Source organism: Microcaecilia unicolor, chromosome 14 (assembly GCF_901765095.1).
Source record: "Microcaecilia unicolor chromosome 14, aMicUni1.1, whole genome shotgun sequence".
Lineage (NCBI taxonomy): Eukaryota > Metazoa > Chordata > Amphibia > Gymnophiona > Siphonopidae > Microcaecilia > Microcaecilia unicolor.
The window spans coordinates 46,994,265-47,138,443 of NC_044044.1; the positions used below are offsets into that span (position 1 = coordinate 46,994,265).

At 44.7% G+C, this 144,179-nt stretch overlaps 1 protein-coding gene across 1 annotated transcript; it reads left to right on the forward strand.

Moving 5' to 3' along the window:
- The first annotated feature begins 11,233 nt into the window (after window positions 1-11,233).
- Window positions 11,234-109,504, forward strand: NTRK1 (neurotrophic receptor tyrosine kinase 1). Its single transcript, XM_030188231.1, has 16 exons — window positions 11,234-11,504; window positions 49,204-49,278; window positions 52,117-52,188; window positions 53,770-53,838; window positions 55,671-55,825; window positions 56,623-56,765; window positions 63,322-63,457; window positions 64,705-65,034; window positions 69,100-69,158; window positions 69,749-69,851; window positions 86,037-86,183; window positions 87,399-87,529; window positions 89,695-89,867; window positions 96,903-97,143; window positions 103,062-103,220; window positions 108,147-109,504. The coding sequence occupies exons 1-16, from the start codon at window positions 11,296-11,298 to the stop codon at window positions 108,330-108,332; spliced, it is 2,388 nt and encodes a 795-aa protein (XP_030044091.1). The 5' UTR covers window positions 11,234-11,295; the 3' UTR covers window positions 108,333-109,504.
- Window positions 109,505-144,179: the final 34,675 nt, after the last annotated feature.

Genomic DNA, 144,179 nt, shown 5'->3' on the forward strand with positions numbered 1-144,179 from the left:
CTGAGAAAACATATTACTCGTTTCGTACTCCTTGCGCCATGTAACTATGAGTGCCAGAAAAGGGGGATGGAAGAGGTGGGAGGAAGGGAATTTAGTGGACAGGGAGCTAAGTGTTTGATACAACATTAGCAAAATTCGCCCCTTCCTTTCTGAATACGCAGCCAGAACCCTTATCCACACCCTTGTCGCCTCTCGCTCGGACTATTGCAATTTACTTCTCACTGGTCTTCCGCTCAGCCATCTCTCTCCTCTCCAATCTGTCCAAAATTCTGCGGCACGGCTTATTTTCTGCCAAAATTGTTATACCCACATAGCCCACTCCTCAAGTCACTTCACTGGCTCCCTGTCCGCTTCCGCATTCAGTTTAAACTTCTCGTACTGACCTTTAAATGCATCCATTCTGCAGCCCCCCCATTACCTCTCCACTCTCATCTCTCCCTACATTCCTCCCCGTGAACTCCGCTCACTGGACAAATCTCTCTTGTCATCCCCCTTCTCCTCCACTGCTAACTCCAGGCTTCGCTCCTTTTCTCTCGCTGCACCGTATGCCTGGAATAGACTTCCTGGATCTATATATCTAGCTCTATCTCTACCTGTTTTCAAATCTATGCTGAAAACCCACCTTTTCACTGCTGCTTTTAAATTGCCCTCCCCTTGTCCCTTCCTCCCTTCTCACCCATTACTTCCCTCACCCGTAACTGTCTTGTTTATCTGTATTACTTAGATTGTAAGCTCTTTTGAGCAAGAACTGTCTCTTTGTATTGGGTGTTCAGCGCTGTGTGCATCTGGTAGCACTATACAAATGCTAATAATAATGATACTGGCCAGGGAGAGGAACCAACACGTGGCTGGGATCAGATTTGTATCAGTAAGAAGAAAGGGGAAAGGGCCGGGGGGGGGGGGGGGGGGAGGCAGGGCCGGTCCTAGGGTCTCTGGTGCCCCCCTGCAGACTATCTGTTGGCCCCCCCCCTGCGGGGCCATTACCTGGCTTAAAGAACTTGATTGAGAAGATTGTTCTTCTCTTCTGCTCTGCCGAGCGAGTCCCGACTGGTGGCGTGGCCCGTGGATGGCAGGGGTGGATGAGCAGTGCACTAGCTAGTGCAGGAAAGGCCAGGGCAGGGGCGGAAGCTTAGGCAGTGAGTCAGGCAGTCAGCTTGGAGCCTCAGCGCCTGGGACAGAGGAGCGAGCCGGCTGGAGGACACGAGACACGAGACGCTTAGGCAGTTAGGCTACTCACTTGCCGCAAACGCAAGGCGTACTGGGGCGCACACAGGGTGCCGCAGGGGGAGGAGGCGGCGTCTCGTGACGTTGAGAGCGGAGGAGCTGCTGGCCAGGCTGGAAGGAGACAAGCAGCGCCGCGGAGGTGTAAAGCACGCATGCCGCCATGTGCAGCGTTACTGTGGGAACTGGAAGTGGGAAGGCTGAAAAATATAAAAAACAAAGGTCAGCTAAAATGATATACAGTCCATAGGATCTATTTAAGGTATCAAGACTCGATGCACCCACACTATTCGGCTGTGATGGCAAAATGACAACAGCTACAGCTGAGGACCTGACCTCTTGATACCATTTTTATAGATCCTAAGGTTATCAATAGAAATCAAACAAAATAAAACATGGAAAAGAAAATAAGATGATACCTTTTTTATTGGACATAACTTAATACATTTCTTGATTAGCTTTCAAAGGTTGCCCTTCTTCCTCAGATCGGAAATAAGCAAATGTGCTAGCTGACAGTGTATTTAAGTGAAAACATTCAAGCATTACTATGACAGTCTGACAGGGTGGGAGGATGGGGGTGGGGAGGATGGGGGTGGGTCGGAGGTATGCATGGGGACATCAAAGCATATCATTGATATTCTAACAGGATGGGTGTGGATAGGTGAGGGGTGGGGTGATCAACAGAGTCATACAGCTTTATGGTTTATAATGGGCTAGGAACCCCAGATCCTTGTTAAGTCCTTTCTGTTGGGTGTTAAAATATTCAATCATTCTGACTTCAAAGGTCTTACGTTCTTGTATGGTTTTAAAGTTACTTTTCAGGATTCTCACTGTGAAGTCACTGGTACAGTGTCCTGGTCCTGTAAAATGTTGACCAACAGGCATGGGAACCCTGCTGGCACCAGTATTGTTCATATGATGTCTATGTAAATTGAATCTTGTCTTAAGCATCTGGCCTGTTTCTCCAATATAGCATCCTTCGTTACATTTTTTACACTGAATGATATATACCACATTGGAAGATGAGCAAGTGAAAGATCCCTTTATGTTGAATATCTTTCCTTTGTGGATGACTTTGGGGTCCTGTGAAATATTTTGGCATAGTTTGCAACTGGATAAATTACAGGGAAGTGTGCCCTTCTGTTCCTTTTCAGTCGGTGATGGAAGTTTACTTCTGATTAGCTTGTGTTTTAAGTTGGGTGGCTGTCGGAAGGCCAGTACTGGTGGGGATGGGAATATCTCTTTCAGTAATTCATCCTCCTGGAGTAGAGGTTGTAGATCTCTTATGATTTTCCTCAGTTTTTCCAGCTCTGGATTGTATGTCACTACAAGGGGGATCCTTATAAATTGTGTGTCATTTTAGTTAACCTTTGTTTTTGATATTTTTTAATAAAAATCCCTTGGTTGGCACTTCCTTGGTTGTTCCCCTCTATTTGGTTTTGCAAAGGGGTTATGTTGGCTTTTTATTGCTTTGTTTTTCCGCATCAGCAGAAACCGCATACTGTCACACTGTCAACAGCAAGATTTTTTTTCCCACCCACTGTGGAATCTGTAGGATACAGTACAGCTTTCCATAGAAAAGATTTATTCAAATCTGGTAGCACCTCAATAATAGCAGCACAAAATCCCTTCATTGCCAGATACGTTGGAGGTCTTTTACTAACAATTAGCTCGTGTCATTTGCCACAGAATTAATTTTATTCCTATGAGCCCTGCAGCAGAAAACATGAGCTATTAGTAAAAGATCCGGAGAGGGAGGGAGAGGGGAAAGAGACCCTTTTTGCACACCAGGCTGAATGGGTGCAAAGATCCAGTGACTTTCCTTGTTCTTCCAAAATTAGTAGCAGGATTATACACAAGAACGTAAGAACGTAAGCATTGCCATACTGGGACAGATCAAAGGTCCATCAAACCCACTATCCTGCTTCCAACAGTGGCCAATCCAGGTCACAAGTACCTGGCAAAGTGCCAAAGCATTGAAACAGATTTTATGCAGCTTATCCTAGAACTAAGCAGTGGATTTTTCCCAAGTCCATCTTAATAATGGCTTATGGACTTTTCTTTTAGGAAATTAGCCAAATCTTTTTAAAACCCTGCTAAGCTAACTGCTTTTACAGGCAACGAATTCCAGAGTTTAATTATACATTGAGTGAAAAAATTTGTTTTAAATTTTCTTCTTAGTAGCCTCATTGCTTGCCCCCTAGTCCTAGCATTTTTGGAAAGAGTGAACAAGTGATTCACATCTACCCATTCCACTCCACTCATTATTTTACAGACTATCATATCTTCTCTCAACCATCTTTTCTCCAAGCTGAAGAGCCCTAGCCACTTTAACCTTTCCTAATAAGGAATGCCCTTTATCATTTCTCTGCACCTTCTCTAATTCCATGATACCTTTTTCAGAGATGCTATGACCAGAACTCCGCACAGTTATCGAGGTGCAGTCGCACAATGGAAAGCCATCGGAACATTCTCATTTTTGTTTTCCATTCTTCTCCTAATGATTCCTATCACTGTATTTGCTTTCTTAGCCACCACTACACACTGAGCAGAGGGTTTCAACATATTATCAACGATGACACCTAGATCCATTTCCTGGGCAGTGACTCCTCATGTGGAACCTTCCATCACGAAACTATAGTTTGGGTTCCTCTTTCCCACACGCTCACATTAAACACCATCTGCCGTTTGGATGCCTAGTCTCATAAAGTCCAATTTTTCACAATCCTAAGGAGCTTAGCCGAGATTGGGTGGCAGAGCCGGTGGCGGGAGGCAGGGATAGTGCTGGGCAGACTTATACGGTCTGTGCCAGAGCCGGTGGTGGGAGGCGGGGCTGGTGGTTGGGGGTGGGGATAGTGCTGGGCAGACTTATACGGTCTGTGCCAGAGCCGGTGGTGGGAGGTGGGGCTGGTGGTTGGGGGCGGGGATAGTGCTGGGCAGACTTATACGGTCTGTGCCAGAGCCGGTGGTGGGAGGCGGGGCTGGTGGTTGGGGGTGGGGATAGTGCTGGGCAGACTTATACGGTCTGTGCCAGAACCGGTGGTGGGAGGCGGGGCTGGTGGTTGGGGGGCAGGGATAGTGCTGGGCAGACTTACACGGTCTGTGCCCTGAAAAGGACAGGTACAAATCAAGGTAAGGTATACACAAAAAGTAGCACATATGAGTTTATCTTGTTGGGCAGACTGGATGGACCATGCAGGTCTTTTTCTGCCGTCATCATCTACTATGTATTTAACAACTTTGAATAACTTTGCGTCATCAGCAAATTTAATTCCTTCAATAGTTCTTCCCATCTCTCGATCATTTATAAATACGCTAAAAAGTAGCGGATCCAGCACAGACCTCCGAGTCTCTAGTGTATTAAGGGCACATTGATGGGGGTGTGGGGGGTGTGGGTGGGAGTACAGTAGGTGGGGAACTCCACTATTCTGAATCGAGAATATTGACCATTCAACCCTACTTTCTGTTTTCTATTTTTTTACCAGTTCTTAATCCACAAGAGAAGACTACCTCTTATTCCATGACATTCTTCAGCAGTCATTCATGAGGTACTTTGTCAAATGCCTTTTGAAAATCCAGATACACGATATTGACAGACTCATCTTTATCCAGATATTCATTCATCCCTTTAAGGAAATGTAGATTGGTGAGGTAAGATTTCCCTTAACTAAATCCATGTTGGTTTTGTCTCATTAATCCATGTTTATGTATATGCTCTGTAATTATGTTCCTTATAATAGTCTCTACCATTTTGCCCTGCACCGACATCAGGCTCGCCAGTCCATGATTTCCTGGATGACCTTTGGAACACTTTTAAAAAAATTGGAGTTACATTGGTCACCCTCCAATCTTCTGATACCATGCCTGATTTTAAAGATAAAGTACATATTACTAAAAATAACTCTGCAAGTTCATTTTTCAGTTCTATTAGTACTCTGGGATGTATGCCATCTGGTCCAGGTGATTTGCTACTCTTCCAATTTGCCATATGGCCCCATTACATCTTCCAGGTTTACAGAGATTTATTTCAGTATCTGTCTCAGCATTGAATACCATTTCTGGCACTGGTATCTCTCCCACATCTTCTTCGGTGAAGACCAAAGCAAAGAATTCATTTAATATCTCCGCAATGGTCTTATTTCCCCCCGAGTGTCCCTTTTACCCCTCAGTCATCTAGCGGTCCAACTGACTCTTGTTTCTAATATTCCAAAAAAGTTTTTACTTTGTATATTTTGTCTTTAACACAATCTCTTTTCAAAGTCTTTCGTTGGCATTCTTATCAGCGCTTTGCATTTGACTTGCCATTCCTTCTGCTGTTTCCTATTATTTTCTGTCAGATCCTTCTTTCATTTTTGGAAGGATTTTCTTTTAGCTCTAACAGCCTCCTTCACCTCACGTTTTAACCATGCCAGCTGCCATTTGGCCTTCCTCCCTCCTTTTTTTAGTACATGGAACATATCTGGTCTGGGTTTCCAGGACGACGTTTCTGAATAGCATCGATGCCTGATGTAGATTGCTGACTTTCTGCAGCTGCTCCTCTAAGTTTAATCCATCCTCATTTTATCATCATCTCCTTTTTGAGAGTTAAATGCTAACGCCCACCTCTTTAACATTGCTTTTGACTCGTAACCACTTGTAACAACTCGCCTCCACCTACCCTCCTCTCTTCCTTCCCGTTCACATTAATTGATTTGATTTGCTTACTTTATTTATTTTTTGTCTATTAGATTGTAAGCTCTTTGAGCAGGGACTGTCTTTCTTCTATGTTTGTGCAGTGCTGCGTAGGCCTTGTAGCGCTATAGAAATGCTAAATAGTAGTAGTAGTAGTCTTTGAGATTCCGGAATCTTGCTACTCTTTGAGATTCTGCACGGAATCTTGCTACTCTTTGTCCTTTTCCCTTATTTATCCTGTCTGTCCTGATTAGATAGTAAGCTCTTTGAGCAGGGACTGTCTTTCTTCTATGTTTGTGCAGCGCTGCGTACGCCTTGTAGCGCTATAGAAATGCTAAATAGTAGTAGTAGTAGTAACAAGTAGTCTTTGAGATTCCGGAATCTTGCTGCTCTTTGGGATTCTGCACAGAATGTTGCTACAGTGGGACTCCGGAATCTTGCTACTCTTTGAGATTCTGCACGCAATCTTGCTACTCTTTGTCCTTTTTTCCCTTATTTATCCTGTCTGTCCTGATTAGATTGTAAGCTCTTTGAGCAGGGACTGTCTTTCTTCTATGTTTGTGCAGCGCTGCGTACGCCTTGTAGCGCTATAGAAATGCTAAATAGTAGTAGTAGTAGTAACAAGTAGTCTTTGAGATTCCGGAATCTTGCTGCTCTTTGGGATTCTGCACAGAATGTTGCTACAGTGGGACTCCGGAATCTTGCTACTCTTTGAGATTCTGCACGGAATCTTGCTACTCTTTGTCCTTTTTTCCCTTATTTATCCTGTCTGTCCTGATTAGATTGTAAGCTCTTTGAGCAGGGACTGTCTTTCTTCTATGTTTGTGCAGCGCTGCGTACGCCTTGTAGCACTATAGAAATGCTAAATAGTAGTAGTAGTAGTAACAAGTAGTCTTTGAGATTCCGGAATCTTGCTGCTCTTTGGGATTCTGCACAGAATGTTGCTACAGTGGGACTCCGGAATCTTGCTACTCTTTGAGATTCTGCACGCAATCTTGCTACAGTGGGACTCCGGAATCTTGCTGCTCTTTGGGATTCTGCACAGAATGTTGCTACAGTGGGACTCCGGAATCTTGCTACTCTTTGAGATTCTGCAAGGAATCTTGCTACTCTATGTCCTTTTTTCCCTTATTTATCCTGTCTGTCCTGATTAGATTGTAAGCTCTTTGAGCAGGGACTGTCTTTCTTCTATGTTTGTGCAGCGCTGCGTACGCCTTGTAGCGCTATAGAAATGCTAAATAGTAGTAGTAGTAGTAACAAGTAGTCTTTGAGATTCCGGAATCTTGCTGCTCTTTGGGATTCTGCACAGAATGTTGCTACAGTGGGACTCCGGAATCTTGCTACTCTTTGAGATTCTGCACGGAATCTTGCTACAGTGGGACTCCGGAATCTTGCTGCTCTTTGGGATTCTGCACAGAATGTTGCTACAGTGGGACTCCGGAATCTTGCTACTCTTTGAGATTCTGCAAGGAATCTTGCTACTCTTTGTCCTTTTTTCCCTTATTTATCCTGTCTGTCCTGATTAGATTGTAAGCTCTTTGAGCAGGGACTGTCTTTCTTCTATGTTTGTGCAGCGCTGCGTACGCCTTGTAGCGCTATAGAAATGCTAAATAGTAGTAGTAGTAGTAACAAGTAGTCTTTGAGATTCCGGAATCTTGCTGCTCTTTGGGATTCTGCACAGAATGTTGCTACAGTGGGACTCCGGAATCTTGCTACTCTTTGAGATTCTGCACGGAATCTTGCTACTCTTTGTCCTTTTTTCCCTTATTTATCCTGTCTGTCCTGATTAGATTGTAAGCTCTTTGAGCAGGGACTGTCTTTCTTCTATGTTTGTGCAGCGCTGCGTACGCCTTGTAGCGCTATAGAAATGCTAAATAGTAGTAGTAGTAGTAACAAGTAGTCTTTGAGATTCCGGAATCTTGCTGCTCTTTGGGATTCTGCACAGAATGTTGCTACAGTGGGACTCCGGAATCTTGCTACTCTTTGAGATTCTGCACGGAATCTTGCTACAGTGGGACTCCGGAATCTTGCTACTCTTTGTTCTTTTCCCTTATTTGTCCTGTCTGTCCTGATTAGATTGTAAGCTCTTTGAGCAGGGACTGTCTTTCTTCTATGTTTGTGCAGCGCTGCGTACGCCTTGTAGCGCTATAGAAATGCTAAATAGTAGTAGTAGTAGTAGTAACGCATTGGATTTGCTGTGCATACTTACTCCAAAGCCAATATCAAATCCGATCATATTATGATCGCTGTTATCAAGCGGCCCCAGCACCACTGCCTCCTGCACCAGATCATGCGCTCCACTAAGGACTAGGTCTAGAATTATTCCCCTTGTTGTTTATTATTATTTATTGCATTTGTACCCCACATTATCCCACCTTTTTGCAGGCTCAATGTGGCTTACAGGGTGTTAATATGGTATAGTCATTACATAATCTTAGATACAGTCGGTAATAAACTGGAATAGAAGAGGAATTGGTTAGAAGGTATTAGGTAAGGTCGTGTTAGAGGTGTTTTAAAGCGTTTGGGTGGTACACGGAGTAGTTTGTTTCATCAAGGATTATTTTTGTAGGCCTTGTTGAAGAGAAATGTCTTCAAAGATTTGCGAAAGCTGGTTACGTTGTCCGTGGTTTTCAGGGTCATGGGTAGTGCGTTCCATAGCTGGGTGCTTTTGTACGCAAAGGTAGTCGCGTATGCCTGTTTGTATTTAATTCCTTTACAGCTGGGGAAGTTCAAATTGAGGAACTTGCGGGCTGATCTTCTGGCATTTCTGGGTGGTAAGTCTATTAGGTTCAGCAAGTAGAGTGGGTCCTCTGCGTGAATGATTTTGTTGGTTCCTAAACCAGCTGCTCCATAAAGCAATCCTTGATTTCATTTACCTAGCATGCCCTTACGTTACATTCATCCAGTCAATATTAGGGTAATTGAAATCACCCATTATTATTGTGTTGCCCGGTTTGTTAGCCTACCTAATTTTTGATAACATGTCTACATCTGTCTGTTCATCCTGGCCAGGTGGACGGTAATACACTCCTATCCCTAACCTTTTCTTCTTTACACATGGAATTTCTATCCATAAGGATTCCGAGATGTGTTTTGTGTCCTGAAGAATTTGTAGTCTAATCCATTCAAGGCCCTCCTTAATGTATAACGCTACCCCTCCACCAATTCGATCACAACTCACTTTTTCATCTGTGGAGCTTCACAAGGAGAAAGCAAAAAACCTGGGGGAAGAACACACAGACAGATGACTGTAATTAGGAGAAATCTGAGAGGTAGCAACCATTGTCCGGTGCTTTAATTTTGAGCAATGGTGTTGCTCGTACACAATGTTTTTTTTGTCTTTTGTACGTCAATGATAACTAATTGTTTTCCTGAATGCTTTTCCCCCCTCTAAGGTTGTTTCAGGCCTTCTGTTTAAATCAATTAAAATGGCTTCAATTAAATTCAGTGACGTGGGCATGCCCATGTTGATCCTTGCCAAGACAACATAACATACATATTGTAACATAGTAGATGACGGCAGAAAAAGACCTGCATGGTCCATCCAGTCTGCCCAAGATAAACTCATATGTGTATACCTTACCTTGAATTTGTACCTGTCCTTTTCAGGGCACAGACCATATAAGTCTGCCCAGCAGTATTTCCCACCACCCAACCACCAGTCCCGCCTCCCATCACCGGCTCTGGCACAGACCGTATAAGTCTGCCCTCCCCTATCCTAGCCTCCCAACCACCAACCCCTCTTCCCCCCACCTGCTGCGCCACCCAATTTCAGCTAAGCTTCTGAGGATCCATTCCTTCTGCACAGGATTCCTTTATGCATATCCCACGCATGTTTGAATTCCGTTACCGTTTTCATCTCCACCACCTCCCGCGGGAGGGCATTCCAAGCGTCCACCACCCTCTCCGTGAAAAAATACTTCCTGACATCTTTCCTGAGTCTGCCCCCCTTCAATCTCATTTCATGTCCGCTCCTTCTACCGCCTTCCCATTTCCGGAAAAGATTCGTTTGCGGATTAATACCTTTCAAATATTTGAACGTCTGTATCATATCACCCCTGTTCCTCCTTTCCTCCAGGGTATACATGTTCAGGTCAGCAAGAGATGTAGTTTCTGCTGGTGTCTTTTCTCTGAGCGTCTCTGAGAAATGCCTTGGGTCAGTTTCTGCTTTTAATTTTTTTTATAAATTTCAGCATTTATTGAGAATTCTACGGTTAGGCGTTTTCCTATATCCCATTATAACATATGCTATGAGTTTATCTTGTTGGGCAGACTAGATTACTACTACTACTTGACATTTCTAAAGCGCTACTAGAGTTACACAGCGCTGTACAATTTAACATAGAAGGACAGTCCCTGCTCAAAGAGCTTACAATCTAATGGACAAATGTACAGTCAGTCAAGTAGGGGCAGTCAAATTGGGGCAGTCTAGATTTCCTGAAAGGTATAAAGGTTAGGTGCCGAAAGCAACATTGAAGAGGTGGGCTTTGAGCAAGGATTTGAAGATGGGCAGGGAGGGGGCTTGGCGTAAGGGCTCAGGGAGTTTATTCCAAGCATAGGGTGAGGCGAGGCAGAATGAGCGGAGCCTGGAGTTGGCGGTGGTGGAGAAGGGTACTGAGAGGAGGGATTTGTCCTGTGAGCGGAGGTTACGGGCGGGAACGTAAGGGGAGATGAGGGTAGAGAGGTAATGAGGGGCTGCAGACTAGATAGACCGTGCAGGTCTTTATCTGCTGTCATCTACTATGTTGCAATTTTCGGACGGGTAGAGTGGTCCCATCTCCACAGAGTTTATAATCTGAGCAGAATGGGGGGGGGGGGGGGGTCACTGCCCTAATGGGAGATAATGTCATTGCCAAAGGTGACAAGCGGTAGTGGCAGAAGCAGAATTTGAACCTAGACTCTCTGAATCCTAACACGTGAGGCACCTGGGGTGGGGGGGGGGGGGACGGGACCCCAGTTCTCCCTAGCAAGTTTGCAACCCGTGGCATGTTGAGAAGATTCAGATGTGGAGTGCAAGAGGAGGGAAAATCTCTGGAAAATTGAGATGACCTAAGGAGACATGCTGGAGGATGCTCTGTAACAATTTAACCCTTGAGTGTTGGAAAGCACAGCACGGAGAAGTCAGGAGAGCTCCCGGGAGGTCACCTCTCAGTGCTGTGGCCATCACATGGATAGCTTTGTTTTCCTTTTGCTTTGCTAGCACCTCCCCTTTAAGGCTGAACCATTTGCCAGAGTAGTAGAGAGAAGATGCCTGCACACATGTGCCCAGCCCTGGGGGGGGGGGGGGGGGGGGGAGTGAGTGAGAGGGAAGAGAAGCGATAGTGCTGTGTGTGTGCAGGGATAGGAGAGTGGCAGATGCACCATAAGGGAGAGTGGATGTGAGGATCCCAGCAATCTCGGGCTATGGAAGGCTGGGAGGGGAGGAGAGGGGCCGCAGCCCTGGGCTCCCTGCCCTTTACCATCTGGCTTCTCGTCTGCTGGGCCATCTTGCCCAGCTCGGTGGCCCTGTGCCCCAGTGCCTGCCGCTGCTATGGCAGCTCGGTCCAGTGCACGGACCCCAACACCATCCTGAACTTCTCCATCTTCAGGGCGTTAGAAAACCTCACAGAAATGTAAGTGGTCTTAATTTTTGCTTTTTGAGGATTTGGTCTGCAGGCATGTAAAAAAAATAAGAGTGATCAAACTGTAAGGGAGATTTTTTTTTTCTTTTGGACTAATGACACATCTGTGATTAGCTTTCCAGAGCTAACCTCCCTTCCTCAGGTCTGAAAGGAAATTCCGGAGGCAGGGAAGCATGCAAGCATTTGACCACATGTGGGATATTGTACAAGCTGTATCAAAATCTGATGAATCGTGCTAGCAAAAAATAAAAAAATAAACTAAAATAAAAAAATTAGCCCCCCTCCCCCAAGACTGCAGGGTCCTCACAATATAATTCCAAGACAGTTTGCAAACAGCTGCCTTTTGCAACTCCGAAAGCAGTTGCAAGAAACTGAGCATTAAAAATCTGTGAAAATCAGAGAAACATTTGATTTTCTTAAAAAAAAAAAAAAATCCTTTTAAAAAGAATTCTTGTTACTTTTCTGACTTGCACTTATTTTCCTAAATGTTAATACTCCTCTTCTCTGGTTCAAATGATACCACAAAATTATGTTTTTATTCCAGTAGAAAAATAAAGATTTTAAAAAAACCCATTTCCACCCTGATTTGCTAGAATTTTAGAAGGAATGGAATTCTCGGATTTCCTTTCAAGGGGGAGACTTGTCTGTTGAAAGCCAGAAGCTTTCTCCGGGACATAAACGTTTTCTTTTCGTACAAGTGACCAGGGGGGTTAATTGCAACCTGTGATGTGTTTTTTTTGACAAGAGCTGAACAGCGGCTGGTCAGAATCACCCTCCGCAAGGCGAGTTTGTGCCCTGTGAAACTCGATCACTTTTCACTCGGTTTAACGTGACGAGTCACAGGACGATTTACTAAATGTAACTCTATCCAGAAAATAGAGTAGACGACCAATTTGTTGCTCCCCCCCCCCCCCCCCCCCCCCCACTCCTTGCTTTCATGAGCGTTGTGCCTTATAAAAAGAAAACACACAACTTTGATACCATTTCCCCCCCATAATATATATTTCTGACGTTGAAGGGATTTTTTTTTCTGCTTTCGGCCTTCCAGTGACGTTAATCTCTGAGCTTCGGTTTTGCCTAGATTTGGGTGCTGAACGGATCGCACGTGGCCCTCCCAGGTTCCCTGCATAGCTCTGACCCTGGTGGCCCAGAAAGTTGCAATTAAGTCTAGATATTCTCAGACTCGTAGGCTGCACGGGTGCTGGCTGTCTTATACTAGGGGACTAGCTCCTCGAGGTTTCGGCTGAGCCCGTATTCCAGTGCTGGCTGGCTTATATTAGGGGACTAGCTCCTCCGGGTTTCGGCTGAGCCCGTATTCCAGAATTTAGCCGTAAACCCAGAACCTGTACCCCCGAACTACGTATATACTAGCAAAACATATATTTTTTTTCAAAAGACGAAAAGGTGCCAGTGAGAAATAGCAGAACATTCGTAAAATTAAGAAGTAGTTTTATGTGATTTTAATGAGAGAAGCCTGGTGGGTAATCTATAACTTCTTGCTCCTGGCGTCTAATTCGTACATTTGAAAACTTTTCCCTGGTCCCTTTGCTCGCCGACCGCTTTTTACCATTGGGCTTTTGAAAGCATGAGAGGGGCTACGTTTTTTTTTTTTTCGGTTTTCTTGTCAGATGCTGCTTTCACTGGAAAGTGGATGGGCAGGCAAGCAAAGCCTCCTTGGGAGCTTCTGTTGCACCTGACTCCCTGTTTTGGAGGGATGGAGGTTATGAAGGACCACCACAAGCCCCTCCACCTTCTTCTCAGGACGCTGCAGTTATATTGCACAATGGTTTAGGGAAGAAGGGGAAGGATTTGGGCTTTAGCTCGTGCCCTTTTATTTATCCATTGGGATTTATTTTCACTAGTAGCACAAGGTGAGTTATGTTTATTTTAGAGCTGTGCACTAGTGCGCAGCACAACGTAAAATTTCTGTTCTCCAATGCTGCAAGTAAATCACATCCAAACAGACCAAGCAAAACTGCTGTAGCCCGAAAGAGCACTCAGGAGGATGCCTGAGCTCATGGATCTACCCATGCATCCATGCAGACCACGGACTGCTAATCTGTGCGTATCTATAAGTGCATAGAATAGCATACTGGCATATGCACAGATGTATGGGTGTGCAATCCGACCAGCGCCCATAGGAGCCGACTTTGTGGGTGCTGTAGGTGCTTGAGCACCCCCAATATTGAGAATTTCCTTGTATGTGTGCAGGGAAGGGTTATTTTCACTGGGCTTAGCACCCCCAATAATTTTGAAAAGTTGGCTCCTATGCCAGCGCCCATATGCATGTCAACTGACCTATTATTATTAACATTTGTATAACGCTACCAGCGCTGAACACCTGACACAGAGAGACAGTCCCTGCTCCATAGAGCTTACAATCTAAAAATACAGACAGACAAGACAGTTAAGGGTTGAGGAAAGTACCGGGTGAGAAGGAACAAGGATAGGGGACTTGAATAGTGGTTAGAAGCCAAAAGCAGTGGTGAAAAGGTGGGTTTTCAGCATAGATTTGAAAACAGGTAGAGATGGAGCTAGACGTACAGGCTCAGGAAGTCTATTCCAGGCATTAGGTGCTGCACTTTAGTCTTCCTTCAGCAGTCAGCACATCTCCCCTCAGCTTCGTCTTTTCTTTTCTTTTTTTTTTAACCCAAGTTTTTCATGGAAGCCAGAAAAAAAGTTATGGGTCGGTATGCTGGCAGTAAGGGGAGGAAACACATGAGGTGCTCACTAATGCTAAGCTTTGACTCCTCCTCAGATCTTAAAGCTTTGGAGTTGGCTCAGCCTTCCTGTCAGGGCCGAGTCAAGGGACTGTGACGCCCTGATCCAACTTTTGCATTGCCCCCTGGTATTTCTCCCTTCACCTGCGATCCCTTATTTCCCCCCCTTTCTCTCAAGTCCCCACTTCCTGCTGGACCAGGCGAGGCACAATGGCTCAGCGCTCTGGCAATAAAGAGTGCCAAAATCCAAGTCCAGCATCCATTCCTCCAGCAGTTTGAATGTAGACCAGATTGGGCTTTTCCACCCGTTATTACTGGCAGTTCTGCGTCTCTGCATCAACACAGAATAGTTAAGAGCTTCTTTATGAAAGGGTTTAAGGGGGGAAGTTATCAACTTGAGCTACTGTTAAATCATGTTATTTTACCAGAAGCCAGTTTATATGTTAACACAAGTTGGGTTATTTTAGCACAGGGTCCCATTTTATGCAATGAGACCCTGTGCTAAGATAACACAACAGTAGCCCATGTTGATAACTTCCCCCTTTAGTGTAGAGTTTCAGTCTCTGGGATTGTGATGTCATAATGCCTCATTCCACCAGTGCCCGAGAGTCAACCTCATCAGTGATGTCACAATGGCTTGATTGCCCTGTATTTGACTCACTTTTGGTACTGTGATGTCATAATGCCTCATTCCACCAATGCATAAGAGCCAACCTGATCAGTGATGTCACAATGACTTGGTTGTCTTATACTTGGCTCACTTTTATTACATATAGCAGTGATTTCAATTTCTGGAGACATTTCATTTTCTTTAATTAAGGGGTGAATTATCAATGTGGGCTACTGTTGACGTGTTATTTTACTGTTAACCCCGGTTCATAATAAATAGGTCTCGTTGCATGAGTTAGTGGTAAAATAACACATCTTAACTGTAGCCCACATTGATCTACCCGAGTCTATGCACACAGTTAGCTCATGTGCAAAACTCGTTTCTACATAGGGTGTGCAAAAGTTGAGTTGACCTGTGTGCAAAACCTAGTGCACGTTACTGCATTGGCCCCTAGATTTGTGGTTGAGATGGCGAAGGGTTGAGTGGCTTGTCTGGGATCATGGGGAGCGCAACATGGAGAATACAGGAGAATAGGATTTGAAGCTGTCTTCCCTGGTTTTCAGCCTGTTGCTCTAGCCCTTGGGCTCCTCCTCCCCCTTCCCCCTGAGATGAGCAGTTAGAAGCACAATTTCAAGATGCTCATCTCAGAAAATGCCCCCCCCCCAACATATGGTTCATTTTCTAAATTTCTCACCCTTATTCACATTTAGAAACTAATTAACCACATTAGATCTGCTTAGGGTAAGACCGGATCTTACTCCAATCCTATAGGCAACAGATAGTAAAAGTGATCTAAATACTTCACTTTTTTCATCTTTGCTGTCCCCTACTGCTTTGGGGGCAAATCTGCTGTGTGACAGACATATTTCTTTACCTGCAGAAGGTGTCTGATAATTTAAACCAACCCTGCAGTCTGAAGGCATGTATTTACTTTAGAAAAATGCATGTCCAGCATCCAACCAGCAAGGCAGCTTTGAGACCACATCTATAGGAAATCTACAGACTCCTGAACTGGAAACTCCTGCCTGGTGCCCAGGGATACCCCAGGGCATACTAAACCTAGATCACAAGCTTACTCTGCTTTCTGTCTCCCAACCAGGGCAGACTTATCCATAGGCGCGAAAGGCACAGTGCCTAGGGTCCACGGAAATATTTTATTTTATTTTTTAATTCAGGAAGAATAAAAATGAGATCGAAGTTCTTTATTTTCAAGCCTTTTCTTTCAGCCTTGAAAATATATACAATAAATAGAATACAAATAAAACATATGCACAATTCAAATGTAAAGCTCAGTCATATATGAAATACTACTGAGGAAAGGCTCACAAAGGCATAAGTGCTTAGAACCCACAAACGTCATAATGCAGCCTTGCTCCCAACTACAGTATCCTCCTTTTCTAAGTCTGTATCATTCCTCTCCCTCACTCGAAAGCAGCGAGAGAAGACTGCCCGTCTTCCTCCTCATCCAGATGCATTTTTCATGTGAAATCTGTATTTAAAACAAGCATGCAGTTGATGAAAAAAAAAAGCTAGCAAGCCCAGAAAGTACCTGCATAGAATATATAAATGTACTTTCTTTATCTGAATACCTAACCGCAAATAGGTGGGAAAATGTGGGATACAAATGCTACAAATAAATAAATATAAACCGCTTGTTTTGGAACGCGTGAACAGACGCTTCACATCCACCTGTTCCACTCCACTCGTTATTTTATATACCTCTATCATATCTCCCCTCAGCCGTCTCTTCTCCAAGCGGAAAAGCCCTAGCCTCCTTAGTCTTAGTCAGTGTGCTGCTGCGGCTCGGAAAGCGAATAGAATGTTGGGTATTATTAGGAAAGGTATGGAAAACAGGTGTCAGGATGTTATAATGCCGTTGTATCGCTCCATGGTGCGACCGCACCTTGAGTATTGTGTTCAATTCTGGTCGCCGCATCTCAAGAAAGATATAGTAGAATTGGAAAAGGTGCAGCGAAGGGCGACTAAAATGATAGCGGGGATGGGACGACTTCCCTATGAAGAAAGACTAAGGAGGCTAGGGCTATACAGCTTGGAGAAGAGACGGCTGAGGGGAGACATGATAGAGGTATATAAAATAATGAGTGGAGTGGAACAGATGGATGTGAAGCGTCTGTTCACGCGTTCCAAAAATACTAGGACTAGGGGGCATGCGATGAAACTACAGTGTAGTAAATTTAAAACAAATAGGAGAAACGTTTTCTTCACCCAACGCGTAATTAAACTCCAGAATTCGTTGCCGGAGAACGTGGTGAAGGCGGTTAGCTTGGCAGAGTTCAAAAAGGGGTTAGACGGTTTCCTAAAGGACAAGTCCATAAACCGCTACTAAATGGACTTGGGAAAAATCCACAATTCCAGGAATAACATGTATAGAATGTTTGTACGTTTGGGAAGCTCGCCAGGTGCCCTTGGCCTGGATTGGCCGCTGTTGTGGAAAGGATGCTGGGCTCGATGGACCCTTGGTCTTTTCCCAGTGTGGCATTACTTATGTACTTATGCTTTGGTTGTACCACAGAAAGGCAGTATATCAAGTCCATGACCCTTTACCCCCCTTTACCCCCTCCCCTTTCTCATGCATACTATGGCCACCACACCTCACTTTGGGGGCTTTTTACTAAGCCGCATAAGTACCTACACATGCCCAACGCGTGCGAATTATGAGTTACCGCCCAGCTACCGCATGGCCCTCTATTTTTGTCATGCATCCATTACTTGCGTCCGAAAAATATTTTTTATTTTCTGGCCCATGTCAGTTGCGCATGCCAAGTGGCATTTGACACCGGGTAGGTCATTACCACCCAGTTACCGCATGAGACTTTACTGCTAGGTCAATGGCTGGCACTAAGGTCTCAGACCCAAAATGGACACGTGGCAATTTTCATTTTACCGCACGTCCATTTTTGGCAAAAATTGAAGAAAGGTCTTTTTTTTTACAGGTAAGCTGAAAAATGATTCTGCGCAGTCCCAAAACCCGCACCTACACTAGCGCAGGCCATTTTTCAGTGCGCCTTAGTAAAAGGACCCCTTTAACAGTCAAGTCTTGCTCAATTCACAGAAAGGGTGGTGGACATACAGGGCCACCGATAAGGGGGGGCAGGGGGGACAAAATTCTCCGGGCCCGGGCCTCCAAGGGGGGGGCCTGGTGGGCCTGGTGCCAGGGTCAGGCCACCGGCGCTGCTGTTCCCGGTCTCACCTACCTGCCTCCTCGGCTCCGGGCCACCTGCATTCGAAGCGGCAGTCACAGATCGCCTCCCTTCGGGCCTTCCCTCACTGTGTCCCGCCCTCGCGGAAACAGGAAGTTACATCAGATGAAGGCGGGACACAGGGAGGGAAGGCCAGAAGAGAGGCGATCTGCGACTGCCGCCTTGAATGCAGGGGGCCTGGAGCCGTGGAGGCAGGCGGGTGAGACCGCGGACTGCAGCAGCGGGGGGGGGGGGGGAGGGACGGTGGGCGGCAGTGGCGGGGAGGGGGCGGAGGCGGGGCGGCCTTGCCCCGGGCCCGGCCTAGTCTCTCGGCGGCCCTGTGGACATGTGCAGCAACTTCTCAGTGGGGCACAGTGGAGACAAGGATGGTATTTGAGTTTAAGCACAGGGGATCTCTGAGGGACAGGAAGGGAATGTAGAGACTGGGCAGACTTGATGAATCCTTTAGCCTCTTTCTGCCATGTTCCATGGTTCTGTATATCCGCAAGAGTCTTGTTAAAAATTCCTGTTGCAGACATTACAACCAAAAGTACTGTGCTGAGTCTTTTGAATTCTTTTATGGAATAAACGTTTAGAAATGTTCATCGTCCCCGTGGTCTCTTCTGGAAGTGTCCTGTTCACTACACTACTCCGCCCTTGCAGCACTTACTTTCGTAGTGTTCAACGTTCCTCCACTTTTGTGGTTACAGTCTAAAATTATGGACATCTCCAAAAAGCATTCTACTGTGGAGAATATTTCAAGATCCCTTCTCCACTCACCCCTGGAAACACCCTCTTCCGCCTTTTCTCTGAAAAGATTGTCAAAAAATCATACATGTAAAGTGAGCTTATACACATGTAAATGAAATATTATTAGAAACTGAAAATATGCCATAGGATTTGATCTTTAATATATCTGCTCGGTAAGATTTTTTTGTCATGTTGCTTTTCCTCTGCAGAATTAGAATTCCCTTCCCTCCCCCCTGGGGCTTCAACTGAAGGGGTTAGTTTGTGTGTCATAAGGGTTCCCCCCCCCGCCTCCATTGTGAGCCTGAAGTCCTGACCTGTGTTCCCACGAGTTTTGTTCATTTAACCCTTAGCCAGCTTCTTATCCTGCCACAGAAGGAATGCTGGACATGAGAACATCTGGAACACCCCTAATGCACCACACGTAACCCAAGACACCCTTACAATGCGTCATACCCCAGCAATCAAACGCTGAAAACCTGAGTGGCTTATTGTTCTTATACAGCACTACACGGCTACATGAATATTACATTCTAGTCAGCTGAAATTGCCCCCCACCCCTCCGAAAAATAATAAAGTAGGGGTCAGTTACCTTCTGTTTCTGTAATGTGTAAGACGTTGACATCAGTACAATGTTTTCTGTTATGAGAGTGTGATTGTGAAATTAATTAATTTTTTGCAACGTGTTAAATGCAGGCGTGTTTGGTTCTGCTTTCTAATTGGGTTGTTTTGCTTAAGTTATCTATAGATCAGCCTTTCTGACTTTCCTGTTTTAGGGGCCCGTTTACCAAAAGGTGGTGAAAGATGGCCCATGGTGGCATTGGCATGTAGGACTGCCATTAGTAAAAAGACTTTTTCTTTAAAGGACCAGTAAATGTCCATGCGGTAATTACTTGGTGTATTTATTGACCCCTGATGCAGACGCTTTTTAGCGTCGAAACACGGCCTGTGTCGGGTCGTTATCTCTGATATAATAAAGACTGTTGGACTCACGTCTCCAGTGGTGAATCGTCTATTAGTCTCTACTTTTGCCTTCTGTGATTCGTCATCGTAGAGAATTTTTCCTGTTCTATATTTTGTAATTAAAAAATTGCCATATGGCTATTTACTGCAGGAGCCAGGCTGTAACCCAATGGTAACTGGATTCCGCCGGGCACCCCCCCCCCCCCCCAGCACTAGAAAGTTCAAGTGTATTTTCTAGTGCTGGAAATGGCGCATGGGAGACCTGGGTGAGCCCAGCAGTAGCGCCGAATCACCGCCTATCAAGCTGGTGCACCCCCTGCCGCCCCTTGCTAAAAGGCTCCTTAATATGCGTATAGATTATAATATCTTATGGAATTTATTATTATCTATGTGAATTTGATTCCTTCCTAGAGATGTAGAGGTAGGCAAGCTAGATATTTAATAAATGAAATCCAATTTAACATACCTTGGCCTACATGATATATGCAAAACTAACCCATTTGTAGACACTACTCCATGGGAGTAGACATCGGGAAGAGTCCTTGATCCATTTTGGGGGCCCTGTGTCCCACCAGCTAAACCAGATCAAACCATTTGTTCAGAAATATGTTTACTATAAACTACTAAAATCACTTCTATAGCGCTACCAGTCGTACGCAGCGCTTTACAATTGAACATGAAGAAGGAAGACAGTCCCTGCTCAAAAGAGCTTACAATCTAAATCAGGACAAACAGACAGGACCAAAAAGGAGAAGGGAAGGACAGACAGAAGGACACATAAGGATAAGATAAAAGTGACAAGTCAGGAGTGGAAAGCAGCATCAAACAGGTAGGCCTTTAGCCCGGATTGGAAGGCAGCCAGGGATGGAGCTAGACGTAATGGCTCAGGAAGCCTATTCCAGGCATAAGGTGCGGCGAGATAGAAGGAGCGGAGTCTAGAGTTAGCGATGGAGGAAAAGGGTGCAAAAAGGAGAGATTTGCCTAGTGAACGGAATTCTAGGGAAGGCGTGTAGGGAGAGATGAGGGTGGAGAGGTAGTGAGGGGCTGCAGAGTGAATGCACTTATAGGTCAACAAGAGGGGCTTGAATTGTATACGGAAACGGATAGGGAGCCAGTGAAGTGATTTCAGGAGAGGGCTGATATGGGCATAACCACTTTGGCGAAATATTAGTCGTGCGGCAGAGTTTTGAACAGATTGAAGAGGAGAGAGATGGCTGAGTGGAAGACCTGAGAGAAGCAAGTTGCAGTAGTCTAAGCGAGAGGTGATGAGAGTGTGGATGGAGGGTTCTGATAGCGTGTTCAGAAAGGAAAGGGCGAATTCTGGCAATGTTATAAAGGAAGAAACGACAGGTTTCTTGTTAAACTGCAACAGAAATCTGATATAGTCATGCAGGACATTTAGCATGGTAAATAATGGACATTTTATTGTCTTGCTTGGCTAATTTGATTCCTTTACAATTAAAAGAAAAAGGTGGTTTTGCTTGAGCAGCTTGAAGGCTAACGCTGAGTCAGGGCCTCTCTTGCTTGGGAAATAGAAGAAAATCCTGAAGGCTATACTTGTAGACTATTAGATTGTAAGCTCTTTGAGCAGGGACTGTCTTTCTTCTATGTTTGTGCAGCGCTGCGTACGCCTTGTAGCGCTATAGAAATGCTAAATAGTAGTAGTAATAGTCTTTGAGATTCCGGAATCTTGCTGCTCTTTGGGATTCTGCAGAGAATGTTGCTACAGTGGGACTCCGGAATCTTGCTACTCTTTGAGATTCTGCACGGAATCTTGCTACTCTTTGTCCTTTTCCCTTATTTGTCCTGTCTGTCCTGATTAGATTGTAAGCTCTTTGAGCAGGGACTGTCTTTCTTCTATGTTTGTGCAGCGCTGCGTACGCTTTGTAGCGCTATAGAAATGCTAAATAGTAGTAGTAGTAGTAGTCTTTGAGATTCCGGAATCTTGCTGCTCTTTGGGATTCTGCACAGAATGTTGCTACAGTGGGACTCCGGAATCTTGCTACTCTTTGAGATTCTGCACGGAATCTTGCTACTCTTTGTCCTTTTCCCTTATTTGTCCTGTCTGTCCTGATTAGATTGTAAGCTCTTTGAGCAGGGACTGTCTTTCTTCTATGTTTGTGCAGCGCTGCGTATGCTTTGTAGCGCTATAGAAATGCTAAATAGTAGTAGTAGTAGTAGACCAGTAATTCCAGGAGATTAATGACAGCTGTAAACCAGGAATTCTGATATAAAGGAAAAAAAAAACCCCATAAACAAGCCCCCCCCCTCCCCCAGCTTGCTTTTCAACCTTTAGATCTGACCCAGTGACCAAGCCCTTAGAGAAAACAAAAATCAGCCATAGGAATTTTTTTCACAATAATAATGGATTTCTGACATGTATGACGAGTATCTGACTGTGACCCTTGAAGTCTGACTCATGTATGATTTTATTTTCCATATAACCAAATTTCACAGAAGAAGACCAGGAATATGTGACCCAATGTGAGTCCTTTTTGATACCTCTCATTGTAGTTGCCTTACATCATTTTCACGTAGGCTTTGTCAGCTTAGTGCCTCACTGATAGCTGATACACAGATCTCTGCATCTAATCCCCCCCCCCCCCTCGGACCACACAGATTACCCTGGGGCTTTGCAGAAGAGTTAGTAACTTGACCTTTCAACACTTAGATCCCGATTACCACTGGACACAGCCAGAGAAATACATAAAGTTCATTATAAAATAACCTTCTTTAATATGTAGCTCATCTTTCCAATTAATGTTCAAGGCGGCATTGAAGAAGACGGCAGATAAAGTCCTGCAAGGTCCATCCAGTCTGCCCAACAAGATAAACTCATAGCACAAGGTATGATCATTTTATCATTTATTAATATTTGCTAGACCACTATTATTCATTGGTCCTTGCCATTTTCAGGGCACAGACCCTAGATGTCTGCTTGGCACTAGCCTTATTCTCCAACTACTGAAGCTGTCATCGAAGCCCACTCCTGCTCATTCAAATCTCTCCAGTCACAATCGGGGCACAGACCATAGAAGTCTGCCAGGCACTGGCCTATCTTTCCAGCCATGATTAGGGCATAGACCATAGAGCTCTATCCACCACTGGCTTTGCTTCTCAAGTACTGTTTTTCTTTTTCTATTTAATCAACTCTAAACTTCTTTGGTTCCACGCCTTCCATACAGGATTCCTTTGTGTTTATCACACACATTTTTGAATTCTGTTACTGTTATCATATCCACCACCTCCCGTGCGAGGGCATTCCAGACATCTACCATCCTCGCTGTAAAAAAAGTACTTCCCGATGTTATTCCTGAGTCAGTCCCCCCGCAATCTAAATTCAGGTCCTACTAACCTACAAATGCACTCGATCTGCAGCCCCGCCTTACCTCTCTACCCTCATCTCCCCTTAAGTCCCTACCCGTAACCTCCGCTCTCAAGACAAATCCCTCCTTTCAGTACCCTTCTCCACCACTGCCAACTCTAGGCTCCGCCCTTTCTGCCTCGCCTCACCCCATGCTTGGAACAAACTCCCTGAGCCCATACGCCGGGCCCCCTCCCTATCCATCTTCAAATCATTGCTCAAAGCCCACCTCTTCAATGTTGCTTTCGGCACCTAATCACAACACCTCTACTCAGGAAATCTAGACTACCCCAACTTGACATTTTGTCCTTTAGATTATAAGCTCTTCTGAGCAGGGACCGTCCTTAGTTATTAATTTGTACAGCGCTACGTAATCCTAGTAGCGCTCTAGAAATGTTAAGTAGTAGTAGTAGTAGGTCCTCTAGTTCTACCACTTTCCCTCCTCTGGAAATGGTTGGTTTGCACATTAATACCTTTCAAATATTTGAATATCTGTATTGTATCACCCCTGTATCTCCTTTCCTCCAGGGTGTACATCTTCAGGTCATCAAGTCTCTCCTCGTATGTTTTGTGGCACAAACCCCATACCATTTTTGTCACTTTTCTCTGAACCGCTTCAAGTCTTTTTATGTCCTTAGCATGATGTGGCCTCCAAAACTGAACACAATACTCTAAGTGGGGCCTCACTAATGACTTGTAAGGGGGCATCGGCAGGAATCAACCACTAAGCTGGAGAAACAAGATCTGTTATGAAGAGAACAATACAGGGGTGAGGAAGTAGCAAGATCAACAGGACTCTTCCAAGAACTGAGGGAGACAGAAGGATGATGTGAAAAAATGGGTCCTTTATTGACGTAGACTTGACATGGCACCGTGTTTCGGTAATAGTGCCTACCTCAGGAGTCTGTTTGTTGTTATGATTCAATGACACAATTTATAACCAGGCACAAGTCTTTAAAAAGACTGATAATGAGCTGGGAAAACATGGAACACAATAAAAATGTCTATGGGCTGTGACCTAAGAGCTTAAAATGTCATTGAATCATAGCAACAAACAGACTCCTGAGGTTGGCAGTCAGTGCCATAGCGAGGGCGGCTGACACCCGGGGCGGGTCGCCGCTATACACCCCCCCGGGTGCAGCACGGCGCACCCCCTCTCAGCACACGCCCCCCCCGGAGCGTATTCTTACTGCCATACGAAAGCAGGGGGTGGGCGGGAACGCCGATCCGCCCCGAGTGCACGTCGCTGGGAGCTGCGTTGGCTCCGCTGGTTCCCTGCTCTCTCTGCCCCAGAACAGGAAGTAGCCTGTTCCGGGGCAGAGGGAGCAGGGAACCAGCGGAGCCGACACCCCCCCCCCCCAGCAGCATGCACCCGGGGCAGACCGCCCCACCGCCCCCTTCCTACGCCACTGTTGGCAGTATTGCCGAAGCATGGATCCGTGTCGAGCCTACTTCAATAAAGAACCCATTTTTTTTACATCATCCTTCTGTCTCCCTCAGTTTTTGGAAGAGTCCTGTTGATCTTGCTACTTCCTCGCTCCTGTATTGCACAGGGGCATCAGCACCTCCTTTCTTCTGCTGGTTATCAGTGGCGTAGCAAGGGGGGGTGGGAGGGGTGGTCTGCCCCGGGTGTCAGCTCAGGGGGGGTGCTCCCTGCCAGCTCCCCCCCTCGGCGAATCGACCCCCCCCGACCAGCTCCCGCACCCTACCTTTAAAAAGAATATCGGGAGGCGAGGCGCAGCGCCTGCCCTGCGCGTAATAGAAATGTGGACCATTGGGTCTTCCCTCACTCTGTCTGTCCCGCCCTTGCGGAAATAGGAAGTTGCGACAGCAGAGGGTGGGACAGATAGAGCGAGGGAAGACCTGACGGTCCACATTTCTATTACGTGCAGGACAGGCGCTGTGCCTCGCCTCCCAATATTCTTTTTAAAGGTAGGGTGCGGGAGCTGGTCAGGGGGTGTGTCATCGTGCTGCACCCGGGGGGGGGGGGGTGCAATGGCAAACTGCCCAGCCCCGGGTGGCAGCCCCCCCTGCTACACCACTGCTGGTTATACCCCCCTTTCTATGCTGCTGAACATCCTTGTGGCTGTGACCCCACCACCTTGTTGCATCGTTTCATCACCTTGAGATCCTCAGACACCATCACCCCCAAGGTCCCTCTCCTGAACTGTGCTTATCAATCTTTTTCCTATCTGGTACATCGCCTTTGGATTTCTGCACCCCCAAGTGCATCACTCTGTACTTCTTGGCATTAAATATTAACTATATGCTACTCCAGCTCAGTATTTTTATTCCTAATTCAAAACAAATTAAGTGATATAAAAATGTGCTCAGTTCTAACAAGTTTTTACCATTACATCTCCAGGGGAACATTTGGTAGAATCAGAGGAACCATCATAGCACATCCAGGCATTTCTGTTTATCAAGCAATAGTCTGTCTTCTGCATCACAATTATAAAGAATACTGTATGTGCTAATCTACCCCCCTCCCCCCAATTACATTAGTGGAAGGCGATTGACTATATTCTTATGGCTTTAAGTACAATGCTATACCTAAATGTAATGACTAAGCTTGCATAGAAAACAAACTTGGCCAATTGCAAATACCATAGCTTCACATTTAGATGTTCCTTTAGATCAAGAAATGACACATATAATCTGCTTCTTATTACATTATTATTCATCTCAGAGTATAGCTTAGGTTGAATCTCTAATTATCTGAGCAGGAAGAAAGCAGCTGAAGATATGTACAAAGCTCAAATATCACACATAATACACAGCTTCCCGAGCACAACGTTTAGGTGTGGTAAACCAACCTGTGTATTATGTGTGATATTTGAGCTTTGTACATATCTTCAGCTGTTATCTTCCTGCTCAGATAAATTAGAGATTCAATATAAGCTATACTCTGACATTGTGATGCTGAAGACAGATGAGTACGTACTATTTTTTGATAAATAGAAACGCCTGGATGTGCTATGATCAGGGCTTTTTTTGAGGGGGTACTTGGGGGTACTGAGTACCGGCACCTTTTCCATTGTCTGCTACAATTGACCCATGGACCTCTAATGAAAGAGCTCAGGCTCTACACACCAATTCTGCCTTGTCACAGATTCTGTGACTGGTTGCAGGGGCCCTGTCTATTGTGGGGTGGGCCCCTCAGTGATCACCCCACCCCTGAAGGATGGCCTGTCATTTGAGTATCGTCACCTTTTCCGTTGTGTGCTAAAATTGACCCCATGGTCCCCAAGTTTTAATGAAAGAGCTCAGGCTCTACACACCAATTCTGCCTTGTCATAGATTCTGTGACTGGTTGCAGGGGGCCTGGTTATTGTGGGGTGGGTCTCTCAGTGATCACCCCACCCCTGGAGGGTGGCCTGGCATTTGAGTACCGGCACCTTTTCCATTGTCTGCTAAAATTGACCCATGGACCCCATGATTTAATGACAGAGCTCAGGCTCTACACACCAATTCTGCCTTGTCATAGATTCTGTGACTGGTTGCAGGGGGCCTGGTTATTGTGGGGTGGGTCTCTCAGTGATCACCCCACCCCTGGAGGGTGGCCTGGCATTTGAGTACCGGCACCTTTTCCATTGTCTGCTAAAATTGACCCATGGACCCCATGATTTAATGACAGAGCTCAGGCTCTACACACCAATTCTGCCTTGTCATAGATTCTGTGACTGGTTGCAGGGGGCCTGGTCATTGTGGGGTGGGTCCCTTAGTGATCACCCCATCCCTGAAGGGTGGCCTGGCATTTGAGTACCGGCACCTTTTCCATTGTCTGCTAAAATTGACCCATGGACCCCATGATTTAATGAAAGAGCTCAAGCTTTACACACCAATTCTGCCTTTTCATAGATTCTGTGACTGGTTGCAGGGGGCCTGGCTATTGTGGGGTGGGTCTCTCAGTGATCACCCCATCCCGGAAGGGTGGCTTGGCATTTGAGTACCAGCACCTTTTCCATTGTCTGCTAAAATTGACCCATGGACCTCTAATGAAAGAGCTCAGGCTCTACACACCAATTCTGCCTTGTCATAGATTCTGTGACTGGTTGCAGGGTGCCTGGCTGTTATGGGATGAGTCCTCAGTGATCACCCAACCCCTGAAGGATGGCCTAGCATTTGAGTACCGGTACCTTTTTTGCTAGAACAAATGCGCTGGCTAAGATGGTTCCTCTGATTCTACCAAATGCTCCTCTGGGGATGTAGTGGTAAGAATTTGTTAGAACTGAGCACAATTTTATACCGCTTAATTTGTTTTGAATTAGGAATAAAAATACTGAGCTATAGTAGTAGATATATAATTTAGGGGTGCAGTAATTTGGAAAATAACATACTCCCCAGGGTAGTAGGGCGATCTAATCCCACAGTCGGGCTCCAGTACTGAAAAACAAGAGTCAGAACAGGGGTTCTCAATCTAATCCTCGGGGCACACCTAGTCAGGTTTTCAGGATACCAATAATACCCCATGATAACGACATTAACCCTAACTATATCTCCCACCTCACTCCCCTCTCCATTGCCTATTTCTGCCTATTCATCTTGCCTTTTATTCTGACATATTTTACTTTTACCCTCTAATAATATTCTGTATTCCTTTTACTATGTAAGCCGCATTGAACCTGCTTTGAGTGGGAAAGTGCAGGGTACAAATGTAATAATAATAATCTACTATAATAAAACTCACCCTCAACGTTCTGAAGACACTGACGTCACTGCAGGCACTCACACACCGGTTCGTAAGTTCATGGTGGTGAAGCCACAACACTGACCATGTCTCCGTGCCCCGCCCTCGCGTCACACGTGATGACGTCGAGGGCGGAACAATTACAAAAAAACGAAAAAGAATGAACGGGGAGGAGTAGGGAAACACGCGGAGCTTGTTTCCCTACTCCTACCCTTCGAACGAATCGCTGCAGACTGCCAAAGAAAACCGCCCAAGGACGTGCCCAAACGAAGCCATCTCTCTGTGCCCATGTCTCCTAGCCCCGCCCTCACATCTAACGTTATGACGTCGAGGGCGGAGACACGGCCAGAGAGAGATGGCTTCAACCAACGAACCCTACAGTGACCACAAAGGCCCAGCTACCCTCCAACCACCCCTCCACAAATGGCCCCGCCACAATCGCCGTCGTCGTCGACGCCGCTCCCACCCTCCACTCACCCCTCTCCGTCTGCCACCGGACAAAGTGGTGAGTTACAGGGGAGTGGGAGAGGAGAGGGAGGACAGCCTGGAGGACAGGAAAGGAGCGCGTGGGACTCGGGAGAGAGAGAGAGACAGCAACAGAGGGAGGGGGGAGCCCTTGCTAGCGCCCGTTTCATTTCAGGCAGAAACGGGCCTTTTTTTTTTACTAGTAATAATAATAAAATATTAACTGCAATATTAAATGCAAAGAAAAAAAGACAAAGTATCCTTTAAAGAGCTTACAGTCTAAGTCGATACTTGAAGCACCTGTGTGGATTGCCCAAAGTCACAGGAGTGTCAATACGTCAGTGTGGAATTGGGATTTGAAGACTAACTTTTGGCCCACTGTTTATCTGCTGAATCACTTTTGTAAATCCCTCTCACTTACCTCTGGAGTCAGTTTAGATCCCATTAAAGATTATTCAGCGATTCCCAGATACCTTGGTATGGATTACAAGTTTCTCTATTTATTTTCTACGTTAAAACCCTCCCATGGATACAGTCATCGCATTCAGGATGCATTCATTCTATAGCAGGTGGGGAGTGGGGACTCGGGAAACCCAGAAATGGTCATGCTAGTTAGAACTGTTGTTAAGTACATAAGTAATGCCATACTGGGAAAAGACCAAGGGTCCATCGAGCCCAGCATCCTGTCCACGACAGCGGCCAATCCAGGCCAAGGGCACCTGGCAAGCTTCCCAAACGTACAAACATTCTATACATGTTATTCCTGGAATTTTGGAGTTTTCCAAGTCCGTTTAGTAGCGGTTGTTTGGTGTTTGTTTGTTTGTTTTTTAGGTATCTGTCCTATATTTTTCCATATGTTAAATTCAGAGAAGCACAGGTGCACATTGGGTGCAGATGCGATCCACATAATTAGCATCTCATAAGTGTTTGGAAGCTTCTACCGAACACTGGGCGAGTTGCACTGACCAAGGTGCTGAAATGTTTCGCGCTTTACCTAACCAAATACAGAGGACATGTCTAATCCTCTATCCACTTTTTTATGTAAGCGAGACCCAATTTTATTTCATATCGATGAACTGGGCAGCTCTCTGAGCGAGGTGTTCTTGACAGTGGCTCACATGGGTCAGGTAATGATATGCTGAAGGCACCAACCGAATGGAGAAAGCCTAGAGGCTGGAAACACTAGACTTGAGGGGAACTAACACAGATATGAATAGCCACTGCTACTATTTAACATTTCTATAGCGCTACAAGCCACGTTTCACGTACTTGAAAACATTTGACAGACAGCTCAGTTATATGTCTGGTTTGTGCAGCGCTGCGTACGCTTTGTAGCGCTATAAAATGCTAAATAGTAGTCATAGTAGTAATCCTGGAACGTTGTGTTGCAAAAAAAAAAGTAAAATCATTGCTCTTCTGGGAGGTTGAAAAAGTCACATTTTTTTGGGAGGTTGTAAAAGTCACATTTTAATTCATTTTTAAAACCAATCTAAAGCGTGGACTATTTTGTTGCAAAAAACATTTCAATGATCTAGTCTGTAAAAGTCAAATTTGAATTAATCTCTGAACCATTTTAAAGCCTGCGATAGTTTCTCGTAAAAATATTGCATTGACGTTTTGGTGTTTTCTTTGGCTTGAGGGACTCAAATGTATATGTTGTCCTTTCATGGAATTATTTTTCATTGTGGAATTCTCAGATTTTCAGATACAAGTGTGTGTACCTGAATCTATTTACAAGCTTATACTTTGTTCTTCCAGTTACAAAAAAAAAAAATCATTGCTGTTCTGGGAGGTTGAAAAAAGTCACACTTTTTGGGAGGTTGTAAAAGTCACACTTTAATTCATTTTTAAAACCAATCTAAAGCGTGGAATATTTTGTTGCAAAAAAACATTTCATTGATCTAGTCTGTAAAAGTCAAATTTGAATGACTCTCTGAACCATTTTAAAGCCTGCGATATTTTCTTGTAAAAATATGGCATTTTCTTTGGCTTGTGGGACTCAAATGTATATGTTGTCCTTTCATTGAATTCTTTTTCATTGTGCAATTCTCAGTAAAAAAAATAAATAAATAAAAAAGTTTAGCTTGAGTGATCTGCAGCGGGACCTGCTGAAGACAACTCGAGCTAAACTTTATTAAATCAGCCCCAAGGCTGCAAACGGCGAGGAGCTGCGCAAAGCAAGCGCGCGACTGTCGGCTCCGCCCACCTAACTCCTTGGTTGGTTCTCCCTGGACAGATTGGCTCTTGCGGCCCCACAATTGCAGTGACTCTCCCGTGACGTCACTGACCCGGCAAGGAGGTGCGCAAAGCAAGCGCGCGACTGTCGGCTCCGCCCACCTAACTCCTTGGTTGGTTCTCCCTGGACAGATTGGCTCTTGCGGCCCCACAATTGCAGTGACTCTCCCGTGACGTCACTGACCCGGCAAGGAAGTGCGCAAAGCAAGCGCGCGACTGTCGGCTCCGCCCACCTAACTCCTTGGTTGGTTCTCCCTGGACAGATTGGCTCTTGCGGCCCCACAATTGCAGTGACTCTCCCGTGACGTCACTGACCCGGCAAGGAAGTGCGCAAAGCAAGCGCGCGACTGTCGGCTCCGCCCATCTAACTCAGTTGGCTCCGCCGGTCTCCTGCCCCCTCTGACGTTACTTCCTGTTCCGGGGCAGGGGAGAGACTCAGACGCTGTGTTGTGTCTTGTGTGCTAGGAGGAAAGCTGGTGGGGAGGCAGGCAGGCAGGCAGGCAAGCAAGCAAACAGGCAGGCAAACAAGCAAACAAGTTACTGAAATAGACTATTCAAAGCACGACAAAATTCAGTTTTAAATACCTATGTTGCAGTAGTAACAAGGCAGTCCACCTTTGTTACACATTAAGAGTGAACATGGGTTACTGGGTACATCAAGGAATTGGGTGGCATTAAGCAGTAAAATGCAGCCACCTCTCATGCATGTGATGTAAAAAAAAAACCCTTGTGCTGCTGCACCTGTTGGTAGGTTCGTGGGCAGTGATGAAGATACTTTTTAGAAACTATATTAATTATCCTCTCTCCTTCTGACACACCCATTATCTCCTCTAATGACTCTGGCTGCCTTTCTCTGGTTTCCCCCAGAGAGGCTTGTATGGATTTCTGCTTGGCTCAGCTTCGTTCTCACACTCAAAGAGTTTCACTAATGGAGGCCCTCTGAGGGTGCAACATCTCTTAATGATTCATTTACAATTGGCCTCCCTCTCAGCCCAAGGATTGTCACCAATCGGGAGGCTCCCTGAGTTGGTGCATCTTGCACCTTTGCCAGCCGTATTCAGATCCAGCCAAAAACTCACCTTTGAAAGCTGTCTTTAAATCTTAAAACTCACCATCCACAATGTTGGTTTTTTTTAAAAAACATATTCTAACCTTGGTTCTCTAATAGTTACATTTTCTGTTTGTTCCCTGTGCGTGTCTTGACTGAACTGTAAGCTCCACAAAGTAGGGACCATCTCATGTATACGTGTCCACCTCTGTGTATATCCCGAAACACTGTAGACATGATAAGGATTGGGAGCATATATGCTTTGAGATATCAAGTCAGAATGGCAGCCTTTTATTTTTATTTATTTGCACATTTATACCCCACGTTTTCCAGGCCCAAAGTGGCTTACAATGTACTGTTAGGCTATCGCCAGATCAGAGGTGATACGGTTACAATTAAATTAGATAGAAGAAACAGGGAAAGAAGAAAATAGGGAAAGGATTAAAAAAAAGTCTAAAATGGTCTGAAGAAATGTTGTTAAATATAGGGAATTTAATATTTTATCTAATCTTATTCTTCACTATCTTCATTTTGTAATACCTCTCTCTTACCTTTGTCCCTGGGGCTTCTCTCATGGGCCATGTCTCTTAGGTCAATCTCTCAAATTTATTGCTAAAGCTTATAGGCCCCTTTTACCAAGCAGTGGTAAGCACCAGTGCATGCTTACCGCATGCTCAAAGTCACTATCATGGGATATGCTCAAGCATTGTGCAGCAGTTCTGGGATTGGCACACGCCAATCCCGCAATAAAAAATATATAAAATATTTAGTTTGGGGGGCAGAGAGCAGGCATGCCCTTTGCTAATTGGTTGGCACAGGCAAATCGACGCATGCTGCCAGTTAGCATGTGGTTAACGTGAGTTCTTACTGCCTACAAAATAGGTGGCAGTAAGGTTCACACGGTAATGGCCATTCTTTATTTGGGAAATTAGCACATGGCCATTGATAGAAAAAAAAAAAAGAAACTGTGGACATTTACAGCTGTGCTAAAAGTGACCTCAGTGTGTAGGAAACCCACATGCTACAAATAGCACAGGACACGTTTTAGCACATCTTTTTACAAGGGCCCCATAGAGATTGTGGCATCGCACCTATGAGGTACTGAACCTTCAGATATGGTATAGAAATCTTCCAGGTATTTGAATATTTCTGTCATATCCCAGGCACCAAAAATGCACATGACCTGAGCTGATCAGATCCTCTTTGGGGTGATATCGCCAAATATTTATTTATTTATGGTTCATTTATACCCTACAGTTTCCCACAATTGCAGGCACAATGTGGCTTACATGAATTACAAAAGTGGAGAAGTACAACACATGAATTTTACAGCAGAATAAGGAGAGAACACTAACAACAATTAGGGTGACTAATAAGCAGAATTACTAATGGAGTAAGTTTTTTCAAAAAGGAACGTTTTCAACATCTTCTTGAAAAGGTGATGATCAGATTGAGATTTTAGGTTCAGAGGTAAAGCATTCCAAGTCTTCGGGCTGGAGTAGGGAAAAGTAGAGGCAAAAAGAAGGTTGTATTTGAAGTTGGAGATAGGTGCGGGCAAATACATTAGTTTGCTACATACCGTGACTGTATTGAACCTCACTGCTAAGCCTTCATAGAGTGTGATCCCAGTCTCATATTTACTGCTAATGGTCATCATTGCATCATGCCAAAGAGAGCTGCTTTCTGGAGTTTGTAAGATGTAACATGAATAGACAACATTAAGGTGCACTTGGAAGTTTTTTTTTTAAGCCTATGACACCCAATAGGAGGGGAAATATTATTTTCTCAGTCTCTGCTTTTCGTGGCATTGAGGATCTTCTCTGACTCAATGTCAAGTTATTTTTGGTGCTGTTCTGGACTCAGGAAATTGACAGAATTTAAAAATGATGACTTAACTCATAAGTACAGAAGTGTTGCCATACTGGGACAGACTGAAAGTCCATCAAGCCCAGCATCCTGTTCCAATCCAGGTTATAAGTACCTGGCAAGATCCCAAAACAGTACAATACATTTTATGCTGCTTATCCTAGAAATAAGCAGTGGATTTTCCCCAAATCCATCTTACGGACTTTTCTTTTAGGAACCTATCCAAACTTTTTTAAAACCCCGCTAAGCTAACTGCTTTTACCACATTCTCTGACAATGTATTCTAGAGTTTAATTACATGTTGAGTGAAGAAATATTTTCTCCGATTTGTTTTAAATTTACTACTTTGTAGCTTCATTGCGTGCCCCCTATTCCTAGTATTTTTGGAAAGAGTAAACAAGCAATTCACATCTACCCGTTCCACTCCACTCAGTATTTTATAGACCTCTATGAAATCTCCCCTCACCTGTCTTTTCTCCAAGCTGAAGAGCCCTAGCTGCTTTAGCCTACTCGTCCCATCCTCTTTATTGTTTTCGTCACCCTTTTCTGTACCTTTTCTAATTCCACTATATCTTTTTTGAGATGCGGCGACCAGAATTGCACACAGTATTCGAAGTGCGGTCGCACCATCTAGCGATACAAAGGGATTATAACATCCTCATTTTTGTTTTCCATTCCTTTCCTAGTAATAACTAACATTCTATTTGCTTTCTTAGCCACCACCGCACACTCAGCAGAGGGTTTCAACGTATCATCAACGATGACACCTAGATCCCTTTCCTGGTCAGTGACTCCCAATGTGGAACCTTGCGTCACATAACTATAATTCAGGTTCCTCTTTCCCCACATACATCACTTTGCATTTGCTCGTGTTAAGCGTCATCTGCCATTTGGATGCCCAGTCTTGTAAGGTCCTCTTGTAATTTTTCACAGTCATCTTGTGATTTAACAACTTTGAATAACTTTAGGGCATCAGCAAATTTAATTACCTCACTAGTTACTCCCATCTCTAGATCATTTATAAATATGATAATAAATAGAAATAAAATAAAACAGAGAAAAGAAAATAAGGTGATACCTTTTTTACTGAATTAAGTTAATACATTTTTTGATTAGCTTTTGAAGGTAACCCTTCTTCAGATCAGAAATAAGCACATTTTGATAAATAACAGTATATATAAGTGAAACATCAAAGCATTTCAATGACAGTCTTCACAGGAGGAAGGTGGGGTGAGTAAGATGTGAAACATTGGAGCTGGGTGGATGAGAGGCAGAGATGCATGTAGATAAGAGGGTGACAAAGCAGTAGAATTTTATGGTTTATAATGGGCTAAGAAACCGGAAGAGACATTTTTGAATACACGTCAGATTAAATTCCTAAAATACTACTGATATATTGTACCCTGGTATGACAGTGTCCTACTGGTTATCCTGCTTCCACCAGGTTTCAGAGATACCTATTATATCTAATTTTTCATTGAGTACAATATATTCTAACTCTGTCTTATTTCGTAAGCTTCTGTCAAAAGGTGGGATATTCCTGTAGAGTTAAGGGAAAGGGTGGGAGATGACAAAGATGAGACAGGCTGGTGGGGGAGAGATATGGGGGCAAGTGGACAGTTTGGGTGCCAGAGAGGTACTTATTTTTCAATAAATACTATGGTAGCACGTGTGCCCATCTGTCATTTGAGACCTTTATTGCCAAAATGGATGAGAGAAAACCAGGAGTATAGGGTAAATCAGGGGCTCTCCATCTAACTTGGCTATTGGCTGAGAAAGGAAGGAGGAGAAGAGGACTGGGCACAGAAATTACAGCTCTAAAATTTTCAGAAATGAAGACTTTATACCATTTTTGAATGATGAAGGGTAGACAAACCTGCTTGCTGTGATGATGTGATCTTTTGGAAATGCTACAAAGTAGACCAAAGATGCAGCTTCCTTTTAAAGCTTCAGGTGCTAACTTCAGCCCTCTGCTCTAATATATGTCCACCACTCATGATGTATTGTAAGCCACATTGAGCCTGCAAAAAGGTGGGAAAATGTGGGATACAAATGCAATAAAGAAAGAAAGAAAGAAACTAGGGACCTGACCCTCAGCTTGCTGAATGTTCAGGTTTTGATTTAAGGATTTTTAAAGAGTAGCCTAGTGGTTAGTGCAGTGGACTTTGATCCTAGGGAACTGAGTTTGATTCCCACTGTAGTTTCTTGTGACTCTGGGCAAGTCACTTAACCCTCCATTGCCCCTGGTACAAAATAAGTATCTGAATATATGTAAACCGCTTTGAATGTAGTTGCAAAAACCTCAGAAAGGTGGTATATCAAGTCCCATTTCCCTTTCCCCTTTACAGACTCTGAAATCTTTTGCTGAGGTGAGGCCCCACACCAAAATCTCTTGCTTAGGTGATTCAGCTGAGGGGGTTTTAAAAGCTCTAGGACTTTATTAGTTTTGGTCTGTTCTTTCTTTGATATAAGATATTGTAGTCTTACAAAGGCTCTCCTGGATCAGCACTTCAAATCGTGATTTTATAAGCTTTTTAAAAAGACCTGGAGCGGAATACAAACCAGGCTTCAAATCCCTTATTCCCACTGACATTCTTTTCTAGCATGGACGTCACTAGGCAGGTATTTTTATAAGAAGGTGCCTATGTAGAAGGTCCAGAGATTTAATTTTATTCAAGTATTTCTACTCTGCTTAACCTAACACGTCAAAGTGGATCGCTAAATCCAACTACATGTATGCAATACACTTGCTACAGTCTGCCTTTACAAAATGCACCCAGAACCAGCCCCAATGTCATACACACAAATTTAAAAGGCAATTTTTAGAAATAATGTGCAGCAGTTCCATGCATCTTGCACGCACAAGGGAGTGCCTGTTTTGGTGGTCATGCATGCTAATGTACTGCACGCTATTCAGTAAGGAAGCACGAAAGGGGGCATACATATATGTGGGGCATGGGCAGGCAATGGACGTGTCCACTATCAATGCATGCATCTTATAGAATGCTATTGGATGTGCACATTGAGAGATGCATTTAGGTCTGTCTTCTTACTCCTTCCATTGACTTGGTGGAAATGAGCATGCCTTCCTTTTGGGCATGCCAATGTGGGCTTGTGATAATATTCTGGAAGTGAATTAGGGTACCCTGATTCTGTAATAGAATTGGGGCTCCCTGTGTTGTATCAGGGCAGGGCTAGAGTCATTGATCAGAGACACTGCTCTGCTGGCCATGGGTCCTCCTTATCACATCCCATCTGTGCGGAAACAGGAAGTTTCTCTTGATCGCTGCTGCCTGCCGTTCAATGACTCCAGGCAAGTAGAGGACTGGGGGTGGGGGGAAAGGTGTGACAGTGGCTGTGATGGCAGGATGGGCAGCAGCAGTGAACCCCTTAACATTATTTGCTGCATGCCCGGCTTTGTCTCTCGGTGGCCCTGTATCAGGGACCCAAAAGGAAGGTGCCGCTGTAAAGACCTGCCCCTTATACCTTCTGTGAAAGAGTACATTTGTGTGTGGCGTTCTAATCTGCATTTCTACCCAATCATTTCATAAAATATGTATGTCCATTACAACTCCACCCCCCCTTCTCTGCCCATACTATGTCCCCTAGCTATGCCTATCTATAACATACATATAAACACATGCTATCTTTTCAGCATCCATATCTATACCAATGTACACAGCCCTGCAGTTTTGTGAAAGCTCTTTTCCAGGCTTTGCATGCAGAAAAACTTTATAAATCCCCCCTTCAATTTCTCATTGCTCTGAGAACCCATTTTACAAGGGACTTACCTGCAAAATGTTGCTAGCCATTTTGAGCTACATTAGAAATGGCAGTCTTGAAATCAGAAGATTCGTTCTATGATTTGTATTGTGTCTACCAGATGTGCACAGTTGTGTAATTGGCATTAATATATTTAAAATCAAGTCTCACCAATATCTACAAACTCTAAAATATCAAATGAGACAAGGATTATATCTTCAGGACCTCAATGGAGAAGCTCAATGGAAGTTAGATTCTCTTTCCAATGAGACTCGTTTCCCCTTTATCATACTGGTCCAATTTTTAAATTAAAATTTTTAAAAGAAACCTATGAAAAAAATGTCAAAAGTTCAGTCTCTTTTGTTGAATCTATGAAGGTTCTTTTCAAAAGTTCAATCTCTTTTTTATAAATATTTTTATTGAGAATGAGTCAATGAGACTTATCTGATTGTGTCAACTGGGGGATTCCTTTTCTGACATGAAATCATGTTTCACCACAAGCTGCTTCACCACCACCATCTTAGCCAGACCAATCCTGCTGACCAGACCTGCTCCATTGTTTGAATTTTTTTTTTATAGTTTTGAAACCCAAATAAATAGTTGAATTAGGAAAACATTCTTATAGTTTAGGAAGACAAATATGTAAATACTTCCAGGAGGACCATCACCACCTCCCTCTATTGCCTCAGGTACAAACTTAGATTGTGTGAGCTCTCCTGGGACAGAGAAATATCCAGTGTACCTGAATGTAACTCACCTTGAGCTACTACTGAAAAAGGTGTGAGCAAAATCTAAATAAATAATAAATTAAAAATAATGGTGCAATCCATCATTTTGAGTTGGACTACTGTAAAATCATACTTGGGATGTTCAAAACAACTTTTAAAAAGGCTCCTCTGATTTTCCGCTTGACTTAGTTTCTTTTCTTTTGAATATGCCGAAGAGGAGGGGAAGAGCTGCCTCCCAGCAGCAAAGAACTCCTGCCTCATCGGGACCGATAATTCGGTATTTACAGAGGGGCGCAAGCTCGATAACACCGTCGGAAGGCGGCCTGCACGCTCAACCCAGGATTGGAGACAGTGGGCAGAGCAATGGGCTGGAAGTTTCTTTGAGCCCCGACGGAAGAGAACCGCTTCCTCAACCGGTGAGCAGCAGTTCTCCGATACCGGCGCCAGTAGACCCGAGTACCGAAGCGTCTGTGGGTCCTTCGGGGCGGGAGGCAAGTCTACCAGTATCAGAGGAAATGGGGAGTCTTGTAATCCCCATTTCAACTGCACACACCGCTACGAGACCTAACGAGGATTTGAGAGGAGCGGCTGGAACGGAGAAAACACAACAACTTGGTGAGCCAGAGGATATTTTGATTGCAAGTTTTCAAAGTAAGCATGTGGAAGTAACATTAGATAGTTTGTGGCCTGCTGATTGCAGATCTTGGTAAGGCATTATGCCCCCAAATAACTAAAATGAAAGCAGAAATGTTTGTGGTTCATGGGAAAGTAAGAGAAATGGAGACTGAGGTTAAAACGTTGTCATTACAAGCTAATAAATTGGAGAGAGAATTTCAACAGATACAGACAGTACAAATGACGATGGTTAAAGACTTAGTAAACCTGAGGAGGAACTCAGAATTGCTTGAAAATGCTTCTAGAGGCAATAATTTGCGTTTTATCAATTTTCCTTTTCCACCTGTGATTTCACGAAGGGAAATGTTAACGTCTTATTTCAAAGACGTTTTGGATATAACTGATGAACATATATTCCACCAGTGGTACCGGTCTTTTACATTCCCGTAAAGATACAAGGTAACCAACAAAAACGAGATTTTGAAAACAATCGAGTGTTGGATGTTTCGGCTTTGCTGGAAACTTCGGACACAGAGCAAGTAACAGCATCCACGCTATTAGTCAGGTTTGCGTTACCCTCGGATAAGGTCCGGATACTAAAAAACGTTTTTTTCAGAAACGAGAAAAATCTTTTAAAGGATTGTTTATTCGGGTATTTCCAGACCTGGCAAGAGAAACACAAAAACGAAGACAAAAAGTTTTGCAAGTGAAACAGGAAACGTTGCAGATAGGAGCAACTTTTTATTTAAAATATCCCTGCAAATGTTTGGTTACTTATCAATCAGTAAAATATGTGTATTTTGATCCTTCGCAACTGATCTCCTTTATAACATCAAAAAGGGCCTCTTAAGGGAAAATTTAATTGAGCTTGTAAACGAATACGTCTCTGATTTAAGTTTGTTTATTTATTTATTTGTAGCATTTGTATCCCACATTTTCCCACCTATTTGCAGGCTCAATGTGGCTGACATTATGCTGTGATGGCGATGGCCATTTCCGGGTACAGAATTTCAATTGATAATACATTTAGTTGTATACATACATGGTAAAGAGGAATACATTATGACATTGCATAGAGGTTTCTTCTACTACTACTACTACTACTATTTAGCATTTCTATAGCGCTACAAGGCGTACGCAGCGCTGCACAAACATAGTTTCTAAGTGAGAAAATGAGTTGTAGCATAAGTTAGGTCGTCAGCTATAGAGATGTCATCTTCAATTTAGGAAATAGATTGGTAGTGCGTATTGTGTAGCTTTCTTTAATAGCAGTGAGGTTAAACAGTCAAGTGACAAGAGTTCGGTTTTGTCTAGTTCGTGTAAAGTCTATTTATTTTGTATATAAGATGGAACATTATGGTAGGCCTTCTTGAACAGGTTCGTTTTCAGTAGTCTACGGAAGATTGTTAGGTCATGTATTGATTTTATGGCCTTCGGTAATGCGTTCCATAGTTGCGTGCATACGTAGGAGAAGCTGGATGCGTATGTGGATTTATATTTCAGTCCTTTGCAACTGGGGTAGTGGCGATTGAGGAATGTTCGAGTTGCTCTTTTTGCATTCCTAGTAGGCAAGTCTACGAGGTCTGACATATAGGTCGGAGCTTCCCCTTGAACGATTTTGTGGAACAGGGTACAAACTTTGAAAGCAATTAGTTCTTTTAAAGGGAGCCAGTGTAGCTTTTCTCTTAGGGGTTTGGTGCTTTCGTATTTCGCTTTCCCAAATATGAGTCTGGCTGCTGTGTTTTGAGCTGTCTGAAGCTTCTTAATGACTTGTTCTTTGCAACCGGCATAGATGGCATTGCAATAATCTAGATGACTTAGCACCATCGATTGTACCAGGCTACGGAATATTTCCCTTGGGAAGAAAGGTTTGATCTTTTTAAGTTTCCACATTGAGTAGAACATATTTCCTTTTTTTCTCTCCATAGTTAGAATATTGGACTCCTCTGTTGTGGACTTTAAGAACGCTAATAAAGAATTTATATAATTTCCTTTATCTATTATCTTTTTGATTCCTTTAGGTCTATACAATGTATTAGCAGTACTTTCCTATCAAGTGATTTAACTTGTTATGTCTATATTAATAAATGCAATTAAAAAATAGTTTATATTCCCTGTTTGAACAAACCATATTTCATTTCAATTGCTTCCCAATTACTGGTGTTGACACCCAATCTCCACTAAACTTCTGTGGATCAATTCCTTATGAACAAGATTCCTTTGTGTTTATTCCACACATTTATTTATTTATTTGTTGCATTTGTATCTCACATTTTCCACCTATTTGCAGGCTCAATGTGGCAAAGATGGTTTCCTAAAGGGCAAGTCCATAAACTGCTACTAAATGGACTTGGGAAAAATCCACAATTCCGGGAATAACATGTATAGAATGTTTGTACGTTTGGGAAGCTTGCCAGGTGCCCTTGGCCTGGATTGGCCGCTGTCGTGGACAGGATGCTGGGCTCTATGGACCCTTGGTTTTTCCCAGTGTGGCATTACTTATGTACTTATGCTTACAATGTTCTGTTATGGCATTCGCCATTCCAGGGTACGGGTACAACAGGTATTACATAGAGACATGGATGTCATAATTGAATTACATATTACATAGAAACATGGATGTCATAATTGAATTAAGCAGACAGATCTAGTGAGAAATCATTCGGAATAGAGGTAGAGTGGTGCTATGTTCCAGTTTTAGTTATTGATCATTGTTGTAAGCCTTGTTGAAGAGATATGTCTTTCGAGATTTACGAAAGTTGGTATGGTTCCATTTTACTTCTATGAACATTTCAAGTTAGCAATAAATAACACTTCCTAGTGGGTGGATAGGTTTTCTCAATCACTGAAAATCTCCAAGTATAAGCACACCCAGTGCTCCCTATATTCCAATGTAGTGCCAAACATACTGTCAACAGCCGAGTCTCTCTTCGTGTTCTAATACAAAAATTCACAAAGTGATTAGACCTTCTTCATGTCCTTGCCGATAAAGCACTAATACTCACACACTCACACAATAACTCATATGTTCTATCATACTCCTACCTCTAAACAACTGAGGATCTATTATAAAGATATAAACGTATATTTTTTTCATGTAATATGATACTAGAACATAAGCTTATCCACCCTCTAGGAAGTGTCTTTATTTTTTTATTTGTTACATTTGTATCCCACATTTTCCCACCTATTTGTAGGCTCAATGTGGCTTTCATAGTACCGGAGAGGCATTTGCAGACTCCGGTGTAAACAAATACAAAGTGATATTGTGGTAAGATAAAGTTCATGTGGCACAGCCACATTAGGGAATCGTACAACGGAAGAGTTGTGTTATGCCCATTACGTACTTTAGTTTTGTTGTGTTGGAGAGATCAGGCATTTATGTTGGACTGGTAGGGTATGCCTTTTTAAACAGGTTAGTTTTTTCTGGAAGTTTATGTGGTCATATGTAGTTTTCAAGGCTTTTGGTAATGCGTTCCACAGTTGTGTGCTTATGTAGGAGAAACTGGATGCATAAGGCGGTTAGCTTGGCAGAGTACAAAAAGAGGTTGGACGGTGTCCTAAAGGACAAGTCCATAGACCGCTACTAAATGGACTTGGGAAAAATCCACAATTTCAGGAATAACTTGTATAAAATATTTGTACGTTTGGGTAGCTTGCCAGGTGCCCTTGACCTGGATTGGCTGCTGTCGGGGACAGGATGCTGGGCTCAATGGACCTTTGGTCTTTTCCCAGTATGGCATTACTTATGTACTTATATATTTGAGTCCTTTGCAGCTTGGGTAGTGCAGATTTATGTATGTTCGTGTTGATTCGGATGTGTTTCTAGTTGGTAGGTCGATCAAGTCTGTCATGTATCCCGGGGCTTCACCATAGATAATTTTGTGAACCAGAGTGCAAATTTTGAAAGCAATGCGTCCTTTGATTGGGAGCCAGTGTAGTTTTTCACAGAGGGGTTTTGTGCATTCAAATTGCGTTTTTCCAAAGATAAGTCTAGCTGCCTTGTTTTGAGCGGTCTGAAGTTTCTTTAATGTTTGTTCTTTGCATCCCGCATAAATTCCGTTGCAGTAGTCTACATGGCTTAGTACCACTGATTGTATCAGGTTGCGAAATGTTCCCCTCGGGAAGAATGGTTTCACGATCTTGAGTTTCCACATTGAGTGGAACATTTTCTTTGTTGTGGATGTCACTTGGCTCTCTAGTGTTAGGTTGCGGTCCAATGTAACGCCGAGGATTTTTAGGCTGTCTGAGATAGGGAGGGTGTAATCTGGGGTGTTGATAATTGTGGGGTTGTCTGCGCTGTGTTGGGATGAGAGGATAAGACAGTGTGTTTTTTCTTTGTTGAGTTCTAGTTGAAATGCATTTGCCCAAGAGTCCATGATGTTCAAGCTGATCATGATTTCGTTAGTGATTTCTTGTCAGTTTAGATTTGTAAGGAATGTATATTGAGACATCGTCTGCATAGATGAATGGGTTAAGGCCTTGGTTGGATAAGGACTTGGCTAGTCTTTGACCTTATGGTGATATTCCTCTTGGGTGAGTTATTGCTCTGAGAATTTCTCCTATTTAAAAAAAAACCTGGTTTGGTTGTTGTTTCATTGTTTAATTACTTACCAGTGGTATTAGTTGGGATTATATATTAATGTATTTCCAAAGGACATTGTTCAAGTGTAATGTTGATCCACAGGATAACAGTAATGCTTTATATTCTTAGAAACAGTAATATTTGATGATGTGATGCAATGCAGACTGACAGGAAGTCTACTTTCACTCCAGGGTTGTCTGATATGTTCTGTGCTTGTAACTGATGTAGTTTTTGCTTGTAAGAAAGTTTATTGGAAATAGAATAGAAACAAGGAGAAATAAAATAAAATCCAGGAATGCAAAAAAAAATACTTTTTGGGTTGTAATTTCCCCTTTCACCCTCCCAGCACACAAATACACATAGGCTTTCAACTTGTTGAAAATACAAAGGATAGTATGACATTTTGATGTTGCTGACTGTGAAAAGGCCAGTGAGCTCATAGTGTAAGATGACACCTGCTTTCTGAAACCCCACAAGCACACAGACCCATCTCTGCAGGGGGCACAGGGGAGGGGGGAGGGGTTTCTCAGTAACCTGATCGCTGCTCTGAGGAGCCAAATGCCACCTCCAGGAAACACCCCTCCCAAATTATCTAGAGAGAGAGAAGGAAGTGCAGAAAACTTACTAAGCTTCAGGGGGGGGGGGGGGGGGGGGAGAAGCCCATCCTTTTCAAGCTGCTTTTAAATCTTAACTCTCTATTTGCCTGTTTAATACCCAAGTTGTTTTAATCATTCCCATAAAAGAAAGGAAACCCCCTAGTCTCTCATTAGTCTGTTTGTCTGTCTTGAATAGTTTGTAAGCTCTGTTGAGCAGGGACTGTCTCTTATGTGTTTGCGTACAGTGCAGTATCCCTGGGATTCTCTATCGCACCTTAATTTCTGTACAGGTCAAAGCATATTCTATACCAGTGTATGTAACTTAGGGGTCTTTTTACTAAGGTGCACTGAAAAATGGCTTGTGGTAGTGTAGGCACGGGTTTTGGGTGTGCGCTGATCCATTTTTCAGCCTGCCTGTGAAGAAGGCCTTTTTACATAAGTACATAAGTAATGCCACACTGGGAAAAGACCAAGGGTCCATCGAGCCCAGCATCCTCTCCACGACAGCGGCCAATCCAGGCCAAGGGCACCTGGCGAGCTTCCCAAAATGTACAAACATTCTATACATGTTATTCCTGGAATTGTGGATTTTTTTCCCAAGTCCATTTAGTACTTGTCCTTTAGGAAACCGTCTAACCCCTTTTTAAACTCTGCCAAGCTAACCGCCTTCACCACATTCTCCGGCAACGAATTCCAGAAAAGGTTTGTTTGCGGATTGATACCTTTCAAATATGTGAACGTCTGTATCATGTCACCCCTGTTTCTCCTTTCTTCCAAGATATACATGTTCAGGTTTTCAAGTCTTAGGCACAGATCTGCCATATTCTACAACAATGCGCAAATTCTAGGAATGCTCTTGATCCACCCATGCCCCTCCCATGGCCACACTCCCTTTTCAGATCCACATTAGAGCTACTTAATGCTGCGTTCCACATTAGGAGTTGCCACCCAAGAAAATAATCTAGATGTCATCGTGGACAATATATGGTCTGGCCCCAACCTACATGACCGAACTTATCGACATTACCAACTAGAAACATCATCGAATCATCAAGAACGTTTCTAAACCTGCATTACCCAAACTGTAAAGGACTAAAATACAAATCAACATATGCATCCAGCTTTTCCTACATTTGCACCCAGCTCTGGAACACTTTACCTAGAAACATTAGAACTGCAAACACCCATCTATAATTTCGAAAAGACCTCAAGACTCACCTCTTCCGGAAAGGCTACCCAGCAGACCTGAACTAATTCATGAACAATGCATCACATCTTTCGATCTAAGAAATGAACAATACCCCTTCCACATAATCCTATTACTTCAAACTGTACGAATTTTACCACTCCAGTTATAATTAAGTGTACTTCTACCCTTATCCTACTCTGTATTGCTCACTAGAAGCTGTAGTCCCATCCCCGGAGACTTATCAGCCTCACTGGGATTTCTTTTCTCTATATGCTACTATATATTCGTCCCAGAGTTGTATTCTCTTTTCCGGAACCTTCTCAGCTCCCTTGCACCTACTGTTACTCTAATTTCCTTCCACTCTGTATATATTCCCGGAGTTGGTACTCTCCTCTCCAGAACCTGTAAGCCACATTGAGCCTACTGCTTTGCGGGAAAATGTGGGATACAAATGTAATAAATAAATAAATATTGAAAGCAGCCATTTGATGTAACTTCTGAAATATTAGACCAAACATAAACTACTTTAGTCCCATTTTCCCATCTAGTTGGCAATTCAAACGCCTCTTCACTAATATTATGATCTGATTTTAATAGCATGGTTCCTATATTCTCAACCTTAGTTCTAAAGTAACTAGCCAATTCCTCCATCGAGGGTTGCAATTCTTCTGAAATTTGAGTTAAACTTTGGGAGTTGGTAAGTGATCTAAAGATTTTAAATGGAATTTTGTTATCAATGCTTCTTAAAAGTAGGCAATTGACGAAATCTAAAAGTTGCAGATTCTTCATAGTTTCTAATAGTACAAAGATGACTCCACCATTCACAAAAGTTCCAATGAAATACTATAAGATGCTTGGCTAGAGCCATCATGATATCAAAAGGTTTTTGATATTGATCCTCAAGTGTAAGTTTAGGGGTTGAAGAACGAAGTATTATCACATCATATGTCAAACCAACAGGCGAGGAGAAGGGAATTATTGAAAGGGAAGGGAAATGGGACTTGATATACCGCCTTTCTGAGGTTTTTGCAACTACATTCGAAGCGGTTTACATATATTCAGGTACTTATTTTGTACCTGGGCCAATGGAGGGTTAAGTGACTTGCCCAGAGTCATAAGGAGCTGCAATGGGAATCGAACCCAGTTCTCCAGGATCAAAGTCCACTGCACTAACCACTAGGCTACTCCTCCACTCATTCCACCAATAAGAGCCAACCTCATCAGTGATGTCACAATGGCTTGATTGCCCGATACTTGGCTCACTTCTGATATTGTGATGTCATAAGGGAAAGGGAAATGGGACTTGATATACCGCCTTTCTGAGGTTTTTGCAACTACATTCAAAGCGGTTTACATATATTCAGGTCCTTATTTTGTACCAGGGGCAATGGAGGGTTAAGTGACTTGCCCAGAGTCACAAGGAGCTGCAGTGGACATATTCTTTTCCATATTAATTTCCAGTAGGTGGACACATGGGAACATTCAAAGAGTAGATGCTTCAGGTGACCGACAGGAGCAGAACAAGACCAACATTTTGGAGGAGATGTTGATCTGGTTAATTTAGACACTTTGAAAGGAGTCCAATAAGCTCTATGAAGAACAAAAAATGATGATTGTGTTATACCAGCAGAGAAAGTGGGTCTATAGGATTTAGACCAAAAGGTTAGCCAATCAATTTCATCATGACAGAACAATTTATTTATTTATTTATTGCATTTGTATCCCACATTATCCCACCTCTTTGCAGTCTCAATGTGGCTTACAATTCGTCATGGATACTGGAAACAGCAGTGAATATACATTTGGTTTACAGAGGGTTTTGTGTTACGTGGTGGTCAAATACATGATGGTGATAAAGCAAAAGACATTATAAGACAGTTCTGGAAGTTTTAAAGATTATACAGTTACACGTGTTGATCTTTGTGATATATCTTGTCGAAGAGATAGGTTTTCAATAGTTTGCGGAAACTGGTCAATTCATAGACCGTTTACAGGTTACGTGGCAACGCATTCCAGAGTTGCGTGCTCGTATAGGAAAAGGTAGATGCGTGCATTAATTTGTATTTCAGACCATTACACTTGGGAGGATGAAGATTAAGGAATGTGCGAGAAGGTTTTTTTGCGTTCCTGGGTGGTAGATCTATTAGGTCTGACATGTAGGCTGGGGCGTTACCATGGATGATTTTATGGACTAGGGTGCAAAGTTTGAACGTGATGCGTTCTTTTAGTGGGAACCAGTGTAGATTTTCTCCTAGGGGTTTCGCGCTTTCGTATTTTGATGTGCCGAATATTAGTTACAACTCCCATCTATGTTGGAGCTCAAGACAGGGGTTTGTGAAAGAGTCATGTATACATTTGTATATTCTCGATGCTTTCCTATTACCCATTAGCTTAGTACGACAAAAGGTAGTAAGATTAGCAGCATCTGACTGACCACCCGTGGTTTGTAACAAATTTTGATAGACATTAGAGAGGGAAAGCCAAGAATCAGCATTGTGAAGTTAAATTACATTGTAGACAAGCAGATTCAGCAGAAGTCACATCATTACATACAGTAATTTGAGATAATGACCATATACCTTTTTCCTGCCAGAGTGGCCAGTTTAAAGTAGAATTATTAATTTCTATTAATAGCCTATTAATTTCTGATAGTAAATCTTTTTAGTCTCAACATCTGCTGCTTTAAAGGAACCTATCATCACTCTCCTTTATTTTCAATTTTTTGTTATTATTTTTCTCCATGCCCTGATCTACGTAGCTCCCTCAATGAATGGTAATACCAGGGCAATTTCTTGCCTCTGGGTTTAGCCTTTGGCTCTTCTAAGGGAAACTGATCAAGGGGTCCTTTTACTAAGGTGCGCTGAAAAATGGGCTGTGCTGGTGTAGGCATGTGTTTTGGGCGCACGCAGATCCATTTTTCAGCGCGCCTGTAAAAAAAGGCCTTTTAAAAAAAATTTTGCCGAAAATGGACGTGTGGCAAAATAAAAATTGGCGCGCATTCATTTTGGGTCTGAGACCTTACCGCCACCCATTGACTTAGTGGTCAGGTCTCATGCAGTAACTGTGCGGTAATCGCCTGTGCACGTAGAATCATGATTACCTGCTCAGTTTCCGCCGTGTGCAGGAAAATAAAAATTATTTTCTGGAGCACCTAGCGGACGCATGTAAAAAATGAAATTACTGCCCGGACCACGCAGTAGCCAGGCGATAACTCCAACTTGACGTGCGTAGGATGCACATACGTGCCTTTGTGGCTAAGTAAAAGGGCCCCCTAATGCTTTACTAGCAGAGGTCATCCAGTTACTTAATAGCATAGAAGTGCTAACGTCTGCTAAATTCAGATGTGCCATTAAGTATAATCAAAAGTTCTCATTAACAATCCTCCTCCAAGGACTAAAATTAAATTTTTCTTTAAAAGACTTTTATGGTTGTAGGGTAGATACAAAGTAAAATTGGCAATATAATGGTCTGGCCATGCCACTGCCTTCCAATCAATCTTTGAATTTATAAAATGACTATCGGCGGCATAATCGAAAGAGAAGGACGCCCATCTTCCGACACAAATCGGGAGATGGGCGTCCTTCTCTCAAGGTTGCCCAAATCGGCATAATCGAAAGCCGATTTTGGGCGTCCTCAACTGCTTTCCGTCACGGAGACGACCAAAGTTGATGGGGGCGTGTCGGCAGTGTACCGAAGGTGGGACGGGGGCGTGGTTAAGAGGTGGGCGTCCTCGGCCGATAATGGAAAAAAGAAGGGCGTCCCTCACGAACATTTGGCCGACTTTACTTGGTCCAATTTTTTTCACGACCAAGCCTCGAAAAAGTGCCCGAACTGACCAGATGACCACTGGAGGGAATCGGGGATCACCTCCCCTTACTCCCCCAGTGGTCACCAACCCCCTCCCACCCAAAAAAATTTTAAAAACTTTTTTTGCCATCCTCTATGCCAGCCTCAAATGTCATACCCAGTTCCATCACAGCAGTATGCAGGTCCCTACAGCAGTTTTAGTGGGTGCAGTGCACTTCAGGCAGGTGGACCCAGGCCCATCCCCCCCTACCTGTTACACTTGTGCTGGTAAATGTGAGCCCTCCAAAACCCACCCAAAACCCACTGTACCCACATCTAGGTGCCCCCTTTACCCTTAAGGGCTATGGTAGTGTTGTACAGTTGTGTGGGTAGTGGGTTATGGGGGGGGGGGGTTGAAGACAAAACTGCTTGGTTTGACAGGTAAAGGTCATTGATTGGACAGAATAAGACTTGACAGAACTCTGATCTTCACCCTGGAATCTGTTTTTTCCCCCCAACAGTGTTATTGAGAACCAGAAGGACCTGAGCAGCTTAACTCAAGCTGATATGAAGAACTTCAAAGACCTGAAAAACTTGTGAGTCTCTCTCTGTCTCTGCTGCTTATGTCACAGCTCCAGGAAGCTGGAAGTGCCTTTCCCATTGATGCCAAGTTATCCTGGTCCAGGCTGGAGACTTTTTGGCCAGTCCTAGTTTTGAACTTACATCCCATAATGCATTGGGATGGAATGTTCAGAATTCCAGGTTTGTCCTAAGTAGAGAGGTGTGGTAGCCGTGTTAGTCCACTCTTAAAGGTTATCAATAGAAATCAAACAAAATAAAACATGGAAAAGAAAATAAGATGAAACCTTTTTTATTGGACATAACTTAATACATTTCTTGATTAGCTTTCGAAGGTTGCCCTTCTTCCTCAGATCGGAAATAAGCAAATGTGGTAGCAGATAGTATATATAAGAGAAACATCAAAGCATTTCATTGATATTCTAACAGGATGGTGTGGGAAGGTGAGAGGAGGGTGATAAACAGAGAAATAAACAGAGAAACAAAACTTTATGGTTTATAATGAGCTAGAAAACCCAGATCCTTATTAAGTCCTGTCTGTTTGTCCTAAAATTTCCAGCCTGGAACTGCGTAACTTGGCATCTCTGCTTTCCCTATTTGCATCAAAACGTGTCTTCTGTGCTAGACCATGACAGTGTCTGTTAGTAATGTGGTGAAAGCGTGAAGCCACCAAGTTCAGAGCAGCCCTTGGGAACCTCAACTAGTACATCCCATCCCTGCTAAAACAAATCTGCAAACTTCCAAAAAGAAGAAGGACACATACATAGTAAACATAGTAAACATAGTAGATGACGGCAGAAAAAGACCTGCACGGTCCATCCAGTCTGCCCAAGAAGATAAATTCATATGTGCTACTTTTTTATTTGTACTGCCCTCTTCAGTGCACAGACCCTATAAGTCTGCCCAGCACTATCCCCGCCTCCCAACCACCAACCCCGCCTCCCACCACCAGCTCTGGCACAGACCGTACAAGTCTGTCCAGCACTATCCCCGCCTCCCAACCACCAACCCCGCCTCCCACCACCAGCTCTGGCACAGACCGTATAAGTCTGCCCAGCACTAGTCCCACCTCCCAACCACCAGCCCTAGCACAGACCGTATAAGTCTGCCCAGCACTAGCCCTGCCTCCAAACCACCAGCTCTGCCACCCATTCTAGGCTAAGCTCCTGAGGATCCCTTCCTTCTGCACAGGATTCCTTTATGTTTATCCTACGCATGTTTGAATTCCGTTACCGTTTTCATCTCCACCACCTCCCGCGGGAGGGCACTCCAAGCATCCACCACCCTCTCCGTGAAAAAATACTTCCTGACATTCTTCTTGAGTCTGCCCCCCTTCAATCTCATTTCATGCCCTCTCATTCTACCGCCTTCCCATCTCCGGAAAAGGTTTGTTTGCGGATTAATACCTTTCAAATATTTGAACTCGTGCCTGGTTTACGTTATCAATGTAGCATACATTGTTTTGGTGAACCAGGTCCTTTACACTATTATCTATGCAGTGTGCACTCTTTTGGCAATCTGGTCCCTTCCCAATGATATAAATACAGCATGCACTTCTTTGGTGAACTGGGTCCCTTACACTGTTATCTGTGCACTCCTGTGATAAATTCTGTGGCTTTTCAGTTTTATTGCTACAGTGTGCATTGTAACACTTTCAGGCTTATTTTCGAAAGAGAAGGACGCCCATCTTTCAACACAAATCAGAAGATGGGCGTCCTTCTCCCAGGGTCGCCTAAATCGGCATTATCGAAAGCCGATTTTGGGCGTCTCCAACTGCTTTCCGTCGTGGGGATGACCAAAGTTCCCAGGGGCGTGTTGGAGGCATAGCGAAGGCGGAACTTGGGTGTGCCTAACACATGGGCGTCCTCGACCCATAATCGAAAAAACCCCTTACTCTCCCCAGTGGTCAGTAACCCCCTCCCACCTTAAAAAAATTTTTTTTAAATATTTTTTGCCAGCCTCAAATGTCATACCCAGCTCCCTGACAGCAGTATGCAAGTCCCTGGAGCAGTTTTAGTGGGTGCAGTGCACTTCAGGCAGGCGCCCCCCTACCTGTTACACTTCTGGTGGTAAATGTAGGTGCCCCCCTTCACCCATAAGGGCTATGGTAGTGGGTTTTGGGGGAGGTTTGGGGGGGCTCAGCACCAAAGGTAAGGGAGCTATGTACCTGGGAGCTTTTTCTGAAGTCCACTGCAGTGCTCCTTAGGGTGCCCGGTTGGTGTCCTGGCATGTGAGGGGGACCAATGCACTACGAATGCTGGCTCCTCCCATGACCAAAGGGCTTGCATTTGGTCGTTTCTGAGATGGGTGTCCTTAGTTTCCATTATCGCCGAAAATCAGAAACGACCAAGACTAAGAATGACCATCTCTAGGGACGACCTAAATGTCAAGATTTGGGCGTCCCCGACTGTATTATTGAAACGAAAGATAGAAGCCCATCTTGTTTTGATAATACGGGTTTCCCCACTGCTTTGCCAGGACGTCCTGCAAGGACGTCCTCTGGAAAACTTGGGCGCCCCTTTTGATTATGCCCCTCTTTGTCTGCCAGCTCGAGACCCACAATAATGCTAATACAATTGCAGATTTTTTGTACACCTTAAAGCTTAAGTTATCAATAGCTGATTCAAATGATCAATCTATCGACTCATAGTAACATGGTATCATAGGTAAGTTCCAGTGTAGTCTGGTTTAGGGACCTGAGGTGACAACCATTTGGTAAGTCCCATTTCAGGCTTCACCAAAGTTCAGCGGAAGGGTTTTTGGGAAGTCTCTAGAGGTACCATGGTGTAGTTTGTGGCCAGTGTGGCATTTCTCTGAGCTGAAAGATATAACATGCCAGGTCTCCTCTGTTGCAGAACCATTTCTTTCACTGGGTTGCAGAACATCTCTGAAGATGCCTTCCAGATGAACCCCAGGATGACACACATGTGAGTAAACATTTGCTTGGAAGTGGGGTACAGTTTGCTTGCACTATGTAGTGCAAGTGGACTGCTCCACATTAAGGACAGGTCTGTGCATTGCTCTCAGAATGCTCATTTTAATATTAATGAACTCGTTGCAATGCATTTGCATAGGGTTGTCGGTAGCTGCTAAGGGGAATGGAAAAAAAGGACACAGAACCCGTTTGTGCATTACACGTTAAATAATGTTTGCTTCAGACGGGCTACAACTGGTCTAAAACAAATGTTCCAAGCATCGGATCCTAAGTGCTGCTGAAATTTACTAGGTAGCCACAAACACATGAGTTAATCCAGTTTGCCGCCCTTCCCAACCGGTTAACTCGCTTTGAATATTAGACAGGACATTGTTAATAGAGTGCCGTCTCTGATGGAGTGTTCACTATTTGTCAATAGAATATGTTATTAGGGAAAGGGAAATGGGACTTGATAATACCGCCTTTCTGAGGTTTTTGCAACTACATTCAAAGCGGTTTACATATATTCAGGTACTTATTTTGTACCAGGGGCAATGGAGGGTTAAGTGACTTGCCCAGAGTCACAAGGAGCTGCAGTGGGAATTGAACCCAGTTACCCAGGATCAAAGTCCACCACACTAACCACTAGGCTACTCCTCCACTAACAACGTTCCATGTGGAACCTCAAACAGTAGCAACATTCCATGTAGAATCTCAAATAGGCTGGGATTCCGGAATCTTGCTATTCTTTGGGATTCTACATGGAATGTTGCTACTCTTTGAGATTCTGCATGAATTTTGTTTATGGGACTTGATATAATGCCTTTCTGTGGTTTTTGCAACTACATTCAAAGCGGTTTACAGTTGTGTGCTGATGTAGGAGAAGCTGGATGCATACGTTTATTTATTTATTTATGACATTTATATCCCACAGTATTCCCGCCCAAGGGCAGGCTCAATGTGGCGTACAATAGTTAATAAGCAAACAACAGTACAATATACAAGGTCACCAGAGGAAGAAAGAAATAACAGTGAAGGAAAAGGATGAGGGGGAGTTGAAAATGATCACAAAGAGAGCCGTGAGCTAGGAGGGCGTGGCACCAGAAGGGCTCACAGCATATGCTCTGCCGAAAAGGAAGGTCTTGAGTTGCTTCTTAAAGGTTGGGTGATGTGGAATGAGTTTGACCTCTCGAGGCAGACTGTTCCATAATTGAGTGCTGAGAAATGGGAAAGAGGAACCATAGGTGGTCTTATATTTGAGGCTACGAGGTGTCAGGTAGTGAAGATTGAGGTATGAGCGGGCCGACCGTTGGGAATTCCTGGGCGGCAGGTTAATGAGAGTGTCCATATAGGAAGGGGCTTCTCCATAGATGATTTGTATTTGAGTCCTTTGCAGCTTGGGTAGAGGAGATTTAGGTATGTTCATGCTGATCTGAGTGTGTTTCTTATTGGTAGGTCTATGTTTGTTCCTGAATGGCAGCAACCTTGCCTACCACAAGAAATCACCATAAACCAGTGTTGAATTATTAAAGTTGGTTGGATTATGGATGTGAAACCAAAAAATAATGGGTGATCTTTTCCTTTTTTCCCACAGAAACTTGTCCTCCAACTCCCTGTCCTCGGTCTCCTGGAGAACATTTTACCCTCTGGCTCTCCAAGAGCTGTAAGTGGATGTTTCCTCCCTCCCTGTCCCACATCCATCTGATCACTCCACCCCTTCCTGAATTTCACGATCGTTTTTGCCATTATTCTCCTCCTCCAAGTGTTTCTCTTGCTTATCATGAATTAGACGCCTACAGAAGGTTTGGTTATCGCGATAACTCATGCTTGTAATGGACAGGTAGACCTGTTCCTGGTTTCACCTCCATTGCTTCTTATGGTTGCTGCTTTTTGGTTATGGGAAATTGGAGCTAGTCTGTAGATGCAGTAGGGCAAATATAGCCTCCAAAATGTTGATTTAATTCAGTTACTCACAAAGATGCAACACTACAAAATACAACACTCATAATTCTATGTAGTTGTCCCAGGATTGATATCTTGGGATCAGCCAGGAAACCAAGTGAACATGACGTGCAGGGAGACTAAACAGTTCATGATCTTGATGAAACACATGCAGGGGAGAGTTGAACATTCACTCCACTGGCACTGAATGGACTCAGCAGTACCAGCTTCCCTGACACACTGCCCCAGGCACATACAAGGGCCCTTTTACTAAGGCTCGTAGGTGCCTAAGCGTGTCCAGTGAGTGTCTATTTGGAACTACCACCTGGCTACTGCCTGCCCTGGGCAGTAATTCCATTCTTTACACACGTCCGTTATGCACGTCGGAAAATATATATATTTTTCTGACGTGTGATGTTAACTGGGCGGTAATCGGTAATGCACACGTGCTGACGATTACCACCCGGTTAACGTGTGAGACCTTACTGCTAAGTGAGTGGATGGCGGGAAGATCTGAGGCCCAAAATGGCCGCGAGCCAATTTTTATTTTGCCGCACGTTCATTTTTGGCCCCCCAAAAAAAGGCACGCTGAAAAATGGACCTGCACTTGTCCAAAACACTTGCCTACACTAGCGCAGGCCATTTTTCAGCGCAACTTAGGAAAAGGACCCCACACTGCCCTACAACAGAATAGGTGGAACATAAGCAGCAGTGCAGGTTTCACTCACACATGCACAGAGTCCTATCGTAGAACAGGCATAGCAGAGACAGCAGTAAGACAAGTCCCGCTGCCCCTCCACAAAACAGGCAGCAGCAGTTCAAGCTTCTCACATAGACCCACAGACATGCTGCCTCACCACTGAACAGGCATAGCACAGGCAGCAAACAGTCTGCTCCATCGCAGAACAGGCATAGCACAGGTAGCATTAGTAGAAGCTTCATACACATATCCACACACACACTGTTCCACCACTGAACAGGCATAGCACAGGCAGCAAACACTCTGCCCCATCGCAGAACAGGCATAGCACAGGTAGCATTAGTAGAAGCTTCATACACATATCCACACACACACTGTTCCACCACTGAACAGGCATAGCACAGGCAGCAAACACTCTGCCCCATCGCAGAACAGGCATAGCACAGGTAGCATTAGTAGAAGCTTCATACACATATCCACACACACACTGTTCCACCACTGAACAGGCATAGCACAGGCAGCAAACACTCTGCCCCATCGCAGAACAGGCATAGCACAGGTAGCATTAGTAGAAGCTTCATACACATATCCACACACACACTGTTCCACCACTGAACAGGCATAACACAGGAAGCATTGATACAAGCTGAACACACCTGTTGTTTTGTATCAGTCTTTTCCTGGGGCATCTTACAGGCTGTCAAACTATTTGAATTAGTCCTCCTTTGGTCGTCTTGCCAAGATTACCAAGAAAGGCAGGTGCCAGCTTCAGTCAGCCACATGCAACCGAAGTCTCATTTGCCTGGACGGAATGTTTTTCTGAGGTCTGTCCTTGTGTTTTTCTTATTCCCAAGAATTTTGCTGGATAACCCCTTCGAGTGCACGTGCAAGATTTACTGGGTGCAATACTTACAAAAGAGGGAATGGGCCGACTTGGGCAATCAGTCCCTGAGCTGCTGGGTGAACAGTACAGAAATCCTGCTGGAAGAAATGGACATCCTCAACTGTGGTAAGTATCATCATCTGAAGATCACACCTACTACACACACTCAAGCTATAGCCTTGATCTTTCTCCCAGTCCTCAGCCACCAATGGCTCAGGTGTTGAGTTATTCCTTCCTATGAGCATTTATCCACCTGTCATTTGGACGTCCAGTCTTCCAGTCTCACAAGGATCTCCTGCAGTTTCTTGCAATCTGCCTGCAATTTAACAACTTTGAATAATTTTGTTTCATCTGCAAATTTAGGGACCCTTTTACTAAAGCTTTGTGTGCAGTAAATGCTGTGCGTCCTATCTTATACCTATGGGCCATGTGGTACTCAGCACACACTAATGTCTGTTAGCATGTGCTAAGCTTTAGCAAAAGGGCCCCTTAATCACCTCACTTGTTCCCATTTCCAGATCAGTTATAAATATGTTAAAAAGCAGCAGATCCCAGTACACATCCTTGTGGCACTCCACTTTTCACCTTTCTCCATTGAGAAATTGAATCATTTAACCCTACTCCGTTTTCTATCTTTTAACCAGTTCCCAATCCACAGTAAAGCATGATCTCCTGTTCCATGACTTTTTAATTTATTCAGGAATCTCTCATGAGGGACTTTGTCAAATGCTTTCTGAAAATCCAGAGACACTAACATCAACCTTACCCATATGTTTAAATCAGATTGATAAAGCAAGACTTCCTTTTGCTAAATCCACGTTGGCTCTGTCCCATTAAGCAGTGTCTTTCTATATATGTTCAGTAAGATTGTTTTTCATCCTTTCCTTTGCCTTAGCCATTACTGTCTTTGTCCTTATCATCAGACCTGCCCAAGGTGAACATCAAGCATGACAACCTCACGTTATACGAGGGGGAGAATGTGACTCTACTCTGTGAAGCTGTAGGGCAGCCTGCACCTACTGCAGACTGGAACATTCTGGGCATGGACATCAACTCATTAATTAAGGTAAGATGCAGAACTAGTCCCCATAACGCAACCCATCAGATAAGGGATGGAACTTCTCCACTGTCTTGTCTAAAGATCGGAGAAGGGACATAATAGAATAGACAGGAAGTGTCATAATTAATTTGAACTTAAGGCAGGAAGTGATACCGCACCTCGAATATTGTGTTCAATTCTGGTCACCGTATCTCGAAAAATATATAGTGGAATTAGAAAAGGTGCAGAGAAGGGCAACGAAAATGATAAAGGGGATGGGACAACTTCCCTATGAGGAAAGGCTAAAGCGGCTAGGGCTCTTCAGCTTGGAGAAAAGGCGGCTGAGGGGAGATATGATAGAGGTCTATAAAATAATGAGTGGAGTTGAACGGTTAGATGTGAAGCGTCTGTTCATGCTTTCCAAAAATACTAGGACTAGGGGGCATGCGATGAAGATACAATGTAGTAAATTTAAAAGGAATTGGAGAAAATGTTTCATCACTCAACGTGCAATTAAACTCTGGAATTCATTGCCAGAGAATGTGGTAGAGGCGGTTAGCTTAGTGGAGTTTAAAAAAGGTTTGAATGGCTTCCTAAAGGAAAAGTCCATAGACCATTATTAAATGGACTTGGGAAAATCCACTATTTCTGGGATAAGCAGTATAAAATGTTTTGTACTTTTTTGGGATCTTGCCAGGTATTTGTGACCTGGATTGGCCACTGTTGGAAACAGGATGCTGGGCTTGATGGACCTTTGGTCTTTCCCAGTATGGCAATACTTATGTACTTATTTAGGTTCAAAAATGGCACCAAGTACAATTTGTTTCCTTCAGAGCCTTTGGATACGGCCATGTCCTGACCCTTGGAAAATGTGCAGGTTTCACAAAGAAGAACAAGGAAGAATAAGACTTAAACAGATTTATTTTAGCATTTTTGAGGGCAACTGAAGTGTGTAGAGGCAAGCAAGATGGGGGACGAGGAAATTTGGCAAATTATACAAAACAAATCTTAACATTATAGTTATACCTACTCCTGCTGATAAATTTTTAAGATCCTCTTTCTCAAATTTAGGATTATCCCCCCACCCACCAAATTCTGTATAATATTCTAATTGCTCTTACTATTCAAATGGTTTTAGGTATTTGGAAAAGTGCTACTAAACCAATCTAAATTCTGCATACTGGTGGTACTTTATCTGCCAGACTTTCAAATCTGAACGGAAATCAACTGAAAAATCAAACAGATATAAAGAAATGAAAGATATATGGAAACCAGTAGAGCTACGTTTGGCTCAATCTAATCCCCATTGATCTTAAATGTTATCTTACTTCATTGTATGTTGATTTTATAGCTATGTAATTCTTTTTCACTTTCAGGGGCATTTTCGAAAGAGAAGGGCACCCATCTTCTGACACAAATCGGGAGATGGGCGTCCTTCTCTCAGGGTCGCCCAAATCGGCATAATCGAAAGCTGATTTTGGGCGCCCTCAACTGCAGTCCGCCGCGGGGACGACCAAAGTTTACAGGGGCGTGTCGAAGGCGTAGTGAAGGCGGAACTGGGGCATGCTTAACACATGGGCGTCCTCAGCTAATAATGGAAAAAATTAGGGCGTCCCTGACGAGCATTTGGTCGACTTTACTTGGTCCATTCTTTTTCACGACCAAGCCTCAAAAAGGTGCCCAAACTGACCAGATGACCACCGGAGGGACTCGGGAATGACCTCCCCTTACTCTTCCAGTGGTCACCAACCCCCTCCCACCCTAAAAAAAATTTAAAAATATTTTTTGCCAGCCTCAAATGTCATACCCAGCTCCCTAACAGCGGTATGCAGGTCCCTGGAGCAGTTTTAGTGGGTGCAGTGCACTTCAGGCAGGCAGACCCAGGCTCATCCCCCCCTACCTGTTACACTTGTGCTGGTAAATGCGAGCCCTTCAAAACCCACTAGAAACCCATTATACCCACATGTAGGTGCCCCCCTTCACCCCTTAGGGCTATGGTAGTGTTGTACAGTTGTGGGGAGTGGGTTTGGGGGGGGGGGGTTAGGAGGCTCAGCACCGAAGGTAAGGGAGCTATGCAGCTGGGAGCAATTTGTGAAGTCCACTGCAGTGTCCCCTAGGGTGCCCAGTTGGTGTCCTGACATGTCAGGGGGACCAGTGCACTACAAATGCTGGCGCCTCCCACGACCAAAGGGCTTGGATTTGGTCGTTTTTGAGATGGGTTTCCTCGGTTTCCATTATGGCCGAAAACCAGAGATGACCATCTCTAAGGTCGACCGTCTCAACATTTAGGTCGACCATCTCTGAGGTCGACCTAAATGTTGAGAATTGGGCATCCCTGACCGTATTATCGAAATGAAAGATGGACGTCCATCTTGTTTTGATAATGCGGGTTTCCTCGCCCCTTCGCCGGACGTCTTTAGAGATGGGCGCCCTTAGTCGTCCCCGTTCGATTATGCCCCTTTTTATCTTTTCCAAATATCCATCCTACTATAGTTATGTTCAATCTGTACCTATCTCACTCCTTCAGGTCTACTGACTGTGCCAGTCCCCTTTCACTGGGACTAGAGTCTGTGCTTGAGTGGTACTTTCAGATTAGCTTGCAATAAGCTCGCATTGGGCTTGCCATTGCTCTGTAAAAAGGTCCCTTTGTTAGCTAAAAAGAATAATTTGACAAGTCAATCTGTTCTGCACCATCTTCATCACATGAATTATTTAGAATTGTTAGAAGCTTAAGGGCCTTTTTACTAAGCCACGTAGGCGCCTAGGTGCGCCAATTTGGAACTACTGCCCGGCTACCACGTGGCCCGGGCGATAATTCCATTTTTTATGCGAGTCCGATATGCGCGCCAGAAAATAATTTTTTATTTTCCAACTCGTGGTGCTAACCAGGCGGTGATCGGCAGTGTATTCGTGCTGACCATGACCGCCTGGTTAATGCATGAGACCTTATTGCTAAGTCAATGGGTGGCGGTAAGGTCGCAGACCCAAAATGGACACGTGGCAATTTTGATTTTGCCACACGTCCATTTTTTGCCCCCTCCCCCCCCAAAAAGGCCTTTTTTACAGGCATGCTAAAAAATGGATCGGCGAGCGCCCAAAACCCATGCCTACGCTACCGCAAGCCATTTTTCAATGTGCCTTTGTAAAAGGACCCCTCAGTATTTATTCTATTGACCTCTAGTACAGAGATTGACCCTTTTAGGGCACAAGACTGTATAGATTTGGTAGATAAATGGTTGTTTCATCATGACAATAAGCCAGATTCTTTATTCCTAATTCCATCTGTATCGGTTGAGTAGAATGCAAGTTATTTCCACTGATAAAATCCTTGGGTATTCTGGTTGACAGCTCTGTCTCTATGGAAGCCCAAATCGCTTCTTTAGTGACGAAATTGTTTCTGTTGGTGAGGAAACTTTGTTATATTCTAGGTGACGAAATTGTTTCTGTTGATGAGGAAACTTCGTTATATGTGAAATTACTTTGACATAGATCAATGTAGACTTTTGGTACAGGCTCTGCTGCTATCACAATTAGATTACTGTAACCTTGGGTTACACTAAGCGTCAACTGAAAAGGTTACAGACTGTGCAGAACACAGCAGTACATCTTGATTTTTGGCTTAACCAAATTTGGTAGAATTTCATCATTCTATGTTAAACTTCATTGCTTTCCTATTGAGGCTACAGTTTTCTTCAAATTGGCCTGCTTTTTTTTTTTTAAATATAAAGGGGCCCCTTTACTAAGCTGCGGTAAAAAGTGGCTTGTGGTAGTGTAGGTGCGCGTGTTGGACCAGAGTTTACCGCATCTTGTGAAGGACCTGCGCTCTGGTTTGTTCAGGAATGCCTCCCTCCCCCACAGACGATCTGCTCTTTTGTTTTTCCTTTTTACTAAGGTGCATAGGCACCTACGCGCATAGAACACGTGTGAAAGTAGAACTACCGCGTGCCCTTGGCGGTAATTCTAATTTTTACGTGCGTCCAATACGCGCATCGGAAAATATTTTTTGTTTTCTGGCACCGGGCAGTAATCAGCAGTGTACGTGCTGATGAGTACTGTACGGTTAATGCGTGAGACCTTACCGCTAAGTCAGTGGGCGGCAGTAAGGTCTCAGGTCCAAAACGGACGCGCGCCAATTTTTATTTTGCCGCACGTCCATTTTCGGCCGAAGAAAGGCCTTTTTTGCAGGCGCGCCGAAAAAAATGAACATGCGTGTGCACGCCCAATACGCGTGCCTGCAACAGCGCAGGCCATTTTTCGGCACGCCTTAGTCAAAGGGCCCCTTAAATTCTTGAAGACGGACATGTTAGATTTTATTACTGCTATGGTTACCAGCTCTCTGAGAGAAGGAATGATTCCTGATACGTTGAAAGGGGCTTCAGTCCATCCTCTTTTCAAGAATGACAAACTGGACCCTGATTTAGGGTTTCTTTTACAAAGATGCATTAGCGATTCCTGCGCGGCAAATGAGAGGAAGCCCATGGGAACTGAATGAGCCTTCTCTCATTTGCCGCACTGAGAATCAGTAGTTCGGCTTTGTAAAAGAGGCCCTTAGTGAGTAACTATCATCCTATTTCTTCTCATATATTTCTTGTAGAAATATTGGAGAAAGTAGCATTGAATCAATCGCAGGATTTCTTAGATTCTACTACTACTACTTATCATTTCTATAGCGCTACCGGACGTACGCAGCGCTTCACACTTGAACATGGAGAGACAGTCCCTAACAACTTATTGGACCCAATCCAATATGGCTTTCGACCAAAAACATTCTACTGAGACTTCTTTGATGGACGGTGTCAGTCTCCATAAGAGCTGGTTTTGATCATGGAGAGGACTATGTGATGGTCATGTTGGACATCCCTGCTGCTTTTAATACAATTCAACACGACATATTAAAAGATAGACTCAGGAATTTTGGAATTCAGAACTCAGCTTTGCACTGGTTTAAGTCTTTTTTTTGCCAAATTGTTGTTATTGAGTACAGTGTGGTAATGATTTTTTCTAATTGATTTCCTAATCATGTGGGTGTCCCTCAGGGATCTGCTTTATACTACTACTACTATTAAACATTTCTATACCGCTACTAGACTTACGCAGCGCTGTACAAATCAACATGAAAAGACAGTCCCTGCTCAACAGAGCTTACAATCTAAATTGGACAGACGAACAGACAGCTAGGGGTGGGGAAATTGCAGAGGTAGGGGTGATAAGTGAGGGTGTTGAGTAAGAGAGTCATGGTTAGGAGTCAAAAGCAGTAGCAAAGAGGTGGGCTTTAAGCCTAGACTTGAAGACAGCCAGAGACTGAGCCTGACGTACCGGCTCAGGGAGTCTTTTCCAGGCACAGGGAGCAGCGAGATAGAAGGAACGGAGCCGGGAGTTAGCAGTGGGGGAGAAGGGGGACGACAGGAGACATTTACCCAGCGAACGGAGTTCACGGGGAGGAGTGTAGGGAGAGATGAGAGCGGAAAGGTACTGAGGAGCTGCGGTGATTTAACCAGAGCTGACATTGTGATGTCATAATGCCTCAGTCCACCAATGCCTAAGAGCCAACCTCATCAGTGATGTCACAATGGCTTGACTGTCCTATACTTGGCTCATACTACTACTATTAAACATTTCTATAGCGCTACTAGGCTTACGCAGCGCTGTACAAATGAACATGAAAAAGACAGTCCCTGCTCAACAGAGCTTACAATCTAAATTGGACAGACGAACAGACAGCTAGGGGTGGGGAAATTGCAGTGGTAGGGGTGATAAGTGAGGGTGTTGAGTAAGAGAGTCATGGTTAGGAGTCGAAAGCAGTAGCAAAGAGGTGGGCTTTAAGCCTAGACTTGAAGACAGCCAGAGACTGAGCCTGACGTACCGGCTCAGGGAGTCTTTTCCAGGCATAGGGAGCAGCGAGATAGAAGGAACGGAGCCAGGAGTTAGCAGTGGGGGAGAAGGGGGATGACAGGAGACATTTACCCAGCGAACGGAGTTCACGGGGAGGAGTGTAGTACTCTTTAATATATATTTGATTCCACTCTATCATGTGCTGTCCTGTTTAGGAATACAATCTCAAATATATGCAGATGATATTCCGTTTTATTTTCCTTTGAAAGGTACAGTAAAAATGACTTTTTTGAGTGTGAGCCTTCTTGGTGGATGAGAGCAAACAGATTTCAGTTGACTCTTGATGATGTTGAAATTCCAATTGTTTCAAAATGTTGATATATTGATATTTATTCCATGTAGAATCTCCAATAGTAGCAACATTCCATGTAGAATCTCCGATAGTAGCAACATTCCATGTAGAATCTCCAATAGTAGCAACATTCCATGTAGAATCTCCAATAGTATCTATTTTATTTTTGTTACATTTGTACCCTGCGCTTTCCCACTCATGGCAGGCTCAATGCGTCTTACATGGGGCAATGGAGGGTTAAGTGACTTGCCCAGAGTCACAAGGAGGTGCCTGTGCCTGAAGCGGGAATCGAACTCAGTTCCTCAGGACCAGAGTCCACCACCCTAACCACTAGGCCACTCCTCCACTCCTAATGGAGAAACTACAATTTGTATTTTTTTTTCTCTCTTCCCATCACAGAGTCCGGAGGATCCGGAGGCAGAAGCCACCCTCCAACTCTTCAACGTCTCTTCCAGCTTTAACAAGAGGAATATCACATGCATAGCGGAAAGCGAAGCGGGGTTCACCGTGGACTCGGTGCAACTGAACGTGCTGTGTGAGTATACAGTACCCCACTTTTAGGACCTATTTATTTTATTTGTTACATTTGTATCCCACGTTTTCCCACCTATTTGTAGGCTCGATGTGGCTTACATAGTACCGGAGAGGCGTTTGCAGACTCCGGTGTAAACAAATGCAAAGTGATATTGTGGTAAGATAAAGTTCATGTGGCACACCACACTAGGGAATCGTACAACGGAAGAGTTGTGTTATGTCCATTACGTTCTTTAGTTTTGTTGTGTTGCAGAGATCAGGCATTTATGTTGGATCGGTGTTTTCCGGAAGTTTAGGTGGTCGTTCGTAGTTTTCAAGGCTCTTGGTAATGCGTTCCACAGTTGTGTGCTTATGTAGGAAAAACTGGACGCGTACGTCGATTTGTATTTGAGTCCTTTGCAGCTTGGGTAGTGCAGATGTAGGTATGTTCGTGTTGATTCGGATGTGTTTCCAGTTGGTAGGTCGATCAAGTCTGTCATGTGGCTGATATTCATTGTTATGTCCCAGCAATTCAATGCTGGACCATGTCCGGGCTCCAACATTGAATTTCTGGGTTTGCGGAGCTGGCTCTCATGTAACCGGTTAAGGGGTCCTTTTATGAAGCTGTGGCAAAAGGGGGCCTGGGCTGGCATCGGCGCATGTTTTTGACACATGCTGAGGTCCCGTTTTACCGCAGTGCGTAAAAAGCAGATTTCCATGTTCTTTAAAAAAATGGCTGTGCGGCACCCAGTAAGGGCTTCGGTGCTAACCCAGAAAGCCAGAAATAAATTCCTGTAAACAACATGGGAAGCGATACAAAATGAACATTTTCTGTCTGCCTTCCCCAATGTAGAACTGAAAGGTTGGATTGGAGCTTCATTAAATGATTTTCTCCTTGGTGACGTGTTGGCTCCTTCTCCTTTTCAGCAATTATTTGAGGGCAGGCACAGGTATCTTGTCAGCTGCAATGCTCTTTTCTTGCTGGAGGACAGTGTGTGTTGGAAAAAGCTCAAAGAGCAGAGGAACATGATATGAAATTGGGTTCAAGAGAATAGTTGAAGCATGGAACTACCTACCGCAAGCACTGGTAACTTGGAACAGCTAAGAGAGGAAAGGGCATGGGAGGGAAATGAAGCCTACATTGGCCAAAGTAGGTGTTCCTGATCTGCCAATACATATTACAAATTTGACTTGGAATAACGTTGAGTTGTCAGTCAAGTTGCTGTCTTGTTGTTCGTACGGTGGTTAACAACATTTCCTTCCTTCCAGTCGCAGCTGTGATCTGCTCCCTCCAGGATGCTGTCGACCAACACCACTGGTGCATCCCTTTCTCAGTAGATGGCAACCCGCGACCACAGATCCACTGGCAGTTCAACGGCACCAACCTCATTGAGAACAACTTCATCTTCACTCGTATCCTGGAGGAGAGGGAGAATACCACTCTGGTACATGGCTGTCTGAATCTGAACAAGCCCACCCATGTCAACAATGGCAACTACACACTGGTGGCGAAGAACTTTTTGGGTTCTGATGCCTGCACGGTGGTGGCCAAGTTCATGGTCAACCCTTTCAACTTCAATCCTGAAGAGCCCATCCCTGGTAAGGAAATGGCTGTTGTTGTCCACAGAACTGGGCTTATGAGGGTGGGATGGAGGGAAGGGTGTGATTGGATGACAGTGTGCTGTCAACCTGGCGTCCATAAAAGAATCGCCTGTCCTGAATCTCCATCTGTTGTTTGTGGGTGGCTTTAACATGCCGGTTTTGAATTCTGCATGTAACTACAATTCTAACTGCCATTGAAGTTTGATGTAATTTTCTCTTTCTATTTAAAAATTAAGAAGAAACAATTGTTTCCGAAAAAATCAGATATGTTGAAGACAGGGAAGGCCATCACAGTTGTTGTCCAGGTCTATAAATGGAGCTCAAAATTGTGTGCATAAATTTATGTATGTGCCCATGCACAATTTGAGTAACAAGCTAATTAACACTAATAATTGGGTGCTAACAATCCATTATTAGCGTTAATTAGCAACAATTTGGATTCGCAGGCGCATCTTGCTAAGCGCTATTCTATAAAGATGTGCATGTAAATTTTTAGCGTGCAACTGAAAAGGGGGTGTGGCCATGGGAGGAGCATGGGTGGACTGGGGCGTTCACTAAGGATACGTGCACTATTATAGAATTCGTGCGAGGATTTACAACAGGTTTCAGTCGGCGTATGTTTAGGCTTATTTAAAAACTAGTAAAGCATGCCCGTTTCTGGAGGAAATGAAACGGGCGCTAGCAAGGTTTTCCTCCCGAACCCCCCCTCCCTACCCACCCCTTCCGCGTTTTGAACCCACTCACCGCCATTGCTCCGCACCTCGTCAACGCACGCCACCTTCATCCACTGACGCCACTGCTCCGCCCTCGCTCTTTGATGCCATTGCTCCGCCCTCGACGCGAGGGTGGGGCCCAGACACAGTGATTTTGGTGGCTTCACCACCACGAACCCTTCGAACTCTAAGGAAGTGCCCGCAGGAACTGACAGTGACGTCAGTGTCCTCAGAACGTTGAGGGTGAGTTTTATTATATAGGATGTGATATACCGCTTACCTCTTCCATCCAGACCAACGCAGTTTACAATATAAAATCCATTATTACAGATAAAGAAAAGAATGCCATAAAAATAGCAGGACAGACCTACCCCCCCCCCCCAAGCAACATTCACCCCTCCATAGTATTATACTAACAAATCTAAAAGAAAAAGGTCATTGCAATCTCTCTCATACTGTAAGCTGTACATCGACGGCTTGTCTAAAGAAGTGGGTTTTTAATAAGACCTTAAAAAAGCTCATTTTCAAAGCACATAGATGTACAAAGTTACATAGGTTACTATCCTGCTTATTTTCGAAAGAGAAAAACGCCTATATTTCGACCCAAATCGGGAGATGGGCGTTTTTCTCGCAAAGGCTCCCAAATTGGTATAATCGAAAGCCGATTTTGGGCGTTTCCAACTGCACTCCATCGCGGAAATGAATAAAGTTGACGGGGGCGTCTTGGAGGCGTGGTGATCAGCCAAGGAGAGATGGGCGTCTTTTGCTGATAATCGAAAAAAAGGCGTTTTTGCCGTGATTTTGGTTAGCGTTTCTGGGTTTAAAAAAAAGATTTTTACAAGTTCCTGGAGGAAAAGTCCATAGTCTGTTATTGAGATAGACATGGGGGAAGCCACTGCTTGTCCCGGGATTGGTAGCTTGGAATGTTGCCACTATTTGGGTTTCTGCCAGGTACAATGTTGCTACTCTTTGAGATACTGCATGGAATCTTGCTATTCTTTGGGATTCCGGAATCTTGTTACTCTTTCAGGTTCTGGAATGTTGCTGCTATTTGGAATTCTGTCAGGTACTTGTGACCTGGATTGGCCACTGTTGGGAACAGGATACTGGGCTAGATGGACCATTGCTCTGACCCAGTATGACTATTCTTATGTTCTTATGAATTTAGCAAGTCCAGTGATATGCGCTGTTCTGTAAACACTGCCCAACTCAGAGCACCATTTATAGAATAGCGCTGAGTGCTCATTTTTTTTTCAGCACCCAAATTTTTGTGCCATTTACATAATCTAATCCTATGTAAATCACAACTCTATCCATACCCTGCCCAAACTCTGCCCCTGACCACACCTGCTATAAAAGTATGTACCAGCTTGCAGCTCTTTGATGTGCATAAATCAATGGTTTATAAAATTAATGTCAGAATATGCCATGGCCCCTAGGGGATTATTCAGATAAAAGTGTCAGGCAGGTCTGGTTTTCCATGTAGGCAAACTATAAAATAATCAACCTGCTGCTCCATCCACATATACACAAATGTCTCTGATGAACAGCATTGCATATGGGCAGGGCTGCGGTGAGACATAGAGGGGCCCAGGGCAGAAAGTGGGGCCCCAAAGCCCGCCTGCAGGCTATCAGGTTGAGGTAAGCTTGGGGCCTTGTGGCATGGTGGCCCAGGGCAATTGCCCTGTTTGCTACTCCCTAAAGCCAGTCCTGCATGCCAGCCTAAAAACCCAGACTATATTGTAGCCCTGTGAGCCTGGAAGCACTTATATGAGTGACTCAAAGTAAAGCACCAGGGCCTGACGTCATCTCCATAGATCTTCAGTTCTCTGACTCTGAGTTGTACTCCTTCTCTTTCTGCTTCCTCGTGTAGTATCCTTGTCCCCTGTGGGTAAGTATTATTACAGCCCATGTTGCTTATATATGTTTTACATTAGTAGTCTCGACCCCATTCTTGGGACACAAGCAGCTGGCTGGCTTTTAGGATATTCACAGTGAATGTGCAGGAGACAGATTTGCAGATAATGAAGCCAGTGTATGCAAATTGATTTTATTCATGTTCATTGTGGATAGCCTTAACGTTGACTTGCTGCCAGTGGAGAACCCATTCTACACGCATGATGGTGCCTCAGTGTCATGCCTGCATGGGGTGCTGATGGAGATCTGTCCTTTGGCTGTCTTTGCTGTGCTTTACATGTTATCAATGTGATACCTGCATGGGGATCTGATAACGACTTGCTCTTCAGCTGTTTGTGCTGTATTCCTGCTTTATGTATATCATCAGTGTGACACTTCCCAGTGCTCCTACTCCCTTCTCCTCCTGCCTATTAGTTTTTCCCCACCTCCTCACCCAGTGTTCTCCCCTTTCTCTCCTCCCACCCTCAGGTTATTCCTGTCTTCTCCCTTCCTCTTTGCTTTTACTCCATGATGACATACCTGCACACTGGAAGTGGGAAGAAACCCTTAAAGTAGAAGGGTCCTTCTCCCACCACTTGGCACTGATTGGCTCATAGTAACATAGTAGATGATGGCAGAAAAAGACCTGCACGGTCCATCCAGTCTGCCCAACAAGATAAACTCATATGTGTATACCTTACCTTGATTTGTACCTGCCTTATTCAGGGCACAGACCGTACACGTCTGCGCAGTAGTACTTCCCGCCTCCCAACCACCAGTCCCGCCTCCCATCACCGGCTCTGGCACAGACCGTATAAGTCTGCCCTCCATTATCCTCGCCTCCCAACCACCAACCCCTCTTCCCCCCACCTGCTCCGCCACCCAATTTCTGCTCACAGGAACCAATCATAAATTGGAGATAGGGCAGCAACAGCTTAGAAAGCTATCCCTCCATCTTCCATTGCTGGCCTAGCCAGACGAAACAAAAGAGGTGTGGGTGGATGTTGAGCTCACTGCTCTTTCTGCCTGGTGAGGCCCCACGCTGAAGCCATCTCTGCGTCCCTCTCCTGTCACAAAAAGCCAACTTAATTGTGGAGATCCTTTCACCGTGAGGCCACGGTGTAGTGGCATTAGCCCTCTGTACCTCCACTTTTGATTGTGGGATGATCCTGGTTTCGCTAACTTGGGGTTTCTAATGCAGGAGCTTGTTAGGGAATGGGGGTAGGTTAGGGGTAAGTGTCAAATGATTCCAGATGGCCAAAATCACAAGGTTGTCAATGTATGCGCCCCCCCCCTCAATGGGGTGGCTGAAGAGATGTCTCAGGATCATGTGTGTGTGTCTTTGCCATTTGATGGCCCCGGTCTAAGGAAGAAGGTGTCAGAGATAAGGAGGAAGGTAGGGGCAAACTAGAGATGTGAGATCAGATAAATCTTTTGAGGTCTTTCCCTGCAGATGGAGGTAACAGAACCTTTGGGAACATCGTAGAAACCGTGGAGGAGCATACCTTCGGGGTGAGTGTCATGTGGTGAGGTCCAGGGAGAATTCGGAGAAACACCAGGATTCTATTAGTGGCTAATGCTGGGGGGGGGGGGGGGGTCAGCCAAAGAGGGAGATCATTCTCACTATGCCTCATTCAAATTTGATCAAAATTGAGTGGGCTTACAGCATCGTTGCTCGGGAAGTGCCCTTTGACCCTGCTAACATGAAAAGCACCTTAGAGATCCAGCTCAGACTAAGGAGAGGATGTGCAGAGGGAAATGGCTTCAACTCATTCCACAGTTACTTGTATTGCACATCTGCTGGATTGTGTGTCTTCATCATTTTTCTGTCACTTGAAACATGCATATTATTGCCATACTGTAGAACCGTAGTAGTTGTATCTGTCCTGCCGAAAAATTAATTCTTCATAGGTTGTGATATGAGTTATGGTGCCAACATAAGAACCATCCTGAAAGCATGAGGTTCATGAGGTTTTGACGTCATGTAGGCTCTCAGATGTCTAAAGAAGGGGTCGTGGCATCAAAAGTTCAAGCAACTGCTGTTTGCATAGGTCGTCACCTAACACCAAAGGTATCTCATGTGGCTGTCTGTTTCCTTGCAGGTTTCTGTAGCAGTGGGTCTAGCAGTCTTTGCCTGTATATCCCTCTCTGCCATGCTCTTGATGTTGAACAAGTGTAGAAGACATTCAAAGTTCGGAATCAATCGTAAGTACTTATTCTTTCGTCTATAGATTCCTCTTCTCTTCCTTCCCTACCACTCTTTATGGTCGCTGTGTTAGTCTCTTGAATATATAGAAAGTCATCAAAGAAGCTGTAGGCGATATCTTTTAATTGGACTAGTTTTCAAGAGTTGTCCTGATGAAGAGAGACCTTCCAGAATCTGGTCAGATATAATAACTTAGTCCACTGAAAAAAGTCACAACTATTTTTCCACTGGGAAAGCTGACTATCCACCTTATAATTGAAAGAGAAAAACGCCTAGATTTTGACCCAAATCGGGAGATAGACGTTTATCTCACAAAAACGAATAAATCGGTATAATGGAAAGCTGATTTTGGACGTTTTCAACTGCACTCCATCGCGGAAGCGTACAAAGTTGACGGGGGAGTGTCGGAGGCGTGCCGAAGGTGGAACTGGGGCGTGGTTATCGGCCGAGGAGAGATGGGCGCCTTTCGCCAATAATGGACAAAAAGTATGCGTTTGTAGCTAGAATTTAGGGCACTTTTCCTGGACCCTGTTTTTTCACGAATAAGGCCCCAAAAAGTGCCCTAAATGACCAGATTACCACCAGAGGGAATCGGGGATGACCTCCCCTGACTCCCCCAGTGGTCACCAACCCCCTTTTTATTTTCACCCTCAAATGTCATACCCACCTCCCTGGCAGCAGTATGCAGGTCCCTGGAGCAGTTGTTGGGGGGTGCAGTGGACTTCAGGCAGGTGGACCCAGGCCCATCCCCCCCTACCTGTTACAATTGTGCTGCTTAATGCTTAGTCGTCCAACCCCACCAAACCCACTGTACCCACATGTAGGTGCCCCCCTTCACCCCTTAGGGCTATAGTAATGGTGTAGACTTGTGGGCAGTGGGTTTTGAGGGGGATTTGGGGGGGCTCAACACACAAGGGAAGGGTGCTATGCACCCGGGAGCTCTTGTACCTTTTTTTTTGTTTTGTAAAAGTGCCCCCTAGGGTGCCCGGTTGGTGTCCTGGCATGTGAAGGGGACCAGTGCACTATGACTCCTGGCCCCTCCCACGAACAAATGCCTTGGATTTATTCGTTTTTGAGCTGGGCGCTTTCATTTTCCATTATCACTGAAAAACAAAAACGCCCAGCTCACAAATTGTCGAATAAAACATGGACGTCTATTTTTTTCGAAAATATGGTTCGGTCCGCCCCTTCACGAACCCGTTCTCGGAGATAAACGCCCATGGAGATAGACGTTTTCGTTCAATTATGCCCCTCTATGTGGCACCTGTGTGGGATGTGCATTGTTTAAAGTGAAATGGACAATGTCAAAATGTAGGTTCATATCAATGTAGGTTTGATACCTGATTGCCGCCCACAGTTCTAACACCGAATGTAATAAGTCTTTAATGAGTTACCTGGGTAACTGTAAAACCAAATCTTTTTCTGGGTATTTTTAGGAGCACTTGGGTAGCGTGCAGCAAATCTTCAAAGGGGAAACACCTATGGAGTTTGAAAATTTGGGCGTTAGTGACTCTTAAAGCAATTGCAAATTGCACAAAAGTAAAGTTTATTCGAGGATTGCAAAATGAAGTCGTTACATGTATTTTGCCTGTACTGTGCTACCCTGTCTCTTTTTCCAGCAATGAAATGTGCATGTGTTGTAAAAGAGCTGAGTGCAGTTTCAGGTGCTCTGGGGAGGTCAGATTATAGGCTGTGGACTTTACCTGAGCCAGGGCTTAGTTATCTAGGCAAATACCCCCTGTGACCCTGGACCACCTGTGTGGTGCTATTAACTCTCTAGACCTGACTGCTTAATTTACTCTTGTCACTTATGAACTCTAATGCAATATCAATTGTATTTCTCATTCCGGAAATGGTGATCGCCATTACGGCAAAATGTAAGCCACACTGAGCCTGCAAATAGGTGGGAAAATGTGGGATACAAATGCAACAAATAAATATAAAAATCATCTTTTGCTCAAAATAACAGAACCCCCCCTCCCAATTTCTGACCTGCAAATCCCAGTGTAAAGATCGCACAGGAAATACTTTTATTAACAAGAGTACCCAACGTGGTCCATGTTTCGTCCATTATCAGGCTGCCTTAGGGGTATAACTAAAATATGACATTTAAAAATATAAATATCGGGTCTGATATTCAGCCGGTGGTGATGAGCATTTTTCTCACCGCAGAAGGAGTTATTCCAGGATATTCAAAGCTGAGCCCTGTCTGGGATTTGGCTTTGAATATCCAGTTATTTTTCAGCCAGCTAACACATAGCCGCTTAAGTTGTTATTCAGCACTTAAGTGGCTATGGGTTAGCACATAAGAATAGGACAGACTTTTATATGGTCCCATGTATGCACTAAACCTGGCTGCTTAAAGGCTGAATATCAGCACTTAAGCATCCACTTGCTGATTCCTCCCTGGAACGTCCCCAAAATAGCCGAGTTTGAATTAGCTGCTAACCGCAAATTTCAGCAGCACTTAGCAGGTTAAGGACCACTGAAAATTAACTGCTAGCCCCAACCAAGCGATTTAACAGGTCAGCGACTGGCTAAATCGCTTTGAATATCAGTCCCATCAAGACTAAATAATACATAAACAAATGCAAATATATAAACCAAACAAATATATAAATATCAAATACAAAAACCAAAAATATAAAACAAAACCAATTAACATAACAACATAGTAAGTGATGGCAGATAAAGATCTGAATGGTCCATCCAGTGTGCCCAACAGTCAAATTCATTAAGTACATAAGTAATGCCACACTGGGAAAAGACCAAGGGTCCATCGAGCCCAGCATCCTGTCCACGACAGCGGCCAATCCAGGCCAAGGGCACCTGGCGAGCTTCACAAACGTACAAACATTCTATACATGTTATTCCTGGAATTGTGGATTTTTCCCAAATCCATTTAGTAGCGGTTTATGGACTTGTCCTTTAGGAAACCGTCTAACCCCTTTTTAAACTCTGCTAAGCTAACCGCCTTCACCACGTTCTCCGGCAACGAATTCCAGAGTTTAATTACGCGTTGGGTGAAGAAAACTTTTCTCCAATTTGTTTTAAATTTACTACACTGTAGTTTCATCGCATGCCCCCTAGTCCTAGTACTTTTGGAAAGCGTGAACAGACGCTTCACATCCACCTGTTCCGCTCCACTCATTATTTTATATGCCTCTATCAGGTCTCCCCTCAGCCGTCTCTTCTCCAAACTGAAAAGCCTAAGCCTCCTTAGTCTTTCTTCATGATTTAAATCAACAATGAACGTGATATTATATACTTTATCACGAGTCTTTCTTTGACGTTTCTGGGATATAGATTGTAGAAGTCTGCCCGGCTCTGTCCTTATGTTCCAACTGCTGGAGTTGCCGTCAAAGCCCACTCCAGCCTATCTGAATCCGTCTTTTCACTTGCTGGACTCAGACCATAAAAGTCTGCCCGTCACTGTCCTCGCGTTCCAAATCACTGGAGTTTCCGTCAAAGCTCTCTCCAGCCCATCCTAAACTGGATCACCATATGCGGGATTCAGACCGTACAAGCCAGCCCAGCACCGGCCTTGGTGGATGCAGCCAGAGTTGCCATTTAAGCACCACTTCACATGCAAACACCTATGCAACCCTTTAAGTTTTGTTTTTATATCGTTTATTTTCTAATTAGAGATGTCCTGTGTTCATCGCACGCCTTTTTGAATTCAGCCACAGTTTTTTTCCCCTCCACCTCCCTCGGGAGGTCATTCCAGGCATCCACCACCCTCTCCGTGAAAAAGAATTTTCTGAAATTACTCCTAAGTCTATCACCCCGCAACCTCAATTCATGTCCTCTAGTTTTACCACTTTCCGTTCTCCGGAAAATATTTGTTTCTATATTAAAATCTTTCAAGTATTTAAACATCTGTATCATATCTCCCCTGTTCTTCTTCTCCTCTAGGGTGTACATATTCAGGTCTTCCAGTCTCTTCTCATATGTCTTTTGGTGCAAGCCCCATATCATTCTTGTCGCCTTCCTCAAGTCTTCTTACATCTTTAGCAAGATATGGCCTCCAAAACTGAACACAGTACTCCAGGTGGGGCCTCACCAATGACTTGTACAGGGGCATCAATACCTCCTTTGTTCTGCTGGTTATGCCTCTCTCTATATAATTTAGCATCATTCTGGATACGCCTACTGCCTTATCACACTGTTTTGTCACCTTAAGATCCCTCAGATACTATCACCCCAACGTCCCTCTCCCTGTCTATGCATATCAGCCTCTCACCGCCTAGCATAGACGTCTCCCTTGAATTTCTACTCCCTAAGTGCATCACTTTGCACTTCTTTGCATTGAATTTTAATTGTCAAAACATTAGACCATTCCTTTTTCATGTTTTTCACTCCCTCCGGAGTGTCCATTCTGTTACAAATCTTGTTATCATCCACAAAAAGGCAGATCTTACCTTCTAAACCTTTGGCAATGTCGCTCACAAATATATACTGAACAGAATCAGCCCCAGCATTGACCCTTGAGGCACTCCTCACCTTTTCTTCCTCCGAGTGAATTCTATTAACCACCACCCCATGGCGTCTGTCTGTCAACCAGTTCCTAATCCAATTCACCACTTTGAGTCCTAACTTCAGCCTGTCAAATTTATTCAAGAGCCTCCTATGAGGAACCGTGTCAAAGGCTTTGCTGAAATCTGAGTAGATTACATCTAGTGCACATCCTCGATCCAATTGTCTGGTCACCCTGTCAAAGAATTCAATCAGATTCATTTGGCACAACCATGTTGTCTCGGATCTTGTAATCTATTGACTTCCAGGAAATTCACTATCCTTTCCTTCAGCATCGCTTCCATTACTTTTCCAATAACCGAAGTGAGGCTTACCGGCCTGTAGATTCCAGCTTCTTCTCTGTCACCACTTTTGTGAAGAGGGACCACATCCGCTCTTCTCCAATCCCAAAGAACCTCCCCCGTTTCCAAAGATTTATTAAACGAATCTTTAAGAGGACCTGCCAGAACCTCTCCGAGCTCCCTCAGTATCCTGGAAAGGATACCGTCCGGTCCCATGGCTTTGTCCACCTTCAATTTTTCAAGTTGTTCATAAACATTTTCTTCCGTGAATGGTGCTATACCCGCTCCATTCTCATATGTACCTTTGCCAGTCAATCATGGTCCTTTTCCGGGATTTTCTTCCGTGAACACAGAACAGAAATGTTAGTTTAGCACGTTTGCTTTTTCTTCATCATTCTCCACATAGCTGTTCACGGCATCTTTCAGTCTCACAATTCCATTTTTTGTCTTCTTCCTTTTACTAATATACCTGAAAAAATTCTTGTCGCCCCTCCTTACATTTCTAGCCATTTGTTCTTTCATTTGCGCTTTCGCCAGACATATCTCTCTCTTGGCTTCTTTCAGTTTCATCCGGTATTTGTTTTGTTACATTTGTACCCCGCGCTTTCCCACTCATGGCAGGTTCAATGCGGCTTACATGGGGCAATGGAGGTTAAGTGACTTCCACTGTTGCTACTATTTGAGATTCTACATGGAATGTTGCTATTCCATTAGCAACATTCCATGTAGAAGTCGGCCCTTGCAGATCACCAATGTGGCCGTGCAGGCTTCTGCTTCTGTGAGTCTGACGTGCAGGACGTCAGACTCACAGAAACAGAAGCCTGCGCAGCCTTCTACATGGAATGTTGCTAGTGGAATAGCAACATTCCATGTAGAATCTCCAATAGTAGCAACATTCCACGTAGAATCTCTAATAGTATCTATTTTATTTTTGTTACATTTGTACCCCGCGCTTTCCCACTCATAGCAGGCTCAATGCGGCTTACATGGGGCAATGGAGGGTTAAGTGACTTCCACTGTTGCTACTATTTGAGATTCTACATGGAATGTTGCTATTCCATTAGCAACATTCCATGTAGAAGTCGGCCCTTGCAGATCACCAATGTGGCCGTGCAGGCTTCTGCTTCTGTGAGTCTGACGTGCAGGACGTCAGACTCACAGAAACAGAAGCCTGCGCAGCCTTCTACATGGAATGTTGCTAGTGGAATAGCAACATTCCATGTAGAATCTCCAATAGTAGCAACATTCCATGTAGAATCTCCAATAGTAGCAACATTCCATGTAGAATCTCCAATAGTAGCAACAGAATCTCAATAGGTAGCAACATTCCATGTAGAATCTCCAGAATCTCCAATAGTAGCAACATTCCATGTAGAATCTCCAATAGTAGCAACATTCCATGTAGAATCTCCAATAGTAGCAACAGAATCTCAATAGGTAGCAACATTCCATGTAGAATCTCCAGAATCTCCAATAGTAGCAACATTCCATGTAGAATCTCCAATAGTATCTATTTTATTTTTGTTACATTTGTACCCCGCACTTTCCCATTCATGGCAGGCTCAATGCGGCTTACATGGGGCAATGGAGGGTTAAGTGACTTGCCCAGAGTCACAAGGAGCTGCCTGTGCCTGAAGCGGGAATCGAACTCAGTTCCTCAGTTCCCTAAAGTCCACCACCCTAACCACTAGGCCACTCCTCCACGGTATTCCTCTCCGTGTTCTTCTTCTTGACTTTTTCTGTATTTTGTGAATGCCAACTCTTTAGCCTTTATTTACTCTCCTTACGTAAAGGTTAGTAGCCATAATTATAGCTCCTTTCAACCTGGACCACTGCCTTTCCACTTCTCCTCGTATGTCCTCCCAGCCCATCAGCTCTTTCTTCAGGTATTCCCTCATTCTGCTAAAGTCAGCATGTTTGAAATCCAGGACTTTGAGTTTTGAGTGGCTGCTCTCCACTTTAGCTTTTATATCAAGCCAAACTGATGATCACTGATACCCAGGTGGTCACCCACTCGGATATTACTACTACTACTATTAATCACTTCTATAGCGCTACCAGTCATACGCAGCGCTTTACAATTGAACATGAAGAAAGACAGTCCCTGCTCAAAAGAGCTTACAATCTAAATCAGGATAAACAGACACACAGGACAAACAGACACACTTTACCCATCTGTGAGAACCAGATCCAGTGTCGCTCCTCCCCTCGTGGGTTCTGTCATCATTTGTCTGAGCAGAGCACTTTGTAAAGCATCCACTATCTCTCTACTTCTTTCTGATTCCGCAGATGAAACTTTCCAGTCTGCATCCAGCAGGTTGAAATCTCCCAGCAACGGCACCTCTCTTTTCTTTCCCAGCTTTTGGATATATGCAACCAGATCTTTATCTAGTGCCTCGGATTGTGTCGGAAGTCTGTAGACAACACCCATACGGACAGAGGTTACGTCCATTTCTTTTCAAAGTGATCCATATCGCTTCTTCTTACTACTACTTAACATTTCTAGAGCGCTACTAGGGTTACGCAGCGCTGTACAGATTAACATAAATTGACATAAAGGACAGTCCCTGCTCCAAGGAGCTTACAATCTAAAGGGCGAAATGTCAAGTAGGGGCATTTCAGTCGCTGTGATATTGTTTCTCACATGCAGAGCTGCTGTTCCACCTTTATGACCATCTCCATCCTCCCTCAATAGATTGTAGCCTGGTATGTTTCCATCCCATTCATGGGATTCATTGAACCATGTCTCTGTGATGGCAACAATGTCTAAGTCTTCCTCTAACATCAGGGCTTGCAGATCATAAACTTTTTGCTGCTTAGATCACGAGCCTTTGTGGTCATCGCTTTCCAACTACATTTCCGTTGGCAGTCTCATCTTCTGTTTAATTTTTTCTTTAGTCTCACTTCCTGCTGTGTTGGTAAGAAGTGATTTGCTAAGATAATTGTTTTCATTATTTTAAGAAACAAAACTTTGATATAAAAAATGTAAAATGGGGACCAACCATTGAAGTGTTCTTGTGTTAGAATACGTCAAGCTTAAAGAAGGCTGTGTGGCGAGTCATGCATTATGAGACACTGCAAAAGCATATTTGGTAACATCTTAAAATGACAATACAGCTCTCAAAGCTGTTACATTGCAGAACCCAAGGTAATATGCATGAAAGATAATAGATGTGGAATAAAATGTGCTACAGAATCTATTTAAAAAAGTTATAAAATACACACCAATTACAAGGAGTCAAAAAAGATCTAAAAAAGCAGCAAATTCCTTCCATAATATTGTGACAAGTAGGAAAGAGGGTCTCCAGGGCTTCAGGTAGCTGCTACTGGAAAGAAATAAGTAATACTTATGAAAGTATATAAATGCAATCTTTACACAAGCAGTGTGCTTAAAAAATGTGGCATGTTTATAATTTTGATTTCCAAAAGCATGAGTGCTTTACAAACATTGATGCATTACCCACATAAATGTTTGACCCATCCACCTAGAGTGTGCCCATATGCACTCCCACCTATAAAATACACATATTTACGGAATAGTCATAGGTGGGAATAAACCATGTACACACATATGTGCTCATAAGTGACTAGTATTCTGAAATTTATGTGTGTATCAGGCATGTAATTGTTAGCATTTACTTAATAGAATTACCTCCTAAGTGCTGAATTGGGGGGAGGTACTGAAAATACTGGAGGCTTTGGCAAACGACAGGAGTTTTGGAGCAATATGGCCGCTCTTTGAGCATTGAAGGACCTGGAACCCAGGTGGAACAATAGTTAAAGAGAGATGTAGAAAGCATCCCATTAGCAGGGCCCCCATTATGGGCTAATGAAGCTAGGTAAAGTGGGGACAGGGAGTGACAAAAGGATCCAGGAGCCCCCCCCCCCCCCCCCATTTCATTAGTGTTTGTTTCCCTCCCTTTACCGGGTAGTAAAGCAGCCTGCTAATTCACTTTTGGAATTGATTCAGGCTGTAAATGGATTTGATCTGTCTGCTTCCCCCAGGGGAGGAGGATGGGGAGGGAGGGAGGAGAGGCCGAGGAGTGTGCCGTAAATACAGCCCATGTCTGTCCTTGTACAATGATATTAAACTCTGCTAATGTTGATATTCAAACCCCTTTGCTGTCACTCTCAACACATTCCTCTCACTCCTTCCATTCACTTCCTACCTGCCAATTCCTTTTATTTTTCTTCCGCCTCTACGCCTCCCATTTCCTCTTTTCCCATCACTTCTCTTCATCCCCGTCACCTGCTTTGTTCCGTTTAACTCTCCTCTCTCCAGCTCCCTCTCTCTAACCACTTTCTACCTAATCATTCCAGCCGTCTCGCTCCCTTACTCTTCTCCTTCCACTTTCCATTTCTCATGCTGCCTCTTCTCTTCCTCCCCCACTCCCAGATTTATTATTTTCCAACTCAACCCCCAATTCAATCAATTTGTTTTTACCCTGGAAAACACAGTCTCGTGTTACCGAACAGTCATTAAAACACACTCTTACGGTCTCCTGCCAGTCACGTGGCTCATAGGAAAGGCAATTACGACATGTTAGCTAATGAAGTCTCCGCATTTTGCAACATTTCAGATGTGTTTGCAGATGGCGGGGCCGGCCCAACCATTAGACGAGACTAGGCAGTTGCCTGGGGTGACAGCTTCTAGGGGCAGCAAAGAATAGCTGCTGTCAAAGTAAAACAGTAGATCTTGATAGCCACACAAACATTAAGAAGCACTGGCATCTAATTTGACCTGAATTTTTATAGGATGTTTGTATGATGATTGTGATTGATGCATTTAATTATCAAAATGGAGTGGAGGAGTGGCCTAGTGGTTAGGGTAGTAGACTTTGGTCCTGAGGAACTGAGTTCAATTCCCACTTCAGGCACAGGCAGCTCCTTGTGACTCTGGGCAAGTCACTTAACCCTCCATTGCCCCATGTGAGCCTGCCATGAGTGGGAAAGCGCAGGGTACAAATGTAGCAAAAATAAAATAGATACTATTGGAGATTCTACATGGAATGTTGCTATTCCACTAGCAACATTCCATGTAGAAGGCTGCGCAGGCTTCTGTTTCTGTGAGTCTGACGTCCTGCACGTACGTGCAGGACGTCAGACTCACAGAAGCAGAAGCCTGCGCGGCCACATTGGTGATCTGCAAGGGCCGACTTCTACATGGAATGTTGCTAGTGGAATAGCAACATTCCATGTAGAATCTCAAATAGTAGCAACAGTGGAGGAGTGGTCTAGTGGTTAGGGTGGTGGACTTTGGTCCTGGGGAACTGAGGAACTGAGTTTGATTCCCACTTCAGGCACAGGCAGCTCCTTGTGACTCTGGGCAAGTCACTTAACTCTCCATTGCCCCATGTAAGCCGCATTGAGCCTGCCATGAGTGGGAAAGCGTGGGGTACAAATGTAACAAAAACAATCTGGGCTAGGGGGCCTGAAAATTAATTGAAGGGGGGTGTAAGACTGAAGATTTGACTAGAGTGCCCATCAGCTCTGGCAATGGAGCCTTTACTACAATGCAGCCTAGACCAACCCAACCATTAGGCAAGACTAGGTGTTTGCCTAGGGCAGCAAAAAGCGGCGGCAATTAAAGCTAAGCAATAGTTCTGGCAGTCACAAACACTCAAAGAACCATCAGCTCATACTTGTACACACAGGAAAAGAGGACATTTCCAAAGATCCCATTTACCTGGGTCAACGGCTTTGGAAATTATACGCTAGCACCTACGTGAAGGATATGTGCATAAGCACGCACATTCGTGAACCTCCACTACCCCAGCTGCAAAGGACTTAAATATAAATACACATATGCATCCAGCTTCTCCTACATAAGCGCGCAACTGTGGAACGCACTACCAAAGGCCATAAAAACAATGCACGACCTAACAATCTTCCGAAAACTACTGAAAACCAACCTGTTGAAGAAGGCATACCATAATGATCCATTCTAAAAACTAGACAACTAGACTTTACATGAACTAGACACAACCGAACTCTTTACACTAGACTGATAGTAACATAGTAACATAGTAGATGACGGCAGAAAAAGACCTGCACGGTCCATCTAGTCTGCCCAACAAGATAAATTCATATGTGCTACTTTTTGTGTATACCTTACCTTGATTTGTATCTCATTTTCAGGGCACAGACCGTATAAGTCTGCCCAGCACTAGCCCCGCCTCCCACCACCCAATCTCGGCTAAGCTTCTGAGGATCCATTCCCTCGGAACAGGATTCCTTTATGTTTATCCCGTGCATGTTTGAATTCCGTTACCGTTTTCCTCTCCACCACCTCCCACGGGAGGGCATTCCAAGCATCCACCACTCTCTCTGTGAAAAAATACTTCCTGACATTTTTCTTGAACAAAATCTGAGTATTGCCTAGGGATCATGAAGTTAACTAAGGGCAGCACAGGGCTGATGCTCTTGCACCCTCCCCGACTCAGGTACAGCAGAGACCTGACAGTGGTGAAAAGAATAGCTGTTGCAGAGAAGACATATGAGAGTGTGCAGGGAGTGGCCCAAGTTCGCCAGGAAGTCCACAATGCAAACAGAAGAACGGGAACCCTAGCAGTCTCAAAGACACGCCAAACACAGTGAAGGTAACGCACAAACGAGACAACGTTTAAGATGTGCAAATTGTTTCTTTTAGAGTCATTGCATGTTTTAATAATCAATTTGAATATCTTAAACATCGTCTAGTTTGTGTGTCATCTTTGCTGTGTTTGGCATGCCAAGTTCACCAGGACCATGCAAATTGTTCTAGCTCCCTGTCCCCCTCCACTCCCTTCTCCCTTGCATTCACTGGCTCATTAGTTTCCCCATGGTCAACCAGCCCGGCAGTAACTCTATAACTCAAAGCAACAGTGAAATTAAATTAGAAAATGATTAGACACTAATTATTTTATAGTGTTACCAGTGATTTGGGACATTAAGTAAAGAGCATCCTTTTTCAGCCTGAGATATTATACCCGACCCTATCAGCCTCTGAGATTTCCATGATGGCTTACATTCAATTTTCTTTCCTTATCTTCCTTCTATAGCGATACCGAGAAGGTCAGAAATGTGTATCTTTATTTCTATATCACACTTTAGTAGTTTGATCTCTATGGGGGCAATTCTATAAACTGGCATCAGAGTGGAGGAGTGGCCTAGTGGTTAGTGCAGTGGAACATGGAATGTTGCTATTATTGGTGATTCTACACAGAATGTTGCTGACTGGAGGAGTGGCCTAGTGGTTAGAGCACTGGTCTTGCAATCCAGAGGTGGCCGGTTCAAATCCCGCTGCTGCTCCTTGTGATCTTGGGCAAGTCACTTAACCCTCCATTGCCTCAGGTACAAACTAAGATTGTGAGCCCTCCTGGGACAGAGAAATATCCAGAGCACCTGAATGGAACTCACCTTGAGCTACTACTGAAAAAGGTGTGAGCAAAAAAAAAAAAAAAAGATGTAGGTGCCACCGTTGGGCACACTTAGCTCTAAATCTATAATGGCTTCTGGGTGTGCCTAAGCCATTATAGAATATTAGCTTAAAGCCGCTTTGGTGTGCTGACAGGCATTAATAGCAGGTGTAAGATGGTACACCTAAGTGTGCCATGCAGTGTGGACAACTGATAGTATTCTATAAGTTGCACGTGATGCTTGGTGTTATGCCAATGTTCCACCCAACACAGCGTGGACATCCCCACAAATATCAACACCCCAGATCACACCCTTCCTATCTCAGACACTTGAAAATCCTCGGCATTACAATGGACCGTAACTTAACACTAGAGAGCCAAGTGGCATCCACAACAAAGAAAATGTTCCACTCAATGTGGAAACTCAAACGTGTGAAGCAGTTCTTCCCGAGGGAAACATTTTGCAACCTGATACAATCAATGGTATTAAGCCACTTAGATTACTGCAATGTAATTTATGCGGGATGTAAAGAACAAACCTTAAAGAAACTTCAGACCGCTCAAATCACGGCAGCTAGGCTTATATTTGGTAAAACGCGATTTGAAAGCGCAAAACCCCTCCGTGAAAAACTACACTGGCTCCCAATCAAAGAACACATTGCCTTCAAAATCTGCACCCTGGTTCACAAAATCATCTACGGAGAAGGTCCGAGTTACATGACAAACTTGATCGACTTACCAATTAGAAATACATCCGAATCGACACAATCTTATCTAAATCTGCACTACCCAAGCTGCAAAGGCCTTAAATACAAAACAACTTACGCATCTACTTTTTCCTACATAAGCACACAACTGTGGAACGCATTACCAAAAGCCTTGAAAATGACGTACGACCACCTAAACTTCCGGAAATCACTAAAAATCAACCTGTTTAAAAAGGCATTCCCTACCGATCCAACTTAAATGCCTAATCTCTGCAACACAACCAAACTAAAGCACGTAATGGACATAACACAACTCTTCTGTTCTCCGATTCCCTAATGTGGCTGTGCCACATGAATTTGATCTTACCACAACCTCACCCAGTATTTGTTCACAACGGAGCCTGCAAAGGCCTCTCCGGTGCAGAAGCTTAGCCGAAATTGTGTGGCGGAGCAGGTGGGGGGAAGAGGGGTTGGTGGTTGGGAGGCGGGGAACAGGCCCATGCCAAGGGTCTGTGCCGCCCCCCCGCAGACGAACAGTTGGTGCCCCCCCGCGCCCCCCCCCCCTTGAAGATGATCGAGGCGCGCCCTGGGGGCCTTTAAATCTTTTACTTGCAGTTGCAGCAGCGTCTGTGAAAGCGGAGCGCTGCCGACGTCTCCCTTCCCTTCGCACTGTTGGTTCCCTCAGTGTCCCGCCTTCTTCTGACGTCAGAAGAAGGCGGGACACATGGAGGCTCATTTTCAAAGCACTTAGCCTCCCAAAGTTCCATAGAAACCTATGGAACTTAGCCTCCCAAAGTGCTTTGAAAATATGCCTCTGAGGGAACCAACAGCTGCTGCGACTGCAAGTAAAAGATTTAAAGGCCTCGGCGGCGCGGGGCGAGGGTAAGCACCGCGGCGGCGCCCTACAGAGGTGGGCGCCCTCCTGCGGTGCTTACCCCACTTACCGCATCGGCACGGCCCTGGCGGGGAATCCTGCTGGGCAGACTTATACGGTCTGTGCCTTGAAAAAGACAGGTACAAATCAAGGTAAGGTATACACATATGAATTTATCTTGTTGGGCACACTGGATGGACCATACAGGTCTTTTTCTGCCATCATCTACTATGTTACTATGTAAGCCACATTCAGCCTACAAATAGGTGGGGAAATGTGGGATACAAATGTAACAAATAAAATAAATAAAAAAATATGTATGCTCTCTTGCAGTTATGAATACTGGTTGCAGAGTAGCACTAAAATGATAAAGGGGATCATATGAGAAAAAGCTAAAGAGGTTAGGGTCCTTCAGCTTGAAAAAGAGACGAGGGGGGATATGATTGAGGTCTACAAATTCCTGAGTGTTGTTGAACGAGTAAAAGTGAATCGATTTTTCACTCTTTCAAAAAGTACAAAGACCAGAGGACACTCAACAAAATTACATGGAAATACTGAAATATCTTTTCACTCAACGAATAGTTAAGCTCTGGAACTCTTTGCCGGAGGATGTAGTAACAGTGGTTAGTTTATCTGGGTTTAAAAAAGGTTTGGACAAGATCCTGGAAGAAAAGCCCATAGTCTGCTATTGAGACAGATACAGGGAAGCTACTGCTTGCCCTGGGATTGGTAGTATGGAATGTTGCAACTATTTGAGTTTCTGCCAGGTACTTGTGACCTGGATTCGCCACTGTTTGGAAAACAGGATACTGGACTAGATGGACCATTATGGCTATTCTTATGTTCTTATGTTATGTTCACCTAGCACTTACGCACATAACCTTCAATTGTTGGTGCCAATCATGACTAAAAGTGCTAGTATTTTATAACACACACACCTACATAGGTTGCCTATAGTTAGGTGCCAGCTTATAGAATAGTCTTTTCTCCCTGTTGCCATGATTTTCATTTTGTTCTTTCCCAGTGTTTCTTTCTATTTTTCTAGTTCCTTGTTCATGGACTACTTTTGCTGACATACTACCTCCAAACTCAAAAGGTCTGCATGCACTGCCAGCTTATATAAAATCATGAGGACTTACACATGATGCATATAATACCTTTATGTATTATTTGTTAGTGATAGATTTCTCTTTAATATATTTCTGGAGGAAAACACATGTGAATTTGTTTGCCTTTATAAAGCAGCTCGTCAAAAAGCTGCCATACCAGTTACACCTGCTCTGAAACAGGAGAAACTTCTGTGTCTACATGGTCATAAGAATTGGAATGTATACCCTGGAACATATAAATTGGATAAAAGTGGGTGCTGCGATTTCTGAGTGTTTATTTTTATGCATTTATATGCCTGGGAAATGTTTTAAGCACCTACTTGAATGCATAATAATGCTGTCCAACCCACTTAAGGTGTTTATAAAATTACTGGCCAAAAAGGTTGCCCACAAAGTCATCAGTCCGCTCATAGAGAAATGCCAAGAATTGGGGATTTGTTGAGGACGTTACATAGTTGTGAGGGGGAGAGTGTACTTCACTTTTTTCCCTTCCTTTCTCTACCCATGGCCCATCATTCATGGCCTTCACTAGTTTCTGAGTTCTTGCAATAAGGAAGCTTTTCCCCTAATCAGCAATGAGATACAAGGAGAGAGGCAGAGTGCCACAAGCAATTGGAATCATACCCGTAACAGTATTTTTAAATGTATTTGCTGAATAATTTTTTAAAGGAAAAAAAATCACAGTAATTTAGTAAATATGTTTATTAACAAATCCTGGGTGGGTTGTGGACCCAGATAGGGTTTCTTAGATTTGCCAGCAAGCTCCAGGTCATTGGAGACAGGCTGATCCAGTCCTGATTTTACTCAAGTGCATCTATGAACATATGACTGCAGAAAAACGGGGCTAAAACCAAGACTGGATCATCTAGGTCAGAACTGAACTGGAGTCAACTGGTAACCCTATCAATGTTAATGTGGTACAAATAATTTTACAATGGGTTGTGTTGATTTATTTATTTATTTGTTGCATTTGTATCCCACATTTTCCCACCTATTTGCAGGCTCAATGTGGCTTACATTGTTCCGTCATGGCGATCACCATTTCCGGAGTGAGAGATACAAGTGGTATTACATTAAAGATCATGATTGGCATAGTAGATTAAGCAGTCAAGTATAAGAGTTCATATTCGGAATAAGAGATGAAGTGGTATTGCGTTGAAGTTCAATCGTGGTAGAGTAGACCTTGGTAGTCGAGTATAGAGAGTTAGGTTTTATCCAGTTCAGGCTTGAGTTTAGTTGTCTGGTAACTCTGCTGATCCTTTCTCTATCTGTTCCTGCAGGGGCAGCTGTCTTGGCACAGGAAGATGATCTGGCAATGTCTCTTCATTTTATGAATTTTGGATCTAGCCCCCTATCATCTACAGAGAGCAAGCTGGAGGGTCTGAAGAACAATTTTATTGAGAATCCTCAGTATTTCTGTGATGCCTGTAAGAGACTGCTCATTCTTGAGGGCCAAGCTGCAAGTGTTTTAAATCACCTGGCTCCCCTTCCCCCTTGACCCATTGCTTTTGAGGATACCAGGAGAGTTGATGAAATGAGAAGCTAAAAAAACCCAATGATGTCAGTATTCAGAGGCGTGGCTGCCGTATAACTTTAAACCTGTTGAGCGGTATTTTAGACAGGGTGTTAAATCGCAAGGGAGATGGTCAGGTTAGAACATCTCAAGTTCCGCTAGTATTTTAGAACAGGATCTCCTGACACAGAGCCTCTTCTAAAATACATGGAGAAATAGATGTTTAATTGCTTACTACAGAGCCAACGCAAGAGTGGAAGACACCATGAACGAGTCCCAAGTCACTCAATGACACAAAAAATATTTTATTCTTCAGATGCTTTCAGGAGACACTGACAAGATATACCCAACACAGGCTGTGTTTCTGCATGCAAGTCTTCATCAGGGGTCCTGTTAAAAGCTATTGTTTGCTACCCAAATCACCAACATTTTGACCAAAGTTTGGTGCTATGTAGCTTACATCATATATACTCTTATGATGTTTATATAGCTCTGTATGTTTCCATAAATTGGCTTGCTGTTTAACAGGACCCCTGATGAAGGCCTGCCTGCCCACACCAATTGTAGGGGAAAAGAGTAGAAGAAAAATCCTTTCTGGGCCCCAGATGTGGTGATCAAATGGACTACTGTCTTTTCTTAATGTCTAATAGCATCACTTGGACCAGTGTTACCCTGAACTATTTCAGTACCATCATGATGAGCTCTGTTCACAAAATATTCAAAGATTTCATCATATCCAGGGTGAATAGTCTCTTCCCCTGGAAGTGGTAAGATCTATTTTTCTGTTAGCAAGAGAAGTTTATTATTCTGGAAGTAGGAAACAAGAGAGAGGAAGTCAGAGAAGGAAGAACTAGAGATTTGCTGTCATTTGGAGCAACATGGGGAAATGTCAACAACATACCTCCATGTTGCATGTCATTAACAAACGAAAACAAGCAAAAACAGCACAACATTTTGTGTTTCTTTGTTTGCAGGTAGTAGTGCACACTGTTAATGACATTGCTCCGATAATGATGAAATGGCCATGAAAATCGGAATAAAATAAAAATTCCCACAATTGACATGAAATGAGGCTTTTCTGGCTGCTACTCCTAGTAATTACATGTTCTTACCATATCCATCCATGCAGGTGTCCATCACATCAAGCGGCGAGACATTGTGTTGAAGTGGGAGCTCGGAGAAGGTGCCTTTGGCAAGGTCTTCCTGGCCGAGTGCTACAACTTGACTTCTGACCAAGACAAGATGTTGGTGGCCGTCAAGGTAGTTTGCAATCATGTTGATGGTTGCACTTTAAATCCTTTTAAGGGTATTTTAGGGGGAAATAAAGGTCTTCACAAAGAACTGAAAACTCTGACTCTACCTTCCATCTTTCAACGTCTCCCTTTGTCCAGCTCACCTTCCTCTTTTTCTCTCATGCTCTTTCACCTTCTTTCAGGTATCCGTGTACACCAAGGCTGCACATATCAAGCCCTGGCTTTCTGTTAAACAGAAACCAGAGTTCTACAGTATAAAATTATTGAGTTCCCCTTCCTCTAAATCTGAGCTTCCAGCTTAGAAGGAGTATGACCCAACCCAATGCAGCTCATCACAGCTGACCTCCCTCCTTCCTGTCATCCATGATTAGTCCCTGCTTTCCTCTGAAGTCCTAATGATGATCCTTAGTAAGGGACACACGTGGTGGCCACTCCAGTAGAGCCCTGAAAACGTACTTCCCGAATCCTACCTGTAGGTGTCGCTGTTGGACAGTGGTTGGGTGTTCTTTTCCCTTCCCTCGTGATGGGGATGTGAACATTGGCGCCACAGAATCCCTAGCTCTTGAGGAATAGGGGAAGGAGGGAGGAGTAAGTATGATACAGGTCTCCCACAGCACTGCCACTGAGACACCAGACCCTTTGATAAATGTGGTTTTAAATCAGTGACAGAAATCCAACATCACAGGTAGTGGCAGGGCAAATCCTTTTCTGGTTTAAAATATATATCTCAAGGGCAATGTATCCAAATGGATTAGTTTTGCAAATATTTGTCAGTAATGAACCTCAATCAGGGAATTTGTTATATATAATCGCAGTCTCTCATTCTTATCGCTAATGTTCACTGTAGTACTTGCATCATGTCAAAGAGAGTTTCCCCTTGTCTCAGCTGTTGGGGGTGGGGTGGGGTGGGGTGGAGTGTGGCCTGACTCACCTCATGGTCTCAGGCCCCGATGCACAAAAGTCACCGTTAAACACCGTGCACGTTTCTATTCGCTGGTGAACTTAGCAATTTTGAAACAGCGACCGATACCCAAAGAAAATTGCATGCAAATCAGAGGCACGGAAAATCTGTAAGTGGCTTGGTAGGGAAAGTGTCGAGCACACGCGCAGAACAGTCTCTCAGTAAGCGTCGATGTTCTGTGCACGTACTAGTCGCTTTACCCTGCTCGGCTTTCCACTCCTACGGCGCACGTGACCAGCTAAAACATTACAAAAATGTTTGTGTGTTTAAGCTTGTTTATTTCATTTAAAAGGCTATTGCAAAACAGTTATGGAACTTAAGAAGTTGGGGGGGGGGGGAAGCTTTCGTTTGCTCAGTTGAAGTGGGGTTTTTTTGGGGGGGGAGGGGTTGCTTTGTTTACATTTGCTAGCCCTTGTCTGCTGAGGGCTGGGCTATTTAACACAAGTACTGTACCAAGTGGTCCCTCCCCATGACAGCTCCAGACTTGCCAGAAAAATTTGCACATGAAAGGTAGGCAGGGCCGCCGAGAGGGGGGGCAAAATTCCCCCGGCCTGAGCCTCCAAGGGGGGCCCGGCGCCGGGGTCAGGCCACCGGCGCTGCAGTCCCCAGTCTCACCTGCCTGCCTCCACGGCTCCGGGTCCCCTTCATTCAAAGTGGCAGTCGCAGATCGCCTCTCTTCTGGCCTTCCCTCCCTGTGTCCCGCCCTCATGGAAACTGGAAGTTACATCAGACGAGGACGGGAAACAGGAAGGGAAGGCCAGAAGAGACGCGATCTGCGACTGCCTCTTTGAATGAAGGGGGCCCAGAGCCGTGGGGGCAAGCAGGTGAGATTGCGGACTGCAGCAGCGGCGGGAGTGACAGGGGGCGGCTTTGCCCCGGGCCCGACCTAGTTTCTCGGCGGCCCTGAAGGTAGGTACTTCTTTCTGTGCATAGCTCTGATTGCTCATTTTAATACTAATGAGCAGTGTGTAATACATTTGCATTGAGTTATCAGTAGCTGCTACAGTGAACGGTAAAAGGGAAGCAGAACCTCTTTGTGCATTAGACACTAAAGCAAATGTTGCAAGGTCGGTATGCTTTGTGCATCGGGCCCTGAGTTTCCACTTTAAGGTGACTGGATGCAGTGCATCCCAGGTTGGAAATGACATGTGCTCCACTGCCACTACTCCTCAGCGGTTCTTCATTTTGGTTTTATCTTGGACACGCTCCAGGCCCTTAAGGAGGCAAGTGAGACAGCACGGCTGGACTTCCAGCGAGAGGCGGAGCTTCTCACCGTCCTACAGCATGAGCACATTGTCAAGTTCTATGGGGTCTGCACGGACGGGGAGCCCCTCATTATGGTGTTCGAGTACATGAAGCATGGAGATCTGAACCGCTTTCTCAGGTGAGAGACTCACAGTCCTTCCCCCCCCCCCTCAAATGTTGCACCTCCTTCTCAGTGTCTTTCTCGGGCTGCCACCTGCCACCAAAATCCCATGCCCTAGGAAATGAGAAAATGAGACAGGGTAATCCATTGAAATTACATTATGATTAGAGGTAACTCTGCACTGTGCCATGTGTCACTTGAATGATTGTAAACATGAGGGTGATAATAAGCAGTCCATCCACAAGCAAGCAGTGGGCTGATTCATGACTGGCTTGTGTTTTCCTTCGAATCTTATATATCATCACTGAATGCACCAAAGAGACAGACTGCCAAATCTGCTTCCATTTAGGAAGGTGAAAAAAGCTTTAATAAGACAGAACAAATTCACCACAGGCAGCACCAGTGCAAGCTACACATACATACACACACACACACAGCCTCACCACAGACAACAGCGACGCCTACTCACACACACACAGTCTCACCACAGAATAGGTTCAGCGACACCCACACCCACCCACACGCACACTGCCTCATCACAGAACAGATTCACCACAGGCAGCAGCAACACCCACACACACACACACACAGTCCCATCACAGAACAGGTTCACACCCTCTGTCCACAGCTGTATATTCCATAACTAAGGCTACAAACTGTGAAGTACGTTATCAGTATTTTTATTCTATATCCACTTTTTCTCTGCTAGACCTCATGGACTTCCAGCATACTTTAGGCTGTACTGCTATCATGTCCAGTTTTAATACAGCATTTGAGTCCTTGTGTCCAGTCTGATCGCAGGGTTGGGTCTGATGACTGTACGGGCCTACTGACTTCTTTAGGATATATCTGAAAATGGGAAGGAGGAGCAGATAGAGACCTCTGAATCCCTTGTACACCAAGGAGATCCTGGAAAGTGAACTGGAACAGCATTTCACTTACAGCCAGGGGAAACATCATGCCATTTCTCCACATCAATTTGGATCCAGAAGCAGGGGCACCGTGATGGAACTGGATCGCAGTGTTCAACTGGGCCGATCCACTTGTTCTTTTCCCTACCCGGCTCCTGGAGCTAGCAGGGCCCTCATTTCATTAGGCCGTGTCTCCTGTTAATTATGAGCTGCTCCCTTCCTATTATCCCCTGAAATTGCTGCTCTTCTCTTAACTCCGTCACCTCCACTCCTCTTGCACGTCTCCCCCCCCCCCCCCCCCCCCCGTCCTCTTCCATTATTGCTTTGCTTCTTTCAAGCAGTCTGCTCTTTTCGGCTAATGCAGCATTTCTTTCAATATTGATTAGATTAACCGTCTGAGAGGCTTAAATAGAAAAAGATTGCCCATCAGCTGGAATAAACAGAGACTTTTCAATTGGCCCCCCAGGTATTGCAGACAGATGATGTGCTGTCAGTGGCCTCACTTAGCCGGCGATGCAGGGAGGCGCAGATCACGGGGCAGAGGCTGCATCAGAAATGCGAAGGGAACTGGCACCGCAGCTTCTGAGTCTGCCTAACTCAGGCCGCCATCACCGGTCGTCAGGGATCGGAGATGGCATCGGTGCCAGTTTTTGGCCAGGTCGCATCATGCTTGAATTGAACTCGTCTTCCCCCCCCCCATGGCAGCTGGCCGATGCAAATGCACAATTTGATTCCGAAGAATTAGAAAGATTCCACCAATGATTAGAGGCCTTGTGATGCAATGTGTAGCCTATGATGCCCCAACATGAGCTCAAGTCCCACGCTGGGATTTCTGTCAGGTAGCCAACTCAGCCACCCATCAACTTTTGGTCAGTAAGGGGGCAGTTCCATAATGCTGGTGCTTAAGCCATTATAGAGCTCTGGCCGCTTTTTAGCCACACCCACATAGGCCAGGTCAATGGCTGACACAAGTTGGCGCAGCTAATTACGTCATGCAATGCACGTCACTGATGATATTCTCTAAGTTGCATGTTCCTCTCGGTGACACACCCATGAGCTGCCAAGTGTTCACCCCCCCCCCCCCCCTTGCAGCTGGGTACTATTTATTTATTTATTACATTTGTATCCCACATTTTCCCCCATAGCAGTAGGCTCAATGTGGCTTACAGGTTCTGGAGAGGAGAGTACCAACTCCGGGAATATATACAGAGTGGAAGGAAATTAGAGTAACAGTAGGTGCAAGGGAGCTGAGAAGGTTCCGGAAAAGAGAATACAACTCGGGGACGAATATATAGTAGCATATAGAGAAAAGAAATCCCAATGAGGCTGATAAGTCTCCGAGCATGAGACTACAGCTTCAAGTCACTTCACTGGCTTCCTGTCCACTTCCACATTTAGTTTAAACTTCTCGTACTGACCTTTACATGCATCCACTCTGCAGCCCCCCCATTTCCTCTCCGCTCTCATCTCTCCCTACATTCCTCCGCGTGAACTCCGCTCACTGGACAAGTCTCTCTTGTCGTCCTCCTTCTCCTCCACTGCTACCTCCAGGCTTCGCTCCTTTTCTCTCGCGGCACCTTATGCCTGGAATAGATTTCCTGGACCTATACGTCTAGCTCCATCTCTACCTGTTTTCAAATCTATGCTGAAAACCCACCTTTTCACTGCTGCTTTTAAATTTCCCTCCCCTTGTCCCTTCCTCCCTTCTCACCCATTACTTCCCTCACCCGTAACTGTCTTGTCTGTCTGTATTATTTAGATTGTAAGCTCTTTTGAGCAGGGACTGTCTCTTTGTATCAAGTGTTCAGCGCTGCGTGCGTCTGGTAGCGCTATACAAATGCTAATAATAATAATAGTGAGCAATACAGAGTAGGATAAGGGTAGTAGTACACTTAATTATAACTGGAGTGGTAAAATTCGTACAGTTTGAAGTAATAGGATTATGTGGAAGGGGCATTGTTCATTCCTTAGGTCGAAAGATGTGATGCATTGTTCATGAATTAGTTATTGCACTTAGGGACTAACTTATAGAATAGTGCCTGGAGCACCTACGACACAACTGCAAATTATTGGCGCCCCTGACACATGTAACTAGCGTGCAAGTCTAGTCACCATTTTATTTTATTTGTATCCCGCCTTTACCCAAAGCGGGTAACTGAAAAAAACATACATACGATTAATACCCTAAAACATAGCAAAGAGCAAAAGTCAACAGCAGTTGATACATCAACCCAATTAGTTGCAAAACAATCACGTCAGTAAGCTTCATTCTTCTAGAAAGGCCTTTAAAAAAACAGTGAGTCTTTAAGAATCGTTTGAAATGTCGAATATGATCACACAGTCTTAAATGTCCGGGCAAACCGTTCCGTAACGAATGCTCGCATCTTTGTAGCCGCATAATGATACATTGCTGGAGAAGGCAAACAGAGCTGTTTAGATTTCTCAGATCAAAAATAATCAGGCACAGTCCCGTATACTACTACTACTTGACATTTCTATAGCGCTACTAGGGTTACGCAGCGCTGTACAATTTAACAAAAAAGGGGGGGCAGTCCCTGCTCGAAGGAGCTTACAATCTAAAGGACGAAATGTCAAGTTGGGGCAGTCGATTTCCTGAGTAGAGGTGTAGTGGTTAGGTGCCGAAGGCGACATTGAAGAGGTGGGCTTTGAGCAATGATTTGAAGATGGGCAGGGAGGGGGCCTGGCGTATGTGCTCAGGGAGTTTGTTCCACGCATGGGGTGAGGCGAGGCAGAAAGGGCGGAGCCTGGAGTTGGCGGTGGTGGAGAAGGGTACTGAAAGGAGGGATTTGCCTTGCGAGCGGAGGTTACGGGTAGGAACGTAAGGGGAGATGAGGGTAGAGAGGTAGGGAGGGGCTGCAGATCGAGTGCATTTGTAGGTTAGGAGGAGAAGCTTGAACTGTATGCGGTACCTGATCGGAAAATAATCAGGCACAGTCCCGTATACATAGACATAATTGAAATCTTATCACTTGACTGATCAACCTCCCTACCACTAATGAATAAGCATAACCACTTCAATCTCTATGTCGAACATGGTCTCTCCATAGTCGATGACCTAAAGAATGATACAACCCAATTTCGTACTCAGGAACGTTCATGTATTACCATAATTTATTCTTCCTTAACATATATATGCACATGATATGTATCTATACCATGATCTGTTCACGTATGTTATGTTACATGTATGTTACCATGTATGTATGCAACTGTTACCCGGAAATGGCAACCGCCATTAAGACAAACGTAAGCCACATTGAGCCTGCAAATTGTTGGGAAAATGTGGGATACAAGTGCTACAAATAAATAACTACATGCTGTGTATCAACACAAGAACCTTGATCATAGTAGATGACGGCAGAAAAAGACCTGCATGGTCCATCCAGTCTGCCCAACAAGACAAACTCATAAGTGCTACTTTTTCTGTATACCCTACTTTGATTTGTATGTCATTTTCAGGGCACAGACCGTACAAGTCTGCCCAGCACTATCCCCGCCTCCCACCACCTAACTGGCACAGACCGTATAAGTCTGCCCAGCACTTTCCCCGCCTCCCAACCACCAGCCCCGCCTCCCACCACCTAACTGGCAGCAAGTGTAATTTTTTTTAAATACTGGAGTAATTTGTTCTGATCTATGAAGGGAAGATAGTGGAAACTGGCAAGTGGTTAGTCAAATTCGATGGCTCGTAATGGTTATGACAAAGGTCTTTTTCAAGACCATCTCACTAATTCAATTCGAAAAGCTTTCTTTACATCTGGAGATTGTGATATTCTTTGGTTTAAAAGACTCCTGATGCAGGCCGTTGGGCGGAAACACAGTGTTGTGTCCAGTTTTTGATTAATACATTTTCTTAAGCATGTGGAGGAGTAGCCTAATGGTTAGTGCAGCGGGCTTTGATCCTGGGTAACTGGGTTCAATTCCCACTGCAGCTCCTTGTGACTCTGGGCAAGTCACTTAACCCTCCATTGCCCCTGGTACAAAATAAGTACCTGAATATATGTAAACCACTTTGAATGTAGTTGCAAAACATCAGAAAGGCAGTATGTCAAGTCCCAGTTCCCTTTCCCTATTTGAGATTCTACATGGAATGTTGCTACTATTGAGATTCTGTTGCTACTATTTGAGATTCTACATGGAATGTTCCTATTCCACTAGCAACATTCCATGTAGAAGCCTGCGCAGCTGCGTTGCTGATCTGCAAGGGTAGGCTTCTATATGGAATGTTGCTAGTGGAGGAGTAGCCTAGTGGTTAGTGCAGCGGGCTTTGATCCTGGCAACCTGGGTTTGATTCCCACTGCAGCTCCTTGTGACCTTGGGCAAGTCACTTAACCCTCCATTGCCCCAGGTGCAAAAAACTTAGATTGTGAGCCCCCTAAGAACAGAGAAAGTGCCTGTATATAATGTGTACAGTGCTGCATATGTCTAGTAGTGCTATAGAAATTATTAATAGTCTCTGGAGTCCATGGTCCAGTCCCACTATCTTCCCTTCTATTTGCTCGCTCCCCATGGGACCATAGATTTCTCCGCCGAGGCGGATTTCTGCTGATCTAGACACTTCCAGTAGTGTTCCTAGATTGGTTGTCACCCAGGGCGAATTGCCACTGTGCCTAGGGTTACCATATGGCTCCAGAAAAAGGAGGACGCATTGATCCAGTCTGGGTTTTACTTCCATTGAAAGCAATGGAAGTAAAACCCAGACTGGCTCAATCTGTCCTCCTCTTTCTGGAGCCATATGGTAACCCTAACTGTGCCCCCCTGGCACATCACACCCCCAGCAAATCACAACCTCCCCCCCAGTGCATCACCTCTACCCCCCTTCCCAAACGCATTGCTGTTACCTCCTGGGAGTGCAGGGAGCAGTCGTGCGGCTCTTGGCTCTGCCGGTTTCCTGCCCCGGAACAGGAAGTCCTGCCACGTCCTACCCACAGGAAATTGCATCAGAAGAGGCAGGACATGGCAGAGGAAAGACCCAGAGCCTGGGCAAAAGCAGCCTGTCTTAGGCTGTTGCTGCCGGCAACTTGCACACAGTTTACAGGACCGCAGAGATGGGAGAGAGGAAGAGAGATACTGGGTAGGGGTAATGGATTTGATATAGTAACATAGTAGATGACGGCAGAAAAAGACCTGCACGGTCCATCCAGTCTGCCCAACAAGATAAACTCACATGTGCTACTTTTTGTGTATACCTTACCTTTTGTACCTGTCCTTTTCAGGGCCCAGCACTATCCCCGCCTCCCAACCACCAGCCCCGCCTCCCACCACCGGCTCTTGCACAGACCGTATAAGTCTGCCCAGCACTATCCCCGCCTCCCAACCACCAATCCCACCTCCCACCACCGGCTCTGGCACAGACCGTATAAGTCTGCTCAGCACCATTCCCGCCTCCCACCACCGGCTCTGCCACCCAATCTCGTCTAAGCTCTTTAGGATCCATTCCTTCTGAGCAGGATTCCTTTATGTTTATCCCACGCATGTTTGAATTCCGTTACCGTTTTCATTTCCACCACCTCCTGCGGGAGGGCGTTCCAAGCATCCACTACTCTCTCCGTGAAAAAATACTTCCTGACATTTTTCTTGAGTCTGCCCCTCTTCAATCTCATTTCATGTCCTCTCGTTCTACCATCTTCCCATCTCCGGAAAAGGTTCGTTTGCGGATTAATACCTTTCAAATATTTGAACGTCTGTATCATATCACCCCTGTTTCTCCTTTTCTCCAGAGTATACATGTTCAGGTCCGCAAGTCTCTCCTCATACGTCTTGTAACGCAAATCCCATACCATTCTTGTAGCTTTTCTGTGGTTCATGTAAAGTGGTTTACATTTCCTTGGGCTCACAAGTTTTTGTACTTGGGGCGATGGAGTGACTTGGTTAAAGACCTGCAGTGGGAATCGAATCCTGTTCCTCAGGTTTTCAGCCCACTCTATTAGCCATTAGGCTCCACTCCACTATGTATGTGATATAAATATGTAAATGCACTATTTGCACATGGCTATGTTTCTATATTTATTTATTTATTTATTTATTTATTTATAATGGCTATAGTGTCATTGCAGGTTGATATTTCCATACAGAGTAATAGATCTGGATGAATCTTGTCTTCCAACCTTCCTTGCCACAGATCCCATGGCCCGGATGCCCGGATCCTTGATAATGGAAACGGACAATCCTTTGGGCAGCTCAGCCTGAGCCAGATGTTGCAGATTGCCACACAGATAGCCTCGGGCATGGTCTACCTGGCCTCCCTGCACTTTGTTCACCGTGACCTCGCCACCAGGAACTGCTTGGTGGGCAACAACATGGTGGTCAAGATCGGTGACTTTGGGATGTCCAGGGACATCTACAGCACAGACTACTACAGGGTGAGTGAGCCTGCGAGAAGTAGGGATGGGCTGTCATTTGAAACCAACGTTGCCTGCTATATTGTATAACTAGGTGCAGTGCCGTAGCGAGGGTGACTGACACCCGGGGCAGGTCGCCGCTGCGCCCCCCCCCCGGGTGCAGCACGGCGCCCCCCCCCCCCCCCCCGAGTGAGCTCTTTCTTTCTTACTTACTTTAGAAGCGAGGGGCGGGCGGGAGGGCCAATCCGCCCCTGAGTTCACGACGCTGGGAGCTGCGTCGGCTCCATTAGTTCCTTGCTCTCTCTGCCCCGGAACAGGAAGTAACTTGTTCCGGGGCAGAGGGAGCAAGGAACCAACGGAGACGATACTCCCCCAGTGGACCGCCCCCCCCTTCCTACGCCACTGACTAGGTGATAAAAAGGCTTTATTTGTGCCACTGTAAAATGTCCCGACATGGCCACGTTTCTCCTCACTAGATAAAAACCTTTAGAGAGATACTATTAAAGCATGGTTGCTTAGTAAAGCAATATTAATGTGTAAAACAAAATGATGTGCAAAAAGGCGTAACTAAAATTGACACAAAAATATTGCATAGTTAGCCTTATTATCTACTAGTAAAAAAGGCCCTTTTCTGACACAAATGAAACGGGCGCTAGCAAGGTTTTCCTCGGAGTGTGTATGTAAGAGTGACTGTGTGTGAGAGAGAGAGAGTGAATGTGCGAGTGTGTGTGTGTGAGAGAGAGAGTGAGTCTGGGTGCGAGTGTGTCTCTGAGAGAGAGTGTGTGCAAGTGCGTATGTGAGACACAGTGTGAGAGAGAGTGTGTTTCACACAGATACAGTGTGTGCGAGAGAGTGTGTGTGAGACACAGACTCTCTGTGAGACTGAGTGTATGAGACCAAGATAGTGTGTGAGTGACTATGTGATACAGTGTGAGAGAGAGAGTGTGTGTGAGAGAGAGAGAGTATGTGTGTGACAGAGATACCTCCCCCCCCCTCTCTGGTGTCAGGCCCCCCCTCCCTCTCTCTCTCTGGTGTTTGAGCGTTACTGTGCAGGACGCTGTGCTTCAAGGAACTGACCAATCCTATTTAATAGAATGCACCTCCAACATTCTGAAGCCGAGAAACCTCGTGTGGTTGGTCACTTCTGCTTGTGACGAACCCGGAAGTACGTGATGTCAATTCAGGAGATGGATACAGAGAGCAGGAATGCCTCAGCCATGCAGTCAGCTTCAGAATGTTGGAGGTGCCTTTTATTATATAGGATTGGTTTGTATCTAATAATTACCCTATGCTGTTTGACCCTGCCTCTAATAATTCATTGGTGGTTTGTTCCTAACTCATGTTTTATGAAGATGTTTTAATAGTGTTTGATATTCTGGATTGGTGTTTATGTCATATGATTTATTCTGTGTTTTTATGTTTTGCCACACAGCTGTTTTAGCCCCTGACGCAGCCTTTAGTGAGGTGAACTGTGGCCAGATTGGGACATTTTTCAGAGTGACACAAATAAAGCCTTTTTATCATATTAGACATGAGTACATAAGTATTGCAATACTGGGTCAGACCGAAGGTCCATCAAGCCCAGCATCCTGTTTCCAACAGTGGCCAATCCAGTTCACAAGTACCTGGCAAGATCCCAAAAAAGTACAATACATTGTATGTTGATTATCCTAGAAATAAGCAGTGGATTTTCCCCATATCCATTTTAATAGTGGTCTATGGACTTTTCCTTTACAAAGCCATCCAAACCTTTTTTAAACCCCGCCAAGCTAACCGCTTTTCCTACATTCTTTAGCAACAAATTCCAGAGTTTAATTACATGTTGAGTGAAGAAAACTTTTCCCTGATTTCTCTTCTTTGGACTCCTATTCTATGGTGCTGCGCAACCCAAATGGGGACGTGGCCATGGGAGGGGCATGGGTGGGTTAGGGACGTTCCAAATGCTGACGTGCACTGTTATAGAATACTGGGCTACACGCCCAACCTGCATGGCAAGATTTACACCAAGTTTCAGCTAGTGTAAGTCCTCAAATCCCACAGTTGGGTGTGGGAATCCCTCTAAGCGTTATTTATAAACAGTGCGCAACCCAGAGCGTTTTTTATAGAATAGCGCTTATCACAGATTTTTCCCGGTGCCTAACTTTGAGTGCCGTTTAATGAAGCTGACTCATAGTGTGCACATTTTAACAAGAGAGCACACAATTAATCTGGCATTCATTGGAAACAAAAAAGGTCCGAATGAGATGAACATTTTCTGGGTGCCCAGCTCTAGTTAGAGGCAGCACCCTGGAGCTAGGGAGGGAAGACTCCTGTTAAAATCTGAAGTTTTGGAATCCAAAAATTAAAAACAAGAAAGCATGCTTCTGAGAAATTCTTGGCTTTTCAAGCAGCAAGGCTTTGGAAGAACTTTGCTAATTCCTCAACAGTACCTTACATTTAGAAGGAAGATTAAAACATGTTTATTTAAGAAATTAAACCTAAAACATTAATCTTCTTATAAAATAGTGTTATTTTTATGTAAAGTAATTCCCAGAGATTGTTCTGACCTCTTGACTTTTGTAACTGTGAGGTGATAGCAGGATATAAGTTAGAAATGTAATGTATTAACCAGGGCTTTTTTTGAGGGGGTACTTGGGGGTACTGAGTACCGGCACCTTTTCCATTGTCTGCTACCTCCTACCCACCCCCATCCTCCCACCCTGTCAGACTGTCATAGTAATGCTTGAATGTTTTCACTTATATACACTGTCAGCTAGCACATTTGCTTATTTCCGATCTGACGAAGAAGGGCAACCTTCGAAAGCTAATCAAGAAATGTATTAAGTTATGTCCAATAAAAAAGGTATCATCTTATTTTCTTTTCCACGTTTTATTTTGTTTGATTTCTATTGATAACCTTAAGAGTGGACTAACACGGCTACCACACTCCTCCATTGTCTGCTAAAATTGACCCCTTTTTCCCTAAGTTTTAATGAAAGAGATGAGGCTCTACACACCAATTCTGCCTTGTCATAGATTCTGTGGCTGGTTGCAGGGGGCCTGGCTATTGTGGGGAGGGTCCCTCAGTGATCACCCCACCCCTGAAGGGTGGCCTAGTGTTTGAGTACCGGCACCTTTTTTGTTAGAAAAAATGCACTGATTATTCCTGAAGAAGCATTTCTTAACAGTAAGACAACACTTACTCATCTTCCCCCACTCCTCCACCAACCCCTTCCTCCCCCCCCCCCACCCCCAGTCCAGGTGCAATGCTGAGAAACATGGGAGCAGATCATATGAAGGGAGAGATTGTCCAGGGGGTTGGGAAGCTAACAGGTTGGTACCAGTTGAGCAGGTACAACAGGGATAGGGACAAGTTCTTTGACCGTCCTCACCAAGAAACCTGGCACAAAATCAAGTGTAATAAATGAATGCATTGGAGATCCAACATAAAGAAAAAAAAAGTCATTACCCAAGATACTAGTTTTAGATAATCTGGCATTAGAAGTCTCTAGAGGTGTCAGGCTAAAACCAGACGTGGTCTCGGTCCTGTCGACTTGGCATGGAGCCTTAGACACTTGGGAGCCATATGCGTGACCCAACCGGGTTGGCCTGGTAGAACATAATGACTGACATGTTTTTGAGATGAAATGATGTTGATAGACCTCGTAAACTGATGATTGAGTACAGCCAATTCCCCCTCCCCCCCCCCCCCCATGCCAGAGTGAATTCTGAGTGCCTGCAAGAGAGAACCCATCGGGTTCGAGGAAAGCCATCAGTCTTCATCCTGATCAAGGACTCTGCTGGGATCTGAACTTTGCGGCATCCCAGATAGGAAAGGATCATCTTTTTCCCTTTCAGCTCCCCTGCATCTGCTCGCTTGTCAGACACATATGCATAATTTAATGCAAGCCCCAGAACGGAAAATGCGGATAAGGCACATCATTGTGAGCACTTAAGGAGAGGATAGAAAGGAAAAACAGTATCCCAGTGGGCAGACTGATTTGGAGTCCAGAGTGCCCAGTGCATGAGTGGGACGAGAATGCCATACTTTGGCCGAGTGCTTCACCAAACAGTGTGTTATAATGACTACAAGACACTTTTTGGATCTATCAGCTTGACAGTGCATAATCCCACTCCTTGTATATAATTGTATTTATTCGTTGCATTTGTATCCCACATTTTCCCACCTATTTGCAGGCTCAATGTGGCTTACATAGTACCGTAAAGGCGTTCGCCAATTCCGGTATAAACAAATACACAGTGATGCTGAGGTAGAACGAAGTTCGTGTGGAACAGACTCATAGGGAATCGTTGAGAGGAAGGGTTATGTTCTGTCCATTACGTGCTTTGATTTCGTAGTGTTGCAGGGTTCAGGCATTTAAGTTGGGTCGGGAGGGTATGCCTTTATGAACAAGTAAGTTTTTAATGATTTCCGGAAGTTTAGGTGGTTTCACGGCTTTTGGTAATGCATTCCAGAGTTGTTTTTTTGTTACATTTGTACCCCGCGCTTTCCCACTCATGGCAGGCTCAATGCGGCAGGCAATGGAGGGTTAAGTGACTTGCCCAGAGTCACAAGAAGCTGCCTGTGCCTGAAGTGGGAATCAAACTCAGTTCCTCAGGACCAAAGTCCACCACCCTAACCACTAGGCCACTCCTCCACTGTTGCTACTATTTGAGATTCTACATGGAATGTTGCTATTCCATTAGCAACATTCCATGTAGAAGTCGGCCCTTGCAGATCACCAATGTGGCCGCGCAGACTTCTGCTTCTGTGAGTCTGACGTCCTGCACGTACGTGCAGGACGTCAGACTCACAGAAACAGAAGCCTGCGCAGCCTTCTACATGGAATGTTGCTAGTGGAATAGCAACATTCCATGTAGAATCTCCAATAGTATCTATTTTATTTTTGTTACATTTGTACCCTGCGCTTTCCCACTCATGGCAGGCTCAATGCGGCTTACATGGGGCAATGGAGGGTTAAGTGACTTGCCCAGAGTCACAAGGAGCTGCCTGTGCCTGAAGTGGGAATCGAAGTCAGTTCCTCAGTTCCCCAGGACCAAAGTCCACCACCCTGTGCAGCCTTCTACATGGAATGTTGCTAGTGGAATAGCAACATTCCTTGTAGAATCTCAAATAGTAGCAACATTTATGTAGAATCTCCAATAGTATCTATTTTATTTTTGTTACATTTGTACCCCGCGCTTTCCCACTCATGGCAGGCTCAATGCGGCTTACATGGGGCAATGGAGGGTTAAGTGACTTGCCCAGAGTCACAAGGAGCTGCCTGTGCCTGAAGTGGGAATCGAACTCAGTTCCTCAGTTCCCCAGGACCAAAGTCCACCACCCTAACCACTAGGCCACTCCTCCACCCGTGTACTTATGTAGGAAAAGCTGGATGCATAGTGTCATTTGTGTGCTACTTATAGGGTAGATTCGAGAAAGAACGTGCAACAGTCAAAGCATTTGAGGAACTTTCTTTCTGCTCAACTGGGATCTAAGATTTTTGTGGTGAAAAGAGGAGGCAACAGGACTTTCATGGCTAATCACAGTTTGCTACGTATAAACTGAGGGAAGCACTGAAAACTGACTTGTGCAGGGTCAGTGGCGGGGCAGGGCTGGGGACTGGAATTGAGACCCAGGGACACAGTGATCCACCTCAAGGCTACACAGGAACTCTGATCAGGATTTACAGGATTTCTGATTGTGAAGATCTAGGTCACAATTGTTTCATGTTTCCTTGAAAGATAAAACTTCGTTTAAAACTGATGTTTTTATAAAATCCCCTGAAAATGCAAAATCTTTAAAAACACATAAAATTGCAAAACTTTTAAAATATAAAAAAGATTTCCACATCTGATTATGGCACATTGTGTTTCGCCCATTTCTCCAGATGTGTCTTTCCAAATCTTTGTCCTACTCACCTCCCAGTGCGCTGTTAACACCTTTTTCCTCTTTGTAGGTGGGAGGCCGTACCATGCTGCCAATCCGATGGATGCCCCCGGAGAGCATCCTCTACAGGAAGTTCACAACCGAGAGTGATATCTGGAGCTTTGGTGTGGTGCTCTGGGAAATCTTTACCTATGGGAAGCAACCGTGGTACCAGCTCTCCAACGCAGAGGTAGGAGATAACGGGGCTCCTGCTGAACTTGGGAAAAGGGAGGAGGGTGCAGGAAGAACATGGAATACATTTCCTGGTCTTGGAGCAGCACAGCCAGAGCTTGGTGCAAGAATATTAGCAGGGGCATTTTAGAAAGAGATGGGCGTCCTTCTCCCAGGGTCGCCCAAATCGGCATAATCGAAAGCTGATTTTGGGCGTCCTCAACTGCAGTCCGTAGTGGGGATGACCAAAGTTCACGGGGGCGTGTCAGAAGCGTAGCGAAGGTGGGACTGGGGCATGATTAAGAGATGGGTGTCCTCGGCCGATAATAGAAAAAAGAAGAGCGTCCCTGACAAGCATTTGGCCAACTTTACTTGGTCCATTTTTTTCACGACCAAGCCTCAAAAAGGTGCCCAAACTGACCAGGTAACCACCGGAGGGAATCGGGGATGACCTCCCCTTACTCCCCCAGTGGTCACTAACCCCCTCCCACCCTAGAAAAAAACTTTTAAAATATTTTTTGCCAGCCTCTATGCCAGCCTAAAATGTCATACCCAGCTCCCTGACAGCAGTATGCAGGTCCCTGGATCAGTTTTAGTGGGTGCAGTGCACTTCAGGCAGGGGGACCCAGGCCCATCCCCCCTACCTGTTACACTTGTGGTGGAAAATGGGAGCCCTCCAAAACCCACCACAAACCCACTGTACCCACATGTAGATGCCCCCCTTCACCCCTTAGGGCTATGGTAGTGGTGTACAGTTGTGGGTAGTGGGTTTTGGGGGGGTTGGGCAGCTATGCACCTGGGAGCAATTTGTGAAGTCCACTGCAGTGCCCCCTAGGGTGCCCGGCTGGTGTCCTGGCATGTGAGGGGGGCCAGTGCACTACAAATGCTGGCTCCTCCCACGACCAAATGCCTTGGAGTTGGTCGTTTTTGAGATGGGCGTCCTCGGTTTCCATTATTGCCGAAAACCGGGGACAACCATCTCTAAGGACGACCTAAGGACGACCATCTCTAAGGTCAACCTAAATGTTGAGATTTGGGCGTCCCCAACCGTATTATCGAAACAAAAGATGGACGCCCAACTTGTTTTGATAATAGCATTTTCCCCACCCCTTTGCTAAGCCCAGTGGAAATAACCCCTCCCTGGACACATACATTTTCTCAATATTGGGGGTGCTCAAGCACCCACAGAGTCAGCTCCTATGCTAAGGGGCTTTTTTTATTAAGTGGTGGCCTGCGCTATCACTTTTGCGTGAGTTTCCCCACACACTGAGGCCACTTTTAGTGCATCTGTAAAATGTCGGATTTTTCATTTTCTGTATCAATAGCCATAGGCTACTTTCCCCAGTATCACATCTATTTAGCAGGCGGAAAGAGCTCACGCACTAACCATGGGCTAATCGGTCGGCATGTGGCAATGAAGCTGCCCTGCTTATTTTCGAACGAGAAGGCCGGCCATCTTTCGACACAAATCGGGAGATGGCCGGCCAAATTGGTATAATCGAAAGCCGATTTCAGCCGGCTTCAACTGCTTTCCGTCGCAGGGCAGGCCAAACTTCAAGGGGGCATTTTGGCAGGGTACGGAAGGCGGGATGGAGGCGTGGTTACGAGATGGCTGGCTTCGGCCGATAATGGAAAAAAGAAGGCCGGCTCTGATGAGCACTTGGCCGGCTTCACTAGGTCCATTTATTTTTAGGACCAAGCCTCCAAAAAGTGCCCCAACTGAGCAGATGACCTCCCCTTACTCCCCCAGTGGTCACCAACCCCCTCCCACCCCCAAAAAAATTAAAAATAATTTTTTTGCCAGCCTCTATGCCAGCCTCAAATGTCATACCCATCTCCATGACAGCAGTATGCAGGTCCCTGGAGCAGTTTTTAGTGGGTGCAGTGCACTTCAGGCAGGTGGACCCAGGCCCATCCCCCCCACCTGTTACACTTGTGGTGGTAAATGGGAGCCCTCCAACCCCCCCCCAAAAACCCACTGTACCCACATGTAGGTGCCCCACTTCACCCCTTAGGGCTATGGTAGTGGGTTTTGGGGGGGATTGGGGGGCTCAGCACACAAGGTAAGGGAGGTATGCACCTGAGAGCAATTTTTGAAGTCCACTGCAGTGCCCCCTAGGGTGCCCAGTTGCTGTCCTGGCATGTGAGGGGGGCCAGTGCACTACAAATGCTGGCTCTTCCCACGACCAAATGCTTTGGATTTGGCCGGGTTTGAGATGGCCGCCATTAGTTTCCATTATCGCTGAAAACCAATGCCAGCCATCTCTAAAGCCAGCCCAAATGTTGAGATTTGGCTGGCTCTGACCGTATTATCGAAACAAAAGATGGCCGGCCATCTTGTTTCGATAATACGGTTGGGACGCCGCTTTACGGGGCCGGCCCCATTCGATTATGCCCCTCAAATGTTAACCAGTTAGCACTGGACACGCCTACTCTCCACTCAAAACACGGCCAATGTATTTTTTAGCGCGGGGGGAAGCGTGCGCCGATGCCCAAACTATCACAGGATGCCTGAGCTCACCCCGCGGTGGTGCATCTTTCTGCACAGTAAGCTCATGTCAGTGTTTACCACCGCTTAGTAAAAGGACCCCTAAATGTTCAAACAATTGCAAAATATTTTGAAACTACATAAGGGGGTCCCGTTTTTTTTCCAGACACCGTGGGGCTGATATTCAGACCGCGGGAGTTAGACCGGCTAACTCCCGCAGTCGGCGCTAAGCCTAGTATTCAATGCCGGGCCGCTTCTGGTGACTGGCATTGAATATCTGGTTTATTTTTGGCTAGTTTAAAGATAACTGGCAAAGTCAATATTCAGACGTAGCCGGTTATCTTTAAATCGTCCAAAGATATATCCGGTTTTTGGCTGCGAAACCCAGTTTAAAAATCGACAGATAGCTAACCGGGGATATTCAGTGGAGGTTAAGCACTATTTAACCGGTCAGCAGCTGCTCTGACTGGCTAAATTGCGCTGAATATTGGGGGGGGGGGGGGTCATGTATATTTTTAAACTACATTTATAAACATACCTTTGCTCGAAGCAGCTTACAAAAACTCACCTAGCGCATAACACATTTCCTAAATGCAGAATAAATCCTAATTGAAAATGCAGTCTATAGCAGTCAGGTCATACCTTGCAGAAAATGCCATCCCACAAACCTCCTAAAGCACTGATGGAATGTCAATGACCTCGCTTCTAGCACTGTTAAAGCCATTGCAAAGACAGCTAAACCCTCAAAGCAGCAGTTAAAAAATGATTACATATGAAAAAGGCAAAGCTTGGCTGAAGGCTTTGATAGCTCTTCTCAACTGCAAGGTGTCAGAATTCTGGCAAACGTTTCTGGTCAGACTATATCAGAAGAAGGGGATGAAAAGAAACAAGATCTCTTCCAAATCCTCGTTAGTCACCAACCTCTGTAAGCTAAACCAAGTTAATTCCATTTTAGGCTTGAACAATTAGAACCTACAGCCTAAACTGAGTCCTTAAAATAAATTAGGCAGCGTAAGTCCGGTCAACTGTGGACGGCCAACACAGGGATTGAAATCTTGCAGCCAAATTTGGTCAAAGTGGAAGATTATGGCAACTTTTTTGAGGCAGACCCATGTAGAAGGCGCTGCAGGAATGGGTTACCAGAACTAGGCTGGAGTTACGAGGAATGGCTGAAGCTTAAAATTTTGGTAAAGATGATAATAAGAATTTCTGATCACAGATACAATATGACTGTGTTAACTGAGGAGCAGGTTTATTTGTTTTGCACAGTACTGACTGTATTTTTATATATGTTATGAGGTATTTTATATATGTTATGTATGATTTGTGATCCACCTAGGACTTTTGGATTGCGCGAAATAGAAGCTTTCTAAATAAATAAGTATGGGTTCCAGTGGGAAAATACGGTCAATAATTATCCCCAGACTTTTAAGCTGAGTTTATTTATTTATTTATTACATTTGTACCCCTTCGCTTTCCCACACAATGCAGGCTCAATGCTCTAACGGAAATTGTCTTTTATGGGTCTGTAAATATTCTTGTATGTTAGTATTAAGGGCCTGATTGTAACTGTTGTATAGATACTTGAAGAAGACAAATGCTGTCAAGGTGTTCTGTTCTGTCTCCTGATAGGCTGTCTCTACTCGGGAGATTAGCATACAGTTAACCAGAGTATAGGACATCACTGTGAAGACTCAGAACTCTTGAACCAAAATCTTCTTTAATGCAAATTCAAACAAAAGAAAATAACATAGCTTTGAAGTGTTGAGCAAGAGTCTTTGCCCTGCAGACCTGAGTCTGTTCTCATTGTCAACCAGTCTCTGTCCTCCAGCATGCATGGAGGGGCTGGGAGAATTCCAGCTCTGTGCTGGGAGTAGATGCTGTAAATACTTTTAAACTGGCAAAAAAAAAACGTTGCTATTTCACAGTAGCTTACAGTGGGCATGCAAGAAGGTACAGAAAGTCAGCTTACAGTTCTGAGAAAGCATGAATGCAGATAGTTCTCTCAACCCCCACTGAAAAGAACTGGCTAGCAGAGTTGCCAGATGGGAAGACATTTCCCAGCCCAACCCATGTCCAAAAAGAAGCCCAAAGATAGCCCAGGCATCTGAGGAGCAAGGGGGGGGGGGGGGGGTCCCCTTGGTTGCTTGCTTGCTTTGCCTCCTGTCCAGACCACCAGCGTGATGATGAGTCATCAGCTGATGACCTTATCACCCACCTCACCTCCTATTGGTCAGATTTGGACCTGGAATGAGGCTTCAGATGCACCAAGCCTCATTCCAGCTCCAAATTTGACATAGACAGAGACAATCAGTCAACATCAAGCAAAACTGCCTCTATGAACATGGTAGCAGAATTGTAGGATTTCTAAATAATGACTTCATTCTGCCCTCTTCCATCTGTGGTCTCAATTGTAAAGCACTGATCTTTTCAAATTTCCCATATGTTTCTTCGCAGGCCATCGAATGCATCACCCAGGGCCGGGAGCTGGAGAGGCCTCGGACCTGCCCGTCTGAGGTCTATGATATCATGCAAGGCTGCTGGCAGAGAGAGCCTCAACAGAGGATGAACATTAAAGAAGTCCATAGCAAGCTTCAAGCCCTGGTGAAAGCCCCCCCTGTGTACCTGGACATTCTACAATAGGACAATGTCGAGAGAAAGAGAGAGAGATCTGCTGCCTTCTAACATATTACTGTCTTATACAGCTTGGCTAACTATAGGAAGAAAACATGACCGTGACAAGACAGCTGAAGACTTTGACTTGATGAATCCATAGAAGCCCAAGAAATGTCATCAATTGCAATCGCATTCCTGCTCAAATCCATTACCAGGCTTCAGCAGACGTCACTTCTGGGTGATATTCCCTGCTGGTCCAGAACAATACTGTCCATATTTGCAAAGAGTGAGTGACATTCTGCCTCTTCTTCTGCTATGCCTTGATATGCTTCCTTGTGGTGGTCCTTTGTGGATTGCTCCTATCAATACTCCGGCCTTTCAGATGCTGGAGCCTGCCTTGCTCGTTTGATGTGCAGAACCTATAAACACCCTCTCTAGTGTCTGAGCAGCCACAAACAGGACCACACCTCACCTGCTAAAAAGCCTGCAGTTTACCAGAGCTCCAGTAATTGCTGGAGAACATGAATAAGGCGCATCCCTTTTCCGAGCTAGATAAAGACCCCCATCTTCCAAAAACTGAGACATTGCCTCCATGTACTGTGTCTTTTACATGTCTAAAACATCCCGTGAACTGTTCAGTGTTTCTTTTCTAGCTTAACCACAAAAGCAAAATTATTTCACTTGAAGGAAGTTCTTAAGCACTGGGAACTTCTGGAGCAGAAGATTGTACAGATCGTTGTAGAGATGCATAGACCAATATAAAAAGATGAAGAGAATCAAGGCCTCTGTTGAACTGTACAGCCTTGTTTACCTGTCAATCATTAGAAGGGATAGTTCTTTATAAAAAAAATCTCTTATTCTAAACTAAAGATTTGATGCTAACATGTTGTAAAATGACCTTTTATTTCTCTGTAAGCATCTGGGACTTGTTCAATTCTGGAGTGGTCGAGAAATCCATGCTCACAGCTTGAGAACACACCCAGTGACTGGTAGCCGACAGATGGCCTTTACATTAAGGAGTCTGGCTGACAGCAACCCCCCACACCCTGGAAAGTAGCCATGGTGGTGACTTACCCAAAGCAGAGGACATTGCCATTTAAGTTGCAGAACTATCTTTTTGTTTAACCTTGTTACAATCCATGCTTAAGAAGGTATCACATGACTCCAATAAATTATTTTGGTGAAGGCTAGCCTGTTCAGCTTCATGGTTATCATGTCTAATAATGTACAAGAGTCCTTTTGCTCAGGGGTGGGGGAGGGAGAGGAATCATCTCATGGGTAAGGGTACGACCTCGGAACGAAAAAGTGAGGACAAGTGTGGAGGAAATCCAAGAAACTTTACTGATAATCAAATAACGACATGGCCGTGTTTCGGCATCAAAGCCTGCATCAGGGGTCAAACAAATCTTCTTCGGTTGTCACTTGATTAAAAACCAAAAGAAAATGTGGTTATGGGACTTCCTTCAAACTAAGGAATTAAGAAGTCAACTACGGAGTGCCTCGATGGCAATGCAGAGAAATGACGGCCATGTCGGGTCGTTATTTGATTATCAATAAAGTTTCTTGGATTTCCTCCACACTTGTCCTCACTTTTTCATTTCCATTGTCTTTGATTTGCGTGAGGATTTTCCTCCCCGCTTTTTGTTGCTTAAGGGTACGACCTCACCATATGAAGAGGTCAGTCCAGTCCTGGTTTTATTCATATTATTTCCATACATAAAAGCAGGAGCTAAATCTCCAGCAGGCATTGGGAGCAAAACCAGTGCTGGATCAGCCCTTCTGGGTGGATGGTGTGAGGCACAAGCCTAGTCATGGCAGCATCAATTAACACCCAGTCAATCCCAGTCTTATGACAAGAGCATCCAGACTGCCCTATTGTAAGCAAGTCCCACCTCCAAGACTTTCCACAATGCACACAAAGAATGTTTCCAGCAAAAGACAAAACTCTACTATTTCCTTTTGAAATGTAACTACATCATAGGCCAAGCATGAGAATAACAGGGATTGACCCACCTCTATCTCAAATGGGTTTATATCAACAGATGACACATTAATGCTGTCCAGGACATCTCAACTGAAAACAATGGTGTCCTTGGCATTGGGAAGAGGATACGTGAAAAGTCTTATATGAACTCTGGTCACAGAATACTGTGGACAACACAATTATAATTGAGGATGGCAAACAAACCATATGGCAGGTTTCTGTTCAGATAGCTGAAGTATGTTATTTTCCACAGAAAAAGACAATCAAGGGGACCATAACATAACGTTGGAGAGGAGGTGGGAGGAAGCTCAGAAGGAACTGGAGGAAATACTGAGAGGGTGGTAGATGTCGGGGATGAACCTACCAAAGGAGGCAGTGGAAGACAGCACTGTGATAGATACAGAGGACAATGGTGAAAACAGGGATAAGAGATGGGGACAATTTGCTTGAGTGTTGGGTAGGTTTTAGAACTTGTACACTTGCCTACCTAGAACGGTAGAGAACCAACAAGGGGAGGCAACCAAATCTAATGTGGATAACAAGCGATTTCCTGCAGGTGGTCAATCTTATGCGGTTGACAGATGGGAGGGTATCCTTAGTTAGATGAGTATAGACAGGAACAACAGGTGGGCTGGGCAGGCCATCATTGAAGGGGAAGTTGTCAATGTGGGCTACAGTCAAGATGAGTTATTTTACTGTTAACTCTAGTTATTAGTAACTAGCTCTCATTGCATAAAATGGGACCTGTGCTAAAATAGCATGAATTACTGATAAAATAACCCATCTTAATGGTAGCCCACATTCATATCTTTCCCCCTTAGTGTGAAGAGTCTCTGTAATGCCTCATTCCACCAATGCCTAAGAGCCAACCCAAGGAGGTTTTATGACAGGAGACAGAATGACATCAAAAAGTTGAAGCTATCTCCCCCACACTGCCGCCATATTGTGTGACCCCAAACAATCGCAGGTTTATGACTCGGAACAAGTGCTTGTACTACTAAACCAACCTGGTTAAAAGACATATATTTTTGAATTCTTCTCAATTGTCTTAACGTCCCCCCAAATATTTTTGGTTGAAGAGTTGACTTGTTTCTCAAAAGAAAGCATAGGGTCAACTAATAACCCAAGTGCTTTCAGACCTGACCCATTCTTCAGGCTACAATTTTTTAAAATAAAAAATGTTATTATTAAACGGTGGTCTCTGCCCCTTTGTTGCAAGAAATCAGCTTCCACGCAGTATCTCAGCCATCTCAGTTTCCATCACCAGTGATGAAAAGAATTCTAGTGTAGTTCCTTGAGGGGGAAAAAAACCCCATCCAGTCTCTACCCTCCTTCCCTCCCAAGAGATAGGCCCTACTGCCGCTTGATGTTCTGGTACTGAGCTGAACACCAGATTATAAAACCTCAGGGAAGTTGGGGGAGACATCTCAGCCAATCTGATTGCTTAATTCCATCAGCGTTACTTAAAAGAAACTGTTTAGGTAACAAAGCTTATCCATGACACACTGTATATCAAGAGACAGCCCTCACTATACAATATTATATAATATTATTATTAATATGCCATTAGCTACCGTACAATTCACTGTGGATTACAACTGAATACAGTTAGTTCATTTCTAGGAACTAAAAATCATAAAATTCTACATACTTTATAAGAAACACAAGTTAAACTCAAAAACTATTCTAAACTCTCACTTAAAAGAATGTTTTGTCCTGACACCATTATTGTGCTGTTCTACTACTACTACTTATCATTTCTATAGCGCTACTAGACGTACGCAGCGCTGTACACTTGAACATGAAGAGACAGTCCCTGCTCGACAGAGCTTACAATCTAATTAGGCCAGACAAACAGGACAAACAAGAGATAAGGGAATATTAAAGTCAGGATGATAAAATAAGGGTTCTGAACAAGTGAACAAGGGTTAGGAGTTAAAAGCAGCATCAAAAGGTGGGCTTTTAGCTTAGATTTGAAGACGTGCCATGCAAATTCATTGTGGGTGTGCTGAAAACCTGACTGGCTTGGTGTGTCCCGAGGACTGGGTTGAAAATCCCTGCTCTATAGGACATGCAGGCAGAATACACGTTTATTTATTAGGATTTATTTACCGCCTTTTTGAAGAAATTCACCCAAGGCTGTGTACAGCAAGAATGTCAACCCAAGAAACAATCACTCACAAACGGCACCCAATATTCAATTGAATTGTGCGGGAGACTCCAAACAGGAATAAATCTTTTCACTCCCTCTATATAGATTATATTGTCAGTCTTATGTATATACTGTATTCAGCAAATAACTGAGCATAATTAAATTAAGAATTTCAAGTGCAAGAATAATTTTCTATTCTCGGTGACCTCAGCGGTGTCTCTTGCCTGTGAAACCTCTTTAGCAATTGGCACACACGTCCTCATCGGCTCACCCGAATGGGTACACTTATATTTAATCCTTATTCCAATTTAAAGTGATATAATTATTCGATACTCATCTTAAATATTGTCGAACTGGGGGTACTACGTCTGACATGCATGTTTTGCCTCCGTGGGCTGTCTCAAGGACTGTCCCCTAAAGCCGTTTTCCCACAAGCATATGCTCAGCTGGCGCTAGAGACTGACGTTCTTAATTTAATGATGCTCAATTATTTGGAAAACAAAAATGAGGATGTTATAATGCCCTTGTATCGCTCCATGGTGCTACCGCACCTCGAATATTCTGTTCAATTCTGGTTGCCGCATCTAAAAAATGATATAGTGGAATTAGAAAAGGTGCAGAGAAGGGTGACGAAAATGATAAAGGGGATGGGACGACTTCCCTATGAGGAAAGGCCAAAGCGACTAGGGCTCTTCAGCTTGGAGAAAAGGCGGCTGAGGGGAGATATGATAGAGGTCTATAAAATAATGAGTGGAGTGGAACGGGTAGATGTGAAGCATCTGTTTACGCTTTCCAAAAATACTAGGACTAGGGGGCATGTGATGAAGCTACAATGTAGTAAATTTAAAATGAATCGGAGAACTTTTTCTTCACCCAACGTGTAATTAAACTCTGGAATTTGTTGCCGGAGACTGTGGCAACGGCGGTTAGCTTAGCAGAGTTTAAAAAAGGTTTGGATGGCTTCCTAAAGGAAAAGTCCATAGACCATTATTAAATTGGGGAAAATCCACTATTTCTGGGATAAGCAGTATAAAATGTTAAGTACTTTTTTGGGATCTTGCCAGGTATTTGTGACCTGGATTGGCCACTGTTGGAAACAGGATGCTGGTCTTGATGGACCTTTGGTCTGTCCCAGTATGGCAATATTTATGTACTTATGTATTTGCTGAATACAGTATATACATAAGATTGATAATATAATCTATATAGTGGGAGTGAAGAGACTCAACCCAAGAAACAAACCAGAAAAAAGCACAAAGGGCTCTCAAGAACGGAACAAGTGTGCTTCATTAGAGACTCGACATGGGACGTGTTTTGGCGTAACTAACGCCAGCCTCAGGGTCAATTCTAGTAAGCAACACTAGAGGATTTAGTTTTTACTCCAAATACAGTGACATAACACTATGAAAGTCCACCTGACGAAGGAGAATAATGCCTGGTTGCAGAACAAAATGCCAAGAAAATTCATGAGAGCCCTTTGTGCTTTTTTTCTGGATTTCTTGTGCTGCGTACTTTGACCCCCTCCGTTGTATGTTGCAATCCAAGAAACAAAACCATATCCTCCAAGGAAGTTTGTTGATAACGTAGGGCTGAGAACTCTCCCCCCTCCCCAAATATTACAGTGCTAAATGTGTTCATGGCTGTGGCACAGAGCAAGGGTGTAGCCAGATTTCGGTGGGAGGGGGGGTCTAGAGCCTGAGGTGAGGGGGCACATTTAGCCCCCCCTGGTGCCACCGACTCCCGCCACTTTTGATCCACCCTCCCGCTGCTGCCAAACCTCCACCGCCACTATCGACCTCCCTCCCGCTGCCACCAACCCTCCTCCGCTACTATCGATCTGTCCCCCACCACCGCCAGGTACCTTTGCTGGTGGGGGTCCCCAACCCCTCCAGCCGAAGTCCTCTTCAGCGCCGGTCTACTCCGGTGCATTCGCTGATCTGGATTCTGTTTCTGTGAGTCCTGACGTCCTGCACGTTCCTACGTGCGGTCGTCAGGAGTCAAGAAAAGACTCGCAGAATCCAGATCAGCAATGCGCCGGAGACCGGCGCTGAAGAAGACTTTGGCTGGCGGGGGTTGGGGACCTCCACCAGCAAAGGTACCTGATGGCGGCGGCAGGGGAGTTGGCGGCGGCGGGAGTGGGGGGTCAATAGTGGCGGGGGAGGGTCGGCGGCATGGAGGATGAAAGTAGGGGGGCAATGGCCCCACCTAGCTACGCCCCTAGTACAGAGGCAGTAGTCGACACTTCAAGCCTTAAGCCCTACTGAGAAGACACCATGGTATATTTTGGGCAAAGATGAGTAAGCCTCATTCTGTAGAGCGAACCAGATATTTTGTTATCTAGAAAATCAGAATCAGGCATCTCACTGTGTGCAGGAAGCCTGTTCGACTATAAGAATGATCTATCGTGCAAGATTATTAACTTACACAAGAGGAAAGAGACGCATCCTCCATTCTGGATGTGGGGGGTCAGCTAAGTGAAGAGCATCGTTCTACAGAACTCATGAAAACAAAGTTCTGATGGGAGGAAAATAAAACAGAGAGCTGGAAATGTAACAGAGAGGAAAGTGGTTATTTATTATTAAACAATATCATCAAATGGGTCTTTGAAAGTGATCAAAACCACAAAACTCCCGAATGTCCGTTCCTGTCTTCTCCTTAGCAGTAAGTACTGAAGATTTTCTGCTTTTCTAACCTTCAAAGCATTTTACAGAGTGCTTACCTTGCAAGAAATGCTCCGACATCCAGGAAAAGATACGAGCTGCAGGTAGGGACGCTTCAAGCGTAAAACCTAATCTTCGTGGGGTTGATATTCAAAGCTATTTAACTGGTCAGAAATGGCTCCTGACCAGTTAAATCACTAGATTTTTTTTTTTTTAGTTACATTTGTACCTCACGCTTTCCCACTCTTGGCAGGCTCAATGCGGCTTACATGGGGCAATGGAGGGTTAAGTGACTTGCCCAGAGTCACAACGAGCTGCCTGTGCCTGAAGTGGGAATCAAACTCAGTTCCTCAGGACCAGAGTCCACCACCCTCCTAACCACTAGGCCACTCCTCCACTGTTGCTACTATTTGAGATTCTACATGGAATGTTGCTATTCCACTAGCAACATCCCATGTAGAAGTCGGCCCTTGCAGATCACCAATGTGGCTGCGCAGGCTTCTACATGGAATAGTGGAATAGCAACATTCCATGTAGAATCTCCAATAGTAAGCAACATTCCATGTAGAATCTCCAGTAGTATCTATTTTATTTTTGTTACATTTGTACCCTGCGCTTTCCCACTCATGGTAGGCTCAATGCGGCTTACATGGGGCAATGGAGGGTTAAGTGACTTGCCCAGAGTCACAACGAGCTGCCTGTGCCTGAAGCGGGAATGGAACTCAGTTCCTCAGTTCCCCAGAACCAACGTCCACCACCCTAACCACTAGGCCACTCCTCCACTCAATACTGAAGTCCTTAAAATCCAGAAAGGGCTGAGAGGTCCAGGTTTAGGAGCCACTGGCTTAAATATTCTCGGGAGGGGGAAAGAGTGAGCACAAGGAGAAAGATAAATTGGGAAGAAGACAACAAAGGGAAGGAAAGAGTTAAAAAAAAAAAAAGGGAAAGTTGATAACTTTGCCAATCAGTGAGAGGGACTTCAGCACAGATAATTACAAAAATAAAAAGCACAAAAGCTAAACATATGTGAATCCTCATTTAATAAAAACGCCTTACGAAATCCCCTCCGAACCTGACCTAATTAGATCTTGGAGAAATGCACTTTGCAGTGCTCATGGCTGGGCTGGCCTGTAATGGATACACCGTGTTATGAATTGATTTCTTGTCTGGATTATCTTTCCAGCAGGCTGCGAAAATTCTGGCCTTTTCACAACAGAGCAGCTCCCCAAGTCTCAGCTTTAATTCAATTTCCCAACTCCACAACCCAGAAACAATGATCTTAATGTTAAAAATAAGGGTCGACCTGCCAAAATCTGCAATCCAGTTAACTAACAAAATTCCTCACCTTGCTCTCCAGTAAAAATAGAGGTGTGCTGTCTAAAAAAGGGGGATCCTTCTCACCCATTCTCCCTCCCCTAGACAGCAACGACGTTGGATAATTCCTCTGTTTGGTGAAAAAGGAGTGAAAGAGTAACCAAAAAACCAGGGAAGCTGGTATTCAAATGCTGCTGACATTCTTTGTGATCTCGGGCAAGTCACTTAACCCTCCATTGCCTCAGGTACAAACTTAGATTGTGAGCCCTCCTGGGACAGAGAAACAGAAGCCTGCCCTTGCAGATCAGCAGAGCAGCCGCGCAGGCTTCTGTTTCTGTGAGTCTGACGTCCTGCACGTACGTGCAGGACATCAGACTCACAGAAGCAGAAGCCTGCGCAGCCGCGTTGCTGATCTGCAAGGGCAGGCTTCTACATGGAATGTTGCTAATGGAGGAGTAGCCTAGTGGTTAGTGCAGTGGAGCATCGAATGTTGCTATTATTGGTGATTCTACAAGGAATGTTGCTGAGTGGAGGCCTAGTGATTAGAGCACCGGTCTTGCAATCCAGAGGTGGCCGGTTCAAATCCCGCTGCTGCTCCTTGTGATCTTGGGCAAGTCACTTAACCCTCCATTGCCTCAGGTACAAACTTAGATTGTGAGCCCTCCTGGGACAGAGAAATATCCAGAGTACCTGAATGTAACTCACCTTGAGCTACTACTGAAAAAGGGGTGAGCAAAATCTAAATAAATAAAGATTCTAGAATTCTAAAGAATAACAAAATTCCATGCAGAATCTCAAACCGTAGTGACATTCCATGTAGAACCCCGTCACGTAGAACCCCAAAGAGTAACATGATTCTTTGGGGGTGGAGGAGTGGCCTAGTGGTTAGAGCACTGGTCTTGCAATCCAGAGGTGGCCAGTTCAAATCCCACTGCTGCCGCTTGTGATCTCGGGCAAGTGATTTCACCCTCCATTGCCTCAGGTACAAACTTAGATTGGGAGCCCTCCTGGGACAGAGAAATATCCAGTGTACCTGAATGTAACTCACCCTGAGATACTACTGAAAAAGATGTGAGCCAAATCCCAAATAAATAAAAATGGTGTGAGAGTCCACAAGTGGACTGATTCAGTTCTGCTAGAAATGTCCATATTGTCTGGCATAATTTCACAGCTCTTGAAAGGGTGCCCCGCTCCCACCACTCCAGTAAAAAAGTATCTGCCCCCAACACAACTTTTAGAAGTGAGGGGCATAGCCCAGTGGCTTATCGGCTGTGCTAAGGATCTGGGTTTGAGTCCTGGGCCTGGCTTTTGTTCCACGGGACAGTGGGGCCTGGGGATGTTCTGAAGCCAGTGCTCACAAACCCTGGGGTTGGAAGCCCTTAGAACAGGGTTTCCAACCCACTTTTTGGGAAAACCCCCAACCAGTCTGGGCTTCAAGATTGCCATAATGAATATGCATGAGATATATTTGCATACAATGGAGGCAGTGGTTAGGGTGGTGGACTGAGGAACGGAGTTCGATTCCCGGCACAGGCAGCTCTTTGTGACTCTGGGCAAGTCACTTAACCCTCCATTGCCCCATGTAAGACGCATTGAGCCTGCCATGAGTGGGAAAGTGTGGGGTACAAATGTAACAAAAATAAATAAAGAAAATAAATGTCTCATGCATTTTCATTCTGGATATCTTGAAAGGGTTCCTCAAGGACTGGACTGAGAAACTGTGACCTAGATGAACAGGGAGTTTCAATCAGGGGTGCAGGAGTTTCAGTATCTGGAGGGCGCTATGATCTGTGGTCCATGCCAGGGACACCGCCGCTATGACTGGGCTTGGGGAGCTTAAAAAATAGGGAAAACATTTCATGGCACTGTTGCCTAATATAAACTGGCTCTGATTGAGCTGGAAACCCAGATGGAAACCAAACTGATAGAGCACCAGGGTGCTGATATTTCATGTGATTACCGTGTCCTTTCCCCTAAGGGCTTATAAACCATACCTGAGAACAGAAAGATTAAGGGATGGAATGAATGGAAATGGGCTGTACAGTGTGTACACAAACCATGATAAACTAGAAACACAGATTACAAAAGAAACTGGCCTTTTCAGCCCTTCAAGCTTCGGGCGTGTTTGTCTCAAACAGCAGTCCCCGCAGGCTGATGGCTCCCCCCTCCCCCACCTCATTATGTCCAGTATTATTGAGTCATTATGCTGAAGAACAAGATGTCCCCAGAGACAGGACCTGCCAGCACTATCTCCACATTCCCCATTGCAGGACACACATCCTTAGAAAGGAATGATCACTTTCTAACCCTTTCAGGACCAAGGACAGGGAAACCAAGAACAATGTGCACTACTGAAACCAGTACAGTAACACCTCGGTTTTTGTTGACTTCGGTTATCGTCCATTTTTTCCGCAAAATATTGGTCTCGGATTTTGTCGGCGTGCCCACATGAACTCGCTGCTAATTTTGCGAAAACAAAGGGCGACCCACGCGTTCTCCTGCTCAGTATGGCGTTGTTTCTCGTTGTGAAAGAATTGCCTCGGTTTTCGGATTTTGCCGATTGTTTTCGGATGGATTATCGACGAAAACCAAGGTATCACTGTACTTCACAGACAACCCAGGGTAACTGCTCTGTTCCCATCCCAAAATTAGGTCAGCAAGCTGCTAGCACATAAGGGGGCAGCATCTCCATGCCCCCCCCCCCCCCCAGAGAAGGGGATAAGAATAACACTGTTTACAGAAAGGGTGGTGAATGGTTGGAACAGCCTCCTTGTGAGGTGGTAGAGACAAAGACTATCTGAATTCAAGAAAGTATGGGATAAGCACAGAGGATCTCCGAAGGGAGAGGAAGAGACAGTAGATGATATGAATGGGCACATTCGGTAGGCCATATGGTCTTTATTTGCCTTCATTTTCTATGTTTATACTGAAAATAGTCTGCTACTCTGTGTTTCCTGGTACCATGAGGTTTTCTTTTACCAAGCCAACAGCATCAATTTACTGCAAACCTCCCCCACTTCCAAAATCAGCTGTCTAGCACTAATATCTACACCTGAAAGTCCTGCAACAGTGGGTCAAGGGTGCGGGCTGGCTCTTGTAGATGCAAAAGGTATTGTGGCAGAGGGGCTGCAGCACGGATCAGAAAGGAGCTGAAATCGGATAGACTCCCACTGACCAGGGAAGAGAATGGTATTGATTCACGTCTGTTCCCATCAGGGCCCAGGTAAGCGATTTGTGTCACTGCTCAGACCGCGAAAGGATCGTTTTTCAATCTTGCAAGCATTCTGGCTTGAACTTCCAGCATCTGCTGGCATTGGATTTTAGAGCTTCTTAAAGCATTTCGAACCCGCCGTGCTCAAAAGAACTATAAGGACAACACTTTTATACTGGATTCACTTAAAACATTCTTGATAAATTAAAGGTGGCACCTCTGCACATTGAAATGGATGAGAGTCAACCAAACTCAACTAACATAGTAACATAGTAGATGACGGCAGAAAAAGACCTGCACGGTCCATCCAGTCTGCCCAAGAAGATAAATTCATATGTGCTACTTTTTTTATTTGTACTGTCCTCTTCAGTGCACAGACTGTATAAGTCTGGCCAGCCCTATCCCCGCCTCCCAACCACCAACCCCGCCTCCCAACCACCAGCTGTGGCACAGACCGTATAAGTCTGCCCAGCACTATCCCTGCCACCCACCACCGGCTCTGGCACAGACTGTATAAGTCTGCCCAGCACTAGTCCCTGCCGCCCAACCACCGGCCCCGGCACAGACCGTATAAGTCTGCCCAGCACTAGTCCCCCCTCCCAACCAGCAGCCCCAGCACAGACCGTATATGTCTGCCCACACTAGCTCCACCTCCCAACCACCAGCTCTGCCACCCATTCTAAGCTCAATTATCACTTGCCACTGAACTTCGAGACCCCCTGTGCAGACTCCCTGATGTTCTGTGTTTACCTGTTCAAAAAGAGGAGAAAATTTTAGAATTCTCAGAACCTTAAATACAAAAGGAAAGGTTGTTATGGCATCACTAACAAGAGTGTATAAGCCTTAGAGGGTCTTCTAGTTGAGCATAATCACTTACCAATGTAAAAATAGTCCTTTTTTAAAGTTCAGATGTTTTATTGAGGGGTCCTTTTACAAAGTCACAGTAAAATGTGCCTGTTTTCTAGCAAAAAAGGTGCCGGTACTCAAATGCCAGGGCACCCTTCAGGGGTGGGGTGATCACTGAGGGACCCACCCCACAATAGCCAGGCCCCCTGCAACCAGTCACTGAATCTATGACAAGGCAGAATTGGTGTGTAGAGCCTGAGCTCTTTCATTAAAACTTGGGGACCATGGGTCAATTTTAGCAGACAATGGAAAAGGTGCCGGTACTCAGTACCCCCAAGTACCCTCAAAAAAAGCCCTGTTTTTAACTATGGCTGGGAAAAAGGCAATTTTTTTAATGGACCTGCAGTAATATTCAAACTAGCACGTGTCTGTTTACGGTTTGAGCCTTCACCGCCACCCATTGACCCAGCGGTAAAAAAATATTGAAATTTTCAATTACATAGTAACATAGTAGATGACGGCAGAAAAAGACCTGCACGGTCCACCCAGTCTGCCCAACAAGATAAACTCACGTGTCATTTTTTGTGTATACCTTACCTTGGTTTGTACCTGTCTTTTTCAGGGCACAGACTGTATAAGTCTGCCCAGCACTATCCCCACCTCCCAACCACCTGCCCCGCCTCCCACCACCGGCTCTGGCACAGACCGTATAAGTCTGCCCAGCACTATCCCCCGCCTCCAACGGTGGCCAGCGTTTTGCTTTGGGGATCTGCATCAGGGCATAAGGACTCTTTGAAAGAACACAGCAATTAAGGCGGTGCTTCAGTTAGGCTAGCAAAGATCAGAGATTGTACTGTTTTCAATGTTATGATACTTTCTTTAGTTTTGATGGGAATTCTTTTGTTTAGTGTATTTTTATTCCACATCTAAGGTAAAAACTATCCCAGGGGATCTGTGACATCTCATCGGGAAGAAGGACTAGGTAGGCACAAGGTAGGCCTGGAGATCTTCTTTCTGCCGTCATGGCCTCCGTTCGTGTTACGGAAGTCCCCACCTCCAGATGCTGGCTCAGAATTTCGAAACACACAACCTTGCCGTGCCTTACAGTCAATGCGAACTATTCCATTAAAAGCAACAAGGGACTCCAGCTTGGAGAAACACATGTGCTATGGAAAATGTACTGACTAAATATACACAGTATCTCTGCCTCTTATTATATCATCAATTTCCACTTAGATTGGAGGTACATTAAGCCAAGCAATTAGATAGGATTAAACATGAGCTTATGGAAATATTCTTAAGTAGCTACAGAGTTGTTTGCAAATAGTATATAAATCATTTAACTTGAACAGAAATCAGTGGTAATATTACTAGACTCAATGCATCAGGCAGTCAGTGGCACGGATTACTTTTACAATCAATCGTGCATACTAAAGAGTGAAAAGGCAAAATATGGATGAGGGTGAACTGGATCAGTTCTTGTTTTACTCCCACTACATTTAGGGCAGATTTTAAAATGGAACTAGAAGTGCAAGGATCAGGTGGTTCATTATAGTTCTATAGGTCTATAAAATAATGAGTGGAGTGGAACAGGTAGACGTGAATCGTTTGTTTACTCTTTCCCAAAATACTAGGACCAGGGGGCATGCGATGAAGCTACAAAGCAGTAAATTTAATACGAATCTGAGAAAATGTTTCTTCGCTCAACGTGTAATTAAACTTTGGAATTCATTGCCAGAGAATGCGGTAGGGGCGGTTAGCTTAGCAGGGTTTAAAAAGGGTCTGGACAGCTTCCTAAAGGAAAAGTCCGTAGACCATTATTAAATTGACTTGGGGAAAATCCACTGCTATTTCTGGGATAAGCAGCATAAAATGTATTGAACTTTTTTGGAAGCTTGCCAGGTATTTGTGACCTGGACTGGCCACTGTTGGAAACAGGATGCTGGGCTTGATGGACCTTTGGTCTGTCCCAGTGTGGCAATACTTATGTACTTATGTTCTCAGCTCTGTATTTTCTTGCTTTCAGGACAGCCATAAATGGAAATGCATGAGAGAATTTTTGCAACTTACCCAGTTCCAGGGGTCAGATTTGTGGCCACTTCTGGGTTTATGACATCTCCATCCATAGCATTATGGGACCTGCAGCGCTGATTTCAAATCCCACACTGCTCCAGGATGTAAGTTCAAAACCAAGACTGGCCAAAAAGTCTTCCTTCTGGAACTGGGTAGTTGAAGAGCGCTAATCTCTTCAGCCTGTCTTCATAGGAGAGTGCTTCTAGCCCCTTAATCATTTTGGTTGCCCTTATCTGTACCTTTTCTAATTCCGCTATATCTTTTTGAGAAGTGGTGTCTAGAATTGCACACAAACTCAAGGTGTGATCGCATGCAAAAGCATTATAATATTCTCCATTTTACATAGATAAGAAAGAAAGGCATCTTTAGCTTTAGCTGGTGGGAGGAAGGGGAGAAGATCGTGTTGGGGTTGGGAGGTGGTGGGAGAAAAGGAATCACACAATCACACAGATCGGGTGGTGGGGGAAGGGAAGGAGATGAAACATTAGTGGGGTGGAGGGTCCCTACAATCCTAGAATCAATCCTTGACATGGAACTGGTTGGCAACCCCACTTCCATCACACAACATAAGGCTCATGAATTGCGGAAAAAGCATGGAGAACCTCAGAATGGAAGCATCTTCCCTTAAGATTCTCCTGCTTCAACTTCTGCTATTTCATCCAAAGGACATGGCAAGGGTTCTTTCAAGTGTCTGCTTCTCAGCCTTTTGGCGACGATCTAAATGTCTTGTCTTGGTAGTAGCTGGAGATGGTCTCTTCTTGCCATGTTTAGCTGAGGTTTAGAACCTGTAAGCCAAGGGTGGGCAGCCTTTACACGCAGAAGTACTATCCCTGGTGGGCTGCAACATTACGTAATGCTCAGAGCTCCATAAATAAATAAATAAGTAAAATTTAACTAAAAATGATGGCTCAAACTGCTACAGTGGCAGTCTGATAAATAGTTGCAAAATACAGTATTTACAATTACCAAAACTCTGGTTAATGACGTTTTCTGTATATACTTCTCATAGTCTTGCAGGTCACATAAAATTCATTGGTGGGCCGCACTTGGTCCACCATTGCAGGTTGCCCACCCCAGATGTAGGAGTAGAAGGGAGGATAGATAGCATCCTGCCACCCAACCCTACTATTTAACTATGCTGCGACTATGACCAACAAATGGATTAAACCCCCGATTAAGAAGACACCGAGGGGTAATTCTGAAAAAGCCGATGAAACTTAGGCATTGGGATTGCTTACGTGCCAGGGGCGTAGCCACACTTCGGCGGGAGGGGGGTCCAGAGCCCGAGGTGAGGGGGCACATTTTAGTCCCCCCCCCGCCGCCACCACCACCACCAACAACAACAACTTTGACACCCCCTTGCCGACGACCCTCTCGATCCCCCCTCCCGCCGCCAACCCGTCGTCGCCTACCTTTGCTCTGCGGGGGACCCCCAACCCCCGCCAGCCGAGGTCCTCTTCTTCCGGCACAAGGCTTCGTTCTGTTTTCTGAGTCTGTCGTCCTGCACGTACAACGTGCAGGACGTCAGACTCAGAAACAGAACGAACCGGAGAAAATATTTCTTTCTCAATGTGTAAAAGTAGTTAGCTTAGCAGGGTTTTAAAATGGTTTGGATAAGTTTCTAAAAGAAAAGTCCATAAGCCATTATTAAGATGGACTTGGGAAAATCCACTGCTTATTCCTAGGATAAGCAGCATAAAATCTGTTTTACTGTTCTGCGTTCTTGCCAGGTACTTGTGACCTGGATTGGTCAGTGTTGGATCAGGATACTGGGCTTGATGGCCCTATGGTCTGTCCCAGTATGGCAATGCATATGTTGTTATAAAAATTGAAACCATGTGTCAGTTTTTGTGGAAGGGGAGGGTCCTTTCTAGTTATTAACTGTATTATCAAATGCTTTTATCTATACCAGTAGTTCCCAAACCTGGTCCTGGAGGCACCCCAGTCAGTCAGGTTTTCTGGATACCCACAATGAATATTCATGAGATAGGTTTGCATGCAGTGGAGGCAGTGCATGCAAATCTCTCTCATGAATATTCATTGTGGGTATCCTGAAATCCTGAGTGGCTGGGTTGCCTCCAGGATGAGGTTTGAGAAACACTGATCTATACAACCATTAGCACTATAGAGAAAATACCTATATATATAAACTCACCCTCAACGTTCTATTGTCTGCTGACATCACTGAAGCCAAGGTTTGTACGTTCGAAGCTCTGAAGCCACGAAAATCACAGTCTCTGGGCCCCGCCCTCGCGCCAAACGTTATGACGTTGAGGGCGGAGCAGATTCTCACCTCCAACGATCTACTCAGGCCACAAACTCCGGATTTCCACACTGTAGCTCTGCTCCGCCCTCGCGTCAAAACGCGATGACGTCAAGGGCGGGGCAGGAAAACCGCCACCCACACAGAGCTACAACGGAAACAGCAGCGGTGCACGCCACGAGCCAGGTAAAACAGTGACGAGCCATGAAACCCTTGCTAGCGCCCATTTCATTGCGCTCAGAAATTCGGCAGCCCCTTTTTATCCCTCAACACCCCTACAGATTCCGTTATATTTTGCACAGCTGCTCTGCTCTTTGTAAAATGAGCATTCTTGCCCTTGAAATTGTGCTGGTCCTGGAGAAGAAATGTGGAACCTTTGTGAGCTAGGATCTCTTTTTTGGGTGGCCAACATGAACAGATGTTGCAGTTCTGCATTCCCAGCACCTCCAATGGGTTTAGGTTGCTGCTGATTGATACTAATCCACTTTCTACTTGACACCTCCTGGTGACCTCTGCTCTGAGAATTCCCACCTCATGGCATTCTCTGGATATAAAGGTTTCCTTCCTCTGGCCCTGGTCACGTCTGAAGAAGGGATCTGGTGTGGCCTCAGAAAGCTCATACTGCTACACGGTCTCTTTAAACTGTAAACCTGTTTAAATGGTAGTGAAATGGTGATTGATCTGCCCCAGAGGAAGGCAGAGAGATTACAGTAGATAAATGTATATCACGGTTGACAAAATCAAGCTTTAAGAAGACCATACTTCATACTTAGTTAGAGAGAAAGCTGTTTTGGAGGAACGTTTTTGGGACAGGTGCCATCAGTGGGAGGAGCAGATATTGAAGGAGACTAAAGCCCAGGTTACTCATATATTTTCATAACGAATTAATTAGCAAAACAATATTTAAAATGCCATCAAATGGTTTTTATTTTTATTTTGTTTATTGCATTTGTACTCCACATTTTCCCACCTATTTGCAGGCTCAATGTGGCTTACAGAGTTTTGTTATGACATTGTCATTCCAGGATATCAGATACAATTGGTGAGGCAAAAGATTAGGGATGGGAAGGAAGATCTGAGCAGATAGGTATAGAAAGATGACTTTCGAACCTGGGGTAGTATTAGGAGGTGGCATAGTTAAATTAAGGGTTTCCTTTGTAGGCCTTGTTGAAGAGATAATGTCTTCAGAGATCTACGAACGTTAGATATGTGGTCGATTGTTTTCAGGTCAGTTGGTAGTGCGTTCCACAGCTGCGTGCTCATGTAAGAGAAGGCGGTCGCATGTATAAGCTTGTATTTTAGTCCTTTACAGCTGGGGAAGTGTAGATTAAGAAATTTGCGGGATGATCTTTTGGTATTTCTGGGAGGCAGGTCTACGAGGTTTTGCATGTAGGTCGGGGCGTCACCATGGATTATAGGATTGCCATCTCTTACTAAGCAAAACGCAGGTGATTTTCTCATTAAGGTCGACTGGATTGGCCAGTGTTTGCGACAGGGCTTAATAGACCAGTGGTTCCCAAACCTGGTCCTGGAGGCAACCCAGCCAGTCAGGTTTTCAGGATATGCACAATGAATATTCACGAGAGGTTTGCATGCACGGCGTCCACTGCATGCAAACCTATCTCATGAATATTCATTGGGGGTATCCCGAAAACCTGACTGACTGGGGTGCCTCCAGGATCAGGTTGGGAACCACTGTAATACTACTACTACTATTTAACATTTCTAGAGCGCTACCAGGGTTACGCAGCGCTGTACAACAAACAAAGAAGGACAGTCCCTGCTCAAAGGAGCTTACAATCTAAAGGCCAAGAAGGACAAGGAGTGCAGACAATCAAAGATTGGAACAGTCTAGATTGCCTGGGTAGAGGTACAATGGTTAGGTTCCAAAAGCGACATTGAAGAGGTGGGCTTTGAGTAAGGATTTGAAGATGGATAGGGAGGGTGCTTGGCGTATGGTCCTGGGGAGTTTATTCCAGGCATAGGGTGAGGTGAGGCAGAAAGGGCGGAGCTTGGAGTTGGCGGTGGTGGAGAGTAGACCATTAGGCTGATGTAGCATAGTATGGGATTTGGATTTTAAATTTAATTACTCATCTTTTCTAATCTGAGCTCAAGGTGAGTTATTTCCCTTCTTAAGGAGCCTTACAATCTACTGTGGCAATTCTATAACTAGACACCTCGGGGCAGGTGTACCAATGCCAAACACTGAGCACAAAGATGCCACAATAGAATAATTCAGCATTGATGCACTTAAATAGGGTCCACCTTGCCAACTGCGGGGTGCTGTACACTTGAACATGAAGAGACAGTCCCTGCTCGACAGAGCTTACAATCTAATTAGGACAAACAGGACAAACAAGAGATAAGGGAATATTAAAGTGAGGATGATAACATAAGGGTCCTGAACAAGTAAACAAGGGTTAGGAGTTAAAAGCAGCATCAAAAAGGTGGGCTTTTAGCTTAGATTTGAAGATGGCCAGAGATGGAGCTTGACGTACTGGCTCAGGAAGTCTATTCCAGGCATATGGTGCAGCAAGATAGAAGGAACGGAGTGTGGAGTTAGCGATGGAGGAGAAGGGTGCAGATAAGAGACATTTACCCAGTGAATGGAGTGACAGGCAGGTCACAGAGGGTGATGCCAAAGGCAGTATAGAATTATTCCTATCAGCTTGTGCACTATCCCTGCTGGCCTCTAATTGCGGTGATTTCATTTCTGAATAGTCGGATTCCAGATGTTTACATTTATATTTATTATGCTAACTTAATATACCACCTTTCGGTACGGGAATCAAAGAGGTGCACGATTAAAGCCACAGAAAAATGAAGTCGTGAAATGGTTTAAAGGATTCCCAGTGTTAAGAAGAATGGGAATGTTTCAAGTAGTTGAAGCCCAGTTTTTTTTGTCTCCCGCAGGGCTATCGTTGTCAACCATATTGTTTAATGTCTTTGTGAGTTCTTTGGGAACTTTTTTGAACTCTTCTCTTTACTATGTTGCATCTTATGTTGATGATACCCTTATTTCATTACCACCTATCATTACGAATACAGATAGTGTAATTTTAGAGCGTATTTGAAAGACTCATTCTAGGGCGCCATAAAATTTGTTAAAACTTAATACAGCTAAAACTAAATTGATTTATTTCTGTACTTCCCTAGTCAATGTTCTGAATAATGTTGTACTTAAGACGGGGGAGTGTTTGACTTTAGAAACCTCTACCACGTTCTTAGGCTATTAACCTGATGCTCCATTGTTAATTGTGAGTCTAATATAAAACCTAAGTAAGAGGATATTTTTTTTAATCCAAGAGATTTTATTATATTAATTTTCAACAAATGTGGTAATGTAACAACATATGATTGAGTGTTACATGCATAGAGTCATGATACATTTTAACAATTCGTTTGTCAGGACCTCGAGGCAGAACCGGAATACGTGAGCCCTTGGACCACTGCCGAGGAGCGGCAGCGGCAGGCAAGACCACCCTGGAACTGGATACACGGAAGGACAGGGCTGGACCTCTGGACTGGAGTCGGGACTGAGGCAGGCAACTTCACCTGCACTTAGCCACCGTTCCTCCGGAGTGCGGGTGGCCGGCAGGACTTGTAGGACGAGGCCGGAACTGGAGATCCAGAGGACCCACCCTGGGTCAGGGAACACGAGGAAGCTAGACTAACTACTAGACTCGGACTGAAAGCTGCTGTGCTGCCACTAGCAAGGAAGACAAGACGGACAAACGCGTATCAGGAGCAAGGACTAGGGCACACAGCAAGCTAGACAGAACGGGGTTCAGGGAATACCCACAGGGTAAACCCACTAGCTAGGTAGAGGCAGGATACAAGGAAAGCACCCAGGAAATACACACTAGCTAGACAGAGACAGGATTCAGGATGTACACTCAGGATATACAAGCAGGGTTCAGGATATACACTGAGAGTAAACACCCTAGCTAGGCAGAGGCAGGGTTCAGGATATACCCTCAGGGTAAACCCACTAGCTAGGTAGAGGCAGGATACAAGGAAAGCACCCAGGAAATACACACTAGCTAGACAGAGACAGGATTCAGGATGTACACTCAGGATATACACTCAGGGTAAACACCCTAGCTAGGCAGAAGTACGGTTCAGGATATACACTCAGGGTAAACACCCTAGCTAGGCAGAGGCAGGATACAAGGAAAGCACCCAGGAAATACACACTAGCTAGACAGAGACAGGATTCAGGATGTACACTCAGGATATACACTCAGGGTAAACGCCCTAGCTAGGCAGAAGTAGTGTTCAGGATATACCCTCAGGATATACAAGCAGGGTTCAGGATATACTCACAGGGTAAACCCACTAGCTAGGTAGAGGCAAGATACAAGGAAAGCACCCAGGAAATACACACTAGCTAGACAGAGACAGGGTTCAGGATATACACTCAGGGTAAACGCCCTAGCTAGGCAGAAGTAGGGTTCAGGATATACCCTCAGGATATACACTCAGGGTAAACACCCTAGCTAGGCAGAGGCAGGGTTCAGGATATACCCACAGGTTAAACCCACTAGCTAGGTAGAGGCAGGATACAAGGAAAGCACCCAGGAAATACACACTAGCTAGACAGAGACAGGATTCAGGATGTACACTCAGGATATACAAGCAGGGTTCAGGATATACACTCAGGGTAAATGCCCTAGCTAGGCAGAAATAGGGTTCAGGATATACCCTCAGGATATACAATCAGGGTAAACACCCTAGCTAGGCAGAGGCAGGGTTCAGGATATACCCTCAGGGTAAATGCCCTAGCTAGGCAGAAGCAGGGTTCGACAGGAACTGGCAGAGGTCAGGGCTGGCAGCAAGCAGAGAGTATCGGGGTTCAGGCAATAGTCAGAGACAGGCAGCAGACGATAGAATACACCAGGAACTAGCAGAGTCAGGCTGAAGCTACAGACTCCCACCACAAACCGAGGGAGAGTGGCTGAAGGCTTCAGACGCCAAACACAGAGCAAGGGAGTAGAAGGACAAGCAGTCCACAGACCCAGAGTAGCAGGGCAGAGCCCCCCACAGAAGGACTAGCAGTCCACAGACACAAACAGAAGCTGGGCTAGAACCCAAAGGAAGGCTAAGCAGTAGTGCAGGAGAACACTAACTAACTGACCTGGCCTAAAGGCATAACACCATGCAAAGGCCTTGAATGCTAGCATAGCACTTCCTTATGAAGGTCCTCATTGATGATGTCACCTGCGCAGGACAGGAGCAGGAGACATACTCACACTAAGGAGAGTCTGGGAACACATAGGAAGTGAACACACAGGAAAGACAAGCAGGAGCCATCTTGGAAGCTGGCACAGAGTAGGTGGCAGCCATCTTAGATGCTGACTCCCCAGAGAGGCATAGCCCACACAGGTGAGGTCTAGTAAAGTAATCAGCACACAGAGCCAGAGACAAAACTAACAACTAACACAGAGACAGACAGAAGCCAGCACATAGGCTGACCCCTAGAAACAAGGTAAGGCTGAGGGTGGTCAGGACCACAGACGTGACAGCGTTACAGTTAATATAATTAATCTTTAGTTGTATTAGACAAGTATTTATCTAACCTAGACCAGATCTAGGAGGAGTAGCAGCCTAGTGGTTAGTGCAGCAGACTTTGATCCTAGGGAACTGGGTTCAATTCCTGCTGCAGCTTCTTTGACTCTGGGCAAGTCACTTAACCCTCCATTGCCCCAGGTACAAAATAAGTACCTGTATATATGTAAACCTCTTTCAATGTAGTTGCAAAATACCACAGAAAGGCAGTATATCAAGTCCCATTAACAGGGATTCCATGCACAAGCTCAAAGAGTAGCAGCATTCCATGTAGAACCCCAAAGAATAGCAAGATTCCAGAATCCCAGCCTATTTGTGATTCTACATGGAATGTTGCTAGTGGAGGAGTTGCCTAGTGGTTAGGGCAGTGGGCTTTGATCCTGGGGAACTGGGTTCAATTCCCACTACTACAGCTCCTTGTGACTCTGGGCAAGTCACTTAACCCTCCATTGCCCCAGGTACATGTAAACCGCCTTGAACGTAGTTGAAAAACCCCCAAAAAGGTGGTATATCAAATCCCATTCTGTTTCCCTTTCCCCCTATCCTGGAAACACGGATGACATTCCCTAGCTTGTCTGCTAATGAATGCTCAAACTTATACATTTGTGAGACCGTATGCCACCTTGATTGGATAGTCCATAGGGAGTTATGTTTCCAATTTTAAAAAAACTGTCTTTTTTTTTTTTTTTTGCTATAGCCAAAACAATTTGCAATAATTTAGAATTCTCTGGAGACAAAAACGAGTCCAGAGTTAAGGAACCAGAAATAATATGTCGAAGTGATAGTGTTCCATACCTGAACCCAAATGTCCTTGTTTTTTGCACAATCAAATAAAAGATGCATGAAGATTCCCTTTTCTATTTTGCATGACCAACAAATTAAGGGGCCCTTTTACTAAGCTGCGTTGGTGCCTATGAGCGCACAATGCATGTCAGTTTGGAACTACTGTATGGCCCGGACAGTAATTCCATTTTTATGCACATCTGCTACATAAGTATTGCCATACTGGGAAAGACCAAAGGTCCATGGAGCCCAGCATCCTGTTTCCAGGTGACAAATACCCGGCAAGATCCCAAAAATGTACAAAACATTTTATACTGCTTATCCCAGAAATAGTAGTTTTTCCCCAAGTCCATTTAATAATGGTCTAAGGACTTTTCCTTTAGGAAGCCGTCCAATCCTTTTTTAAAGTCCGCTAAGCTAACCGCCTTTACCACATTCTCTGGCAACGAATTCCAAAGTTTAATTACACGTTGAGTGAAGAAAAAGTTTCTCCGATTTGTTTTAAATTTACTACATTGTAGCTTCATCGCATGCCCCCTAGCCCTAGTATTTTTGGAAAGTGCTTCACATCTACCCGTTCAACTCCACTCATTATTTTATAGACCTCTATTATATCTCCCCTCAGCTGCCTTTTCTCCAAACTGAAGAGCCCTAGCCGCTTTAGCCTTTTCTCATAGGGAAGTTGTCCCATCCCCTTTATCATTTTCGTCGCCCTTCTCTGTACCTTTTCTAATTCCACTATATCTTTTTTGAGATGCGGCGACCAGAATTGAACACAATATTCGAGGTGCGGCCGCACCATGGAGCGATACAAAGGCATTATAACATCCTCATTTTGTTTTCCATTCCTTTCCTAATAATACCTAACATTTTATTTGCTTTCTTAGCCGCAGCAGCACACTGAGCAGAAGGTTTCAACGTATCATCGACGACGACACCTAGATCCCTTTCTTGGTCCGTGACTCCTAACGTGGAACCTTGCATGACGTAGCTATAATTCGGGTTCTTTTTTCCCACATGCATCACCTTGCACTTGCTCACATTAAACATCATCTGCCATTTAGCCGCCCAGTCTCCCAGTCTCGTAAGGTCCTCTTGTAATTTTTCACAATCCTGTCGCGATTTAACGACTTTGAATAACTTTGTATCATCAGCAAATTTAATTACCTCACTAGTTACTCCCATCTCTAGGTCATTTATAAATATGTTAAAAAGCAGCGGTCCCAGCACAGAGCCCTGGGGAACCCCACTAACTACCCTTCTCCATTATTTTATTTTTTTTATTTTCAAATGCGCGGCACTAACCGGGCGATAATCGGCAGTGTACATGTGTTGATGATCACTGCTCGGTTAATGCATCAGACCTTACCACTAAGTCAATGGGTAGTGAGTGGTAAGGTCTCAGAACCAAAATGGATGCGCGCCAATTTTTATTATGCCGCATGTCCATTTTGTCCCCCCCCCCCCCAAAAAGAGGCATTTTTTACAGGCATGCTGAAAAATGGATCTGCGTGCACCCAAAACAGACCATTTTCAGCGCACCTTAGTAAAATAACCCCTACATAAGTACATAAGTAATGCCACACTGGGAAAAGACCAAGGGTCCATCGAGCCCAGCATCCTGTCCACGACAGCGGCCAATCCAGGTCAAGGGCACCTGGCAAGCTACCCAAACGTACAAACATTCTATACATGTTATTCCCGAAATTGTGGATTTTTCCCAGGTCCATTTAGTATCGGTCTATGATTTATCCTTTAGGAAACCGTCCAACCCCTTTTTAAACTCTGCTAAGCTAACCGCCTTCACCACGTTCTCCGGCAACGAATTTCAGAGTTTAATCACGCATTGGGTAAAGAAACATTTTCTCCTATTTGTTTTAAATTTACTACACTGTAGCTTCATCGCATGTCCCCTAGTCCTAGTATTTTTGGAAAGTGTGAACAGACGTTTCACATCTACCTGTTCCACTCCACTCATTATTTTATATACCTCTATCATGTCTCCCCTCAGCCGTCTCTTCTCCAAGCTGAATAGCCCTAGCCTCCTTAGTCTTTCTTCACAAGGAAGTCGTCCCATCCCCGCTATCATTTTAGTCGCCCTTCGCTGCACCTTTTCCAATTCCACTCTATCTTTCTTAAGATGCGGCGACCAGAATTGAACACAATATTCGAGGTGCGGTCGCACCATGGAGTGATACGAAGGCATTATAACATCCTCATTTTTGTTTTCCATTCCTTTCCTAATAATACCTAACATTTTATTTGCTTTCTTAGCTGCAGCACCACACTGAGCAGAGGGTTTCAACGTATTATCAACGACGACACCCAGATCCCTTTCTTGGTTCGTAACTCCTAACTTGGAACCTTGCATGACGTAGCTATAATTCGGGTTCTAAAACAGCTTACGGCAATTAGAAAATAATCCTTGTTTGCTCAAGTCCCAGTATTGGTACAGGCTATTATTTTGCCGCAATTAGATTATTGCAGCTCTCTATATGTTGGTATTAATCAAACTCTTCAGGAGAGACTACAGTTTTTGCAAAATTGTGCAGCTAGATTGATCTTTTGCTGCAAAAAGTTTGGCGACGTTACACCTTTATGGAGAGAGCTACATTGGTTGTCAGTGAGAGCAAGAATTGATTTTAAGGTGGTTTGTTTGATTTATAAGATTTATTATGAATGCTGACCATTAGACCACACATCTTTAGTGTCTTATCCATCATCTTGTCGGCCTTCTAGGTATAGTTATTCAATGAATTTAAACCTTGCAGCGATTAACAAGGTTCGGTATAAATGCTTTCATGATAGTTCTTTTAGCTGTTCTGCAGTTAAGTTACGGAATTTGATCCCGACTCAACTTTGAGGCATGGCGGATTCTTTTCAGTTCAGAAAGGGTTTGAAAACATTTTTATTTGATAAGTACTCTGATATATGAAATTTTAAATTATACTGTATTTTTTATTGTAACCCGCTATGATTCCTGATAGGAAATTTGCAGGATATAAAAGCTGGGAATGGAACCCCAATTATATAAGTACATAAGTAATGCCACACTGGGAAAAGACAAAGGGTCCATCGAGCCCAGCATCCTGTCCACGACAGCGGCCAATCCAGGCCAAGGGCACCTGGCAAGCTTCCCAAACGTACAAACATTCTATACATGTTATTCCTGGAATTGTGGATTTTTCCCAAGTCCATTTAGGACACATCAACCCTCGATTCAGATGGTAGGGGTTTCCAAAGAGAAAGTGTGAGATAGAAAAAAGCAGAGTGACCTGTGGATTGGAACCTAGAACAGGAAATAGGCGGAATGGTCAGACGGTGATCAAATGAAGAGTGAAGAGTCGGAAAAACATTGAAATATCTGGAAGACGTAATGGAGCAGTTCTATAAACTGAAGAGTAGCAAATCTCCTTGACCGGATGGTATTCACCCTAGGGTACTGATAAAACTAAAAAAAATGAGCTGGCGGAGCTACTGTTATTGATTTGTAATTTATCCTTAAAATCGAGCGTGGTACCGGAAGATTGGAGGGTGGCCAATGTAACGCCACTATTTAAAAAAGGTTCCAGAGGAGACCCGGGAAATTATAGACCGGTGAGGCTGACGTCGATGCCGGGCAAAATGGTAGAGACTATAATCAAGAACGAAATTACAGAGCACATTCAAAAGCATGGACTAATGGGACAAAGTCAACGTGGATTTAGTGAAAGGAAGTCTTGCCTCACCAATCTGCTGCATTTCTTTGAAGGGGTAAACAAACATGTGGACAAAGGTGAGATGGTTGATATTGTGTATCTAGATTTTCAGAAGGCGTTTGATAAGGCCCCTCATGAAAGACTACAGAGGAAATTAGAGGGACATGGGATTGGAGGTAGTGTCGTACTGTGGATTAAAAACTGGTTGAAAGATAGGAAACAGAGAGTAGGACTAAAAGGTCAATATTCACAATGGAGAAGGGTAGTTAGTGGGGTCCCTGTCTGTCCCAGCATGGTGATGCTTATGCACTTATGAGACGGACAATAGGGAAAGATGAAGGAGGGTAAATAGAAAGGCGTGGACCCAAATTCTCCTTTTAAGCAAATGGCTTGGTTGTTAAAGCATGTTTGCAGGCTGCTATTCAAGTGCTTTTTCCTGAACACCACTCCACTCAGGTTTATTTTTTTAAAACTGCCTCAGGTTCTCAACACAATTGTTGGGGCAAGAGAGAGACACCTAAGATTTGAGCAACGCAAAAGTCTGCATCTTAAAATATTCATTATTTTTATATAGGAGAGGAGAGTTAGTACCCATTGCAGAGTGCCTGCACTTGTACAGCGGCACAGTGTTTTGAGGAAGCTTGATAAACCAGGAAATGCTCGCACTTAATAAATGGAAGCCACGCCAAAGTTTCACCAAAATGAAGAAATGTGCAAGATGAAAGCACTCTTAAGTGTGTTGCTCGGGAGAGGAGTGGCCAGTGGTTAGGGTGGTGGACTTTGGTCCTGGGGAACTGAGGAACTGAGTTCGATTCCCGGCACAGGCAGCTCCTTGTGACTCTGGGCAAGTCACTTAACCCTCCATTGCCTGCCGCATTGAGCCTGCCATGAGTGGGAAAGCGCGGGGTACAAATGTAACAAAAAAAAAAAACTGTTAATAAGCCAAAATAATATGAGTTTTTAAAAACTATATCCTTGTGGAATCAAAATTAGTATTTAAAATGACATGTGTAAGCCTAAAATCTTTTGGTGGCCCTGGAGCCTTCTTGTGGCCCTTTACATGAAAAAGGTTGGAGACCACTGGGCTAAGGGAATGAGTATAACGCAAGTTCCACAGAAATCAGATGCAAGACGTTAAGCACAAGGCCTAATCGGAGTTTGACTTGGCTTACTAGAGAGCCAGCCAAAGTCCAAAAGCTCTAGACAGCTCCTATCCATGGGGCTGGGACTAACAGTAAATAGGAAAAAGCATTTCTCTTCATCTACTTTAGACAGCCAGCCATAACGGACCTCACTTTTAACTCATGCAAAATTCATCCACTATCATTAACAATGCCTATTTAAGATGAAGCACAAAGACACATAATGTAGAATTAACAGGGCCCTCTCAGGCCAGTCTCATTAAATTACCATTGCTTACTTTTTACAAATGAGTTCATTAAGCATATATACTAATGAGAGAGTACTGTTGGCTTATGGAATCATGGGAGATGGATCAGACCATCATCTCAACACTGGAAAAGAAACCTTGTCTGTATATCTGCGTGGTATAAAAATGGAAGGCGTAGGGTAAGAGAGAAGATTCAGCTTCTCCATGCATATTCCACTCACCAGCTCAGGGCAGGATTAACTCTTTGGTGGGTCATAGGAAACAAGTGCATCCCCCCCCCCCCCCCCCCCCCACCGTCATAACGTATATATATTTTAAAATTCCCACAAAAGGGGCCCTGTGTAGTGTAGCTGTTTGCCAATGCCAACGCTTGCCGATTGGAAGACAATGCACAGAGGATGGGTAGAAAAGACAGACCTTTGTGGACAGCTGTGGTGGTATTCTTCCATCTTCACTCCTTTCGATTTACCAGGGCAAAAATCTACCTTGGGAGCCATTGTAACTGCACATCTGAGAGAGCCCCTCCTAATCCTTTGGGCCATAGGCACATGCCTAGCCGCCCTGTTCCAGATGGCACAAAAGCTTTTCCTAGGCAATATCTGTGCAAGTTTATGCTGGAGGATGTCATCATGGCTAGTTGTATGGTTGGGTTTAAAAAAGATCTGGACAAGTTTCTGGAGGATCAATACTTACTAGCCAAGTAGACTTGCGGACCACCACATCCTGCTTCTGGGAGTAAGCAACAGGGACAGAATGCACCAGGTACTTCCAAGTGACCCAAACTAGCCACCATCAGAGAGAGGATGCTGGGCTCGATGGATGAATCATCTGATCTAGCATCAAGCTGCCCAGTGTTCGAAAGTTCAAACTTTGCAAACTGAGCTACCTGACAGATGTGGAGCTCCATTCTTCCTGCTGGCTGGGTTGAGGAGCAGGTCAAAGGAGAGAGACATAGTTGTGGAGGAGGACAAGTAGGTTGAAATGAGGGGTGAAGAGAAACTGGAGGAGGTTCCAATCGTGGGGGAAATGTAAGCGTGTAATACAGACCTTTAATCTTCCTATCACTGTATGGATCCTTTGCTGGGGATCTGCAGGTTGCGATGGACTTTGTAGGACAAATGGAAGAAAAATCTAATGGTGACATGTACCTGAGCTGCTGCTGATTCTTCTTTCAATATCCTTCAGAAATGATCTCGAAAACTCTCTTGTACAACATTCTCTTTGGACAACTCTTATGATTGCCCCATAATTCATATCGAAGTCAGTAAATCATGCACGGTTTCTCCAGGATGGATGCATCTAGTAGTGCTAAGCACTTTACAGACACATGGAAGTCTGGACATGATCAAACCATGTAGCAAACTCAGTAAGTCCCATCTTCCATCGCCCTGTGTGAATTGCAAGCGTATGGGCCAGAATCTAAAATGCTGCTCCAATGTAGCTCAGGACCTGCCCCCACCTATGGAGCAGAGAGACCAGTGATCAGATGGTGCTGTGCACAGGGCAGACACTTGCCAAAATAGCTCCTTGGGTCAAGGTCTAGGGTTGCCAATTGGACCCAGATTTGCCTGACAGCTGGTCCAGTCCTGGGTTTATCCCAGTGCATGCAGGGACTTGTAGTCTTGCTTTACTTAGGGAATGCAATGGAGAAATCAGAACTACAAGTCCCTGCATGCAATGGGGTAAACCTGGGACTGGATCGACCCTGCCGGGTGAATCTGGATCCAGTTGGTAACCTTAGCGAGGGCTGCTTTTGGCACCCCTCCCCCCTTTCCTTTCTTGTTTGCAAACTGTCTCAAAAGAGCAGCACAGTGCAGCTCTACGCCCCTGCTTAGCATCCAGGAAAGACTCCCTTCTTGCCCACCCCTTGTGCATCCTCTCATCACCAAAAGCCGACAGTGCCTTCCCCACCCAAACATACATACATGCATTCCCCATGACAGTTTGGAAACAGAGAGCAACATATATGGGAATGGAAGCCCCCTCCCAGACACCAGAATAGCTATCAAATACTCCCTCAGGAATAATAAAATCATGGAAAATGTTTCATTTAAGTGGAAGCCTCAGCAGTACACAGAAGGGTTAATGTTCCTTCCACTCACGCTTCCTAGGCAGCATGCGGTTAGAGCCTAATGTACTGTGCTTAGAGAGGGAGGGTGGCCTAAAATTATTAATGTCTCCAAAAGCAACAGGATATTGATTACCCTGATAGAAAATTCAATCAACTTTAAAAGGAGAAGAGAGGAAGAGACAGCGTGTTTGCTACTCCTACCCTTTTGCTACCTTAAAGCTTTCCACCCTATGCCTTGTGCAGACACACACACACCCACACCACCAACACACACATGTATGCACACACACACATGCACTCACAAACATGCACAGCCATGCAGACACACCCAAACACACTCTCACACACATGTACCCACACTGACACATGCACTCACACATGCGTATACACACTCACACATGCACTCACAAACATGCACAGCCATGCAGACACACCCAAGCATAGCCAGATACATGCACACACTCACACGCATGTACCATTCACACACTATGGGGTGTGTCTTTTCCACTGCCCCGATGCTCGGTGGTGAGAGCCCTATTGTATAGCAGTACCCGAGTGCTCAGATGCCACTCTAGAACACTAGCATATAACAGTTCCCAGGTGCTCAGATGCCACTCCAGAACACAAAATATATAACAGTACCCGGGTGCTCAGATGCCACTCTAGAACACAAAACATATAACAATACCCAGGTGCTAAGATGCCACTCTAGAACACTAGCATATAACAGTTCCTAGGTGCTCAGATGCCATTCCAGAACACAAAACATATAACAGTACCTGGGTGCTCAGATGCCATTCTAGAACACTAGCATATAACAGTTCCGGGGTGCTCAGATGCCACTCCAGAACACAAAATATATAACAGTACCGGGTGCTCAGATGCCACTCTAGAACACTAGCATATAGCAGTTCCCAGGTGCTCAGATGCCACTCCAGAACATAAAATATATAACAGTACCCGGGTGCTCAGATGCCACTCTAGAACACTAGCATATAACAGTTCCCAGGTGCTCAGATGCCACTCCAGAACACAAAATATATAACAGTACCGGGTGCTCAGATGCCACTCTAGAACACTAGCATATAACAGTTCCCGGGTGCTCAGATGCCACTCTAGAACACAAAACATATAACAGTACCCAGGTGCTCAGATGCAATTCCAGATCACAAAACAGATAACAGTATCCGGGTGCTCAGATGCCACTCTAGAACACTAGCATATAACAGTTCCCGGGTGCTCAGATGCCACTCTAGAACACAAAACATATAACAGTACCCAGGTGCTCAGATGCAATTCCAGATCACAAAACAGATAACAGTATCCGGGTGCTCAGATGCCATTCTAGAACACTAGCATATAACAGTTCCGGGGTGCTCAGATGCCACTCCAGAACACAAAATATATAACAGTACCGGGTGCTCAGATGCCACTCTAGAACACTAGCATATAACAGTTCCCAGGTGCTCAGATGCCACTCCAGAACTCAAAATATATAACAGTACCCGGGTGCTCAGATGCCACTCTAGAACACTAGCATATAACAGTTCCCGGGTGCTCAGATGCCACTCTAGAACACAAAACATATAACAGTACCCAGGTGCTCAGATGCAATTCCAGATCACAAAACAGATAACAGTATCCGGGTGCTCAGATGCCACTCTAGAACATTAGTATATAACAGTTCCCAGGTGCTCAGATGCCACTCTAGAACACAAAACATATAACAGTACCCGGGTGCTCAGATGCCACTCTAGAACACTAGTATAACTCGCTATTGGTGCGTCTTACTGTTAAGTACCCGCAGTGACAGCAGCCATTGAATTGGCCTAACTGTGCTCATGTAAATATGGCAGGAATGCACATAACTGACAGTGCCCCACCCATACTCCACCCATGTACATGTCCCCTTGCATTTGCATGCTATGCCACTTATAAGCTCCCTTAGAGAATAGCACATAGTCACCCTGCTGTCACTTCCAGAGTGGCAGTGTCCTGTCCAGTTATTGTTGAAATGATACATAAATATGTATGCCCTGGTACAGAATTACCCTTCACAAACTATAAATATACAAAGTAAAATTCAACAGACTTTCCCAAATACTGTACATAGATACAATGCATTTCAGTCTGTAGCTCTGTGTTCACAGGAACAAGCTGAGCCAGCCCTGATTTTGCCCCAGTGCATGCAGGGAAGTGTAGTTCTAACCTCCCTATTGCGTTCCCCCCTCCCTCCACACACACACAAACCAGGGACTACATTTCCTAGGAGTAATTTACATTTGTGGAGGAGTGGCCTAGTGGTTAGGGTGGTGGGAACTGAGTTCAATTCCCACTTCAGGCACAGGCAGCTCCTTGTGACTCTGGGCAAGTCACTTAACCCTCCATTGCCCCATGTAAGCCGCATTGAGCCTGCCATGAGCCTTCCATGTAGAAGGCTGCGCAGGCTTCTGTTTCTGTGAGTCTGACGTCCTGCACGAACGTGCAGGACGTCAGACTCACAGAAGCAGAAGCCTGCGTGGCCACATTGGTGATCTGCAAGGGCTGACTAGTGGAATAGCAACATTCCATGTAGAATCTCAAATAGTAGCAACAGTGGAGGAGTGGCCCAGTGGTTAGGGTGGCGGACTTTGGTCCTGAGGAACTGAGTTCGATTCCCACTTCAGGCACAGGCAGCTCCTTCTGACTCTGGGCAAGTCACTTAACCCTCCATTGCCCCATGTAAGCCGCATTGAGCCTTCCATGAGTGGGAAAGCGCAGGGTACAAATGTAATAAAAATTTGATTTCACCCTTAAAAGACTTTTGCTGGGGTGGTAGTAAGGTTAAGCGCACTCACTGCCTATAAAATGCCCAGTGACAAGCTTTTTCCAGGTCTTCATGATGGGCTTCTTATCACTAGAGAGAATCGGCAGATTCCTGGTGCCCTAAAATCAGCAGCTCTGGGCAGTCAGGGCTCATCAGCCCCGGGTGGGAATAAATCTACGAGAAAGCAAACTCTGATAGTGCCTAGGTAAGAGCTCAGGAGAGGCAGAAGGCTCAATGGGAAAAACAGAGATGCCAAGTTATCCAGTTCTAGGCTGGAGATTTTGGGCTAGTCCTGGATTTCTGACCACCCCCTTCCTGATGCCTTATGGGATTTGCAGCACTGATTTCAATGGGCAGGATCAGCCCTACAAGTCCCACACTCTTTACGATGTAATTTCAAAGCCAGGACTAGTCAAAAAGTCTCCAGCCTGGAACTGGGTAACTTGGCATCTCAGTGACATCTTCAACTGTAAATCAGGAGTGGGCCTCGAAGGTTGCTCTGTGTCAACCAGCAAGTTCTGCAGCAAAGCTGGTACCAAACTGTACTTGTTCTTGTCTCTGATACTAGGGAGGCAAGAAGGGGGCCCTGACACATAAGTATTGCCATATTGGGACAGACCAAAGGTCCATCAAGCCCAGCATCCTGTTTCCAACAGTGGCCAATCCAGGTCACAAATACCTGGCAAGATCCCAAAAAAGTAAAAAAACATTTTATGCTGCTTATCCCAGAAATAGTGGAATTTCCCCAAGTCTATGGACTTTTCCTTTAGAAAGCCGTCCAAACCTTTTTAAAACTCTGTTAAGCTAACCGCCTTGACCACATTCTCTGGCAACAAATTCCAGAGTTTAATTACACGTTGAGTGAAAAAAAATTTTCTCAGATTCGTTTTAAATGTACTACTTTGTAGCTTCATCGCATGCCCCCTAGTCCTAGTATTTTTGGAAAGCGTAAACAGACGCTTCACGTCTACCCGTTCCACTCCGCTTATTATTGTATAGACCTCTATCATATTTCCCCTTAGCTGTCTTTTCTCCAAGCTGAAGAGCCCTAGATGCTTCAGCCTTTCCTCATAGGGAAGTCGTCCCATCCCCTTTATCATTTTTGTATAGACCTCAATCATATCTCCCCAGCCATCGCTTTTCCCAACTGAAGAGCCCTAACCTCTTTAGCCTTTCCTCATACGGGATGAGTTCCATCCCCTTTATCATTTTGGTCGCTCTTCTTTGAACCTTTTCTAATTCATTTAGGCACATAAATTTAGGCATGGGATCTACGCCTAAAATTCACATGAGATCTGAAAAAGGGGGCGCAGAAATGGGAGGGTCATGGGCATAATGGAGGCGTTCCTAAAATTAAAGAACGTTGTTATAGAACAACCAGGATGCGAACCTAATGTAGGTGCTTACATTTGCACCACATTTCAGTGGGTTCAAATGACTGTGCCTAAAGTTAGGTGCGATTCCCGGCAACTGTGCCTAACGTTAAGCACTTTTTTCAGCGAGGATTTATTTGGCACCATATATAGAACCTAGCTGTGTAGATGCAATTCTGTAACTTAGCACCAAGATGTAGGTGAGACACACACCACAATAGGCCGTGCTTAGCGTCAATTCTATAACGGCTTCAGGGCGCACCTAAGCTGTTACAGAATACTAGTACAATGCCATGTTGACGCACTGAGATTTAGGCACACCCACTTTCTCCGGGTCAATGGTTGGGTTGAGTAGGCGCATCTAAGTTCACCACGCAATGCAACGCAACTGATAGAATTCTGTAACTTCATGTGTTGCTTGACGTCATGCCAATGACTGGCTCACGCCCCACCCCTTCCCAGTTACAGGCTAAGGGGCCCTTTTCCTAAGCGGCGGTAAGCCCAACACGGGCTTACCGTGCTCCAATTTGGAACTACCGCCGGCCCAATGCAGGCACCGGTGGTATTTCCAGCCCTAGTGAGCGCCATTTTCTGTGCTAGGGAAAATCAGCCATGATTATTTTGGTGCGGCAGTTACCCGGTGGTAATCGGGCAGTGCCGTGCACTACCCGCTTACCAGCAGGTTAGCGCAGAAGCCCTTACTGCCACCTCAATGAGTGATGGTAAGAGCTCCCCCCCCCCCCTCATGGTAAGAGCAATCTTACCACGTGGCCATGCCTTTTTTCAGCTTTCCCCCACTGCAGTAAAAAGGGCCTCAGCGCGCAGCAAAAATGACCCCTGCTGCTAGCGCAGGGCTCTTTTTACCGCAGCTTAGTCAAAGGGCCTCTAATTGACTTTGGCACATATGTAATAGAATAGCATGTACATAAGTAGATAAGCATCACCATGCCAGGACAGACCAAGGGTCCATCGAGCCCAGCACCCTGTCTCCGACAGCGGCCAAAAGAACAAGCAATCTGTCCCGCCCATCCCGGAAATAGTGGATTATTCCCTCGTCCATTCAATAACATTCTATGGCCTTTTCCTCCAGGTAGCCGCCCAACCCTTTTTCAAAGCCCGCTCAGTCAACCGCCTTAACCACTTTTTCCGGCAGAGAATTCCAGAGTCTAACTACGCGTTGAGTAAAGAAACATTTCCTCCGATTCATTTTAAATTTACCACACTGCAGCTTCATCGCACGCCCCCTTGTCCTAGTATTTTTGGAATGCGTAAACAGACGCTCCACATCGACCCGTTCCATTCCACTCATTATCTTATAGACCTCTATCATATCTCCCCTCAGCCGCCTTTTCTCCAAGCTGAAGAGCCCCAGCCAATCACGGGCACCTTTGACATGTGTCCCATTATTCTCTATCTTATCTGTATATATGCTCTACCTTCTACCTGTGCTGATTATTAAAATGTTTGTGTGTATTGTACTGTTTTCTGCTGATATTTATTGATTGCATTTGTATCCCACATTTTCACACCTATTTGCAGGCTCAATGTGGTTTACAGAGTTTTGTTATGACATAGTCATTCCAGGATATCAGATACAATTGGAAATGTATAAACATTAAGTAAGGGAAGAGAGAAGGTGGACTTTAATAGCTGAATGGGTTGGTGAGGTAGTTTGTAAGGCT

Coding starts and splice junctions, on each gene's coding strand:
- NTRK1 (XM_030188231.1), top strand. CDS start 11,296: ATGGAAGGCTGGGAGGGGAGGAGAGGGGCCGCAGCCCTGGGCTCCCTG. Junction 52,189..53,769: donor AACCCCAGGATGACACACAT/GTGAGTAAACAT, acceptor TTTTTCCCACAG/AAACTTGTCCTCCAACTCCC. Junction 55,826..56,622: donor AATGGACATCCTCAACTGTG/GTAAGTATCATC, acceptor CCTTATCATCAG/ACCTGCCCAAGGTGAACATC.